General features: G+C 42.6%; 4 protein-coding genes across 4 annotated transcripts; 2 read left to right on the forward strand and 2 right to left on the reverse strand.

Moving 5' to 3' along the window:
- Positions 1-2,029: 2,029 nt before the first annotated feature.
- On the forward strand, positions 2,030-13,569 carry GHITM (growth hormone inducible transmembrane protein). Its single transcript, XM_074154352.1, has 9 exons — positions 2,030-2,122; positions 3,554-3,713; positions 5,348-5,447; positions 6,715-6,826; positions 8,150-8,291; positions 9,335-9,443; positions 10,520-10,708; positions 11,280-11,451; positions 12,203-13,569. Exons 2-9 carry the CDS (start codon positions 3,585-3,587, stop codon positions 12,288-12,290), a joined length of 1,041 nt encoding a protein of 346 aa, XP_074010453.1. The 5' UTR covers positions 2,030-2,122; positions 3,554-3,584; the 3' UTR covers positions 12,291-13,569.
- Positions 13,570-49,374: 35,805 nt separating this feature from the next.
- CDHR1 (cadherin related family member 1) lies at positions 49,375-95,158 on the forward strand. Its single transcript, XM_074155040.1, has 17 exons — positions 49,375-49,435; positions 50,185-50,280; positions 58,970-59,115; positions 59,974-60,024; positions 61,351-61,440; positions 61,936-62,022; positions 63,735-63,851; positions 65,510-65,653; positions 68,368-68,446; positions 71,250-71,350; positions 73,070-73,273; positions 75,886-76,038; positions 80,585-80,749; positions 82,897-82,964; positions 85,592-85,820; positions 86,762-87,016; positions 94,607-95,158. The coding sequence occupies exons 1-17, from the start codon at positions 49,375-49,377 to the stop codon at positions 95,156-95,158; spliced, it is 2,598 nt and encodes an 865-aa protein (XP_074011141.1).
- Positions 95,159-99,884: 4,726 nt separating this feature from the next.
- LRIT2 (leucine rich repeat, Ig-like and transmembrane domains 2) lies at positions 99,885-103,373 on the reverse strand. Its single transcript, XM_074155091.1, has 3 exons — positions 103,264-103,373; positions 102,094-102,875; positions 99,885-100,696 (listed from the first exon to the last, which is right to left on the reverse strand). The coding sequence occupies exons 1-3, from the start codon at positions 103,371-103,373 to the stop codon at positions 99,885-99,887; spliced, it is 1,704 nt and encodes a 567-aa protein (XP_074011192.1).
- Positions 103,374-111,153: 7,780 nt separating this feature from the next.
- On the reverse strand, positions 111,154-121,691 carry LRIT1 (leucine rich repeat, Ig-like and transmembrane domains 1). The gene is made up of 4 exons (XM_074155037.1): positions 121,570-121,691; positions 118,563-119,029; positions 114,638-114,943; positions 111,154-112,136 (listed from the first exon to the last, which is right to left on the reverse strand). The coding sequence occupies exons 1-4, from the start codon at positions 121,689-121,691 to the stop codon at positions 111,154-111,156; spliced, it is 1,878 nt and encodes a 625-aa protein (XP_074011138.1).
- Positions 121,692-125,435: the final 3,744 nt, after the last annotated feature.

Consider the following 125,435-nt stretch of genomic DNA (forward strand, 5'->3'; position numbering starts at 1 on the left):
CATCAGAGTAAGTACGAATCAGACCTTGAATCCCATTAGATTTGGCCCCTTCTGATGGATTTCCGCCCTTCTGTCATGCGTTTTTCTGCTTCGTTCTTCTCATTGAAATTCTTCTTCAAGACCCTATGTGCTGTTGCACTTTTAGACCTCTCCCACATCTGATCTCTCTTCTCTGACTTTCATTTTGTGAACCAGCAGTTCACTGGATTTCCTTTCTTATAGTTTAAACAAGGAGGCTCCAAGACATAGAAAGGCTAATCTCACAATCCTCAAAAGTGTACCTGTAACTCTCATTCTATTTCTGTACTTAATTCTATATTCCACACCTTTTTTTCTTTTTTTTCGTAATATTTGTCTTTGATCCTGTTCAAGGCTCTCGCAGTCTGAGAACCATATCCATATGTAGCATCAAGGCTGAAAGAAACTACAGAGCTGTAGCTAGAGTGGGGCTGGAAAGGGGCTGCCAAAGCAAACACAAGGCTGACAAAAGAGTTCTCCTCTGAAGAATACTGTGTTTCTCAATAGTGCCTGGCTCATAGCTCGAACTAGGGTTAGGATCAGCACTAGCATTGAGAGAACAATAAAGCCTGATATGCAGCTGGGATGGGACTGGAAAAGGGCTGGCAAAGGAAGAAACAGGGCTGCCACAGAATTCTTGTTCTGGTAATATCAAGGCTCGGGACTGAGCCATGTGACAAGCCTTTGGCTAAGCCTAGGCTTAGGGTTAGGGCTGGTGGAAAGGAAAAGCCAGAGCTCCAGTTGGAGTTGAGCTGCCAAAGGAAACGAATGGCTGCAAAAAGAACATCCCCCTGAGGAACTGATAGTCCAGGGAAATGTTGTTGTGTCTTTCCTAGGGCTCAGTTTAGGGTTAAGCTTGGAAAAAAGCTCAGACATCCACTTGGAGTGAGGCTGGAAAGAAGCTGCCAACAGAGAATGTTTTGTGCTTGGAAGGACTTGAGTGCTCTTGCAAGGCTCTGCCCACCGCAAAACTAGAATTAGGCCTGGAAGCACCCATTTTTGTAATTTATGAACACAATACTGTATTTTGTGCTTACCTGGCATGCAGGGACCTGCCTTAAAGCAGGCAATATATACACATGGAATAGAGATATAGGAAAAGTTAACATAGGGGGAAATTTATCTCCCAGTTCAGACTAGACTGCTCTGCCGTAAAGGGAAGGAAATGGAAAGGTCTTGAACTTTCTGACACGAAAGGCAAGACTTAAATTCAAATGCAGCAAGTGGCAAAGGTGACGAAAAGGCCACGAGCAGAGCCTTGTCTCCTCCCTGCCATTTTAAACTCTGCCTCAGCAAACGAAGCGGCTGACAAAATGGGAGGGGGGGGGGAAGAACGGAGAACAAGACAGATTGTTGCACTCCTTGGAGGCGAAGTGAACTTCGGAGGCCTCGCTCGGGTATTTTCACACGGCTCGTGCCACCTGCCGGCAGCCCGCAGCAGCGGCCCGGCGGGCGGGCGGGCAAGCCCCGCGGCCCCGGCCCCCCTGGGCGGCAGGGCCGATGTCTGGGCCCCTCTCCCTCCACAGGGACACACCGAGGGCGCCGCGGTTACAATCTCCAGGGGAGCTGGGGCTCCAGCAGAGGCCAAGCCGGCCCGGCCCGCCGCGCCTCGCCCCGCGGGGGGTGGCTTCGCCTCCTCTCCCCTGCCGGAGGGGAGCGGGGAGGCCCCCCAGTTGAAATGGCGCCGCGGGGTGACATGGCTGCTGGTCACCGCTGCTCACCCTGCGGGAAGGGCGGCGGCTTTCCTCCGCCTCCCGGCAGGAGCGGCAGCGGCACCGCGGGCAGCGCCTGATTTACGGCCTGCGACACGGCAGAGTTGCGCAAGGCAGGGCCCGGCCTGAGGAGCTTTCCAGAAACTTCCCTACCCCTATTAAAGATGGCGCCCTGGCTGTCCCTGGCACTGCGGCATGTCCCTCCACCCGGCCTCCTCGAGCCCATGGCGCCTGCGTGCTCTGCAGTCACGTGGGGTGAGCGAGCCAGTCACCGGCCGCGCGCGGAGCGGCCTGACGTCACTTCTGCCCCTGTGGCGTCGTTCCGGTTGTGCTTTGCGCGCAGTGCGGGAGTGGGGTCGGTCGGTCGGAGCGGGCGAGGAGCGGCTACCCAGGTGTGTGGGGCGGGCGGGGGCGGCAGCGGGACGGGGGCTCGCTGAGGCGCGCCGGCGGGCCCGGGCGGAGGCAGGAACGGGGCATGAGTCCGGCTAAAAGCGAGTGAGGGCACGCGGCCCGGCCTAGGCCCGAGGTGGGCGCTGGCCGCCCTCCTGCCCCCTCAGGGCAGCCGGGCCGTCCCGCCTGGGCCGGAGGGGTGTCTTCGCAGCGCTCTCTTACTGCTGCCTTTGCCAGTTAATACGCTGGAACCACGTTTTGTTTTCTTTTTAGCACTCTACTGTCGCTCATCCCTGTTCTTAATCTAATGCTTAAAGTTGTCTCAAATACCAGTTTCAAAAAAATTAAATTTCAAAGTTGTCGCTCTCAAGTTCCTGCAAAGTGTATCGTTCCAGTGGAAGAGTGGGGTTTATTGGCGGAAACAGGATGTGCCTGTGCAAGCACTTCCACTTATAAAAGCAGGATTTCGTAATGGAGGTTCAAGACAAAGTGACTTTTTCTAGCAGCGGGATTGTTCTTTCACTTTCACTTCTTTATGGTTAATAGTAGCTGTCCAATGCAGTGGATGCTCGTTTCTCATGTATGTTTAAAGTTTTCTTTATTTAGAATGTTCTTAAATTATATTGGACACTGTACATGTAAGCTATGAATATTTGAAAAAACGTATTGGTAGTTGGCATATCTTGTGGTATCAGAGGTTGCATGTAGTCGTAATTAAGGGACACAACTGTAAGGTCTTGGGGGGGGTTATGTGTACTATACATACTGTTTGTGAAAGCGAGCTAGCAGTTTTAATACTGCATATAGAATGCACAGGCAGGTGTTTGCTTATGCTGTTGATTTGCCCATAAGTTGCCTCAGTGTTCTCTGGTAAAAACTGCACAATATGATCTGAACTTGTGTTCTGGGCTGTGACCTTGACTGAATGCCATGTCCATGAAGCTGTAAATTTTTCAAAGGATGGCTTAAAATGTCTTTAAAACTTTTTCCACAACGTACTTTATGCTATTTACTCATTTGGGTTTATACTTCACTGAAGTTGATGTCAATTTGGAGCATCTTTTTGAACGTCTATTTGGAAGGCAGAGTACTCATGCAACATTATGTCTAAAAATGGAAGTTAGTTGCCAAATTAATTCAAAACATAAACACGTAGAGATTTTTGATGTAATTTATATGTACGAAAAATGGTGTGTTCTCCTGTTTTCAGGTAAGTTGTAAGAGATAAGCCTCTGATGGAAATGAGAGACAAATATAGATAGAACAGAGTTAAACTGTATATTTAAGAAGGTTCTGCCTCACGTTACAGTACTCTAGCGATAATACTATTTTTATTACAGGCTGTAGTGTCGTTGAGAATGAGTACTGTAAGTGTACTTTGTCTGAAAACCACGTAACAAAATATTAAAATATGTTTTCTCATTCACTTGCAGGAACATAGTGTATTAAATTATCGAAGCAACCATGCTGGCTGCAAGGCTAGTATGCCTGAGGGCGTTACCATGCCAGACTATCCGCCCCACCATTGCTCAGGCTTCCCCAGCTTTGAGGAACTCCAATATAAAAGGATACAGGCTGTGGCAGCCTAACCAGGTAACGTAATTCTCTTTCTAATGGTTCTAACTGCTGATGTTTTAAAGGGTTAAGTGTTTTGCCAAAAGAATCACTTTGCGTGGAGTACCTGTTTTGAATTATCACAGGTCTTCTGCTTGTTTGAGTTACCTGCTCTAATTTACTGAAGAGGAAGAGTGTAATTCAATCAGAAAAACAGGGCTTTTAAGAGCAATTGAAATAATATATTCTGTTCTAATGAGCGTTTCTCCATTGAAATTAGTGGAAAAAAGAATTTAGGGGAGGTAGATAGTGATGGACAAGCCTTACTACGTAAGATGGGAGGAGCAGAAATTCTTGTCTGACCTCCTCTCAGCGCCTTGTTTCTGAGTGAGTACTTTAAATGTAATATTAAAGTAAAAACCTTAATTTCAAAGACTTTAATCCTAATACATGTTTAGAGCTGTAACTCAGGTTAGAGCAGTTTTTAAAGTACGGCAGGATAACTGTGGGTCTTGCTAGTAATTTTAAAAATTGGATTGTCGTTATCCTAAGATACTGTCTATTTATTCTTTATGTAGAGATGTTTCATTTCTGCTTTCTGCCCAACTAGCTTGCAGCTGTTAGGAGGCGCGTTGCTCTTTTGTCATCATCTTGGTGAAAGTGACAATGGCAACTTCTTCACCTCTTTGATGTTTTCCTCTTAAGCATAGAAAACTGTTTTAAGCATCCTAAGTTAGGCTTGTGTGTGTGTTTTCCTCTTTATTTTTTCCTGGGGTTTTTTTGTGTGGTTTTGTTTCTGTGGTGACTGCTACATAGTTACAGTGTTGGGCTAGATTTTGTTAGATGAAAAACACAACAAAACTTAAGTGCTATGGTAAACTTCCTGAATTTTATTGCTCTAATGGCCGATGACAGCAGTGCTTGTAGATTTCAGGTTTAGCTTTAAAGCAAGCTCAAGGCTTTGAGCCCTTGCCTGTATAATAATTTAGAAATTCCTGGAAAAAATGGTAAGGAAACTTCAAAACTGCTTTCTGAACTTAAACGCAACTTTATTCTGTATTGCTCTTGCAGCTTACGAAGCTTGAGCTGTATGCTACATTTGTTCATAGCTTGTCAGTCTTAAAAGTCTTAAGGTTACAGGCCTTCATTCAAGGTTTGTTCTTTAAATCAAAGCTAGAGTTGAAAGCAAGGAATTCATGTTGCTTTTCCAGATTTAGTGTCTGTAAAGTGTAAGTGTTGTGCAAGAAAGTTTGGTTTGGTTTTTTTACCTAAAAATGTTTGTATAAAGGGTGTTTTTACATAGAAAGAAAATAACTTTACAAAATAAAAAAGTATGTCTTCACATTTAAAAAAAAAACAAAACCAAAAACTTATGGCTCTGTTTAATACAGTGGGACTAGAGCATAAGAAATGCAAACTGAAAACTTCAGTTTCTGAAATTCACTGCAATGGTTCTGTACTTCTAGAATGTGTGAATGTTACTCACAAAGCTTGCTGAACTTTAATGTTCAGTTTTCCTTGATCACAGTTGCTTCATGTCTTTGGGAGGTAAGCACAGATATGTCACGGATAAGAGGCTATGTAGCAATTTTAAATGTAGCAAGTAAATTGATAAGAAATGTTTTCTATTTTATTTCATTGGATCTTTCTTATGTTATTTCTGAATCTAACAGTGTTATGCCACCAGAGTAAGAACGGGTGTAAGGCGTGGAAAAATTGGCCAGGAAATTAAAGAAGCAGCATTTGAGCCATCTGCAGAAACAGCACTTAAAGGTAGAGTACCTCTGCTTTAAATACTGAGAATCATTGAAGCTTAACTTAAAACCGCCTTGAAGGAATTGATTTCCTTCAAACCACTAAAGAGAGTGAGAATATTGTTTCCTATGTAGGTTTGCTTAGTGGTCTCCCTCAAACGACTGGAAACAGTTTCTCTGCTTGTCTATCCTTGTAAAGTTAAAGCTGCAAATAAGTCACAGCATAGAGAAATTTCTTCTTGTCTGTACTTTAAGCTGCTGTTAAGAACTATTTAGTCAAAAATGATTTCCTCTTTATAGAGACATGGTTTCAGATATTTAAAAATCTGCTAACACTTGTTTTGCTACATCTAGTTTGTATACTGTTTAAAAGAAGGACTTTTGTAAAGCATGTACAGTTTGCAAAAAAAAAAGTTTCCGGTGTTACGGTTATGTGAGGTATTGGTTTACTACGCTTGCTAGTACATCTAGTGTGGATTGTAATTTCCGTGGATTACAAAAGGGGTTTTTAGATAGCAGTGTTCAGCAGAACAGATTGTAAGTGTCCTGTAATAGCATTGAATTGACAAATAGAATATACGTAGATTGACTAGATAGTGTTGTGGCTATAACTCGTTACGGAAAAGCGTAGTCTTAAAGAGAGTTGCACAACTCAAGATATTTGGTCTCAACTGCTCTTACTTCAGTTATAACAATATTTTATGATTGATATTTGAGCAGTAATTTGGTACATGGCACACAGGGCATCTACAAATCGGACAGTAGAAACTGATAGCAAATCATGTGGTGTTGCCTATGAGCTTTGGAAGTCCCTTTTTTAAACTAATTTGGATCTCTGCCAAGGAGCTCTTAAAGGAGCAAGCATTAAGGGCAGATGAATAAAAGGAAAGGACACAATGTCTAGTTTTTCTCCTGTTTTATAGTGAGTTGGATATTGAAATGGTATACTAAAGCAGCTGACAGGTGAACTCCTGTTGGAGAACCTGTTAACTGGTTTTCTGTTGGAATTCCTGTTACTATAATGAAGGTCAGTAAACCTGGCATGTTACTAGCTGGTCTCTTTATTTCTTACTCTGTTTTATGAAGTTATATTGTGTTAGTAAGCTGAATCTAGAGTTTTTCAGATTTAACTCATTGAGAACTGGTAACGCAGTGACTTGAAGTGGAACTTTAGGAATCCTGACATGGATCAGCTATTGTAGATACAACAAAACTCATGTGAGGATGTTGTTAACTATCCAAGAAAAACTATTTATGAGAGTGTGGATTTTGGTTTTTTTATACAGCTGATCGCCTGGGGAAATTTGTTGTTGCTGGTGGGGCTGCAGTTGGCCTGGGGGCCCTCTGTTACTATGGAATGGGCATGTCCAGTGAGATTGGAGCTATTGAAAAAGCTGCGTAAGTAAGATAATACTGGTAACTGCTTACTGTTTTAAGTAAAGAGTACGTTGAACAACTCTCTTTCCTCTTTATGTCTGTCTCCTCTTCAGTTGGTATCCCACAGTGTATACACGGCTTATGTTTTTTTTAAACTCTGAATATCTCTGTGCAGGATTTTAAAGCACATAACTGAAAGAAAAATTTAAATTACCCAAGCTTAAATGCATATTTACGTGAGTTCCTTTGTTTTGCCACATTTGGAATTTATTTGTGAAGTGTATATAAATATGTCTTATGAGGTGTGCCACCAAAAATTTATGAAAGGTAGCCTTCTGTAAAAAGTAGTTGAGACGGCTTTACCTGATGTTCCTGTGAGACTGTTCATTAAACTTTAATACAGCATGTTGGAAAGAGAGTCGTCTTTGAACACACTACTTAATCTCGGTGTAAGACCTGTTCTGATTGATATGTTTTGCTTAAAACTTTGGTATATTGCTTTTGGGGCAACAAAAACCTGAATGCGATGGCAAAACCATATAGTTACTTAGAATTAAAAGATGGATAAGCATGGTCTTAGGAGAAATGAGTGCTGGAGACATTTTGCTTTACTTACTCTGCATTTATATTTTGAATATTTTCAGTATTTTATATTGAAAGCTTGCTAGTTGTATCTATGAGAAGCTTTTCATTGATACAGCTATCTGTAATTTTTTTCTCCAGAAGCCTTGAAGTAATGCGTCAAAAGAGTAAAATGGGAGAAAACATGTGCAGTATGTTTAGGTTTGATGTTAGCAGGGAAAGCTTCCTGCCCGTAGTATGACTAAATCATCGTGCAGAACTCTCATTCACATCTACCTCTGTTAGTATTGTTAGAGGTCTCAAAATGACGTATGTGTTTTGTGATGTCAGGTAATCATGTGCACTGTGACTCAGCAGTTTGTGAGCTGCTCAGCTGGCTACTCAGTGCCCAGTACAGATTCTGTAGACGTTTTTTCCTTAAACCAGCTTATTATATATACACCATTCTCTGTTTTTCCATAGTTAAAAAGCATTTGTTATTCTGTTTCTGATGTATGCTTCCTCCTTAGAATTGAACTGTCATTAGCATTATTTGTAATTTGCAGTGTTTCTCGAGTTAATGTTATGTTAGACCAGCAAGATTTAAAAGTTCGACCCCTGTTGTAAGGCAAACTTATGGCAAAAGTTTCTAGACCACACCATTGTTATGAAACCTCCCTTCTATCTATAGCTATGAATATATTTAAGAGCTTGATTGTGTTTATAGTTGGTCTTCATTCTGATACTGGTAATTACACAGCTATGTATGACTTTATTTTTCAGTATTTGGCCACAGTATGTGAAAGACAGAATTCACACTACTTACATGTACTTTGCGGGAAGCATTGGCTTGACAGCACTGTCTGCTGTAGCTGTAAGCAGAACTCCGGCACTCATGAGCCTTATGACAAGAGGCTCCTGGCTGGTAAGCTGAAGTTATAAAAATAAAAATGTTTACTGCGAAAAGATCCCAAATGTGATGGTTGATATAAAAAATGTGAATGTAAAGTACTTGGTGAAAAGCAAGGCAAAACTTCACTTACACTAGTGTCCTTATCCATAAAGACTACTGAAGTATCCTAATGATATTTTGTGGTTTAAGATTTGGTGATTCTAATTACATGATGACATGCACCTACTATACTTCTTTGATAGTTTGTCGAAGACAAACTACATGAGCAAAAAAAATACTATGCTGTCCCTGCTATATGCAGGTAAGAACCTGTTACAAATAGCTACCTGAGGCTATTGACACTATTTCTGTCACTTTCTAAAAATGGGAACTGAGGTACCTATGCATTCTTAGTCCTCCCTGGGCTCTTCTGTGTAGCTCTTTGAAAGCTCTCTCTTGTTTGCCAAGGCTGAAATGATACTGGTAGGCAAATCATCCCGGCAAACTGCTAACCAAATGTATCTGCTTAGTAGATATTTAGCATGTTAAATGCCAACACCTATATAATTTTACAGAGACTAATTTAATAATGCATTCTTGGTGACAAGCCAAAGTTGTACATTTCTGATCAGTTTGCTAGCTGCTGGGTGATTCTGCTCAGAATCCATCAGTAAGAGGAGGCAATGAGGTTTAAAAATGATTGGTAGTAAAAGCATGTGAATTGAGTGTTGGCTTTGGGTGGAGAAACTACAAGGAGAAGGTAAGCTAACATTTCCAGTACCTTAATGAGGATTAGAGTAAGGGGCGGAACCACGTGTTTTTCTTCTCTTACCTTGCACAACATCTTGCGACTAAACTTGGATTCCTAGAAGACTGAGTAAAAGTAAAGTGGGAATTACTGCAAGCTAGGATCTGCAAAGATTTGACTCTGACTTTACAGGAGCAAAATTGATAAATGCTCCAGTTATGAACTAGGTTGCTCTTTTCAGAATTATACTCTTGACTTTTAGAGTATGCAGTCAGAACAGAGACAGTATGTCCTAATGCTAATGAGCCCTGGAATGCTGTTTTTACAGGCAATAGGTGCAACTTTTGCAGCTATGATTGGTGCCGGAATGTTGGTCAGGTCTATATCCTATGAAGATAGTCCAGCAGCTAAACATTTGGCTTGGATGATGCATTCAGGTATGTGATTTTAGTGTTCTTTGTAAAGGCGTTTGTGCTTCAGTGTGACTAGATTGTTTAACAAAACTTTGACTTTGAGGTAAATTTTTATATACTGCTGTAGGATAGTTAAGGTTTTTCAGAGACCAGTGAGAACTCCTGAATGTCAGGAAGGTTTCTTAAGTGTCCTTAACACTACTCTAATATTTTTCATGATCTTCTAAAAGTCATGCTCAAGTTAAACTTGAGATGTGTATATGCCACATTGGATAGAACTAGTAGGTTTCATAGCAGCTTTGGTTTCGTGACTTTTTGGCGCTATAATTTCTGTAAGCACCATTGCTTACACCTACTGTTCTTCAGCAGTACAGGATAGGAGAGTATTTGAAAACTTGACTATAAAAATGAGATTTTAGTATTAAACTGCAGCTTCTTAGATGCATGTTCCCATCAGGTACATAAGCTGTGAGTACAGATCAGTTCCTCGCTAGTGACTTCAAGTAACAATGGCCATCACTTTTCAAAACTGTTTTGCCAGAAATAATTTGTGGTTCAGGAAAGAAACTGGAATAATATTTGCCTCTTATTTCTACCAAGAAGAAATCGTGTTTATTTTAGCGATTGTTATTAAGTTAAACAATCTACTGTGATATTAATGGACCTAGATAGAGGTTTCATGCAAGATTCTAGCAAAAAGTCTTACTTGTCTAATTATTGTAGCAGAACTCTCTCCTGCTTTTCAGTCTTGAGTGCTTCTATGGCTATTAAGTAGTTGATTAGTCCGTGCTAAGTATCTCTTAACAGCTCTGTTTTGAATAGATCAGTATGTTAACTTTTGTTAGCCTTTCTCCCTTTCTTCAGCTCCCTGAAGTACTCTCCAGAGCTAGATAAAAATTGGTCATGGAAATTAAGGTTGCCAATTTATTGTGTTCCCTTCTAGATAGGTGCACAATCAAGTGTGTTGGTATTTTGTCGTGTAAGTAGATTAGTTTGAGCCAGGTTATCTGACTAGGAAAAAAAAAAATTGTTTTGGCAGTTGGTGTTTTTACCAGAACTGTTCCGAATCTTATGGGTGTTGTTTGTTTTCCTTTGGCTAGGTGTCATGGGTGCAGTGGTGGCCCCTCTAGCCTTCTTGGGTGGTCCTTTGCTGATCAGAGCTGCCTGGTATACTGCTGGAATCGTCGGAGGGCTCTCAACTGTGGCCATGTGCGCTCCAAGTGAAAAATTTCTGAACATGGGAGGACCACTTGGAATAGGCTTAGGCTTCGTTCTTGCCTCTTCAATCGGTAAAATACTGTTTTCATACTGTCAGATAAAGTATGTTATAAACTTAAGTTGCTAAGATGCAACTCGCGTTTAATTGCAGACTGGTCTGTCCAGTTCGTATTTGCCTTAAATGGGTCTTGCAACACTAGAACAGCAGAAAATACTCTTTTGTTCTTGAAAACAAATACAAAGTTACAGTTCTGGCAAGCATTAATCCAACAAATTGATGATAACGATGGCTTGTATTTTTAGTTATTGCCAGTGACTAGGGAAGACAGTAAAAATCATCTTAGTTCTTGATCCGCTTGTTCTTCTCCCTTATGTGTTATTGTTGTAGTTGTCCTAGGGACAGAAGTACTTTCACATGGAGAAAAGTACATGATTCCCTAGGGTGTTCAAAATTACTGGATCAGGTTGTACATGTTACATCTTCAGCTCATATATGAAAACCCTTGCTATCAAAAATGCACCACAAATTAAGTATGGAATACTCATTGAAAATGTGTGCTACAATAGCTGAAGCTTGACCCAACTCAGAATAGCAGATACGCATAGTAGCTTTCTTTAACGCTATTACACCTTCCTTTCCAGGATCCATGTTTTTGCCTCCTACTTCTGCTTTTGGTGCTGGCTTGTATTCGGTAGCTGTTTATGGAGGATTGGTACTCTTTGGCATGTTCCTGCTCTACGATACGCAGCATGTTATCAAGCGTGCAGAAACTATTCCATATTACGGAGTAACAAAATATGATCCAATCAATGCGTAAGTATTCTGTATTAATACAGCTGATGTCAATGTCAGTGTAAGAATTTGCTTCAAGCTGTATTGAAGTATGCTTTCAAAACAGCCAGATCTTTTGTTTACTGTTCAAAAATGTATTGCTCTTAAATGTGAAGAATCACAGGGTTTAAAGATACAATGCAAAAATAACTAGTGGAGTTAAAACTAAAACCATCTGCCTGAAACGAGGGAAGCAGGATTGAATGTGTGGTGCCACATGCTTCCAGCAGTACTTCCTAAAAAGTATTTTTTTCTAAAGCATTGCCAGGAGAATTTATAGCTGCTTTCTGAAAATACCTGTCAATATTAGCTGAGACAAAAAAAGTTAACTTTTTCATAGCCATGTAACATTCACTAGTCTTTGTCACTAAGTAAAAAAGCTTCAACAGTGTGATAGATAGGGAAAGAAGGATTAATGGACTTATAGTAAAGACGAACTCTGGCTAACATGTAACTTGTAGATTTTGTCTGTCTGATCTTAGGTGAATTGTTTACCTCTTTGATTCTGGTTTCTTATACTTAAAATAGAGTAATACATTCTTCAGAATTCTTGCAGATAAACGTAAAGCATAAAAGCAGAGGGTTACTGTATGAGAACAGTATACTGTCTGTTAAGACTTTGGGGTTTGTTACAGATGCTTCATGAAGGCTTTAAAAATTAAGTATAATGGTGTGAAACATCAAATGATACTATTTCTGTTCAACATATTAACTTTGATTTCCTGTTTCATAGGTGCATGGGTATCTACACAGATACACTGAACATCTTCATTCGGGTGGCCACCATGCTTGCGAGTGGTGGAGGTGGCAGGAGAAAGTAAACCGAGACTCCTCTTTGCAGCTGTCTGACAGCCTACCTAGTGCACATACTAAATAAAAAGTCATGGTTACAAGCAGTTTTGCTGCAAGTCAGAAGCGTAGAGCATTTCAGCATATTGTTTCAGTGCAATGTGATTCAGACTTAATAGTTTTTCTTCAAACACTTTCCAGCTCTGTGTTTAAAATAGTGTGAACTGCTTCTAATTGTACATTATTTTGGGAAAGTAAATTATTTTTAATATGTAAGTATAATAGTCTGTCTGCTTTATAATGGGTTTGACAGCAGTTCAACTCTTACTTTTTTTTTTTGTTACTGCATAATAAAGGAAGTAGTTTCTAAACTGGTATCCCATATGCAGATAGGGATACAAGCTGCTCCATGAAATGCTGTTGAGATGCATCAGTTTTCAGTTAAGATTGCATAAATGATATTTAAGTGACACTTTAAGAAGAACTGAACAAATGGGATATGAGATTAAATGCAATAATAAAAAGACTGCTACCCTTGCAGAAGTTTCAGAAAGGTTTAAGCAAGTATCAGAAATGCATTGAATTTGACAGGTGAGGTGACCAAAAAGTTCAACGGAGACAAGATGAGGAAACTATGCAGTCCCATGTGAACTTCAGTCTCTTTCTGGAGCACACGTGAGAACTCCTTGTTTTAATGTTGACTGGATATAATAACTAGGTTTTTTTGATACTAGATTTATCAGATTGTTGAATAGCAATAGAAGTGTCTTTATTCCAGTGACAATTTCAGTATTGCGGATGAAGTCCCATCCTTTAGAAGAACTCCTAGTGCTCGTGTCTTGCAAGCTTGTACAGTTGGCACAGAAAGAGGGAATTGTGGATGGCCTGCAGTAAACCCAAGTATCATAAATTTACTATACTGTTGTATGCTTTAGTCTTTCTCACTCCTCCAAATTGGTATGTTTAACTTGGTCTAAAAGAAATGTTCCCCATCAGTGAAATTGATTTAACATTAAGAAATTTATATTTGCCAAACTGAATTGCTATATGTTGGAATAAAAGCTGAATTCTTGGGCACAAGAAAGTTTTGAGCTCATATCAACAACTCAGACTTTAAATTTCTGATAAATAAGCTATGTCTCTGTATTGACTTATGGAACAATAAAATTCTAGCCTCACAAGTTGACTACTCTCGCTTTCCCTGTGTTAATAAAATATTTTAGTACCTCTGCACTGATAACTTGGTGAAGAGTACTATAAATATTTTTTTGGCTACAATTTCCTGTGTAAGAGAGTGCATATTATTCTGTTAAAAAAAAAAAAAAAAAATACAAAGATGGTTTCCAGTTTCACTGGCTAGCATCTTTTGGGGGATGTTCCCCATCTTTTTGGGGATGCTGATCTACATTTGGTTCAAGTGGTTCTGTTAGTGTAACCTGTTGGTTGTTGACTGTAGCCAGTGTACTGGTTTTATGTCTGTCATATACTTTAGTATTTTTAGTCTCTTCAGTCATAGGGAAGAAACAGTGGATTGTGAAGAAACTTGTTGCAACTCCTTTGTGACCAAAGACTATACAGCACAGTCTAGTTCCTGGCACTATTACAGCTGAAGGAAAATCTAGTAATTAAATGGAAGAAATCTGTGGATCATGTCAAGTGTAAGTAGTCTGTTTAGAGGGTTTCGTCTTTTTAAGCAATTTTATACACTTAATCAATTTCTTCATACTCTTGCTGTAGCTGAACACAGCAGTGTGCTTGTCCTCAAATTCTGAAATCTACAGGAAGCTGTCTTACAACAAATTGCTGTTACTTGTGCCTGTAATAAAAGGAAAACTCAAGCAAAACTCTTCGGCTAGATTCTGAGGACAAAATTGTAGAGGTTGACTATGAACAAGAGAGGGTTCCTGGATTGTTTGAAACGGTAAGGTGTAGAACACAACACCCTACTTTAAGGGAAGCACTTGCATGGGAAGTGAGACCAGCAGGAAGGTCTAATAACCTTTTAAGAAAAACCAGGCCAAATAGTGCCTGAAGAAGCATGACCACTCAGTTGTGCTCAGTCTTCTGAAAAGATGTGGCTTGACACCTGTGGATGAGATTATGTCAGTAGGAAAATACTCTGTTGGTGCTATCTAGTGTGGGCCTTCAAAAAGGGGCAAAACAAGTTTTTTCCTTTACATTTGAAGTCCTAAGTGAAGAATTGGACATCTTAGGAGAGCTCTAATTTGGGGAGGTATGAAAATCTAAAATGTGGTAGTTTGATAGGCCCAATAATAGGTGTCCATTTTTTCCAAGGAGAGCATCTGTCTGAGAGCTTGTGCTGTCTTACTGTCAGGCTACTCTTGGAATGCAAACAGACAAATTTAAAACTTTCTAGAACTAAGAAATTACTTAGATTTATCAATAGAACTTATTAGTGTGATGTTACTATAAGCAATTTATTTTTGGTTGGGTTTTTTTTCCCTCAATTGAGAGGTCTAATTGTAAAACTTGAGAGATTCTTTTAAGTAGGTTTTAGTGTCCATTAAGTATGTCTTGCTGAGCAGCTTTGAGAGCAAATACAGCTGAGGAAGAACTTTTTTTTTTTGTCTCCTAAACACTGAATACTTTCAGAAGGAAATTGGATGCTTTATATCCTAAATTTCATATCTGTAAAGACTGATCAACACTGTGGTTAGACCCTCTAACTCTAAATGCCGTTTCGTATGCTTCTCTAAACTAGGAACGGAAAATGGTTGTTATTAGGAGGGAATAAACTCACAGAAATCCCAAGCCTGCTGAAAAGTAAAGTTGTTGTTTTTTTTTTTTCTTGAATAAGGAATGTTACTTAATTTATGTTGCTGACTTCATTTTGCCCTTTCTTTAGGGGGCTCTTGTTCACTGCGTTTTTGTCAGTTGTTATAAAGTCGTAAGACGTTCTTTTTTCCTCTTGATTCTTTTTGAGTCAGGTTGAAGAGGGTTATACATAATTGTATTCCCTTACTGACTTTTAGTAAAGATACATACTACGGAATTTTGCTGTGTTTTTTAAATTACTATTAAGTTTTAAGGGGAGTGAGTAATCAGTCACAAAAGCAAGCAAGACCAGATATTTTCATGGTTTCCTGTTTCAAGTAAATAAACTTCTATTCAAGGAATACACAGTTTTCATGGTTTTGAGTGAGATTTAAGAAGTTTAGTATTGTTTAGTGAGAAGAAGCTTAAGCAGCTGCTTAACTGACAACAAACACAGGAGAAATGCATATTTGTGTGTAAGCATAGCAGGAAAAAAAGGGAATAATAAGTTTCATTAGCCAGAAACAGGACTGTATTAGAACTGAAAATGAGTAGAACCCAGGAAAGCAGTTGAGGGGGAAAAATTTCAAAACTTCCCGGAGATTAAATAGGGGTTGCGGTTAGTTCTCTTCAAGTATCCAAATCAGTTTTGGGTCTCATGCAGTGGTTACTGGGAGCGACATTTTGGTAGACATTATGAAAGAGGTTGGGCTGTGTGGTCAAGTTATGGCCTTTTTTAGGCTTGAGATGTTAAGGTCTGTTTAGTAATTGCACAGTAACGGCACTTGAGAGTCTATTTTACCAGTTAACTGAAGAAAGTCTGTCAAAAACGCTATTCATTTGGACTATAGTTGCATCCATGAATTACAAGGCAAGAAAGAGTGAGGTGGAAAAGGTTTTCTGGTTTTTGTCTTGTTTGTTTTACAGACAGTAAAATTGAGACTCTACGGTTTGGTGGCTGCAGTGGATTCAATCACATTGGCAGCTCATACGGATAAAGGCGGACAAAGATGTGTGCCGTGTTTCCAGCTTGGCTAATCAGGTAGTCCAAGGCAGCAAGAATTGTTTCAAGAGTGACATGGTTGATCTTTTGCCCATGTACCCTTTCACATTGGTGGGTGTGTGTTGGTGGCATCTAAGTGGGGCAGAAATGGGTGTTGGGTGGGAGTAGTACTTTCCTTGGCAGAGAGTAAGTACAATGGAGACAAAGAGTTCCACCAAAAAGAAAGCCAGGTGAAAGTGTAGTGTCTCTAGGAGACATGGGGATTAAAAAGCTACAAGCTCCCTCCTCGGGTTCCACCTGTGGTTCAGGGAATTAGCTAAATGTCATTGTAAGTGTCACCTAAGATACAGTAGGAGAAGTGGGAAGGCAGAAAGTGTTCTTTAGCAAACCGGAAATGGAAGACTAGAAGTAATGAATTAGGGTCATCTTCAGACTTGCCAAGAAGACGGGAAAGTGTTTAACAAATGAGGTCAAAGAATATACAGAATTGTAAGAGAGAAGTGTGTGAGGGGAGCGGTTGGAGACAGGAGGTGGAATGAAAACGTGTTACTATATAGCATGCTAACCTGTGACTTTAGAGTCTGTTAGCTGGAAGTTTAAGGTGTTTGTACAATAGTCTTCTTTAAGGCATTACTTTTACAAAAGGACGAGCAAATGTATTATATCCTTGCAATTGAAAAAAGGCTGTTGCTGTTTGTTAAGGTGAGTTAGGGGCTGGGAAGGAAATTGAGTGCAGAGGTAGGTACTTCTGAATCATCCAGGGGAATAAGGGGTGCATCCTTAGATTCACATTACTAATACTTTATGTTCAAAAGTCACAAAGGATGTCTCTCAAAATTGTGAGAAGAGTAGTTTGAGTTCTTATTGTTAAATTAAGGCGTGCACTAGAGTTTTTTTGCACTTGCCAAAAAGAAACTAGATAAACTCTTAAAATTGCAGTCTTCATAGACTCATTATTTCTGGAGGTGGTAGGCCTATATATTGTAAGATTCATTAATATTTTGTTAAAAGTTCATGCCATTCTAAGAAGAGTCTGCATTTTGTATGTGAGAATTTCTTCTAACCAGGTTGAACCAGCCGCTTCTGGCATAAGGAGAATAAGACAGTTGGAGCAAATGGTCTTGTTAAATTGAGAAATAAATGAAACTAACTTTTGAACTGTGAGAGGGCAGGGAGCATTAAGAACTTTCAGGATACAAAGTTAAGTTAATTCAACCTAGACTAGTTGTGGTGAGCCAACCTCATTCTCTGGAAGTAAGTGGTGGCCTCCATTTTCAAAGGGGAAAGGTATGTAGTGTAGAAACTACAGGCTGTGGTTGTATTTGCGTTATTAGAGGCAGTAATGACAAAGTCTGGGATATAGTAACTAGCAAAGACAAGAATGAAGAGCAAGAAATTATAATTTCTCTTACCGGTTTATGGTGAGTTGATAATCACTTAGGAGACTGTCCTGGAGCAGGGTTTAAAACATCTTTCACAGCTCTTTCAGCAAGCGTCCTGCCACTCCTTGATTTGTGCCCTGCAAGTAAAGTCTCTGCAGAGCTGGCTGCTGCTGTGTCTGAGTCTTGTGTGCAGTTTCTGATCTCTAAGCTCTGTGTGTTCGCTCTTATGTCTCTTCATAGGTCTCTGTTAAGGTGGGACTTGTAGCTGTATTTGTTTTGCTTGTTCTTAACTTTACTCTTGCAGGCAATGTGGAAAAGATGAAATATCGGATGTGTCTGCTTTCCCCCTGGTTTCTTAGGTGATTTCTGTTCTCTCTGTAGTCTTTCAAGGCCTTAGATGGGATGAGGGCTAGTTTATTTGGTAGCTGTAGGCTTCTGAATAGAGAGTGTACTAAAATGAGGCAAGGCTTCAGTCCGAAAACACTTACATTGGATACAGTGCTAAGTGTGCCGCGTGAGAGGGAAACATTTTCTTGTGGTAGTCCGGTCCTCTAGTTCAAACAAGATGTGATTTAGGAAACTGTGTTTGACAGCTAATCTGCCAGAGCTCACACTCCATGACGGGGTGAGGAGAGGAGCTGTGTAACCTTCTCGTTATGGAAGCAGATCTGTTCCCACTGCGTGTCACTTCTTCCCTAGAGTGAGGAAAAACACAGGCGCCTGAACAGAGAGAGTTATCCCTCTCGCCATTGAGTGTGCCTCTGAAAGATTTGTCCTTCTTTCACTCCCAGCTGCTATTGAGAAAGCACTTTTTCCTTCTTTCAGTGAAATGATAGAATACAAGACGCTATTGAGTCTTTTGTACAAAGTGACTAGTCTGGTTGCCCAATATTTAGTTCCAGAAAACTTAGTATGAGGAAACCAAGTGGTACAATGACAAATGTCTGGGCAGGCATCTCGCTTTTCTTTTTCCTGAATAGATAAGGTGTTTAATTCATCTGGCAAGCCTCCAAAGCACAAAACATTGTGCAGCTGTCAGCCTCTAGGGCTTCTGGAAAGATTTTGTGATTGATCTGCATATTGATTTCTCAGAAACATAGTTAAATCCTGTCTGTACTGATCTGGCAGGAGGTGGTTTCAGGGGTAGCAGAGGGAGTTTGTCTTTGGGTATAAATGCTGTTAATCAGCCACTGTGGCCTCTTCCTGGGTCTTCTGTACATTGTGGATATGGTGATCATTTAACACAACCAAAATAAGTTGGCAATATGAAGTCCAGAACATGAACGAAGGTGTTTAGAGGCTAAGGCTGTCTGCGTTTCTGTAATGGTACGAGTTTCAAGTTCTTCCTGCCAGCTTCTACAGAGAGACATTTGTCTGAGGAGAATGTTGCATCGTTTGACTTACTGTCAGCTACTTGTGTCAGCTTGCATGAGCTAAAAATCCCATGATCCAGTTCACTGGGCACCATTTCAATGCAATGAACACAGTCTGTCCCCCAAAGCATTTATTGTCACTTCAGTTGTATTTATGTGACTAGGAAGGAGCGGAAGGAAAAACACGTACTTCATCTACAATGGTATTACTTTTAGCTAGAAATTTGATGGCATTAGGAGAACTCTGCTGAAGCTTTCATTGAGAGCCCAAGTTTTGTCTGAATCCATCTCTGTAAGAGGCACAAATGATAGGAGAGTGAGCTTTTTGCATTTCAGCTCAGCCTGTTTTTCTTCCCGTTCCCTTGGGGCTCAAATATAATTTGCAAACATATCTGGAATATTGTTTCCTGACATTGTCTTGGGTAGGGGGAGGAATCTGATAAGTTACTCTTGCTCTTAGTAGTCCTTCAGAAATCCTGAAGGGATGTATTACTTTAAGAAATGCAGTTGTTCTTGTTTGGTTTTGCAGTTTGGGTTTTGGGGTTTTTTTACCTTTTTTCTGTGGCATCATTTTTCTTAGAAAAGATGGTGATGGATGAGGATGTATTGTACTGCTTAGGAGAAAAAAGTGATCTTCACCTATGGATGGACCATCACTGCTGTCAGGAATAAGGTGAATTGGTAGCGATGGTAGATGTGTAACATCCTGTGTCCTGTCCAGGTGGGATGGTGCAGTGGTTTTAGGCTTGCACTGAGTAAATGAAGTCCTGTAACTTAAAATCCATTACCTTGATACAAGTAAATTATCATGCTTCTGCTGACTCACCACTGCAGTGGTGGTGAGGTAGTGTCTAGGAACAAATCCAGTACTTCCACAGATACCTAGACCACCATACAATTTATTGAAATGTCTAACTAGTATTTTTAATGAACTGCATTTAATCTTGAATTTTTCAGTTAAAATATTTAATTCTGATTGTTTTGTGGGTTGCTTTTTTTTCCCCTGCCCCAGACAAATTCCTTTTTGGCCAACTCAGTTTCCAAGAAGATGATGATGTCATGCTGTTTCTCTAAATAAACCATGGTAATTAAAAACCAGATTTCCACTAATTCTTTCTGGTGTTAGGATCACTAGCAAAAAGTGGGAATACATAATATATTACAAGATTGCTCATTCATACAGAAAAATCCCACCACTATCTTTCAGTTAAAGCTCAGCTGCTACGTACAAGTTAGTAAAAAGAAATGCCTTACAGAAGCGCTGAAGATTTGTTCAGAAGCTTAATGATGATGTCTGCAAGAGCAGACCAAACGGGATAAAAACTGAGTGAAGGAATTAACGAAGATAGGATGTCTTTCTGAACCTATTCACATTCATCATTGGCAAAGGAGAGGTTGTTAGATTTAAAAGTTGTCACTCTGAGACATATTGGGTATGTGTGAATGAGACACTCATGTTTCCAGAGCATGTCAGTTGTGTGCAGAGACTCTTCTTGCCTGGTAAAATGGGGGTGGGTGAATGCTGGGTTAATGGCTGCTCTCGGAGCCTTGTGCCTGCGGGTTGTGTGCCTTTGTAGCACCTGCCCTTCCAGTGCCAGATTACAGGTCTGAACAGCCATCCTCACTGAGGGTTGCCACAGATTGATGTACTCTGGTTTCTCTGCTGTAAGAACCCATTTCCACTTTATTACGATGACTAAAGGTCACTGAGCTGATTGAATGTTGAAATAAAAATCCAGTTCTTATTTAAATACTATGTGGCAGGGTTATTTAAATGCTTTGCTTTTTTTTTTTTCTAAAATGAGTCCATTTCAAAATTTGAAGTGAACTTACGGCAACCATTTTTAAATTGTAAGTTTGCTATAAACTGAAGATCATTTTTCAAAGAATAAATAAGCTGCCTTACCAAATTATTTTCAAACATTGAAGAGTTAAAAAAAAAAAAAGTCCTGCTCTTTAATGTCAGCAGAAATAGGGAGGAATCATCTTTGTCTTTTGCAGAGCAATTCAAGTTGTATAAAGGCACCGGGCGTGCCAACTGTTACTGTTTTATAGGTTTCACGAAGGCCAGTGCATATTACCTCACAGCTTCCAGCAGTGTTAGAGGTGGGACAAGTTGGATGAAAATTGCAAAGCTGATTACATTAAATATTTTCATAAGGTGAGATCTAAATTTCGTCCTGTATTCTGCTGTGAAAATATGTGCAGGAGTCAGGTCTGGCCTTGCTTATACCAGGTGACTGTGAAGAACACTTTCTTAGGAAAATAATGGATATATATGCTTGCTAAAAAAGTAAATTCTTAAAACTTAGCAGCTGCTTATTTAGATTATGATTTAAAGTGGAATTACTTGAAACATCATAGAAATCCTTAGAAACATCAGCTGTAATCAATATTTAGGATCAGATTTTAATTTAATTGCAGGGTAAACATGCCTTGTCTTTAATGTTTTTTGGCACACGTAACAAAATAAGGAATTCCTGTAAAAGGTGGGGATTTTTTAGCCATATTCTGTTTACATATCGAGTCATGCCTGGACCTGCAATAAATCCCACAGTGTTTTATGGTCATAATCAGGTATGCCACTTGTCCTTTTTATATACATATAAGTCACAAGACAGAAGCACTGGCTGTCATGCTCAAAAGAAAGGAAATGGAAAATTAGCTGGCGTGAGAAATGAGCTGAAATGTACTTTGAAGAACAGCAGTTACAGCACTAGGTAGCACCTGTTTGAGAGCCAACTGAATGTCAAGGGCATAAGGCAGAGAAAGAGCTCTGACAAAGATGGGGTCAAGAACCCCCCTCTTACCACTACTCTGTGATTTATGAGGGAGCAGCAGGAAGAAATATTGGAAGAAAGAAAATTCAGCCATTGTGGTAAAGGCAGGTGTTTATTGTAGCTTAGGTAATGGATAACCAACACCTGCGTAGGATGTTAGCAATGGAGGGAGTAAGGAAGGGTAGAGTGGGTAACATCAAAGAATAACTCATCCTACCACAACAGCAAGGAGATCGTGAATGCCAGGGAAACAGGGAGACTGTCAGCTGTATAGATAGGAGTGAAGTGAGCAGAGCCTTGCAAAAATCACAGATTAAAAACTTACTTAATTCTCTAGTAGGTAAATCTAATGTATTAAAATTATGAGCGTTGAAAGCAGAATAAGCATGTACTGAGCTCTGTGAATGTGAAAAGAAGTGTTTACACCTCCTTCAGGTATGCAAAAAGTAGTAGTGCCTTGTAGGCAAAGGCCACATTTTGTAAAAATTGATGTGACTAGTTATGGTTATATAAATCTACTTTGATAAATGTTTTCTTAGGGAAATAATGAAAGTGGATAAATGGGAAAAAAGATTAAGAGTGGATCTTAAAATCTGCTTTTTAAAATCATAATTTAAAATTGATTATTTGAACCACTTTGAATTGATGCCTTCCATAGTGCATGGGGGCATACTGCAGTCCATTGCAGTCCCAGTTTATGAGATGCTAATTTAATTACAGTCTCAACTTTTGCCATAGCTGTAGTGTTCCTTAGTATATTTGTCATTCTAAAAGTCCCCTTGAAAAGCAGGGGATTTTAACAAACACCTGAGTAGATAGCAAGTTTAAAAAAAAAAATTAAAAAAAAAACCAAACTAACCAAAATGCACATTAACTTGAGTCACTCTGAAGTGTGTAGGTGTATTTGTTGGTATATACAGAACACACAAGGCCTGCCTATGCAAAGAAGGAAGGGAATGGAAATCTGCAGTCATGAGGAGGGACAGGGAAGTAGTCTTGAAATATATGGGTTTCAGGAAGGCAGTTGACGGGAATTGGCTTGGCTACAGCAAAGTGACTGCTGTGATGAATAGCTGGGCAGCGGGGATGTGCTGTGAAACCCAAACAGGGCTACTGCTGCGGTTGGGGAGGAAGGGGGCTTCTGGCAGTGGGCGAGAGCAGCTTCAGCTTGGTGGGGAGAGTGGGGATGGCGAGACAAACCTTTCTGTCTCTCAATGGAGAGCTCCAGCTTCTTACAAGATTTCAAAAGTTAACCTGTTTCAGTCTGGTGTCTGCATCAGCGCGTTTCTAGTCACAATGTAGGATGAGAGATTATCCTGAATGGGCAGTTTAGCCCAGGTGATGAGTGGGAAATTTTATGCTTGAACTTTCTCTCTCCTGAGGAATGATGAGAGTCTAAGCATGTATATGATTTGAGACTGGTTCAAAAAAAAGAAAGAACACTTAGGTTTTCATGCACTTGCATTTTATTGGAAAGTCAAAATATTTCTGCCAAAAAGCAGACTCATGCCTTGGAAAAAAATAGCTTAAGTGGTGGTTAAACAGTTCCAATAACAGATACTGTTCACCTATTAACAGGTCATTATAAAGAAAATAGGAGACTGGGGCAGAACTGGATGACAGAAAAGGCAAAAGGCATGGGAGTGACAGAAGGGAAGAAAGCAATACGAAAAGAGAACAGTATCAAGGGCAGAAAGTGCAGGTGACTGTGAACACCAGATGAGACATTTAAAAAGATAACCTACATGATCATAGTTACTGGCACAGACATGCTGAGCAGGGGACACAGGGAGCTAGCAATAGCAAAGGTAATAAGCAGATTATGTGAATTAATGATTAAGAATCAAATAACATAAGACTAAGAATAGTTTCTCTTACAGGAGGTGATGTGTCTTCAGCAGAATGGATGAGAGTATGTAGGCTGCAGATGCTGTACATGTTGGAGAAGAGAAAATACAGAAATGGACTGCTCTGTCACGCTTTGAAGTAGCAATCACTGATCCTCTCTGGTCTGAGGGCCAAAAACACTTTGTAGGTAACATCTTCTATTTGCTCAACCAAAGCTGGGGCAGTCTCCTTTGGTAGCAAGCAGGCTTGGAGGTTTGTGGGCAATACTTCAGACTCATCTGGTGAAGTCCTTTGTGCTCTTTTAAGCAAGCAGTGGATTTGGCCTCTCCAAACTCAGAAATATAAGTGCAAGCTGAAAGGCAAAAGTGTAAGCCATTTAAAACTGTTCCCCTGGGCAGGCAGCAGAGCTTCCCACCACCTGCTCTATTTTCCCTCCGAGGGCTATTTGGTGTGCAGTGGCAAGTCTGCAGGTTTGTCTTGGTTCCTGTCACAGTAGCTGGAAGGCTTGGATTGTTGTAACAGCAGAGACCGAGTAGCAGCCTGCCTCTTCCAAGCAGAAAACAAATGGGGCATCCAAGAAGCACATGCTTGAGGTGGATGGTAAAGTTACACTTCAGTTATCTATATTTAGAAAAATAAGTCTTTGTAAACACTTCTGTTGCCAGTATTCTGCTGTAAACATTTCAGAAGAAAAATGTGTCTTTTTTGAGGTAGGTGTTGGCAGCAGCTGTTTACATTCTAACACTTTTCTGGTTTAATTAAATGAACATAGCTGGAAATGTCAGTAGCCATCATGTGATGAGGTTCTCTTATGCAACTTGTCTCCCATCTCACCTGGTTGCTTTCTTCTTCTGTGCACGCAGGAAGAGAAGGCAATGGTTCTATTCAATGCTAAAAAAGACATAAAAAATTCTTTGGGTATTGTCAGGGTTTAACCCCAGCCAGCAACTAAGCCCCACACAGCCACTCTCTCATTCTCACTCCTGGTGGGATGGGGGAGAGAATTGGAAGAGTAAAAGTGAGAGAAATCATGGGTTGAGATAAAGGCATTCAATAGGTAAAGCAAAAGCTGTGCATGCAAACAAAGCAAAACAAGGAATTAATTCGCTGCTTCCCATCAGCAGGCAGGTGTTCAGCCATCCCCAGGGGAGCAGGGCTCCATCACTTCAAACATCCCCCCCTTCCTTCTTCTCCCCCCAGCTTTACATGCTGAGCATGATGTCACATGGCATGGAATATCCCTTTGGCCAGCTGGGGTCAGCTGTCCCAGCTGTGTCCCCTCCCAGCTTCTTGTGCACCCCCAGCCTACTCGCTGGTGGGGTGGGGTGAGGAGCAGAAAAGGCCTTGGCTCTGTGCAAGCGCTGCTCAGCAGTAACGAAAACATCCCCGTGTTATCAGTGCTGTTTGCAGCACAAGTCCAAAATAGCCTCATACCAGCTACTAAGAAGAAAATTAATCTACTCCAGCCAAAACCAGCACACGTGTAAAGTCTTAGTAGGTTTGAGTTAATATGTGCCAGTTTTTTAAGATTTTTTTTTTTTTTTTTTTTACTTCACCTTTATGTTTAAGGAAGAAAGCCAGTTGGATGAGGCAGCTGCCATTTTAAGAGGCAGAGCTGAGATGCACTCAGTGATGCGGTTTTCCTTTTTTATTTTTCTCTTATCAACAAAAATATCCTAATGTCAACAGAGTCATTCTTGGGGGGTGGGGAGAGGGAGATGATAGTTCTTTCTTAACAGAAGCATGAGAAGACCTTGAGTGTAAATCTGAGAAATAACCATCTTAAAATCAGTGAAATTAAAATTGGCTTGGGGAGTAACAAGCTTTAAAATGGTTAGAATAAGTAATAAGATTTTTTTGGCACGAGAGCTTTAACCATTTCTATAGAGTATAGAACTTCTGTACGAATTAAAGGATTGATTCTGTGTTAACCAGCAAAAATGTTGATTTTAGAAGTACAAGAGGAGGGCTCACATCCGTATGTTTCAACTCTTTGAAAGAAGCCCGAGATCATAAAAACAACATCGACGCTCGGTTGTGCCATTCATTTATCTCTGCATCATTGACTGAACTGTAGAAGTATTTTCTGAGAAGCTCAGCGGTGATGTGAACGAAAACCCTTACTACAGTCTGAACGATTGAGGTGTGCCAATGGTGAGGCCGGGCGGTTCATAAAGCACTTTGGAGATAATACTATCTGTAGCAAGTGTTGTTAGTGGTTTGATCCTCGAGCCTTGCTAATGTTAGCCTTGGGAAAAAAAAAAAAAAAAAAAGACTGTCAGGCATTAGCAATCTTTACGATATTTGGATGTTGCTAGGTAGGAATGTAGAGATAAGCTTTTGGAGCTAAAATTGGTAGATAAAGGCGTGACCTGATTTGGAAGGCAGCTGATCCAGTGCAAGAAACAAGCCAAATCCGAACCCTGAAATAGGAAGCCTTTGAAAATTGGGGGCCGGGGGAAGAGGGGCAATGTACGTGCACCAGAGTGAAGCCTTCTGTCCTGCTGCAATTCCAAGACTGAGCAGCTTCCAGGTACTGCTTCCAGCTCTTACGGCTGTGTAGCTCACAGCGTATTCTGGTATATGAGACCCAAATCTTACCAGAGTAATCTGTGAGAATTAGATGCTGCCAAACCTGAACTTTTGCATTATTTGAGAGCCTAGAGTTTCAGCTCGGCAGTTGATCCCTGCTTGAAGGACTTTTTTTCTTTTTTTTTTTCTTTTTTAGTGCATGTTCTCTGAACCTTGATACTGTGCTGAGTTTGATGGACTTCTTAATCTTGATTGTTAAATGGAAACTCTGTAGCAGACTTAATTATCCAGATATAATAGATACCGAGAAGTTAATAATAAACTCGGATATCTGCTGCTTAACCAGCTCTCCTGTTAATTATGTTAACAACACATTGGCAATTGTTTTGATTTAGACACTCTAGGTTTGGTTTACCTTTTCACGTCCAGTTCACCATTGTTTCAGCTGTGCTCTGTGCCTTTCCAAGCACCCAAAGGAGCACACAGGGTCACCTAAGGAGGCTGCTGTGAACCAGAGGACAACCACTCTACATCAGAGTATCCCTGTATAGTCTAATACTCAAAGCCAAGCGCTCCTTTTTAACTGGTGGGACACTCTTAAGCAGTTAGTGGCTTCCTGATTTTGTTGAGTAAACTGCTTCTCATAATAGGAAGGGCTGTTTCTTTTCATCTCTTGGAAGTGCAATACAAAGGCCAAATCTCCACCCATTCTGAACACAGCATTCCTTTCAGTCAACCTATAAAAAGGCAAGGTTGTTGCTGGAGGCAGACCAGAACACCGCTTCAGCCTCCTTGAAGACGTCTGACCAGTTGGAAGGATGAAGCTCCTGGCATTTTGTGGCTTTTTGTTTGTCCTTCTTTTGTGTCTCAATGCCTTTACTGCAGAAGGTACAGTATATTCTTCTAACACAACTGTCTCCTTTCATTTCCTATTCTTTCCTTTTGTGATACAAAATACTTATTTTCTATGTTGATTTTAATTAAGGAAAACAAACGGTGCTTGACAACTGGGAAGGATAGAATTAATTTAGGAAAAGACTTAGTCTGCAGAATACGGTTGCATATCAATGCTTTGGTTTGTACAGTAGTGTTTCCTCTCTGTTACTGCCTGTTGCATGTAGTACGGCATGATTAATTTTTACCTTAATCTGCATTCTGAAACCCGTTCCTCTGAAAAAAATTCCAGTTACATTTTTCTGGCAGATAACTATCTGCCAATATAAAAATAATATATTTTCTGAATAGTGAGAAACACATTAATGGAAAAAGTTTCTACCTTTATGAAGCAAGGGAATATGAAACAGTCAAGTCACCAGAACTGGAGTAGATGTAAAGTTCTTTATAGAATAGTGAAACTGGTGAGAGTTGCTCTTCTGACCTTCAATCTGTCTTCACTTTTTTTTTTACCACTGATACTCCCCACTTTAATTACTATATTACCTTGTAGTACCCAGTTACCATTCAGCAGTATTCTAAAGCGTACAAATTCATAGAGCAGTTTAAATCTTAAAAACAGAGCTTTTTCCACCTGTCTGTAGCCACACCTCCGGAGATGTTATTTTGGGTTTGCGGGGAGACAGTTTTGTAGGATTTTAAAATTCAAAGGTCTAACTTCTAGAGTTACCTGTTCAGATTTGATATTTGATATTGTAAATTTCAGAGACCCACCATGATTGTTCTATGGTGTTTATTTTACACAAGATGTAGAGAATGAGTATAAGATAAACAAAAACAAATAAGCTAAATGTCTAAAGATCATGAGTAGGAGATTTGCCATGCACGATACTTTCTACAAACCTCGTAAGAATCACTTTGTATGTAAATACGAGCATGGGGAAACATGTGGAAGATGTCTTTCAAACTGGTCAAGACAACTGCCCAGTTCTCTCCTTTATCAGAGTCTGTTCTGAGTTTAGAACTGTTTGCCAGAACAGCGGTGAGGGAAATGAGTGCTAGAGCAATGTCATCATATGTGTGCCTGAAGTCCTTCTGCTCCCTTTGCATTTTCTATTTCTGTTTATTCAGGTTTCCCGGGCACTTTGAGGGAAACCTAAGGAAGAGTGCAAAAGAAGTTGGAGAATATCTAGACGTGTCTTCAGAAGCCTGTCCATTAAGGACAGGAGACAACAGTAAATAAAACCCAAATGAATACACACAGGATCCTACAATAATATTCCCTTTTGTTAATGTGGCGGGGCGGAGATGTGCAAAGGAAACTGTCCCTTATTGATAAACAAATTGATGGGAAAGTAGACGTGCCTGGGTATGCAAGATGAATGTACTTTTTATGTAAAACCTGTTACATCAGAATAAAATGATGGTGACAAGACGCCTCAAACCTCTTGCATGCTAGAGGAGCCACCATTGCTAGCCTTGGCTGTAGAATTGGGCCACAGGGATTTCCAGAAACATTGAGCATATGTGAGATTTTGTTGATGAGAAATCACCTACCTCTGTCCTTTCTGCTCCACTTCTGTTCCAGAGTCAACTTTTCTTCTCCCTTTGTTTTGTCCAGCACATAATGTGTCAAGTACAATCAACAGCTCACTTACTTTGGTCTGGTATGGAGGGAATAATTAAATGCCTTTGCTCATCCAAAGCAATTTATTCTATCCTCCTGTGCGTGTGGACACAGAGATACTTTTTTTTTTCCTCTTGGTAATCTTTAATATTTTCACTAAGTGATAAAAATCTAAAAAGAGTGCGGAGTCTCTTTCTTAGGTTTAGACAGCTGGAATTTGCTGCTTGTATTGTCTGCCAACATGTGACATCTTCACGTTGTATCTGGCATATCTACTAGTGATGGAAGAGAACAAATTAATTCCTGTTCCATGCTAGGGACAAAGCTGTGCACAAATGTAAAAATCAGTCATGATGATCCTTTGTTTCACAGATCTCTCTGTTCAAGGATTTCAGCAGTAATCAAAATGTCGGTGGACTCTAACCTGTTTGCTGTATTATGTGGGCACCTATATGCAATATCTGTTTTCACTGGTAATGTATTATTTTTCACCCTTAGGTCGGAAAGCTAAAAAAGTCTGCTGCTCAAAACTGCCCAAACTCAACAAAAAAGCACATAAAGGTAATAAGATTTACAGTTTCGTTATATTAATTAGGTAATCATTATAGATAAATCATAGCACTTAGAGGTTCTTCCACCTGCAAACTTTGCGGAATTTTCTGTGCAGGTGAATATTATCTTCATTGTACCACTGAGAAATTGTTCTCTTTTCTCAATCAACACATTGAGTGTTTGGATTGGGAAGAAATAAGGGTAAGAGAATCCATTTAATGCTCACAGTGTAAAACAATCAAGAGAAATATGACCTCATCTGATCAAAGCGTAAAATGTTTGTATCAGTTCCTACTTTCTAGAAGGTTTTACTCTTGTTTTAAGGGCACTGACTAGAGCAAGTGGAAGGGGAGGGCCACACTGTAGTCTTTTGAGACCATTTATTCTAAGGGGAAATACAGAAAAGTCATAGCCTTCAAAGTGAGGGCAAAGCATTTTGTTCCTTTTTAAAGTAGCCACATTCTGGATGGGAGTTTCAAACAGTACAGTTGTCCTTTTAGAACCTTTGCTGTTTTTTTTTCTATCCCTGTTTTCTGACTGGCTGGTGCCACACTGTGAACTGGTAGTCAGATGCAAGTACATCCAGCTACAAGCTCAGTATTCCCTGTCTGTGTACCTTTTTGTCTACTTAAAACACCCTGTGTACCTGCACAAGGCTGCAACCAGCTTCATTTGCTTGGCTCTGGAACAAGATAATGCAAGGAGGGAGTAAGTCAGCTGGGAGTTAATTTAGCTTCTTGTTCAGATGCGCAATGGAAGAATTAAATGTAATTTTCCAGTTCTAGTTAGAGCTACTGTTGATAGCAAAAGGAAGATTACCTGCAGAAAGAATCAGTGTTTCTTAAAGCAGTTACTGGTGTTTCTGCCATCATATCAGTGCTTTCCCTGTGTAAATATTACAGTCTTATCTCTTGGCAGTCTTATCCACTTTCATATATCCTTATTATGGTGATACAGCATCATCACTAGTCCAAAAGCACTCAGTTTGCTTCTTTCTCTGTGTTCATAATATATCCCTGGTTTCAGTGAGATCCCAGTAAAAAAAAGCTAAACCATACAAGTCTAGGATAAAAGGATTAGGTACGCTCTTTAGGATAACAACATTTTAAATCTTAAAAGTTTCTGAATTCATTAAAATGGCTAGCTGATAACTTTCATTAAACTTTAAAGGTAATTAATTTGATCTACAGTAGTCTACTTCCTACTTACTTACTTAGCCTTTTTTAATCTTTTCATCATAAAATTACCAATTTGAAGTTCCTAGTGAATTCATTCCAGCTGATAAAGTACTTTAAATGCTTTGTTCCTTTTTATGTTTAGGTAACCCAGGTGGAAATTCTTGTGTTTCTCTGCAGTTTTCCTTTAGTTGATGACATTCATTCCTTTCCAGTCTCCCTGTGCTTTGTTTTATAGGCAGAGCCCCATTTGGTATTGAGGCAGTGAACACAATGCAGATTTATGTCTGTGGGACAGAGGTTTGTAGCTGTTCGGGGCTCCTTTCTTATTTAATTGGCAGGTGTAATAGCGACTGAGAATTTCAGTTATAAACAATCCACAGAAACAGTCGTGGGCTCCCAGCCCATCCAGAAGGGTTGGGGAACGCAATGCTTAACGCACAGAGGTGGCTCTTGTCACTCTTGGTCTGAGACAGACCATGTGTCCTAGCTGGCTGAACCAAAGTACTGAGATTTCGTGTCATGAGCATAGCTATTACTTTTCAATCTGAAGTACCTTCTACTATCTGACAAAACAGCAGGTATTTCAGGCGTTTTTCATGCAGCAGCCATGAAATCTCTCTGATAAAAAGTGCTTCCAAAGAGAATGTTCCTTTGAAAGCAGGCTGCTGTTTCCCATGGGGAAAATGGAGTGATATTGGTCTTGTAGAGCAATGGAAAGTACTAGGCTGAGGGGGAGAAAGAAGTACAAAGGAAGCACTCCATTAAAACCTGTAAATTCACAGCAAAGATCCCCTACAGAGGGAATCTGAAATGCTTTCCTGTGTTGCAGACCCAATAGTACTTGATGATCTTTGCTTGTCCCATGTTAGACTCTGCCCTGGTTCTCTGAGCACTCCAACCTACTTACTGTAACCAGCTCTTTTTTAGGTCAGGGATTGCTGTTTATTTGCTTTCATACAGGGCGCACCGGCCTGCTGCACATGGCTGCTTGTCTCTCTTACAAATCTGCTTATATGAAAATGCTTGATCTGAATCCGTTTCGACTCTTACCAAGAGGCAGATGTAAAAACTTGGGCCTAATGCAGCAACTGCCCAAAGCGAAACACAGCATCTTGTTTCTTGTGCAGTTCTGGACTGGCTTTGCACACTCTTGGCTTGGTTTTGTGTTGTTGCTGTTGTGAAATTTCGGAGTGACTCATGCTTCCATGTTGCTGCCTTTTCTAGCAGAATGTTACTTGCATTATACCGTCTGCAGGCAAGGCACCCTGACTCTTCTTTGGTGTTACTCTGTGCTGTTCTTTGTGCAAGGCTTGTGCCCAGAGGAAGCGGCAGAGGCTCTCGGAGGCTGAGACAGTGTGGCTTAAGGAGGGGGATAATTTAACCATACTGGCTACTTCTTTTGAAGCAAAACCACTGATTTCCTAGAATGTTGTTCTTCCATCAGAAACAGTTACTGCTCCAGAAAGCAAATGTTTCAAGCTAATGTCAGCTTGTGGCTTCTCTCTGGGAAAGATGGTTAATGTGATGATATTAAGGAGAAGATACTGTGTAATGTGTTGATTGTGGAACTCGAGCACTAGAGAGAGAGTAGTTCTGCTCCTGTGTCTATGAAGACCTTCATCTGACTGTGGAAACTTCCAGAAGCACCAATCAGATGGTCAGTGATTGTGCAACCTAAGTACAGGGAGAAAGAGATGCTGGGAAAGGGTGATCTCCAGCAATCTCATGGAGAGAAAAAAAAAAAAAAAAAAAAAAAAAAAAAAAAACCAACAAAATTGCCATCACATCCCTTTTTATTTTCAGATCACTGATAATCTAAGCCTGCCCATACAAACACTGCTCAGCTTCAGGTGTTAAAGTTTTGTGGCATTCTCCACACCCCTAATTAAACATCTCTCTCGATTTTCTCTCCTTTTGATCTTTGTTTTACAGGTATAAATTTCAAAATGACTCCAATGGAAATAAGGAAATACTGCAAGCCTTGTCCTCAGCCAGCCCCTCCGATGGTTCCTGGACCCCTTCCACAGTTAAAATGAGTAGACCCAGAACCAGGGTGAAAAGCATCGCTTGCCAGCGCATCTCAGTGCTTTACTTGGTTGAGGGCCCTCCTTTCACAGATAGGACATGAGTGTATATTACTTTTATACTTTTATTTTTTGTTTGGGAAAGGCTTCAGTCAGTACTGTTTATTCGTTCACTCAGGCTCCTTCATCTTGTTAACATTAGCCTGGCAGCTAAAGAGTCGGGCAAAACTGTGTGGCTGCCACCTGACTTTGTGTCAGTTGCATATTCCTCTGCACCAAACAGGGATTTAGCTCCTCAAATAAGAGAAACAGGAGAGCTGGCTGAATCGCTTTGGTTTACATTTTTGGATTGCCAAAAAAAAAGTGGGGAAGGGCTGATGTTACTGTTTCTAGTTATCAGTATGTATGCATATTTAACCTTTACTATGAATGATTTATTTCATACTGACAAAAGGATTTTGTTTGTAGCTAGGCACATGATGATTCTCCCTGCAGCTTTTGGTCTCAGTGCTTGAAGTCCTCTTGGAAGTTAATTTCTTAGCAAGTGAGAAAGAGCTCATCATTCAGAAAGGGCTGAGAAACTACGTAAGCAGGTTGATAAAACAGTGGTAAAGTACCAGATTCAAGTGCAGTGGTAAGCTCTTCAATATCTCATCTAGGGCTTTAAATCTGGCTTTAAAAGCAAAGGGGCCTGTTCTTTAACTTCCTAGAAGATTGTCATCAGGTGGTTATTAAACAGCATACTGAAAAGGTGTTAAGGCTAATCAGATTAAACCTCTTTCTCCTGAAGCCAGAAGACAGCTGTTCTTTTAAGACACCTGAGTGGTGTGATCACCTCAATAAACAAAACTTACTGGAGGACAAAATAAATGCTAAGAATAATACCAAAGGGCTGAATAACAGAGAAACTGAAGCACCCTCTGCTGACATCATTAGCGGTGATTGGGGTCTTCACTCATGTATCTTCTTTCCTAACTGGCCCCTGCATATGCTGCTGTTTCTCTACCTGGGGTGAGTCCTTAAACCAGAAAAAAATGAATGTTCAGAAATTTGGTTTTTTACTACTAGCGAATATGAGGAGGAGTAGAAAGCTCTTCTGCTGTTGGGCAAGCTGCAGATTGCCAATAGTAATTTTTCCCTTAGTACTCAAGTACTGCTTTCTCTTAACATAACTTATAGTAATATAGAAGTAGACTACTTCAGAATTTGGGAGAGTTGAATGGGGACAGTCAGAGGCCTGTTGTAACCCACACAAGCAAATGCAATTCCCAAGGATTGAGTTTATGGGCACTTGCATGTGGCTGTGCTCTCTTGTTGGCAACGTTTCTATCATACTGAGCAATTGAACCAATTCCTGGGTCTTCTGTGTGCTTATTACTTTGTTTTCTTATTGCTTTTGAGATGAGATAGATCTGACTCTCAGCTTCCCGTTTTTGAAGAGCTGACCATGCATAGCATTTTTCTATCAGGGGTAAAGGAGCTGCCAATCCTTCTCTCAAGATCTGAGTCAGGAGGTTGGTGAAGGAGCTGTGTTTGATTTTTCTGCTGATGATCACTAGACAAATATATTTTATTTCTATTTTGGCTTTTGTAGCTCACAGAAGGAATCTGTAGAATACAAATGACAAATAAATGTAAAAAGCATTTTTGGTATTAAATGTGTTTGCAGCAGAGTTTTACTCTGTTGAATATGGCCACATGTGTTTACAGCTCTGTATAAAGCATTGGTAACAGGTACGAAGATTCTGTTCTCTAATGTGATCTTAAGCCCATTTCTTTTGTGTCTGAAAAATGCTTTATGATTTTTCTCTTTGCCCCACACTATCCAACCAGTGTGCTCCGCAGTCTCCAATCTTCCTGCAGGCAAAACGTTCTCTCTGATAGCAAAATATAAGCCCCAAAGACCACTAGCACAATTATAGAAATATTCTGGGTATCTGGAGGGATGCAGGGACATCATCCGATGCACCTGAATATTTTTACTCAGTTTCCCAGACAGGCCTCAACCCAAGGTTGAGGGCTATTCAAGTTAAAAATGTTACTTGTGTGAGGCTCTGGTCTTGACCAAACAAACTTGAAGTGGGAATACTCAAATTAGTTCAGCATGGGTTGTGCTGACCAAACATGCTTTTTTGCCTCGTCAAGAGGTATGGGGATGTCACGTGTCAGCCCCTGAAGGTGATTCCTCAACAGTGTTTGACTTTTATGTACCAGGCCATGTTCACTTGTGGTAGAACAGAGCTACCATCTGATCATGGATTCACTTACAGGCATCTGTTCTTCCTTTTGTTTTCCTTTTCACTTACATGTATATTTGTTTGGCATTACCTGAGGGGAAACATTTGCTCAGTGGCTTTTCAAAGTACACAAGCTGCATGCTTATATAAAGTAGTAAATTTAGCTTGTCCAAGCTGACAAATGCATTTGTTTGTATCTTGTGTTTTTGTGTGCATTCGGCTGTCAAGCATGAAAATTGCACAGCCTTGAAGTTCCAATAAAGATGTTTCTGAAGTATCTCTATGTGTGCCAGAACAGATGTTGAATCCTGGTCTGACCTTGTCAGCTAAGTGAGCCAGGTGGCTCTTTGCTTTGTTTAGAGCTTAATGCCACCAGCCAACACCAAATCACAGAATCATAGGGGTTGGAAGGGATCTCTGGAGATCATCTAATCTAACCCCCAGTGCTATGACTATCAATTGTCAGGAGCACAGGAGAAATTATCGCTGCTGAGAGATTTCTGGGGCAGAGGCAGGTCCTTCAAAGTGGGTATTAGAAGAAATAAAATTATATATTCTTTATACAAAATGTGACTCTAAAAGGTGTAATGGGGACTCTTGCTCCTTGACTTTTCGCCCTCTAGACTGTGTGGCCCACAACTGATGTAAAGGCCCACATATAGTTGAAGAGTTCAGGATTTTAGCTCTAGAGAAGCTCTGTTTATCCAAATTATGGACTACAGTGGCAATTTCTTGTGATGGCATTTGCCAAGGAAAACTAAATTCCTGCATGGACAGTGTTGTCTCAAATGATAAATTCAGGTGGAACATAAAAGCAGAGGGATGAACACTTCCTGTTGTAGATTTCTGTATTCTTATAACTCTTGCCAAAGCTGATTGGAAGACTCCTGGTGACTTCAGTGTTCATTGGATCAAGTCTGGACATCTGTTGCCTGATTGTGTTTTGGCTGACATTACTGCTTACTACCCCCTCATGAATAGTTTTAGCAAAGTATTCTCAAAGGGTGAACACAGATCGGCTTCTTACCTAGTTTTTGCTGAAGTTTGTTCTGAGAAGGGTTTGTCCAAAGCTTAGCAATGACTCTCTTCTCTTGTAGGCTGAAGGTGAGGGGAAAATTCCCTTACACATCAGTCCTTTTTGCCTCAGATAACCAGTTCTTATTAGATGTGAGCAGTTGCCTCTATCACAGCTAATTTCTCTGCAGGACTCATCAAGTATTTTTTAAAATGCTGGTGGGGAGCAAAGAGAGCTCTCTAGTCCTACATTAAGTGACATGAGCAAGGGTGTTGATTCCAACCCATTATGTCTGTGGTTTCCAGTAGCCCTTCAGTATTATAAGACTTATGGCAGCCATAACATACGTTGGTTTTGAACACACAACTGTCTCATCATGCTTTGTCTTTTGATCTTAGAGCAGGGCTCTCAGCACAGAAAGAATTACCCTAAATTACTGCTGTTTTCAGTCTCAATGGTGGGAGTCTCTGCTAGAAAAATTCAGTGTCTGGATATGCATTTGTCCAAGTCATCATTCAACCCTTGTGCCAACATATGTTTATGTGTTACAGATGCACTGACCGTGGATGTCTTCAGGTGTGGGGGATTTAATTCCATGTTTTCAGGCTGATCTTCCACAAGGGAGTGGCGAAGACCAGAGATTTGCTGTGGGATAAGCACCTTACATTCACAATGCCATCTGGTCATCCTCTGAAAGCATTATCAGAGAAATCAGGTCACTAAGTGCCTATGAGAGATCCTAAACTGAACATGACTTGTCCATCTTCTGCAGCCTGACACAATCGCAATAATCTCTGTAGTTGTAAGAAGCTGGCATATTAAGCCCAGCTTCTGTCAGAAACTCAGACTGCACCCAGGATGTTCAAGAGCCATCTAGTCCCCGCTGGCAGTACAGCACAGATGCTCACAGGTGATGATTTAAACCTTATATTGGAGGCATTCAAGCCCAAACATTCAAAAGTCCAGTGTATGCAAAAATGCCTGTTCAAAGGATGCTTGTGGTCAACTGCCTGCCAGTCACTTGTAGATTCTTAACTGTATTAATGTCCATTTGCATTTGTGATAAGTGTAGTGCAGTCAAAGCAACTAACATATCCTGGCTAATAGGATCTCCGAGTCCAAAAGCTAAATGGCAACAGGGTTTCCCTCACCTGACAGGCAAGACGACACTTAGAAGTAAGGTCAGTGAAGAAGAGTGGTTTTCTGCTGGGTCCTGTGGTGGTTTTCGGTCATCAGCGCTGATCCCAACCTCAGTGGGGAAAAAGACATATTCTTGAGGCAACATTCGGTTAGTCCATAGCCAATACAGCTTGCCTCTGTAGCATGTTCTTAAAATTGGCTCCCCAAACTGAAGTACACTGGAAAATGCTGTCTTTGCTAGGTGGGTTCTCATGGCAAAACTTCCTGTTTGCATTGTTGCAGAACCCGCTGTCACAATCGGTGCCAGCTGTGTGGCGTGTTCACTGAGCAATGCTAAAACCTATTTGCATCCCAGAATTTTCCCCAAGAGATCAATACGCCTGGGAAGAAAGATGTTTTCATACAAAAAAAAAAAAAAGGTGTGAAATCCGTCTGCTTACAAATGCTATCAGAGAAATAGTGAGATGGTTGAGAACAAGATTGTGAATGAGGTAATGCAGCAGTGTCTGCAAGTCCCTCTTTAAATCGTTCTTTCCAACTTGCTGGCTTTCTAGTTGTTAACTTTCCATTACTCGGGAAACAATAAACAATGGCAATTGTCACTGGGCTCTTATCTTGAAGTTGTTTGAATCATAGAATCATAGAATCGTTCAGGTTGGAAAAGACCCTTGGGATCATCGAGTCCAACCATCTACCCTACTCTACAAAGTTTTTCCTTACACCATATCCCCTAACACCACATCTAAGCGGCTCTTAAACTCATCCAAGAATGGTTAAACAATTCAGCATTATCCTTTGACTTAGTTACATATATACCAATGTATACTGCTGCTTTCTTCTGCAAAAGTCTTCAGGTGAGTGGTTGATGAAAAGACAGTTAAAAAAAATCTGAGCTGAAGTTCTGTCTAGCAAAGCACTATGTGCGTGGTTGACCTCAACCTTGTAAACTCCACCTTTGATGATCTTTGAAAGAAACTCCCCTAGATTTCCACCAATTTAAGTCACAACTCAGCAGTTGTGAAAACAGATCCTTAAGTGTGGGAAGTCAACCTGCTCTTTATAATTTTATTATAAAATGTGCTTTGCACCTTTTCCTGTTTATTGAACAAAACTTTCTCTCTATGTCCTTCCCCAACTTTCTTTCCATGCTTTCTTCTGTTTCTAGATGTGATTTTACAGTTTTTTGAAGCCAAGTCTTCCTCATTGGCTATTCTCACTGACTAGGCAAGTCATCTTTTGTCTCTTGGCATGGTGGTCTCCCACCGACTCTTGTCTGTGTGGGATCTTACCTCACAGAAATTATTCTGCTGTCCAAATTCCCTCAAGTTTTTCTGCTTGTGCTGAACTATTTTAATTTGACTCCATGAATTTCTGTCCATGAGACTGAGTGGAGTGCACATTGTTAAAAAGACATGATATAAAATGGTTCTGCATTGCATTTGTTGTTTCCAGACATTATTTTTATACCAGGGACAGTTTCAGTTACAGGATTTGAGCATCTCTGTTTCAAGGCACCATATAACCACCTTAAAGTCACAGTATGAGTAGGGACGTTTCTGTCTCTTAATTTGTATTTCAGCCTTCACTGCAATAACTTTGGATCATGTTATCTCAGTTACCAGATGTGGAAGTCTGTTTCAAATATTTTATTCATTCCTCATATTAACATCTGTTGTTGAGATTCTTGCTATGTAGTTCTATTGATTTATTTTACTGACGGATTGTTGTAAAAAAAAAAATTCAAATAAGCACAGTACTTTGAGATAAAGTACTTGAACATGTGGGAGGAGACAGTAAGAGCACAGAGCTCACAGGTAGAGTTAGTGGGCATGAATTTGGCTAGAGCCAACCTCTGGGCTCTAGCCAGGTTAAACTACTTGTTTTGAGAACCAACATACGTACAGGACTATTGACAGTAGAAGTCTCTCCAGGCAAAGGCTAGATAGTTGCTGAAAAGTGTAATAGAGTGATAGTCCCACTTGTTTTTGAGGTAAGGTAAATTACCTCAAAGTTGAGTATTTAGGCCTTTTGTTATAGATAGAAAATTTATTGAAATATACCTTGCTTTATTGAAATATACCTTTCCTTAATCTAATAGGCTAAGGACAAGCACTGCTTTGGTGTCAGGCTGCCTGGATACTCAGATTTCCTCTTGTTACTGCAATCAAAGGCAAAGGCTGAGATATACCCTGGCCAGTTAGGTCTCCCAGATCCTAATGAGGTAAGTACCTCAGCACTTAGTTCAGTTTGAGGGTTGCTGAGTTGTTGGATTCTCTTCTGAGACAAGGCACACGCTTGCATTCTTAACAAGAGAGGTCATAGGAAGACCCATCTGCAACCACGGTGCTACACGTTTACCCGAGTAAAATCCAAAGACTGTGCCAGCCCCTATGGCTGAAGTGCTGCTGTGGTCTAGAGCTGATCTCTAGTGAGGGCTTTAGTTCACCTGAAGCCTTTGCATTCATGCCATTCCTGTACTGAAGAGCTGATTTTGGTTAGACATGACAGTGGAAGGATCATGTTTAATTTTCATACATCCCCTGGTTCAACAAGTCACGTTACTGCCTTGTAAGCAGGGCTTATATACGGTGACATCCATGGCATGCACGCCAGCGAGAAGATTTATGGGGACAACACAGACATTTCCTTGCTGTGCCTTGACAAGTCTTGTTATTTTTCTCAGCCACACCGAGTAAGCTATAAAATCTTGATTCATTCGTTATTCACACCTCAATTCTGAGTTATATGTACAATTTTTACAGGCAAAACAATACACAACAGTAGTTCTTCCGTAAATAACTTGGACTGTCTCTCTGCTGCTAAATGGCATCCTTCACACAGATCTGTGTCATGCTCCATGGCACCACATCCATCAGAGATCATGCTGCTGAAGTGAATGTAGGCTGTCTAAATATACCTGGATATTCTAGGGACTATTTGTTCTTCTCCTATCCCTGTCAAAAAAAAAGGGGAGAGTGATATATAGCTTCCAAAGAAGCAAGGTTACTGAATTGTAAATGGATTTTGCAGCGGTCTTTAAAAGCCTCTAAGCAAGTAAAATGGCTTAGCAGGAACTTTAATTACTTAGCAGCTGTGGGAAGTGTTCTCTTTTCCCCAGTTACCTGCAGCACCTTTATTGCGAACACTATAAAATGCTCTTTGGTAGACTACAACCAGGAAGAGCTCTATCTGAGATGAAGCACTGGGAGAGTTACTTCTTTTTCCCAGGAATTCCCCAAGCCTTCTCTGCTGCCACCCACAGCAAATGCCAGTAACTTATGATAGATCGTGCAAGCAAGTGCTCCGAGATTTTTGTTTTGCAGACTAGCATTTTTTTTCTGAGGAGATGAAAGCACTATCTCTTTATGTATCTGGAAAATACCCACCAGTTTGTTGGGAAGCACTTCAACATTTGTTTGAAAGTCACTGTGAAAGTGCTAAAATTGCTAAATGTTTGGTGTCTGCTCTCCCTCTGTTTTCCTCCCATTGTCATTTCTTAATTCTTTTGGAGACAAGGACATCACAGCTGTGGTTCTCTCATGACACTGTTGTATGAAACTGTAGCATGGCATTAAAGGTATTGTGGTATGCGAAATAACAGGGCTGTCTGATCACACAGAATGGTGTTATTCAGGTTTTAAGACCACTTTGTCTTAAGGAGCCCTGGGTTCTTCCTGTTCCAAAACTATTACCTTGTTGTGTTTGTTCTGCTACCTGGGTAACTTGTATTGGTTCCTGATGCAGTACGGTGAGGCACGTCTCATGGTTTGTGCCTAGCAGAGATGCTATCAGAAGTCCAGTAAACTGGGGCCCACAGAGAATGAAAATTAGTTTTATTTAGAGGTATGTGTGGAGTTTGGCATTTAAAACATTTCCCTAGCAAGAGAAGATTCTGGTCTGACTCAGCTGTATCAGGAGTTAGAGACAGGAAAATCTGACATTGTTTTGTGCCTTATGAAGTATTGACCATATATAGCTCCATAATTTGGTCTCAGTCTTTGCATGTTTAAACAATAAAGTGAGTATTTCCTCCTCCAAGTTCCGTCTTGTACCTCACAAGAACGCTAGTAGTTACGGGAACATGACTTCTGACTTCCTTCTAGCTTTTCATGGCAGTTGTAGTGAACACAGGTATATATTTTTGACTGCTGGTAGACTTCCAGTTTTTGGTTTTTTTTTTCAAGCTCTCACCCTCAGATTTGGTCACGATTACAAAGTGCATTTTCACAGACATGAGGCTGTGTATGGATATGATTGTGTACCTGCTCTCTTAGAAAGCCTTGAAGTCCATTTGGAGAATGTAAGAAGTTTCTTGCTCTGTTTATTGCTTTGTATGTCAAGTGTATAAGGGGTACAGGAAAATAACCTCAAAGAAATTTAACATGAGGATGTTACATATGTGTACATGTGAGTACATACCACATGTTCAGCAATAAAACTACTCCAAAACAGTTGAGGGCAGAAGAATTATGATTATTCAGGGATGTATTTTCTTTCTGTCAATTTATCCAGTAATCCTTCATCAGCATCTGACAGTATGAAGCTTTCTTAGCTTATGAGAGCTGGGTATGATGCTGATAAGAGAGCCATGGGTGCCTGGGCTGAGGACGGCGTGCCTGTGGAAGGGAAGCTGGTGTGACACCTCTGCAGCTCCTCATGTGCCGCTGTCCTTGCTGCCAGACGTTTCTGCATAGACGTGCTTGACCAAGTGCATCCCGGCTGTCATGGTACTTCATCAGTGAGGTAATGGGGAATGTGCTTGCCAAGGGAAAAAAAGTGCATCCCGAAGGATAGCGCAGACCAACTTTGCTCTGGATCGAGTACGAGATCAGGCTGTGAGGTGGGAGGGTGTGTGCAGAGTGAAACACGTGCGATACAAACAGGAGACTGCAGAGCTGGGAGGTTTGTGAGCTTGAGTTCTCTGGTTTTCCTTCTTATTCCCAACAAAATTACCCCCTTCTCTCTTTCCTCCTCTGCTCCATTGCAACAAAAAACATGCTCACTTCTCACACATGGCTGGAGCAGGGGAGTCTGCCAGTAAGAGTCTATACAGCAGGATGGAAAACAGAGTTTTTCTCCCTAAGAAGGGCTCAAGGGAATCCATGTTTGCGTTCCCCCAGAAATTTTCAGTTTCTCTGTGGAATAACATTAAGCACAATATTTACGTAAAAAATTAAAATATTTCAAATCTGAATATGGTTCTACTGCAATATGAACATTTTCCAAAGATAGAATTTGAAAATGTTTAAGGTCAAAATCTGATTTCCATATTAGAAAAAATGATGATGAATGGAAATTTTTTACTGATAGTAATAATTAAGATACTTTGTCAAAGCCTAATTTTACCATGTGAGTCTTAATTTATAAGCTCTCCAATTTATTTATAGACACAAGGGAGCAAAAGTAGATCATTGCATACTTTTAGATATAATCTAAAATGTATGCAATTCTTAAAAATGACAAATTAGCCAAATCAAAAAAATTGGCTTCTGACATCGAGAAGTAACCAAGTACCAGAAAACCTAGCTCTTGAAAGGAAATTAAGCCTTCTGGTTACATGACTTTTGCCAACGTTTTCTGCATGAAGGAGGAAAATAATGTGCTATATCTCACCTGGAGAAACTGCAGTTTGTGTGCAAGCTTTAATGATTTGTTTATCCAAACTTTGTCCCAGAATTTCAACAGCAGCCAGCCATGTTAGGTGCTTCTGTTCTTGTTATCCAGTTTAGGACGCTCCAAGGAGTTTCAACTTGACATAATGCTTGTGGTCAAATGCTTGTAGTCACCTCTCTAACTCTTGTTTTTCCTTTGCATGAATGAGGAATGTTTTTCTTCTCCTATTTTGTGGGGAGTATCTTCCTGAATCAGTTGAGTTTTCTTCATGGCGTGTGTTTTATCAGAGTAGATATAAGGAAGAAATTTTTTACAATGAGGTTGGTGAAACACAGGAACAGATTGTCTAGAAAGGTGGTAGATGCTCCAATCCTGGAAACATTCAAGATCAGGCTGGACAGGGACTCTGAGCAGCAAGCTTAGTTGAAGATGTCCCTGCCCATTATTGCAGGGGGGGGTTGGCCTGGATGACCTTTAAAAGTCCCTTTCAATCCCAACCATTCCATAATTCTATACAGGGTTTTACCATTCTCTTGTATATTGCTGAGGTTTAGTGTAGCTGCTTAGAGGAGCTGCAATGTGAAAAAGTGCGTGTGGACAGCTGAGTTATAGCTCATGTTCTTTAAACTCCTGAAACCAAACAGTACAGTATTGCTTTCAGCTTTCTATTACTGAGCACAGAGAGGCTTATAAATGTGACCAAAATCATTAATGATCAAATCACTGTCTTTTGATGACTTTAATGTGAATTTAATGATCATGGGCTGATTATTTACAGACTGTCTGGGATAAGCTGAAAACTGAACTTAGACCCCTGTGAGTCAGAACTGTAACAATGAGAACATTCTCCTTTCAGATGTAGAAGTGTTAATTCAGTTAGTAACAAGAGAATAACACAGTGAGAGGGAGAAAGAGGTGTTTATTGGCGTGCATTTGAATCTTGCACAACTATAAAAAATTCAAAGTCATTTTAACAAATTTGCATATCCTGAATGATGGGAGTGGGCTGTGGAGAGATGCATAAACTCTTATATAGGAAGTGGCGTGTTTGTTCTGGCAACAGGGAGGATCAGAGTTTGGTGATCAAGCTTCACGAGCTGAAGCATATGTCTCTGATTAGATTTGACCAACAAACCATGGGGTTGTTTCTCTTTTGCGGTTCCTACTGTACTGTGAATCTGCTCCTCTCTTGTAGCTGGTAATTCAAAACATAGAGATAGTGACAGACAGTGAAGACATCTGAGGGACTTTAGGCTCTTCTCTCCTGCCCTCAGACTGGCTCGGGTTCCTGCAGATTCCCCAGCACTGCCCATAGTTTCTCTCAGTAGCCAGACAGAGCTATGGTGCTGTGCTAGGAAAATGCAAAGCGTAGCTCATGTAAAATTCTTCACCACCAAAAGCAGTCATCTGAAATGAACTTCAGCAGTCGTTGCTGGATTTTCACGATCACTTGTACTCTGTAGTCATGGAAGTTGGTGGAGAGGGATGATGTGCCCCAGGATAAATCATCTCCCAGTCCTCTGGGGGGAGATTTCAAGGGGAAGGAGTGATGTGGTTTGGACAGGTGAGTGTGTTGTGTTTTCTTTCATTTGTGGTGGGAACTGCACATTTAACTGTGTCTCAACTCTGCTTATACTGGCTCAGCTCTGCTGAAGCAAAGACCCAGGTCCCAGCCAGAGAGGAAGCATCCAAACAACTAGTGTGTTTGTTACTTTTACTTTACCTTAGCACGTCCTGCTGCTGTTAAGATGTCTGGAGAACGGGTTGGACAATTCTTGCTTGCGCCATGCTGTGCGACTTGTTAGTGAACTGACCCTTCAGTGTGCAAGGCACAGCCCAGCTGTGGTTACAGCTGTGTCAAACTCAGGGCTGTGTCTGTCTTACCTGTGATGTATGTCATAGGCCCACCCTGCTCCCCTTCCTTTGCTTTCAAAGCTAAGTAAGAACTTCCCTATCACATTGGAAGATGTGAGTATGGGGAGAATTTTGAGAAAGGTCTTGAAAATGGCTGAGGCTTCACTTCTCTCCTTCCTGGCTATTGCATCCAGCAATTCTGAGTGAATCGCTCTGCAGAATGCCTCCCTCACCCTGATGGTGACTCCCACAGCCCCTCTTAGCATGTGATTTAGAGAGAGAAGACCAGAGTGTAATTTGGACTTTTCTGCACATGCTGAGGTTTATATAAAGTTTACAGCACATTTTATGTTGAATTTATTTACACACACAAATGCACACACAAAAAATGCTGAATATTCCTCTCCAAAGTAATGCTTAATGACAGATACAGCCAGAAGTGGAGGATGAGCATAGGAAAAAAAGTAGCTGGAGCTGTTATTACATGAATGCAAACTTAATTTCTTATCAATACTGTCCAGAGCCTAGAACAGAAGGGTTTTTAACTTGGATGGAAGCACGCGTAAAATCTGAAGACTGTACATAGTTAATATAAAGCAAAGCAGCGCAGTTGAAGATAATCTCTGTTACTTCTTTAATGTTATTTTTCTCTCTTTTTAATTTGCAAATGCATGTAAGCATCTGAAAACTGATTGAAATGCAGCTCATGAAAACCTCACATTTATATGCCAAGCAGGCAGTCCCCAGGTAGGCAGCTCTAATGTGATTGCCCTGAGGTGTAAGGGCCACCCACAACGTGGAAAGAGTGATTTATCTCTGTACCAGCTCAGTCTTTGCCCTCTCTGCTCAGACTGCTTGCAGGGTGTCGGCAGCAAGTGCCAGCTGGAATGCCAGGGGCTGAATAGGGGCACTTGCTCGTTTCTGGCTGTGAATAGCCCTCCTCCCACCCCCCAGCAGGGGAAACGCTCAGCTTGTATTGGTGTTTCTGTGTAGTGTGAGGGGCTGTGGTCTTACGGCATCTTAGGTGCAGTTTTAGTGTTGGCATCTTCATGTGGCATCTTATATGCAGTTTTAGTGTTGGCTTCTGTTCCCAGTTCTAGTCTGGCCTACATTTCGTGCTGGGCTTTGGGATCGGGCTCAAGAACAGCTGTCTTGGTGGGGCCCATATATTGGGTTTGTGTGGCAAGGATTTGGCAGCGGGAGGGCTACAAAGGTGGCTTCTGTGAGAAGCTTGCTAGAAGCTTCCCCTGTGTTTGATAGAGCCAATGCCAGCTGACTCTGAGACGGACCTGCTGCTGGAGCAAGGCTGAGCCCATCAGCGATGGTGGTAGTGCCCCTGGGATAACATATTTAAGATGTGCAACAGCAACTGCAGCGGGAGAGAGGAGTGAGATTATGAGAGAGAAACAACCCCGCAGACACCGCGGTCAGCGGAGAAAGAGGGAAGGAGGTGCGCCAGGCACCAGAGCAGATTCCCCTGCAGCCTGTGGTGAAGACCATGGTGAGGCATACTGTCCCCCTGCAGCCCATGGAGGTTAATGGTGGAGCAGATATCCACCAGCAGCCCATGGAGGACCCCACACCAGAGCAGGTGGATGCCCGAAGGAGGCTGTAACCCCATGGGAAGCCCCCACGCTGGAGCAGGCTCCTGGCAGGTCCCATAGAGAGAGGAGCCCACACTGGAGCAAGAGAAGAGTGTGAGGAGTCCTCCCCCTGAGGAGGAAGGAGCAGCAGAGATGAAGTGGATGGACTGACCACAACCCCCATTCCCTGTCCCCCCACACTGCTCTGCTCGGGGGCAAGAGGTAGAGAAATGGGGAGTGAAGTTGAGGCCAGGAAGAAGGGAGGGGTGGGGGGAAGGTGTTTTAATTGGGCTTTAGTGCTAAGTAAACCTGTTGGGGGCCAGGTTTTTCCAAGATTCTCGAAGGCTCAGAAAGGTAAGAGGGCAGGAGCCGGCAGGGGCTTGTGTGTGGTTAGTTTTATGTCTGGCCCCTGTGCCCTGGAAGGTTCTGGTTTCAATTTGGGGTGTGGGCTTGTGCTGGGGGAAGAAAAACCTGGGGGCATCCCAGGGAGCTTCACAGTGCAGCAGCTGCAATCAGCAGCTGCAGCCATGCTGCACTGGTACACCCAAGCTGCAGTCTAAAGGGGTGAAGTCTGCAAAAGTATTCATTGCATTATGCATCCTTCAACATTTAAACTTTAATTTTATTAAAAATTTGGGTTGTCTAACAAACTCTCATATTGCTAATCAGTGACCTGAACCCAGAATTTTTGTTTTGAAAATATTGGATCTTTCTAGATTTATTTTCATACTGAATAGTAAACAAACAGAACTTCCTGGGAAACAAATTGATTCAGATCAGATGATGTATTTAATTCTTTTTTTATTTCTTGCTACTTGATATATGAAAAATACTCGAAATAGAAAGTTTCTTCTACATAGAGAAGAGGAATTCTTCCATTCCTAAAACTGTTGGGACAGAATGTATTGCTCTCCTGAAACCCCTTCCTGCCCCTTTTCTTCCCAAGGAGAAAATTCATCAAACTCAGCTTGGCTCCATGAGCAGTACTAGCTCTGTCAGAGCGTTGCTGTGTTAGGTATGTATCTGAGTGTGCATAGATGCATATTAGCTAGGTTTTCAAACTCTAAGGGGATTAAGAGCTCAAACTCATTGAAATTCAGGAGGAGCAAGACATTTTGCTTCCTTGGAGATACAGGCCCTAGAGATTTAGATCCCCAGGGGATGCAACCAGGGGAACAGACAGCTATTAACTTTGACAAGAGCTCTCCATCACTTTTTCTAGGAAAATACTCTGCAGAAAAAAAAAAGTGTGTTGTTAGTTCTGGATTGAGGAGGCAGGTGAGAGGACATTTAGGTGCTATTTCTGTTTCCTTTTGGGCACCGTGCAGGTGCATTTCAGTGATTTTATCAGTGGTTTAGTATTACTTTTGACAGTGGTGGCATGGTTAAATCTCTAACAGGGATTATATTTATATCTGTCTTCTATATGTGTATCCCCTCCCACACAATTTTCAGTTTTGGATCCTCATGTTGTGAATTTAAATGCACATTTGTTTTCCTTAGTTGCCTGCTGCAGGTTCCCTTGAGCTTTACAGGCTGCTGCTGAAGTCACACATTGGTTCCATGTGGAGCTTTTGCAAACACTGCTCTACAAGAATAGTCATACGGAGTCACACCAAAGGTCTGGGAGGTGGTTAGAAGAAGATCAAAATGACAAAGAGCCTTCTCCTGGTTTGACTTTTGAGCTTCTGGCAGGTAGTAATTTAGTGCCTTACTGAGCTAGAGTTTGCATCTGTATCATCACATTTGCTAGACACTGATGAACTTAATCTTCATTAGTTTGTTTAATCCGTTTTGGAGCCTTTTTAGCCTTTTGCTCTCTGTACTGTTCTCTGGCAGGTTCCATTATGGCTGGTGAGTTTTGTGCAAGACTTTTACTTCTACCCTTCTGGGAGCCTTACAGTTGATCTGTTCTGCAGGCAGAGATGTCCTCCCAGCAGCACCCCAGGTCCAGGGGAATCTGAAGGTGCAGAAACGCCCTGTCCACAGCACGGGAGCATCTCAGCGCTGCATCTGCAGCGAAGACTTCTCTCCCACGGCCTCCTCCATCACGCATTCACCCTGCAGTTTCAGCAGCTGGTGGGTAAATATGCAGCAGGATCTAGCTGCCGGTTCCCTCTGTAGGAAAAACGCACAAAAACTGCCCGGCCTGTCCCTGCCCCGTGCCTGTGATGAAAGCTGGCCCAGGAGCGCTGCCCACCTTTAGCTCTGCACCCCACAAGGAGATGTTGGGAGGGGAGCCTCTGTCTGTAGGGTTGTGTCTGGGAACACTTATCTCCTCTCATCTGAAACCTTAGCAAACAACGATAAAACACATGGATGAATTAGGGAGCCAAAAAATCTCCACCGTTGCCCAGCCTGAAGCTGCTTCCTGGCTCTGCACTTGCTTTCTGTGTCCCGGGCCTGTCCTCAAGGGAGTGGTGGTCACCTGCCTGCAGCATCCCACGGAGTTACATGGGACCCACGCACTCGGCAGGGACGGGGAACAGGCTAGCATGGCTAAGGGCCGGGCTAGCTGGGTGCTGGCAGTGACACCCACACCACCAGCATCCTGCTGCGTGCAGTCAGCGCCACCATCAAGGGGCTCTGCCAGGGAGAAAGCATAGCTCCTGTCACATTTTAAAGCATTTCAATGGAGAACTCTTTGACTGGTTAATTTATTAGACGTTTCTTTCAGGCAGGCCGCTAATTAAAAAACAGAAAACTCCATTAACACATCCTTAAAGAGCAAGGGCTTTGCCTCAGGTCAAGTTTGAACAGCTAAGCCACTGTGTAAACATCTCCTTGATCGGAGGCTAAGTATTACTACTGATGAAGTTCCTTTTAAGCAGCCAAAACCTTTGCCTGTGAACAGCTTCCCAGAGTGGCTGGTTTTTTAACCCTATAATTTATTGGATGAAATATATTTTAAATTAGTGCAAACACCTTTTATGAACAGAAAACCAAAACGACCAATGGAAAAAAGCTACTTTATTACCTTCTTCCATGTGTTGGTGATTAAACACACTTTTTAGTATGTTGGTTAAAAATTACCTGCTGAATGTAAAAGATGTTTTCAGAGATTCATGCAGTTAAAGAGTTAAATAGTCGGGCCAGCTTATGAAAAGAACATTTTGACTTCTGCATTTTTAGTGTGCAATTTTATGTATTTTTTACTATCATAAATGTGATTGTTTCCTTTAAAACAGTAATAATCATGCTTACTGTTTGTTGCTAATGTTAGATTTTTTTCCTTTCTAGTTTCTCAAGACTACCAAAGCTAAAATAAAGAGAAACCTCTATTTGCTCTCAAAAATAGAGGACTGTCGTGGAGAATTAAAATAGGGTTCAGAAAGAAAACATCTTTCTACTTTCCCTTTCTCTCTGGCTTGTGTGTTTGGACAGTACAAATACAGTACTAACAGCAGAAGCTATGAGAGTTGCACTGATTCCTCCAAATCTTGTCTCAGAAATGAGTCCCACAGCTCCCTGCAAAGTAATTGGTCTAATTAGGTGGTAGGAAGGAGCTTCTTTAAATTCCTCAGAAATTAAGACGTGTCATCCGCTTAACATCTTAGCATCTGTTACTGGCTCTTGCACATTTCTCTTGCACATCAGTCTGAAGGACACTTTCCTGTACCTTTCAGAGGGAAAAAAAAACCACAACAAAAACCAACTGAAAACCAAGCCCTTGAAACGAGAAGAAATTGGCCCTTTCTTCAGTGGGATGAAGCATGTAAGGCGTCTCACCCCCTCCTTATTTCTGAGTTTGGTGCACGTTTGCCTGGGTGAGTACAATAATCACTTTGTTAAGTAAAAATATAGGAGGATACAAGCATAACTTTAAATCCTGTAGTAGTCCTTGCTGATGTGGTAATGTTGTCCTGAAATATTTTCCTTGGCATCTGATCCCTGTGCAAATGTTACCCTTAGCGTTTATACATTTGCAGTTTTGTTTCAAATTGGCTATTTTGAATCTCTAACAGTCAGTCAGTAGAATGACAACTAATTTGTTGTTTCTTGTTTTTTTTTAACTTTGTTTGCTGTTGTCTGGCAGCAAGTAAGTAACTATTTAATTATGGCTAATTGCTCATGCAGTAGGCATAATTTTAAGACAGAATGTGCTTAGAATACTGGGTGAGGTACCGAGGCACTGGGAAAGTTTCAAACTTGCATGTGTAGAGTAGGGGAGAGGTGTAAAGTCGTTGGAAGCTGAAAAGGTTAATTAATGAAGCTGTCTGGAACTGCTTGAGATTTTTTAGACAGATCCTGCTACTTGATTTGTTTCTGTTGGTTGGGTTTTTTCCCCATATACTCTATTTGCTGCTGTGTGAATACTGGCACAGTGGCATGTAGAAGTAATTTTATTAAAAATATCTGTACAGGTATAGTTCTGAAAGTTCATTGCAGCAGCTGAGTATGTTGCTCACCGTTAGTATTCCCAAAACAGCTCATGTTTACTGAGTCAGGTAACAAAGCCGAATAACTGCTGTCTACAAAATGCTTTTCTTTGGCTTCTCTTTTGTTTTAATTGCAGTTCAGGCAAATTATGCCCCCTATTTCTTTGATAATGGAGCCAGAAGCACAAATGGGAACATGGCACTTTTCAGCCTTTCGGAGGACACACCTGTTGGTCAGTATTAAAATGACTACGTTTAAATTGTGAAACTGAAGCTGCTTGGTCTTTTCATTAGCAATGTATATTCTGTTGTAGGTTGTTGCTGTGGTCTTACATGTTTTTCTTGGAAACTTGTAATTGGCCTTGATTTAAAATGACGTATTTGAATTGTAGCTGTAATTTAAAACATTAATTTTAGCTCCTCTTTTCTTAGTCCACCAATCTATTCACAGCATCAGAGCACAGACCTTTGGGGTCAGAAATAAATTTATGGTGATTAGGAACTTCTTACTAGTTCTGTAAGTGCTTGTGAAAAGAAAGCCTAGTTGCTAGTAATTTTATTAGCCTTGGTAGAAGCAAGCTGTATGTTGAAAAGTAACAAAGGCATGATTTTCTCTAAACAGCTATCACATTTTTCATGTTTACCATTAGAAAATGTTTCTACTTGGAGTGAAAATTGCTTTGTCTAAATAACTGATGTTTTTTAAAAAAGTTTAGTTTTGGTCTATTGAAAACTCAAAAATTGATGTATTTTTCAGCTTTCAGCATTTTGAGGAAGGTCTATTTATGCTTCTTATAACTGTAGTTGCATTAAGAAAAATTAAATAATAACAAAAAGGTGATTTAAAATCAATATTTTTCATGGGCGAAGAATAATTTCCTAACATTTAAAAAATTTATGTAAAATATATTACAGTGATGAACACCACTTTTCTTCAAACATTGCACTGAGTTTTTGTTTAGGATTTGCTCCTGTTTGTCTGTAGCTTTTACAGGCTAAATCAGAAAAGTGTTTAGCTATTGCAAATCGAGTACCAGAGCACCCATTTATTAGCTGTCTCGTGCACAGAGGAGAAAGATGGCTGCACGGAGGGGTGCACCCAAAACCCTCCCCTCCCAGGGCTCAGGCAGCTGGGGGAGGCAAGGGTGAGGGAAGGATCCAGTGGACACAGCCTCCTCTGGAAGACCGATGCTGCCACCTTTGCCTTCCTAAACATGCCCAGGGTCACTCACTGCTTTGGGAAGCAGCTGCCTGGGGCTTGCCCTGAGTCTGCGTTTCTGGCCCAGTGGTGTTAATGCCAGCCAAGATCCAAGGGCATGCTGGGGGGTGGGGAGAGAGTGACTGGGAAGCAGTGACTTCTCCTTTGCCTGCTCAACCAGAGAAGAGGAGGGGGAGAAGGTGGCACATACCATAGAAGTGACGCATCTAGCCGATGAACTTAAAAGGAGCTTGCTTATGATGCAGTAGGGATTTGCTATAAACTCGGTCAAGCTTAAGTGGAAACTTCAGCTGAAGGCCAGCAGTAATGTACTGGCACTTGAAAAAGCCAGAGGCAGACCAAGGAGCTGTGATTTTTGCTGTACTTCTGCCCCAATTCACATAGAAACCACACTTGCTCAGCCTTGGCAATCCAGACAGCTCTGCTGATTGCTGGAGTAAGATTAGCCAGTGACACCACTTGTCTAATAGTGGTGTCTATTATATAAGTCTCGTAATGCCAGATAGCCACAAAATGGGACCCCAACTCCGTTTGTTTGGGGTAGTGTTTGCCAACTCCACCACTCAAACTGCAGGCAGTACAACTCACTCGCTTGCCATCAAACTCCCGTCCCCCAGTGTGGTGGCAGCTCTCAGACATTTGCAGAGCATCAGCCTCTCCCTGCCACCGCTGAGAGCCTCCAGCCACCTGCGTGGGGATGGGGATATAAAGATGGCACAGAGCTGCCAACACAGTCAAAAATGTCCTCCTACCAGGACTGCAGCGCCAGACGGTCTCTCAGATGACAGCACTCCCTGCAGCAGCAAAGCACAGCAGTAATTTTACAGCAGTGGGACCCAGTGCATCTGATCTGGGGCTGCAGGCAGGTGAAGAAGGAGAGTGTGCCCACCACAACAGCAAAACAGCAGGGTGAGGGATCAGAGCCTGTCTTAGCATTCTTGTGACTAGCCTGGGTAAGAATAGTGACAAATTCGTGATGGGCTTTTGCATGTGCTTTTGTAACACTAGCAACCAGACTAGGTATGTAGAGGTCCCTGGGGAGTTTATGTTTTGGTTGCAGCCATGATAAAGCTCAAGCTTCAGTGCTGCTGTACCTCTTGCCTGCTGGCTTCATCCAGAATGTGTTTATGTCTTTACATTGGCTGGTTTGTACTTCAAATTTGCTGTATTTGTGCTTTAAAAGACAAGAGAGAAGCGGCTTCTGGCTTAAAGCTCCAAAGGTGCCACCAAAAGCATTTCTCTGAGTTAAAAGGTTAGGAGGCATTGAGTTTAGGCTTTTGCTAAGGGTCTGGAGAAGCCCTTGGGAAAGGAGGACGCAAGACCTTACTTCTGAGAAGTCCAAATATGGTAGCTTTGCCACGCAGCTGCTAGTGCTTCTTTGGGCTAACTCTCAGAACACCTTGGCTAAAAGCTGTAAGTACTGCAGGGTCCTCTCTTCTGAAAGCGCTTTGGGAAGTTCCCTTAGGATGTGACTGCTTGGGGTTTGCTCAGTGCAAACTGCTGCTGCTACCCACTGCCCGTGTCAGCAAGGGATGCCCCGGCAAGGAGATCCCAGAGGAGGGCACAAATGACACTGATGCTTTGGTGTCAGGTGTGCATTCAGCTTTGCGCAGGGCGAGAGGACCAGTGTTGGCATCAGAGCACAGTCAGAGCTTCATGCCAGAGTTCAGTGAGGGCTCACGCGCTGCCTGTGATAAATGGCTGCCAGGGCCCCTTTTCTGCAGCTCCAATGAGGGGTCTCACACTGCAGAGGAAGCTATTACTCTTAATCCCTCTACCCCAGTCTCCTCCAGAAGAAAGAGGAGTCTGGTCTCTGATGTCTGTGTGCAGTCTCGAGCACCCACACTCCAGCAGCCGTCTTTCATTTTGAGCAAGATGATCAGTGACAAAACAGGGGAATTGAAACTTCTGTATCTTGGATTCTGGATGGTTTCACTCAGGCTTAGGTGCTGCAAAAATGGGAAGGTTGCCATAAGGGTCTTCCCTGTGCTTACGTAAAATTTGGAGTCGTAGGCAGGATGCTTTTCGTGGCAGTATCCAGTGTCTGATCTGAGCAATGAACAATAAACCTCCGGGTATTTTACGGTCTGTGGCCCCACCGAGATTACAAGCAGTTGGCAAAGTGGTGTGTGTGAGTTATTTTCCCAGGCATCAGTAGGGAAGGGACATACAGTGTTCTGGAGCAGCAAAAGGAGACAGTGGATTCTCCATGTAACCCTAGAAAGAGAAATTGCGGTGCTGCAGCTGCATGAATGTGTCAAAATCAAGAAAATCACATTATCATGCTTATATCATCCTTAACTTGACCTTCCTTGTGCAATTGTGCTTACGTACAGATAGTTGTGATCTACCAAGTTACATACATTTTGACATGTTATCATAAAAGCAGCAAATACTATTTCTGTATGAAAGCTTGAAAGTATCCGCAGATGCCCAGATCCCATTTATTGCTGCAGAGCATGAGACCCCTCGAGGTAAGAAGGGCCAGAACAGCAGCCCCTTACAGTGCCAGATGTAAGAAGAATGGGAAAAGTTATGAACTGAAATACAGTTGCAGTTTGTGTGGCTGTTTGGCAGGGCAGGTGGGTGATTAGCTCTTTGCAAGGAGTTGCCTGTGTACACACATAATGTACGCGTGCTCTTAATCAAGGTCTTAAGGCATGTGTGGGATGCTATTTCAGGTTGTTTATTTCATCTTACCTCATTAATCCCTGTAAGCTCTCATAGCGGGGACAGAGTGGGGCTGAGAACAGCTGCAATGCAAGGGATTGAAGCGTACTTGGAAGGCCTAGTTCATTACTCTCCCACAGCCCAAGCATCATCGGTGCTCTGGAGATCTTCGCATGCCTCTCATCCTTGTGTTTTTCCTTTCTGTTTTTCCCCATGTCCCTAAGTATGCACTACCCCCAGTTAAAAGCCAGTTTGCAGTGGCAGTTACAGCTGCCAGCTATCTACCACTGGATGACTGACCACTTCAGGGCCCTCATTCCTTCAGGCTTCCGCTGTTGTTCCTACATGCTACTGGTCTCCTTTCTTCCCATCATTCACAGCTGGCTGTGGAGAGCCCTTTTGTCCCCTCTGGTACCCATCGTTCCTTCCCTGTTTCTATCACCCTGATCCAACTGATGCTCTCCAAACTGGTGAGAGTCCCTGTTAGTGTGTTTCCTGTTCCTTCCTTCAGCGATCCCACCCTCGTGCTCTGCCATCTCTCTGCATGTGTTTCTGGATTTCATCCATCACAGATATATATATAGTAGCTGAATCCACAAATAATTTTTTCTGCCCACAATTTCTTTCCAAACCTCCTTGTCACAAAAAATACTTGAATGAAAGAATTAACATGATGCTTTTTTAAATGATAATTCCTTTCTGACTAGACAATTTAGCCCAAGTTGTGTCTTGAAATCTAGAGACCCACTAAGACATTCAGGTGACTCTGGAAAGGCTAAATTTTTTGAAGGTGCAGGAACATTCAACTTTTTGCAGAAACTGAAATCTCTCCCCTCGGAAAGCCAGGAGCTACCAGAACAAAACTGTTAAACAGAGCCTGCCTTCTGCATCGCTGCAGCAGAGCTAACGCTGCGCAGAAGAGAGCCCCCCGCCAAGCAGAGCACTGCGCAGAGATGCACTGAGGGCTCGCAGGTGTTTTATGCTTCTAACAGAAACTGCAGACACAGAAAATTGCCCTCGGATGGCTCCTCCTCGGAGTTGGTTGCTGTGGGGACACATTGCTGCTGTCTGTGGGGTGGTGTTTCGGGTACTTGCCCCCTCTCCCCACTGCAGGGGCTTGCAGCTGCGAGGCCAGTTTCGGCTGCAGCTGTAGCAGCCATGGCTTTTGGGCTGCTGGTCCTGGCCGTGTCTCCACTTTGCCATCCAGTGGCGGTGTGTCAGGTGCAGGAAGGGAGCAGGAGCCACCCAGGCAAGCTCAGGAAGGAGCGGTAGATGGTAGTGAATGGGAAAGGAGCCCTTTCTGAGGTAGGCTTGGTGTATGGTCCGTGCCCTCCAGAAGCCTGAGCTCCCCTGTGCTTACAGTGTAAAACAGCCCTCTGTGAGCTGTGTGTTAACTGTCCATCACCTTTCCTGGTGGGAAAACAGGCCTTTGGCTGAGACAGGTGGAGAACAGGCACCTAACCCTGGGCAAGATGGTGTTTGCTGTGACATTGGGAACAGAGGTGTCCTGTCCTGGGAGCATGGCCATGAATATCCCTCTCTGCATCTTGTTAACAGGTGTCAGCTGTGGTGGCAAAGGACAACGGCGGGACTGAGCATGGGTCCGAAATGTGCTTGCCTTGTTTAACTTGGCAGGGAGGGGATTTGGTTGCTGAGTGTCACACAGCAGAGAGGGAGAGTGTGTCTTCAGTGAGAGGGCAAAACCAGCCCCAGAGCACATGGACAGAGGCTGGCCGTGAATAAATTTAAGTCAGAAATGAAGTAAAATGGAGCAATGGCATCATGGGACAGCCATTCAGCCCGAGTGGCAGGAGCAAAGAGCAAATGACTTTTAAGATGGAATAGGAAAATGAAGTGAGAGCCTGGCGTGGCTCCTGGGAAGCAGCTGTAGCAGGGAGCAGCATCCAGCTCCCAGGGACTTCCCCATCCCAGCCTGCTGCACCATCCCCATGGTACTCAGAGGATCCAGCTCTTCCAGCCAGGGCCCTTCCATGGCATTTCCCATATCCCCAGATAAAGACTCTTCTATTCCCTTATCTTTCTGGCAGGGAGAGGCTGTTTACTTGCTACTTACCAACAAGATTTTAGCTGGTATTTTTTTTTGTTTATTTCCTTCTCAGCAAGTAGAGGCAGCACACTGAAAGGAGATTTTTAATTGGCATTAACGCTGTGCTGAGAAGTGTTCCCAGGTTGTTAATGATATGGAGAGTATTGTGGAGTGAAATTACAGTTCAGAGAAAATTAGGAATTATAATGAGCTAGAAAAGAAATTTTGATCCACAATCCAATTTAAAAGGCACACAACTGTCCTGTATTAAAAATTAAGAAGTATCAGCTTTAGCTAGGAAGCAAACAGTCCAGTGTAAAGATCAATGATGTCCTTCTTACTTGCTCAGAAACCTCAGTAATCTCAGTATGTACCAATATCAATCTTTCTTCTCACATTTAGCAGCAAGAAAGTTCCTGTTTTCCTTATAAGAAAATTCCTAGAAAATGCAGGAGAGAAAATTGTGAGACTGGAAAAACAAGCCCAGGTTCAAATGTATTCACCTAAACTTTCACAGCCTGTTCTTCTCTAGCACATGCTCTGCGGTCCCTGAGGAGCGGGTTGCAGTTTGTGCTCTGCTGGTGCTGGTCATCCAGGGCAGCCCCAGTCACACCACTAGACCCTCTGCCTGGCTGTCACCCACAGGCTCCAAGAGACCCCAGCCACGGGTTGTGGTGTCCATCCTGTTTCTCCCCTGCACAGGCAGTGCTGCTCAGCAGCTGCTGCAGGCATTTGCGTAAGCTAGAAACAGGCAGGAGAGGCAGGGGTATATGAAGTGGAAGGGACAGGAAAAGTGAAGAAGAAGGGCAGAAATGCAACTAACAAGTAAAAACTTCTAATGACTGGAAAAGGCTGAAGCAAAGCATTGTGTTGATAATGATGTCAGTGAAGCGCTGGCAATTGACATTCAAATTCTCCATTTGGCCCCAGCTGTGATATTAAGACAAAGCTTTTAAAAAGCAAGAATAAATGCAGTCAGTACTGGTGTTGCAGAACCTTCAATAGTCTTGAAATTTCTGTCACTTCTATAGAGAGCTGTATCAGGAGATATAGCTGTCCTTTCAGGACACTATTTTATATCAGCCCCAATTTATTCTTCTCCTTGCATTTCTTTGTACTTACACCGTTCAGTTGTTATAATCAGAGAAGTGTCTCATCACACTGCTCACTGTCTTTCCCTAATAATTTTGGGAGATCTCAGTTACAGATGTGTTTTTATTTTCTACCCTGTTTTGTGGGAAAAGTCCAAGAAAAACATGGAACGTGTTTTGTAGTTTTGTGAACCTGTTTTGCAAATCTTGACTATTTGTTGGCTGGCTGAGACAGCTTATAATAGGATGTGTTGCTTGTGCACCTTGGGGCCCATTGGTTTTTGCAGTGTGAACACTTTTCTGTATAAAGTTGCCCAAATTTTGCCCTGGTTATTATCATAAGAGAGTTTACTCATAAGAGAACACAGATCCCATGTGTCTTGGCATAATGTCTTGCTATGCAAAGAAGACAGTGTCACTACTGATGCCTGGTGGCTGCATGTCCATTAAGCCCACTGATCTGTTTGCTTTACATTTTGCGTGCTGAGGGATAAGCAAACAAGCAGCAGAAGGTTGCATTGCAAAGCTGAGGACACATTTGAGAAGCTGACCTGTCAGTGGTGCGGGCAGGACCTCAACCAAAGCTCTAGAGTTAAACAAAGCTTATGGATCTGGTCAGTGAAAAACTCCACTGCCACTACAGAGAGGATACGAGAAAAAGATTACAACTTTTGAGTACAGAATTAAAAATCTCTTGAACTCAGGACCAGAGTAGTTTAAAACTGGAGCCATCTGGGTTCCCTTTAACAGCATTCTTCCCTAACTTCATGCTAACTTTCTTAGTGGGGATTCTTCCATCATATCTCTGTGTCCCATGCACAGGCAAAACTCACTACTAACTTGTGAGTCACTTGCCTACACTATTTCCAGTGCGGGGAACTTTGTTAGATGTAAAGCAGAGTTTCTGTTTTGAAACTCTGCGATGGATATCTCAGGTAACTTACCCAAGGCATTAGCAGATTGGAAGGAAACAACGGTGTTTTATATTTCAGGCTCAGCTAACTGATATTTGTAAAGTGCTTGAAGTTATTTTGGTGAAGATATTAATGCACAGTAGAATGACAGACGTGTAAGTTTAAAAAAATAATACCAATAAACCCTCATCATGTTTTGAAAGTGTGGGTGTTATAACTCCCCCAGGAAGTATCACTTCTGATAAACAAAGTCAGTTTACTGGAAAAACTGGCACCAACTTCTCAAATGTTTAAAAATAGAAATAACAATCTCTCTTTCCCCAGCTTGTGAAAGAAATACATTGATGAGTTTAGAGAATTTATTCATTGGTATGAGCATGAGTGGGTGTGTTAAGTAGAGAATTTAATGAGAGGGAGCTAATGAGGGGGAGCGAATTAGGAAAGAAGATTTTTGCATCTATTAGTTCTCAAAGTGGAAAAGTCTGCAAATGTCCTTGCATCTCCTGAGCTTCAGAGCCTGGGTCCAGTCCTGTGGGAGTGCTGCCTACAGTTGCCGGATCCTCTGCCTGCAAGTCTGTTGTTCCCATAAAGCGGAGGTGTGTGAGGGCCTTTTGGTATTTCTGAGGTTGTCACCAAGTCATACAACAGCATCACTTCTGACTCACCTGGGCTGAGAGTTAGTCAAGAGCTTGTCATCTGTGTAAACACTATGGTGTGAACAGTATTGATCTCGGTGCGGTTCCGCAGGAAAGAGCCTGAAGTGAGAGAAACCAGCGCTGATAAACTCGGCTTAACCAATAGGCTAAAAAGTGGCAATCAGGACTATTGAACTGCCTACTTATCCATATTTCCCAGTAAGTGGGTTTGATTCACAAAAGCTTTGCCTGCCACAGGGGAGCTAAGTTCCTAAGGAACAGACCAGTGAAAAACTCACTGATTGAAGTAACCACAGGGAAATGCTGTTGAATGCCAATTTTTCAGGTACCCATGTGTACACTCTGAATGGAACCGATCCAGAAGGAGATCCCGTGACATATGGCCTGGCCTATGAAGCTGGATCAAGACGCTACTTTTCTGTCGACAAGAACCTTGGAAATGTTACGCTGATCGAGGAGCTTGACAGAGAGGTACAGTGAAATGGCACCACTCTGTGTGTTCATGGAATTTCCTTCAGTTTAATTTGATCTGTGGCTTTGAGGGACAATGCCAACTTACTCACCCCTGAAACATCTAATATACCTTGCAATTCTGAGACATTATGCTTCACCCATCATGTTGTTTTCCAGTTGAATTGCACCACTGACATTGCTATCAATTTTTTTTGGCAGCTGTCTGTCCAGCTCTTGCCAAAAGAGAAGTTTACTCTGTGTTCCTATCTTCCCCCAGCCGCACCCTGTCAAGAGTGTAGGGGCAGTTACAGTCCTCTGATCCTCAGACAGGGGACTCTCCTGTCATTAGGAGGAAATAGAGATTTGTGTAAGCAGTGTTCCAGGACACTTCTCTAGTTACATCATAGCCCTTTAGCCCACATGTAGCCGTGTTGGGTTAAAGATGTCCCCAGCAATACTGATCTAAAGGCAGCCTTATTCTGGGAACACAGGCACTGAATCCTTCATGTCTCCTTTGCAGGGAAGGGTACACAGTACTTAATAAACCCTTCAAAATACTGTTGACTGAGACAGAAGAATTTTGAACCAATATGCCTTTTTAGAGAGTGTTTCTTGAAAAAGATGACTGATTTTCACTAGCACTTTACAGGACAACAGGGATTCCCAGACCAACTGTCTCTTGACAGTAGTCACAGAAAGTCCAAAGATCCCCACAGCTGGAGCCTCTGAGGGGGGTCTTCCTAGCCTCTGCTGTGATTGCTTTGTGGTATTAGTTGTCGCTTTCATTTACCTGCTGAGACACATTTAAACTTGCAGTCCCTTTTCCAATCAGGGCAAAGACCATCTCTCTAACAAAAGAATTTTCTTGGTTTACAGAAGGAAGATGAAATAGAAGTTATTGTCAGTATTTCAGATGGCCTGAGTACAGTAAGTATTTAATTATGCTGTAGCTTGTCAAACTGTCTGTCCCCACATACATCCTCCTATTAATTTACCTTACAGGGACTATCTCATTTTATCAAAAAACATAATCTCATTAGAGTTTTGCCTCCTGTTTCAAGAGCCACTGAACTCCCAGTAACTAAGGTCTTACTCCGGCTCCTTGCTCAGCTATTTGAGGATAATTACAATGTAGTGTGAGCTAACAGACTGACTTAGTGGCCTGCAGAATTACAGGAGCTTCCTATGAAATTTCACTGTCAGCTCAGTAGGATCAATACCTAAGAAAGAACTGGAGGCTTTTTGGAGAAATGTATGACTTTATAGGCACTAGTGTTGGACACCCAAGAGCTGGCTGTCCCTCCACACCTGCAACGTTTCTCTGGCATGACATTAAGAAGATTTGTTTAGGCTAGGGGGGTGGGGCTTTTCTAGTCTGCTGTTGAATAAAGCTTTGATCACTTCGAATCATTAAGGACTTTTCTGAGGCGTTCCACAAGCATCCAGTCCTAGTTCTACAAATTTCCTTGGCACTTTAGCTTACGGACAAATGCTGTCACAGCCAGGATATTAGTCTGCTAATAAGAGGACCTGGGCCACAAAAGTGGGACCCTCTTACTGTCCAGAAGACAGAATAACTCTCAAGCTCTTCCTCATCTCAAACAAATTATTTGAGATCAGTACAACAAATGTTTGGGAGGTGCCAGCATCCTACAGGCACAACTGCTCTGACAACCTCTGTAAACAGGAAATAATGGGATCACATCCACGTGTCCACTTGCAAACAACTGGGAAGTTTATTTGGTCAAATATGTTTGCTTCTGTATTTTTAGAAAGAGAATATGTATTTTGTTCAAGATGGATTGTTACGTATTAGTAGCATGTGTTCGTCCACCCAAATTATGCATGCTATTAACCTAGTATCATGATATCAAATGAGGCATTAATGGATGCTCTTGGCTGTCAGGTACTGACTTTTACAGTCTTTTAGGTATTCTCATAAAATACATCATGGTATCTTGAATGGCATAAAGAAGAAGAAAGACTTGAAAATTAGCCCCAATCTCTAATTTATAAAGTACTCTGAGATTCCTTATTTAGTTTGGAGATATCTGGGTGTTCTCCACAAAGCAAATTCTTCTGCATTATGGAATTTTTCTGTATTTTCTTTTATGTGCTCAGTTTTGGTAGTGCAAAGATACTCTATTACAATGTAATTTCTCATTGCCTTTTACTGCACCCTAGTAGCCAAATGAACAGGTACATGTTGAAAATCAGCTTGAGTCATAATATGTTCTTCATATTCTACTTCAGGTTTCTGAAAAAGTGAGGATCCTTGTAATGGATGCTAATGATGAGAGCCCGGAGTTCATCAATACACCTTACATAGTCCAAGTCCCTGAGGTTGGTGAAGTTCCTTTGCATACTGGAAGTATATTTCAATGGGATGTAAAGAGGATCTAGTATGTTTTCAGCAAAATAAGATGATGTGCAGGACTAACTTGCATTCTTTTGTTTTGGGGGTTGGGTAGATATTTACGCAAATTTAGGGAATAAGTCTGTAGGTACTTTAGGTGTGCTGTTTTGTGGGTAAGCTCCAAAATGTGAGTTATTGGGAGGTTTTAGAATTTACTTCAGTGGGAATAGGATGTGCTCTGTCTTCGCTGAGATTTCCTGTCATTTCTATTCCAAAAAGTTTTTCTTCCTTCTTGTACTTCTCCAATTTCCTCCATTTTTAATCTCTTCCCTCTTTTCTTTCTGTTCTTTGGTTCCCTTGATGCATTTATATTCTTTCTACCATCGTTCTCTTGCTGCCTCCTTGCATGCTCATTTTTCATTTCTTCTAACTCACCTGGTATTCCACTTCTGTGTGACTCTGGTAACTCTTCCTGGTCACAGAACACTCCCTCCGGCAGCAGTATCTTTAAGATCGAGGCAGTGGATAAAGACACAGGTTCTGGAGGAAGTATCACCTATTTCTTGCAGGTAAGGTATTACTTGTACCTTTAAAAATCACCTCTCATTTACTGAGTTCTCAGAAATCAGGTTAAAAAAAGATTTTGAGGGTTGAGCCTGCTACTAGTGTCTGTGGAACCAATTTTGTCCCGTGCACAAGAAAACCAGCATTGACCAAACGAATACTGTCTGCCTGCAAGCAGCCAAGTGCAGTCCAGCAGGCAGGAGGAGGAGCTGGAGTTGCCACTGTCACTCCTATGCTTGCCAGCAGGACTCCTCACGGCAGGGCTCTTCTTGGCCGTTTCTTTGTGGAGTAACGGGGAGAGCGAGTCTAATGTGTAATCTTGTCTGCATATAGGATTTCTAAAGCATGAAATAGCTTTCTTTAGAAAGCAAAATGCACTGCAAACCCAAATGTGCACTGCGGTGTAGCAGGCTGGTGCATAACTGAGACCCGGATCACAGTGTGAAATGTGAGGCACTAAGTCTTCTCACTGACAAAGCCATGCCCGCTTGTAACCAGCCTTTCAGGTGTTGCCCACTGGTGAAGAACATAAAGGGCTCCATATTTAAAGCTGAATTTCTGTATTACAGACTTTCTGCATGCCAAGAGGGCAACTTTTTGCGTTATATACATCAAATTTCTTCTTCCTGCATGCACCTTCGTCCAGATGAGCTGCAGCGCTCCTTATTCAAGAGGCAACAGAAAGAAAAAACCAAAAACCAGTTTGTGGCAATATTTACTTTGGATACAAATATGGAAACGAGTTGGGAGATATTTACATAGTACTAAAGCTAATCCTGTTAAGAGCTTGGGCATACTGTGAAAAGGATACCTTGAGTGCCTTGTTGAAATTTAGGTTTGATTTCACCAATTATGATCCATTTAAAATACAATATCTGCAGGATTCAATTTTGTACAGGGATTTTTCCAGTAAGCTGACAGACTGTGAAGCCAAGGAACAGCAATTTCAAACTTCTATATCTAGTTGATATGTTTGTGTGGCAAAAAGGTTACTAAATACGTGTATTTGTTGAAAATACGTTGCCATGTCTTTTGGCACAATCTCTGGGAATTCTCAAGTGCACAGAAAAAACCTTTCCAAAAGTCTGATGAAGGCAGGTGGTGATGTCTACTGAAAAGGCCAAGATTATCCGACAGCGGCCATTGTGTATGAATACCCCAATGGAGGTGTGTATATAGATATCTCCAGCCCAGAAGAATGGAGGGAGACATTTTTTCAGGCTTTTTTTTTTTTTAAATCAGATGTCTTTTAGGTTTTATTTGTATATCACAAAAATCAGCAAACACCACTCTATTGACAATAATCTTTGTGTGCAAACTTCCTGCTTTTTTTTAAGCTAGTAGAACTTTGAAACACTGAGGGATAACACCTTTTTTTCTCTTTTGTTTTCCCCTCATATTTTTTTCTGTTAAGCCTCCCTAGCTCTTTCCATGCAGTGAGGTGCGTTAACCAAAGTTTAAGATTTCACAATGAAATACTAAAAGATTAAAAAAATCTACATTGCAGGTAACTGATTTATTCTGAATAATGAGAGACTTGTGGTTGGTTCATGAATTGTTCATAAACACACAGAGGTGAAATTCATCAAATACATTATTCACCCAAACCGTATCATTATTCTAGTCTTTTCCCTTAGCAGACGAAATAAAAGATGAATCCCTACGGCAATCTTATTTCCATACCTGTAATCTCTTGCTGTTTCTTCTTTTCTTCTAGAACATCCATGCTAATAAGTTTACAATAGACCGTCACAGTGGTGTCCTGCGCATCAAAACAGGGGTCACCCTGGACTATGAGAAATCAAGAACACATTTTGTTGTTGTCGTAGCCAAGGTATAAAGCTTTTATCTGAGACTAGAGGAGATGGGGGGTTGTATTTGAGTAGGATTGATTAGTTTGAATACAAGTGTGACTTAAAGGGTTGCTGAAACATGAATTATAACATTGAAGCAGCACAGTCACTCCCTCTGTAACATCTGGAGGTGTGTGGGGTAACATGGAAAAGTGAGGGAGGAAAGATGACCCGTGTCTGCTGCTGAACAACATCTGGAGGCACTTGGAAGTGGGTTTCCCGCATTTTGCTCAGGCTCCAGTGCCAGGATAGTGACCCCCGCTGCAGAATTTAGAGAGTCACCTAGAAGTGAAGGGTTGGTGTACACAGCCCCGGCTTCAAGAAGTACCAGCCTTTGAGCAAACACAGGTGCCCAGGGCTCCCTCTTGCTGCCCAGGTCATGGCCCTACTGCAACAAGGGCAAGGTGCAGGTCAGTTATTAGCCACAGTAAGACACAGGGCACAGCTGGACCCCGTGCAGTGCAAGTGGCGGACTTCTTCTCTGGAAATACCTGTGGATGTTTCTTTCTTTCACTTCTCTGCTGCCTTGTAGCAGGAGCTTATTCAAATCCTGCAAATATTGCTGCACATCCCTTCTTGCCACTGTCATTCTCAGCAGTGCTGTGCCTGTGGCACGGCTAAGGATTCATAACAGGCATTAAAAGTTTATGGATTCTGGAGTAAAGTCTCTCAGGATCCTGTGGGAACCTGTCACACAGACAGGCTCGCACGGGTGGAAAGAGGATGATTTTGCTGCTACTAATGGGGACTTTGAGTTTCTCGTGTCTTATGAAAAACATACAGATCTTTTTATGTATTTATTTAGCCAGGGTTCATTTGAGAAGAAGTAACAAAATTTGGCTTAAATGCTGCCTCCAGGGCAGTAAGGAGGAAAAAAAAAGAGCATATCTTACCCAAAAAATGGAATTTTTAGAATTGGTACAGCAGACACAATGAACAATTTACACTTTTATACACCAGCATGAGTACTGACCTCCAGCCGGTGCCCTGAGACTGAGGGTGTTAAAAGCTTCTGAAATTGCGAGTCATCTTTCTAATTGGCTCTGCTGTATGAGTAGCACAGAGTTGATTGTAGTCAGGTCCCCAGAGATTGTTTATACACCATGGTTATCTAACAGTTCTTGGCTGCACAGCTCCTCCGTGCTTTCACCTTATCACGTAAGAGTCCCTAGGAGACTTTGATCATGCACACTCTTTAATTTCCCCCTAGAAATGCACTACCTTGCTACTGCTCATTGTCTTCTGTTTTTGACAAGACTATAGGTGGGATGAAAAGCTGTAGACCTTAGTCACTAACTTTTTGCATCTGTTTCTAGCGTTCTTTTTTCCCCTCAAAGAAACTTGAATTCCCTATCCCCTGTGTTGTTGATAAAAGATCGTGTATGACTATGTGTATTGGCACAACCACATTTAATACAAGAATGACTTCTGAGACACTGCAAGCTGTCTTCCTAATCAGAGAGGAGCAGGAGAAATGGAAAATAGAAGAGAATAGGGCAGCAGAGATTAATCTGTGTGTTGCGAGAGAGAAGGGATTCCTGGGACTGTGCTTCTGAAGGCTCATGAGGTGCATGCAATGCCATAAGCTGATTCGCAGATATGTTTTAGCAGAGGGATCTGATGATGACTTCTCTTCTAGGATGGTGGTGGGAAGCTCAGAGGAGACAACAAAGTGTTTTCAGCCACAACAACCGTTACTGTCAATGTGGAGGATGTTCAGGACACTCCCCCCATGTTCATCGGGACTCCCTACTATGGATATGTTTATGAGGATACACTCGCAGTAAGTGCTGGTTTTGCTGGTAGGAGAACAAGTGCAATCTTTCACATCTCATTCAAGATGGTCCTCTGGTTTCTAGCTCAGGCTTTATTGGAAACTGGGACCTAAGCTCTGATATGACTCCTAGGTGAAATGAGCTGACAAAATCTCAAACTTGTTCTTATTTACATTCATTGCAAATTTGCCATGCAAAGCTTCCTGTTGCTGTCATTAAAGTCAAAAAAGATTCTGCCCATTTATTGGCAGAATAATAATTCTGCCAATGGTCTAAGCCTAGACAGTGGTTAAGAGTTCTTCTGTAGCTGAGACCTGCAGAGGCACTTGGCCGAAGGCTTAAGCAGGTTGCCAGTTACCTCACCTGAACATGTAGTGCTTAGAAGCCTTTGCGTGTTTGTGTGCTGTGTGGTCTCCCAGTGCTTTTATCTTTTAGCTGGTATTTAGCTAAATTTAGCTTTTACCTCAGCTGATTGTGCAAGGTCTGGGGAGAATTTATGCCCAAATGCTCTAGACTCTGTGCTGTCCCATGGATGTCACCTGGGGAGAAGCAATCCTGACACTCCCAAAACGCAGGATAGTTTCTGCTCAGCGATGGCTAGATAGGCAAAATGAGCCAGGAAGTCCTCCCAGGCCTAAAACCCACCAGGTTATCAAGCAAGCAGGGACACACTTAGGAGAACCACTTACAAATGGGGACACTGCATTTGTCAGCATGTGTCTGCTGCTGAAGGTACCACTTCATATCTATCATGGACACAGAATCCAAAGAGTACACTGAGCTCCTGGCTGTGTCATCACCCCAGAAATGCCTCATAGCAGATTTGCTTAAAAGGAAGTATGCAGCTTAGCAAATCAGTTTATTATATCCATCATGATGCTTTCAGCCACTTGAAGCTACAGACTAATGAATTTTCTCTATATGTAAGCAGCGGCACGATAGCGTGTATGGATCAGCTTTCACCCTGATACATAAGATATAATTTAAATTTTCTTCATACATAGGACGAGAAATGGTATCTACTCATAAAGTTACCCAACATTAGACTCTTTGGCAGTGTGATTGCACACTGTTCACTTGATTTTCCCTTGAGTTTCAGGAAAGGTTGTGTCTCTACTTTCAGTCCAGAACTCCAATGTACACTGCAGCCCCTGCATGACTGCGTATTGCAGTTCGGTGCATAGGCTGTTACATTTCAGCAGGCAGAAAAATAATGCTTGTGTACTTCGCAGATGTTTGGAGTGAGTGATATTACATGTATGGATTTATTCTGCATAGTTGTACATAGATCTTGAAATAACTATCAGGTGCACACAGGAGTTAGTGTTTACCATGGAAATGGGAGCCAATAAATGTTAATTACATCCAGCCTGAGCTCATAACTTACACCATTATGATATTATAATGATGGAAGCAAGAATTGGTCCTTCCCGGTGTGGGTTTTAGTGTTAGAATGAACTCCACAGAGAGAGACGCAATAGCTGATTTTATTGTTGTTTACAAATTTGGTGTTAATTTTTTGAACTTGCTTCTTTTCTCCTTGGTGGAGTTGTCAGGCTTTACGAATACTCTGTCACCTTCAAAGGGACTGCACTGCATTTTGCCCAGTAGGCAGATTTTATTGCAGCTTCCAGCATAAATGATAATAAATACAGTTCTGTATTTCCAGTTGCTGTAAGAGAACCTTGCTCTTGCTTGAAAATTTCATTCAGGGGTTGTCATGAAAATGTTCCTTGTTGCCATTTATGATTAACTGACAGTTACTTCAATGTTTCCTGTTTTGCAGCCCCAAACATTAATACTTTAGTTCAGAGGCCTAAATTGCACAGCTCGTTGCCACTTGGGTGAGCATTTTAATGCTGACAGTCATTGTCCCTCTGTGTTGACAGGAGTAGTCACACGAGCAAATGGTGTCCAGTACACAAGTTCTGTACGTTGGCCAATGGCCACATTACTTGCACAGAAAGAAAAACAGTGAAGGTTTAAGGACAGTTAAATCACAATAATTTTCATAATAATTTTATGCCCTAAACGTTCTGTGGGCCAACTTGCTTTGTGATCCACTGTTTGCTTTTGCTCCCTGGCTGACCTTAATGAGGTCAGACTCCTCAGCAGCTGCCTGTCTCTCAGCACACTGTGTGGCCATGGGGCATGCAGCGACGCCGGGAGCCTACACAGAGGGCATCTTCGTAGTCACCCAAACTAAACCTCAGGTCTCATATCAGTTACTCCAAATCCTCTGTCCAAGTCTGTGGCTCGAGGCAGGTGTCCCTGGCCACGGCTGGGACTCTTGGGGCAGCTGAGGCCCATGCACCAAATCCGGCTGCTCTGCCATCAGTACAGGCAGTGGCACTGGCCACAGGCTAGTGATGGCAGGTCACGCAGCGGGTCCAAAGGGAGTGAGCAGCAGCGAGGGGGGTCCCAACTTCTTATGGAAGTACAGTGGATGGACTGCGACATCACTGGGAACAACTGAAACTATCGATATAGGAACAACACAGCATTGAGCTCCTGCTCTGCAAAGCCAAGCACTGATTTTTTTCTGGCTGGGAGCCAATGGCCCTTGCTGTGTTCCCCATACAGACCAAGCAAAAGTAGCCACTGTGCTCTCCCACACCTCACTGCAGAAAGACTTATGGAAGTTCAGTTTATTAATACGCAATTGCAATTTCACTGTTCTTTGATCTCAGCACACAGACTGCGATTTCCCATTTCTCCCCAGGGCTCTGAGGTCCTTACTGTTGTTGCTCTTGATGGAGACAGAGGAAAGCCTAACAGTATTCATTATTGCATCGTGAATGGTGAGTATACTTGTTTTGTATGAAATCTGAAGGGCATTCAAAACTAGATCTGACATTAAATTAGAATGGGATATGCTGAGGTTTAATAAAGCTGAGACAAACTCTCATGAAATAACGTCAGGTACCTCAAACAACTCCAGGGCCCTGTCTACCAGAGAACAGCCAAGATACGATTCACTGAGTTTTAGTATCTGCTTCACAGAACTACGCTTGGAGTTGTTAATGTTGCTGATCTGTTAGGCATCAGTAGCCTGCTTGTCATTTCAGAAAGTGCAAAGGGAGATGCATTCACTGCTATGGAGTATCTCTATCATTTAGTCTGGGAGGAGGGAGAATGTATTGGGAGACCCAGACGTGGTATTTAGATGGATAATTTTCTTAATATTATGATTAAAGTGGCTAAACAGTCAATCCTCTGGTTTCTTGGAAGAAATTATATTTACCAGTGAAGAGATACTGGCTGTACACTGCACTGGAAGAAAGTAGATGTTATCAGAAGATTAATGATTTTCATCAGCTATTCTGAGTGTCTGTCGCACGTCTTTTAATAGCATAAATGTGAGACTTAGCTGAATTGATGATTCATTAGATGGTGAAGTCAACAACTTAGCTCAACTAAACTCCAAGCTACAACTTTAGTTTTGTTTGGTTCTCTCTTCCTCCAAAACAAGACTTCCATGGCATCTGGGCACCTCAGATCCCAGGTGTGAGAGATCTCAAAATTTCATGAGGTGTAGTTACAGAGCTATGCAGTAAGTTCTTCATTGTATTACGTGATCTAAATGCAAGGTCTAGAGAAGACAGAGAAGGTTGAAATTGAGGTTTTGTCTTGATGTGAGAAAAAATGGAAAATGGGAAAAGTAAAAAGAAAGGTGGAGAATGAGGAGTAAAAACAAATAAGTGGTATGAAAATATACTAGACAAGGGAGAAATCGAGTAAGGAGAATAATCAAAGGCAGATGAACCAAGGAAAATGTCAAAGGGAAATAGGATTAATGGGGAAAGATATTAGATTTCCAAAGAAAATAGAGGAGGAGCAAAAAGGTGCTATGGGGTAAAAAAGGTAAGTGATTAGGAAAGAGTGGAAAATGAAGATGAAAGGGGATGACAGCTAAATAGCACAAAATATGACTTAATGGAGAGCAGGCTTTCCTCATGCACATGAACACCAGGTTTTGCTAGCTTGAAATGCTAGCAAAAAGGGGGAAGGGGATATGCTTTCAGTGCATAGAAAGTTGAAGAAATAGATGGAGAACAAAAGATGACAACGGATTTCTGCCCCTGCACCTCAGACCCTGGCATTACCTGTGACAAGCCATTATCCCAATACCTGCAGGCTGGGTTGTCAAAGGGCAAGAAAATGCTAAGAGCAAATAGGAAATCATTTATTCTTTATAAGAGAATCGTATATTCTTTATCCAGGGAGTGTGGGATAATTTTAGAAAATACTCCAGTCCTCCTGCTGTGCAAAGGAACACACGTAATGCTACACACTCTGAGTTACCAATTTCCCTGTGATAACTAGACAATAACATGAAGTATGGTGGCTTGAAACCACTATTGACTTAAGCTTCTTCTCAGTCAGGATGTACTTTCCAGGCCAATGTATCTTAATAATTGACCATTGTATGAGTCGATATCTGTTCAATGTTGTGTCTTGTGTACTTTAATGAAGTTGCAGTTATTGCAGGTATTAGCAAAACGGGATACTATCGGATGGTTTAAAACTCAGCATTGGAATTGAGTGAGAGAAAAGGAAAAATGACTGGGTTTTCAGGTCATCCTCCTTTATTACTGAAGGCTTGATCTCCTTCATTGTAAGGGTTTTCCTCTTTTCTTTTCAATGGTAGGCTCTACCATGACACGTAGGTTGTGGCCAATATTGTACATGAGGTAGCATACAGGGGTGCCCATAGCCCCTCAGCAGAGCAGGACAGGGACCCCTGAGCTGCCGGCTGGTCCCCTCCCTCAGCAAGATGGGTGCAGACATCATGACGAGACACCACACCACTGCCTCTCTGCAAGCTGGCATTTGTTTCAGCACAAATTCGCCCGCTGTCAAGGGACTGCAGCCCTGTAACCGATCTTCTGTTGAGATCAATGGAAGTGAGGTTGGCGGCAGCAAAGTCAGCCGCAGCCCTGTCCTGCCTGTGTCAGACTGCCTCAATGCCGACAGCGTGGGGTTTAGCCCAGATCCTCCAAAATCCCTTTTCATTCAGGGCAGCCTTGCAAGAGGCTGAGAGGTTTTTACCAACTGAATGTCTAAGGCCAGAAGATGCCTCTCCAGAGATGCTGTCTGCAGAAAGAGTGACTATGGTTTTTTTAGATAGATTGTCAGACTTCTCACCTTAGCTGATATTAGTGAGAGAAATGTTCTTGTTTCTCGGAGACTTAATTATGCATTTGCTAATTAAAATGAGGAATGTCTATTTTTGTCTAAACCAGCATATAAAGAAGACAGCATAATAGAAATGAATACCAAATTTGCATGCCTGGTTGCTGAGACTTGAAGGGAACCTAACCAGGGTGGGAAGAGGAAAGTGAGGGCAACTGCCCATAGGGACTGAGCTCTACTGAGCCATTCCTAGGGGAGGAGATCCTTTTTGACCCTCATCTGTGTTCTCATCTCACTGTGACCAGGCATAGAAATGCTTCATTTTTGAAAAGCAGCTTCGGATCTACTAATAGATATGGATACACGTATGGACAAAGATATGCTTAATGAAGTGTATGGTTGATTACTCATGCTTGTTCAGATAAAGGAAGTGTGGCATATAACTGGAGCATCTCGGTTTCATTGCAGGAAGTGAAGGTTCATTCGAAATCAGCAACACAACCGGAGCCATTTCTGTTATAAAAAGCCCAAATCAGCTCAAGAAAGAAGTGTATGAACTAAAAGTTCAGGTATGTTCTGTGACCACCTGAAGACTTTTGGTCTTGAATACCATGAGCAGGCATGATTGTCTGAAATACCTCAATTTATAGCTGACTTTGAGCAGAGTGCCAGAACTATCTATAGAACAGAACAAACTGCTTTTGTTCCTTGGGATATTTAGTGTTTCAAATTACTTGCTCCAAATGAAGTCATCTTGCCCTAATTTCATCTCTGCGTCTAGAGAATCAACATCCTTTACAGTATGTAGGTAACTGTTCTCTGTGTTTTCAGATTTTATTGCTAAACTGGGAGTTAATAGCTTGTAACCTCGACGTGATGAGATAGGCAACTGTCAAATCTATGATTAGTAGTAGGACTGAGGTAGATCATGCCATGTCATATCAGTATCCATTCCCGAAGCATTGATCAGCCATGTGCTAACACCTTGATGACCTAGTATCACTGTGACAGGCTGTGTTATTATAAGCAGTTTCTAAAGACCAAGGGTTTAAGAATGTAGAGTTAAATTGTGAAGACTGTATCGGTTTTCTTCAGTAAATGCATATTACAACCATGAGAGTTTGTCATGGTAAGGACAATATTGTCCAAAGGCATCTTTGAGACCTTGTGCAGTGCCAGAACCAGTGCAGCATCCCCAAGGGCACTTTCTTGTTAGTGGGCTCAAACAGCTTGCTCAGTCTGGGAGATCACAGAGTTCCCACTGTCCTAGTTAAACTCAGGTACCATTTCTTTCCCTAATCTCTCTGGTTTACTGCAGTCTGCTAGCACTTCCCAGATAAAGGATTAGTTAAGCCCTTGCAAGCTTTTCTGATCCCCTAATTATATCTGTGGCGACCCGGAGCTCATGCAGGCTACAAAATCTGCCTGAGGAACCAAGAGCAGCTTTTTGTATTTGCCCAGCGTAGGTAGTGACAGGCCCATCAGTTACCAGACTAGCATCTTTGGAGAAATTTAGCAGTCTAGTGCCTTTGGTTTTGAGGCCTTTGAGCTAAAAGCATGTTAGAGGTAGCTGTTTTGTTACAAAAACACCAGTTGGAGTTTCTGTCCTGACAGAAGAAATGTCTTAGGTTCGATCCAGTGAATGAGGCTGCATGTTGGAATTGTTGAAACCCAGACAGATTTGATCTTTCCATTCAGAAAAATGCCAGCTAGGTTTGCTTGTCTGTCCGTACTATATCCCGTTTAAATTAAGCTCATCTAGACAGCAAAGCAGAATTGTAAATCAGAAAATAAATCTAAAAAAAAAAAAGCAGTGTTTCTTTTTCAAATATTTGCCTAAATACTGCAAGTACAGTTTTTCTCGCAGTCTTCAAGGCTGCAGTCCTTGCAGCAATGTGAAAATCAGCTACCCGTCGTACCACAGGAAATTTAAAGATTGTCTTCCTTTTCTATTCTGTCAACACTTTGGGCAAGCAATTATCTTGCCTCTATTAGATTTTCTGTCTTTAGAGAACTGTTTTCACCTAGGGTGAATTACTAAGCTCACAAAATGAGGAGGAGAATTTTTTCACTGGGGCTTTATTGGGACTGGTTTATTACCATAATCTTTTAATTATCATAAACTTCAGTGTGAAATGGACTGAGATTTCTAGAGAAATATAAGGCTGTGAATCTTTGTATAAGTTAGTGTGTTAGGGTGATTTGTACATGCAGAACAAAACCTGAACATGGAACTGTGTAAAGGGAGTATATCCTCATCATTCTTGTCTCTTTCCTGCCTGCTGCAGGCATCAGAAGTCAGTCAGGAAGGTGACGTCTCAGTGTACGCTTTTGCTGTGGTGACTATACGGGTGGTCGACCTCAACAACCATCCACCAACATTCTACGGAGAAAATGGTCCCCAGAACAGATTTGAACTGACCATGTACGAGCATCCCCCAGAGGGTGAAATCTTGAGGGGATTGAAGATTACAGTCAATGATTCAGATCAGGTAAATCAAAACTATGTGAACTTTTAAGTTTTCCTGCCCTATTTTCCTAATGACTAGAAAAAGTTGTCAGATGGGAAATGTCATTTTAGGAACTCAGTTATTTCACCTGCATTCCCCAAAAGCCTAGGGCAGGCAAAGTAGTTGTAGGGTCCATTAACACAGAGAGTTTGGACTTAAAGATATATTTATTCTGTCATATGCTGTTATGTTGATGAGAATGGTGGTCCTAAAGCTGCAGCCCAGTTCTTGTGGCAAGTGAAGTTGAACAGTCTTTGTGAACTTCCCCTAACTACTGGTTGCATACAGTTGTTGTCAGTGTAATGCCCAAGAATGTGCTCCCTTTGGAGACTTACTTAGAGTTTCTAATCACTTTTGTAACTTCAAGTGCAATTGATGTCTGTATCTTCTCTGCCCCTTCTGGAAACAATACAGTCCATAACTTATATTGGTTTTATTACAATATATTATCCTTCTGGCCCTTATGTTACAGCCCGAGTCTGCAGTGCATGCTTTGATAAATTGTTCCCACTGGAATGATATTTTTAGGTAATCTTAAAAATTATGCCAGAGCCAAATTAACTCTAAGTAGATAAAGGAAAAGGAAAGAAGGTTCCATCCATCTCAGCCTGCTATCTGACTGACCTGTGATGCCCGTAGATACTATGGTGATGGTTGCTATAGGGATCCCTAAGCTAAGTACTGTATGAATGGCATCCATCTGAGTTAGCCTGAGGTTAGGTGGTGACAAGAGAAAAGCTTAATGCATCTGAGAACTGTATTACTATTGGAAAGAGTGCACTTATATAACTGTGCTCAGTATTGTTCTGGTTTGATGGTATTGTCCTCTGTCAAACCCACTTGCTTCTTCCCCCTCCCTCCTGCTGCTCTGCAGCAAGCAGATAAATGACTGCTTTCAAAGTCTATCCTGCTGTTGTCACAGGGGATGTTGCTGCAGAAGGAAAGAAGCAAAACCCATCTCTTCTATTTGAGACAAAATATATACGTATCATATGTAGGCTGACAAAATATTCAAGCTGCAAGTTAGGCTATAAAATAAGCAGAAAACATTGCTAAATACACTGTATAGATTTCTCGAGAAGCTTCCTAGTACAGTGTAAGACATCACTCTAGAAGGGTTGAGTTGTTTTTCTTTTAAGGCATAGAATGCAATGTTTTCCCTTCCCTTCTGCTCCAAGCAGATCTGGGCTTGGTGGGCGTCACTATCAGAAATCACTCAGCTGTTGGAGGGAGTTAATTCTCTGTCACTGCCCCTCTAGTCATGTACCATCCCAAGTGCAGTGGACTTTGGACGGTCAGCCAGTCAACTTTCCCCATCAGCACTATATTCCGTTGTCCAGCAGCTCTGGTTTTGTGTGTTTGGCTTTACTACCCAGCAAAAAAGAGCCTGTTGTCATCTGTGTAGCTGTGAGGGTTTGTATGACCAAACAACACAGACCACTGAGTTTGGATCCAAGATCATTCTGGTTCCCTTGGGGGACTCCCGCTGAATACTTTTCTTTTTGACATGAGCTAGAGTTGCAGCAAGAACTGCTCATAACAAGTCCTCCAGGGATACTACTGAAAGCAGAGTTATCCTGTATGAAAGTTATTATTAGAAATTCTTCATCTCAAGATTCTTGCTAGGGGGAGAACATGGCACCAGCCAGGCACTCAATGTGGCTGGGTGTTACAGTGCAACTGTGACATTGTTTGAGAAACTCAGAGTTGGTTAATGGGCTCAGCTCATTTTCACGCCTCCCCAGTAAGGCAGAAAGATGAGAATCCCCATTTCATCTTTCCTCTTCCATGCTCCAGTTTGGTTTAAAAGAACTGGTCTGTCCGTCTGGCTCACTCTTCCCAACTCACACCCTAGATATTGCTGCTTCCCATGTCCTCTCTGGCTATAAGTTTTATCTGTATTATGGGATTTGACTTCTCTCTTCATCTGGAGCTGTCAAATGTGTGTCATATATTCATCCTGCACAAGGCAAGCTCCTCTGTCCTCCCAAGTGCATGATCTTCCAGAAGGTTCAGTGGCTGTAACTCTGGGCTAGCTTAACCCAGTCAGTGCAAACTGTGGAGTACTGCCTCTGTTTGTAAACTGCATAACTTTGTGGCTCTGCATCACCACCCCAGGCTGTGTGCTCTTAGGGCACAGGCTGGGTTTTTGAGGGGTCCATTGTCCTGGCTCGGGCAGTTCAGTTGTATTTCCTTGGCAGGAACCAGGAGGAGGCAGGACTTGCCTGCCAATGTGCACGTGGTGTCATCTGTCACCCGCACTAGCTCACACCATGTGGTGCGAAGCCCAAGGCTGCTTGCCACAAGAGTCCCTCTCTTAGCCAGTCCTGGTGCGGGGTTTTTCCATTATGACTGAAAGAACAACCAAGCTTGTCAATCTATTTTAAGAAAAGCTGTGTCCGTCTTGTGACCAGCACTGGAAGGATTATGTAAGTAAGCTTCTTAGCAGTCTCTTGCCCAGGGGATAGAGAGTAGAGGACTCTAATCAGTAAGACTCATTCTAATTTTATACATTATGAAGAAACCGAGCCAATCTAGGCCATAAGAAATGCATCGTTCACTGAAAACAATGCCGTATCTGCTTTTATTTGCAGGGAGCCAATGCTAAGTTCAACCTCCGTCTTGTTGGACCTGGTGGCATCTTCCGAGTGGTTCCCCAAACTGTCCTGAATGAGGCTCAGGTTACAATAATAGTGGAAAATTCTGCTGCTATTGATTATGAAAAATTCAAGGTGTTAACCTTCAAGGTAATTCTGGGTCCTCTCTGCCTGTGTATATGATGTGTATGATGGCTTACATATCTGATGGGATTTAGCTTCTTAATCCACCTGGAGCTGTCTGATGCACTGTCAGTGACATTATAGTCCATGTAAGGGAAACTCATTTCTGCCCCTGGCTCATCAAGTTCCAAGGTTTAATGCACGCATCTGCGGACTAATTTAGTCCAGTCAGTGCAAAATGTTGGGTATTATCTCTCTGTTGAAACTGCATATGTTGGTGGCACTGAGTCATTCTAGACTGAACCCTAAGGGTATTTCTGCTCTTACAACAATAAATTCACAGGATGAGATCCTAATTTCTCTGGAGCCAGAACTTTACCTGCTTAATCCTAAGTAATTTGGTTCGTGATCATGCTTTTGAGTGTTGGCAGGCTGAAGACCCCCGCTGACTGGAAGATAATTTCCCAAAATTTCTCACTGACTTTGTCAGAGTGTATTTATCTATATGGCCTTTTGCAGACTGATCTGAGGTTCTCTCACCCATGCTCCAAGCCAGCCATACAAGAACCAGCTTTCATCCAAAAGCTGGACACTGGCATTATCGCTTTCCCTGATGGATTCATTGGCTCATCAACAAGACAATGAAGTAGTCTGGTTTTGTGTCAGCTGCCCCTGAACATGAGTATAGTTGATTCAGTTCTGACTGCAAAGAATGACGTAGACAATTCCTGTAGAATTTAAAAAAAAAAAATAATTGCCAGAACTAGCTGCGTATTAGCATGTACTAGTTTTGATTTTGTACAGAAAGTGGCATTTTTAGCACAGACCAGAAGGCAGCTTCCTGGATTTTGTTCTTACCCTTGCTACGTGGTTTGCTTTGTGTCCTTAGCAAGTCATTTCACTGCAGTACGGTTCATGTCTCCTCTTGTAATGTTCCTTAATCATTTTGAGCTTCATAGGCTATAGATGCTGCAAAAATATGGAGGCATCATTACTGTATTAAAATGGAAGATTCTGAAAGCACTATAAAGTGCTACCGAAACTAATTATAATAAGCACACATTTATTCAGGTTAAACTACCAAAAGACCAGTAAAGAAGTTACACATGGCCTCCTCATGAATACTAATAGAAATCAAAGTAGTTAATGTGATTGCCGTGAACACTGAAAGAATTAATTACCAGGAAAAAGGATATATATTTTTTTAGCTTAAGCAGTTACTTTTTTTTGGAGGATGAAATTATTTCTACTGGAGAAAGACTGTAAGGCCTTGCTGAAAATGCAGAGCCTTTGTCTAGATTCCAAATGAAGAAGGTGAAGCTGGATGATATTGTAGAAGTATATGGCAGCAAATACTTTATAAAGACCTCATTGCTGTCTCCATTTCCCTGAAAAGTTCAAATTGCTTCCTACCCAGTTTCAGTTGCCAATGTAGTCATTCTAGTTAGAATTTTGGATGAAATATATTCTTATTTCTATTTAACATGTATCCCACAGCAGCTTTGAAAAGCTATTTTGGGTTTTTTTTTTTTCCTGCAAGCAGTGATCTCTCTCCTCTCATTTGTTATTGAGCAGTAAAATGCCAGAGAGGAATTAAAGCTAATTTGACTGGGAGGTTCACTGAAAAACTAACTGAAGCAAAGGCTACTAGAGAAAATCTGTCTTCCATTTAGGGCTGGCTCTTAAATGCAGTTGGTAGTCAGGACCTCCTTCATTTTCAGCTGTCCAAGAGCCTGAGTGGGTTTCCCAAGGTATGGCAGCTGTGGCAATTCGTACCTCTACAGCCTGGCCTCTTAGCTCTCAAGTCCCTCTGCCACAGGGGCCAGATGTTGCTGTCCTACTTTGTCATGGGCTGACATGCTCTGGGGGCCAAACCTCCTGCCTTCAGCTCAGGGTACATCCCGCCTGGACAGGAGCCTGTACCTGCCCCTTGCATTCTGCAGACACTCACATCTCCCATGGAACAGGACCAGATGAGGCTGCAATTATCTTCAGCTGCCAAAATCAAACTCTATTTTAAAAATTTACCTGCCATTTTTAAGATTATATCTCAGTTTGCTTTTCTGGCACTTGTATTAATTGTTGATACGTGGTCCTGTGAAGTAATAGTTTTATGGTAGTTTTTTTCTCTCTGCATAAAACAAACAATACATCTCTGCATAAGGCATTGCAGTCAGGTAAGCTGACAAAATCCCTTCCTGAAGGAAGATGTTGTCAGCATGTTGACATAGCTGGACTATGGCTGCTAAAAGGAGAGGGGGGGAAAAATGAACGTAGAAAAAAATAAAAATACAAAGCCCTCATGGGGTGTTCTAAGATGGGCTGATTTCAGCAGCAAAGATTATTTCACTGCAGATGTTATAACATAGTTACAGCTCCACATGCACAATAAGCAATAAGATTTTATCTCTGTGCTGTTTTAGGAGCTGAGATTGCTCATAAGCAGGTTTTTGCTGACGTTTCTATGACTGCCCCTTCAAAAATTTCTTTTGCTGTAACACCATCCGAGACTCCCAAACACAAAGTTAGCACAGACACGCAGTGACCAAACTCCCCTTTTAGAGCAGACGTGTCCTACAGTAATTACAAGCAATCCTTTGAGATTAATTTCTTCAAGATCCCTTTCACTGTTTATTTTCAACCATTATAAATGTTCACACAGTAGGAACAGCTCCAGGGGATGACACTGAGATAGCCTTTCCCCTGCCTACTTAAACTGCTCCCTGCCTTCCCCAGACCCTGTCACCTCTTGGTGATACAAACCTCCCCGAAGGTTGTGGGGACGTGAATGCAGCGTGTGCCCCGCAGCCGGTCAGCGGTGCCACTGCTGGTGTGCATCACGCACCGCCTGCCCCACAGGGAGCTGGGACATGGTGGGAGAGAGTGCAAGTGGCAGAGAAAGGATGAGCTCCCACAGCCCTCCTCTCAGCCAGGCACTGCGCCGACGGAGCAGGAGACGCTGTGGCAGTCCTGCTCCACCTTCTGAAACTCAAAGCTTCATCCTGCTTGAGGGAGCTCATGGGACATATGTCTACTGGGAGTTAAAGCCCACACAGCTAGATTTTTCAGCTGAGTTTCTCATATCTCAGTTAAATGTCCTGTTTACTAGTCTATTAGTGCTATCTTGAGCCCTCCTGCTTCTGTGTTAATTAGGTCTCTGCCCAAACTTGAACACCAAATGGTTGACCATATGTGTTGGTCATTTGGGTTCAGCCCTTACTGAGGCCAAGACCGATGTCCTAGTGCTGATTCGGTGTGATGCAGCTATCATCAGGGACCAGACCTCCGGGCTGGAGGCTGTGAAGGGCTCAGTGTCTCTCAGTACCTGTTGCTGAAACTGCTCTTTCTTGCTCAGTCGCAGCCTGCCTGAGCGATAGTCTTGCTGCTCTACCAGCTCAGGCTTCATATTGATGTTCCCCTAATCTACTGAGGAGCAAACAGAGACACAGTGGAAACACTGCTGCTATTTTGTGTTAGACTAAGAATAAGAGAGAAAACACACAGTGCAAATTAGCTGAAGTCCTGTGGAAGCGTGCTTGTCTGAGACTTTGGATGTGACTTATCAAATACTTGCTCAGGTCTGTTCCCAAGCAGGGTTCTGAGAGCTCCCTGCTGCCTACTGAGAACTGCCACACACCAGATGCCTGGGTTATCCTCTTCCTTCTCTGTGGTGGCTGCTCTTCCCTGCATCAATTAGCTGTGCATTAAGGGGCAATGTGAAAAACCAACTTGCTAACCCAGCAGTGCCATCCCTTAGCTGAGGGATGAGATAGGCACGTACTAGTGTGAAGCTCTGATGACAGCCAGGCAGAACATCCATGGCGCTGGCTTGTCCCTGGCCCTGGTGTTGCTGTAGGTGTTTGCCTGCCCTTTCAGGTGAGCAGAGTTATGAGAATGTGTTTTGCCAGAGCTCTCTGTTCCTCCTCAGAGACGATGAGGTAATTCAAAAGTCGCAGTGGGTATCTGATAAAACCCTAATTAGCATGAGGCAGCGAGGGTAGAGTCCCAAGAAGCCTGGTGGTAGGAGTTCTCACAAACTTAGTGAAATGGGATTCTGCTGTTCATGCCTGATCCCTGACTGTCATGCGTTTGGGGTGGGGGTACTGCTGCTTCCAAACATCCCCAGGCACTGGGTGTCTCATCTCTTCACCCCGTTTGGTGCAGTATGTTTCCCTGACTTCTTTCCTGATGAAAAACTTATGCTTCCTCAGCAAAGGACCATCATTCAATTTATGTGATTATTCAAAATTATTCAGTGCTTATGGGTCCCTAAATTCTAGGAGCTGCCCGGGGATGGGTGTTTGCTTGCTTCTGTTACGGATTTTTGAGCTGTGTTGGTTAGTCATGACCAGCCACATCTGTCATGTGAAGTCTAACATGTATGCAGGGGTTTGAAGTCCTCTTTCCACAGCTTGATTGCCCATTGCAAGCATGCACAAAAAATCCTAGGCTGCACACTGCTCGTCACCTCCCTGACTTTGAGCTGTCTGGTCCAACCAGGAGCATTCACCAATGTGCCATGGGTAGTGGGAGGAAGCTGCTTTGTGGTAATTTCCTGGTTTTCTCTTCTTAGCTTCTTGCAATAGAAGTGAACACACCAGAGAAATTCAGCTCAACAGCTGACGTAGTGATACGCTTGCTGGATACCAATGACAATGTCCCGAAGTTCTCCTCTGACTACTACATTGCCAGGATCCCCGAGAACTCCCCTGGGGGCTCAAACGTAGTTGCTGTTACAGTAAGTTTCACTAATCTCTTAAGAAATGATTTTTTTTCTGGATGTCTGTGGAGACAGTTCAAGTGCCTTAAAAACAGTGGACAGAGGCAAGTAGCAAATCTTCCTCGTCATCCAGCTTCCAGACTGAACTACAGTTTCTTTCTAGAATCAACAAAAAAACCACTTCTGGGGAAAAAAAAGAAAAGTTTTAGGCAAACATTTTTCAGAACAACAAATTTAGTTTGGTTTTTAATTAAAGGCCATCTGCTTTTAAGACAAATCACATGGTCCGTGAGCACTAGGAAAGCCCTAGTCAAATCAGTGTCCAGCAGGAAGATTCAGTTATGACTAAGTGGAATTGGATTTACTGGATTTGCTTGCTTAAGTATGAGAACAAAGAAAACAAGATGGCTGCTTAGTAGGTATTAGTCTCCTCCTCCTGGGAGGAATCTGGCTGCTAAATGCATAATTAGATAGTTAATGAAGGGAAAAATATAACATTAAAATATTTAGAGCTGGGAAAGAAAAATCCCTAGGTAAGTATCTTCTCACAGTGGGAAAAATATGCCTATAGATTTTCTGGTATCTCACATTTTCATAGAAAGAAAGTCAAGGTATTACATGGGTCCTATGTGCTGGAATAGCGTTTCCAGCTGCTGATGTGAGCTGTATCTCTTTAATGCAGCTGCTGGGACTGGAAACAGATCTCACGTTGCAAAGCTGAGAAAGCTCCTGGCCACGAAGGGCTCAGTGGGTGATGAAGTCACCTTCAGAGGCCTCGCGGGTAAGGAGGATGGAGGCAGGTTGCCAGAGATTTCCAGCACAGGCTGGCTGCAAGTCAGAAAGAAAATTCAATAATCAGAATAATAAAGTGTTGAGGGAAAATTTTAGGGGTGGAAAAATGAAAGAAGAAGTGGAACATAAATAATACAGAAAAGGTTATTGGTGGAATCTAAAAGGAAAGCTGTAGAAAACAGAGACTCCCAAACATCACTATCTTTCCAGCAGAGGAATAAAATATTCTAGGAGGTGGACAGCAAAAAAAAAATCTGGAAAAATTTTGCAAAAGCAACAAAACTGGCCATTCTGAGCCAAGGTATACCGGACAGCATAGCTGAAGAGTCCATGTAAAATTTGGTGTTGTGCTGTCAACTCAGTATTTGATCCAGATTCACAAATATACTTGGCAAACTGAGATATTCCAAGTACTCAGGGTGGCAATTCTGGCAGAAGTCCCAGGCGTACAAATGGTTTAGGAAAAGTTAGGCAGTCCTGAAGTGGACTGCAGTCAAAATTATGGGATAAGAGAAGCTGACAAGCTCATGCCAAAGACTTAAAAAACACCTACCAGCAGGGCTGCAGGTATGTTATGTTAACCGTGCAGGAAACAAAGACATTGTTCCAGTTTTCAGATACTTAAAAAGGAAGACGAATGAACCATCCACTGCCACCATGAATTTTGATGGCCAGATAAAATTGTATAATATAACAGCTCTTCAGAGCTACCAGAGAAGCAGGAGCTTATGGAAATAGCTGTTACCAAATCAATAGCTTTCCTAATCCTGAGCTATGAAAGGAAACCAACAAGAGTCTGTAACAAAGATATCATCTGGTGTAGTATCTGCATTGCTAACAGTCACACAGGCACAAGAGTGATTAAAGTATAAACAAAGCTGAAATAGTGTGTATAGATTGAAACATTTGTTATGCGTTACTTTAAATTGAATCAATTAAATAAACAGGCTTAAAAAGACTCTATATAAACTAAATAATTTTGTCTGGGGAGTATACATTAATATGTAACTGATAATTAGGAAGGCTTGAGAGCAGGCAGTTTGTTCGTGTCATTGAGATTAGCTTCATCTCTATTAAAGGAACGATGTGTTAAATGTCAATAGATGGAGCCATCTAGTGGTGTTCTCCCTGCTAGAGCCTGGGCATCAGCCTGGCATCTTGGGAGCTTTGCTGGGACAGCCAGTGACATTTCCTTGTGTTAGATTTTGCAGTTTTCTAGGTGCATATTTGTTTATGTGATTTCCCCCTAAAAATGTGATGGCAAAAAGAGGGGAAAGCATTTGGGTTTTTACATGGCCTGTTGTTTAAAGAAGAAGGAAGCATTTCTGTTTGCAATTTAGTAAAGGATGACTCTCCTATTTTCTTTTCTTAAGGCTACAGATCCAGATTCGGGGCTGTGGGGTGAAGTCAAGTACTCTATCTATGGAACAGGAGCAGATCTGTAAGTAAAAAAAAAAAAAAAAAGGGGAAAAAAAGAAAGAAAGCTACATATCCTCTAAGCAGAGTTTTAAAAGAATTTAAAAAAAAAACACCCCACAACAGGCTTATTCTTGACCTGCTTGTTTTCAAGGACATTTATGTCATGTTCTTTGTGAGTTTTGTGAAAACAACAGCAGAAAAACTAGTGTAATCATTAAACATCTGCTTCATGAACCCATGGAATTTTACCCACAAGCCCCCAAAGAGACATAAGGCAGCTGAAATACCAGTGCTCAGGGTCTGTTCAATCACCCTTTGAAAAACACTTGCAAGAGAAAGAGGAGGTTTCGGTCTAGTTGTCAGGAAAAGTCAATTCTGGGGGAAAAAAAATCCCCTTCCCTTTCCATACAGCTGTACGAATAGTTCAGTTTCAACTCTTGGCAAAATAAATTAAAGATGACAAGACTTTCAAGAATATAAACTTTACTTTTGGAGGCCAGCTGCATTGGATGTTCAAAGCATTTTATGTATTTAAAACTAATAGTCCTGCATCAAGGAAGAAGGGACTCTTATATCTGATGCTTACTTGATTTTGTAATGATGTCTATTCCCCTCTCCCTGTCTTTGGGGACAGTGCTGGGGTAAGAACATCCTGAAACACTGGTTTCTCCCACGCTGCTTGCATCCCAGCAGTTGCCCTGGCCCATTGGTTGTGGCTCCCAGCCATGGCTAGCATCACTGACCATCACAGATACTGCTGCTGGAACATGCAGCTCCTGGACATGGTGGGGCTGCAGGGCAGAATACTGGAAATGAATGAGCTTTTCAGGCACTCATCCCCAGAATCCAGTTTTCTCCATACATTATCCACCTGGAGTTAAAGCTGAACTCCTCTTGTTAAGGTGAAAGCCATTTAGGAGGCACAATCAAAGCCCAAAATCCAAGATGTTAAGGGTGAACCTCTTCTGTAGCCAGAAGGATACACATATGGGAGCATTTCCAGGATGGATTATTTTGAGCTCTTCACTAAGTCCTTAAGCTAGCTGCTAACTGCATAGAGGCAAGCAGGCAAAGGTCATGTCATGCAGGCAGACCGCTTTGGTTTAAAATGTAGCAGCTGGTGCAAAGAAGCTTGTGAAGGTTGTTGACAAAGGATTTAGAAAAAAATGTGAGTGCAACTTTATTCTGTTTGAAGTTACAGGGATCCTCGGGCTCACTGTTCTTATGCTGTTGAATGAGGAAATTAAGATGTGAAGTGTTTTTTTTTCTTTCTTAAGTATGATTGTTTTTTTCTTTTCCTTGTGCCAGAATGGCATGGCTCTGCAAAGCTGGGTTGATTTCCTCGCCCTGGAACCTCCAGGTCTGCTGAACACAGAGTTTGATGCAGATTTGAGAGTTTCAATTAGAGGCATGACTTTTTTCAGTGATTTTTCAGGGATTACATCAGCGGATATGCAGTTGTGTTGGAAGAAAGATGACTTGTACTGGAGTAAGAGGAATAATGTTAACTGTTGAAGATAAAACCATTTATCTTATTGTAGGTAATCCTACATCCAAGGAGCCAGTGGGAGTGGCGTGCATTACTGCAATCTCTTCACATCTCAGTGCTTCTATTCTTCCACTAAAATGGGAGTGATGAGAGTCCTCTCTGCATGGTTAGACTGGGTCGAGTGCTAAGGAGGCACTCAGCACAGGCACTGTTTCCTACCAAGAGTTTGCATACCTCTTTCCTTCTCCAGTTCTTGGCTTTCTTCAAGACTTGTATTTGTATCTAACAGAGTAATGAAAATAATTGAACATTCTGGATTATTAAGTGCCCCTTTTATAATCACTCTCAACTGTGCTCACAGTTGGAATACAGAAAATATTTTGTTATCCTGTACATTAATTAAAGGGTATATAAAACCTTTCATCTGCTAAAAAACTGCTTGAAGCCCACACTGGCAGTCCATTTTAAAAAGACACTGGGTTGGTATCTTCTCTATAAATCCAATGTTTTGGCTGACACTTCTGACAGTGTCTGAGTAATTACAAATGTGTAGAATTGAACTTGCTACAGATAAATCTGAACACCCACTCCATCCCAGTGCCAGTCTATGGAAAAGTGATTATTTTTGGAGGAGATAATTTGCCCTGCACTTTGGGGGATTTGAGAGCAGCCATTTTTCTTACCCATTCTGAGAAGTGAAGAGCTTAAATATGATATGCAGCACACTTTCCTTAGCTGTTGAGGTGATATCAATCAATCTTAATTTATGCAGGACGTAACCTAATACATTGTAGTTATAAACTGAAAAAAAAAAATAGGCAGTTCCTTAATGTTTTAACGCAAAGAAATCACTCTGGGAGAAGGCCATCACACTGAGCATTTATTGAGGACAAAGGCTTTAACAGAAAATGCAGCTAAAATGCACAGGAGATAGAAAAACACCAGACTCTGATAGTTCTCTGGTTTTTCAAGGCTAAAGAACTAGCGAAAAAAAATAGGTAGAGTAAATGATTTGGAAGCATCAGCCAGACAGGAGTTAGGTGAAAAGTACCAATCTTTGGGCACAGCATTTCAGTGGTTAGAACACACCTTTACCCCAGGCTGCAAACACATATTAAGTCATCAGAAAACCCAAAAGTCTTTCCATCCTTCTTTTCCAGGTTCCTAATCCACCCATCAACAGGTATAATTTACACCCAGCCCTGGGCTGTGTTAGATGCTGAAGTGAACTCAAAGTATAATTTCTATGTGAAGGCAGAGGACACAGATGGGAAATACAGCTTGGCTGAAGTGTTTATCACTGTGCTAGATGTCAATGACCACTCTCCAGAGTTCAATGAAAATATCCAGGAAAAGACGATGATCATTGGGTCACCGGTGAAGATAGAGGTGAGAGACTACACAGTGTTTCACAAAGCAGAGTGCTTTGGAGAAGCCCCAGCTCTGCTGTTTATTGCTCAGGGATCATAGCGAATGCCTGAAAGTTGCCTTTTCCTGGGGCTTTATTTTGCACATCCATTTGTATGTAAAAAAATGGATTAAAGCATGGAATGATAGTACTTACAGACTGCTGAGAAGGAGAAATAAATAAATTCTATAGGCAAAAGATAAATTTCTGTTACAGTATTTGAAGCATCAGCTGGTGGAGGATCCTGGATTATTCAGTGATCATAATAAGCCCAAATAAAAGGAGTGAATGAAAGTACAGGGTTTCAAATACTTAACCTTCCTGCCATGCCTTTGTGCTCAACCACACAACTTCTTTTGCTTTGCAGAATCATATTCATTGATCCAGTGTGGAACAGGAGGTAAAAAAACCACAATAACAAGTCACAGGCAAAGGAGCAGAACATCCTATGTTACACATATTTGAATGCGTATAGTGAAGCCTGATTACACAACACCTAATGTTAGTAGAACAAATACCACAGCACAAAAATTAAGGCAGCTGTACTTTAACATGTGTGGAGCTAATCCCATTGTTCTCTATTCACTTCACATTTGTTCCCCACGCTGTGTGAGAAACTCCCCAGCAGTGGACCATTTGCATTTTACAGATAGGTTACAGTTCAGTTTTTCCTCTGATTTTATTTAATCTCAAATAGAAATCAGTTATACCAAAAGAACTCTAGTCCTGCTGGTTTTCACTAAAAAATGTAACACAGCTGATACCAGAAAAGGGGAAATTGTTTCCAAGATGAAACAAAACCAGCCCAGTCATCTCACAGCATGGATATTATCAGAAGTGAATGCTCAGAAGCTTTTAGAGTTTTGTCTTCAGGCAAACATAGAAACAACAACCTCTTTGTTCTTTACACTTTCCCTACCAGGCTATAGACCAAGATGCAGAAGAACCCAACAACATTGTGGAGTATTCCATCATGCAAGCAGATCCAGCCAATGTGTTTGATATAGATCAAAGCACTGGGGAAATCAAGCTGAAATCCTATATCCGTTCCCTGGACATCATCCACAACATCACGAAGAACAAAGACTGCATATGGTCATTGGTGGTGCAGGCCAAAGACCGAGGCTCCCCGTCCTTCAGCACCACAGCAGTTCTGAAGATTGATATCACAGAGGAGGTAAGCAAACGTTTTAGAAAAATCCTTATATGAGATAATCCTTGAGAGGCACCAAAGAGTAGTCACTGCCTGCTCCATTTCTGAGACTACTTTAACAATGCTTCAGGAGTTGAAATCAACAGCCAAAAAGTTGCCAGCCATTGCTTCTGCTTCCTTGCTAGCTCTGCTTTGTAGAGTGTTCCTAGAGCCTTGTGGTGAAGCTGGATTCTGCAGCCACAAACGTAAAAGACATTTTGATCCGAGAAAATGCAAAGGTACAAAGGTAGGAGCATAAAGTGGTTAGGAGATGAGTTTCTTGCATCTGATTGTTAGAGAGGTATGCAAGTTAAGGACTCCTGAGAGTAAACGTAAATCCTGACTGCTAAATTTCTGATTTCTTTTTTTTTTTGCTTTATTCAGGAGAAGAAAACAATCTTTTTCCCCTACAAAAAGTGAGTGGAAAGTAGTGGGGCCAGAGTGAAATATATCAGACCAGTTTTGCAAGTCAACATAAGTGACATAGGAAAAGTGAAAAAACTTTATAGAAATGCTTTAAAGTACATAGAATTTTGGATGTGAGTTTAATAATTGCAGTATTATTAGCAGACAAAACAAGAAGACTCTAAAAGATAGCATACATAGGTTGAGAGTTCCCTGTTAGTCCAACTTTTACAACCACAGAACAAGCAGCGATTTATGGTGAGGAGCACACACTTGCATGATTCTTATTTATTGTAAGTGCCTTGCCATGCCTATAAGTAGGTACCAGCAGGGAGGAAATGGGCTTTAAAGTAGATGAGAAACACATCATTAGCCTGACAGTCTCTGGACCACACATATACTGGGCAAAGATGCAAATCTCTTCCTACAGACAGCAACTGGCCGCCTCTTTGTTGGGTCAAAATGCACCCACTGCTCCTTTATCTATTACAATCTTTCTCTGTTTCCCCTGTCTTTTATCCCAACCATACTCCTTACCAGGTGCATTTATAAGATACTTCTTGTATACAGTTCAGGGTCCGCTGGCAGTTAAAAGGTGTCTGCAGAGATCGTTTGTGCCAAGCAAACAGGCACCAGCACCCAGGAGTAGCTCCTTGTCTCTGCTGTCAGCACCTGCCCCACCAGGGCTGCCGTGGAACTCGGGTCTGCCCTAGCAGAGGGGGTGCCTGGCATGGGGCTGCCTGTCGGGGCTGGCCAGCCCCCCTGCAGGCTCTGTGAACGCTGCCATGGGCAGGACAAGCTGCTTCAAGGCTCTGCCAGATGGAGCTGGGGGACTGCATGTGCTGGGTCTCTTTGATAAGTCTAGAGAGTTAGCCATTCTTACTGATAGAAAGGAAATAAACTGCCTAGAACTTTGATTTCCCATGGAAACCGTAAGTTTTGGTGGTTTTTACGCAACAAGTAAGAATTACTACACACAGCCAACAATGTGAGAGCTCGCTCTCCCTGCCTAGCTTCCAGGCTTCTTTCAGGGTGCACATCTCAGGAGTGTGTGGCACCAGGTGGCCTCAGGCACTGTCCCCACTGTTGAAAACCAGCATCTAACCTCCAGCTTCCCTCCCTCCCAGATGAGCTGGTAACCTCTCTGTTAGCGTGGGGGCTAAGGCACAGGGCTGAGGGGTGTCACGTGGAGGGAGGGTGCCCCACGTCTCTGCTGCTGGGGGAAAAGATGTGTCCCTGAACCGGGTGATAAAGGACATCTGGAAGAAAAAATAAGAGCAGCTTTGGGATAAAGAGTTTCCTGGATTTCCTTCTAGTGCATGAAGCAACATCAGCACCTGATGAAAGAAGGTGTCTCCTACAAAGTCCCCTCTCTGCTTCCTTTCCCCTCCTCCAGGAGTACAGGTTTGGCACAAAATGAGGGACTGTCCCTCCTGAGAATTGTAAAGGGAAACACGTGACATGGATTCCTCTCAGACACAGTTATTCCTTTCTTCCCATGCTCTTCTGCTTGCCAAGTCCCAACACAGAGCCCAAGGTGGCAACGGCATCTTCTTTCTTTGCTTGCGTAGGTTTCTTCAGCAGGATCTGCACCACTAATCTGACATCACAACCTCCATAAGCTTCTGCACATTTCTCCATTACTTCTTCTGTTGCTTGCAATTATTTGGGTTGGATGTTTTTTCAAGAGCATCACATCTCCTTACAAAAACCACTGTCAAGTTTCAGCTTCCATGTGAGTGAGGTGCAGTGTCAGTGCACAAAACCCTTGGTCGCTCCCTATGTCCAGGAGACAGCACAGTCACTGCTGACACTTTGTGAAGAAAACAGTCCCTTGGTACAGGGACACCGCGTGTGCTCAGCCTCTCAGAGGCTGTTACAAACACACATTTCATCCCTCTCTTCTCCAGCTGTACAAAGTCTCTTTTAGTTAGCTGTTTGCCGGGCATTTATGTATTACTGATTTTGGATAAGGAGGATATTTTTGAATGCATCCTCTAGAGGTTTCCTGCAGTGTTAATCACACCAAGTAATTAAACAGGCATATTTTCTGATTAACATTTACCACTGCAATTAGCACAAAGCTGTGCCCTTTGAGATAGATGCCTTGTGGCTAAGTTCAGCAGTATTGCACATCAAAAGGACCTTTTGCTCTTGGAATAATACAGTGATAAAAAATTCCAGAGGCCTTTTAATTTAACTGAGTCTGGTTTTATGGAAATTGGTATTGAGTGGCATCTGTTAATCTCCTATCTCTTCTTGACAGAATAAGAAACATATGCTGAAAAAGCCACTCTTTTTTCACCCTTATGTCTCACTCAAAAATCTATTCCTGCTGCCCAAGATTTTAATAGAAAGCTGATTCCCACTCCTGATCCTGAAGGTTGGTCTGACGGAGGATCTCTGCCTCTCCATGACTCCACTGATGTTCTGCAAATATATGGGGTGTTTGTTTACACCTCTTCATGGACTGAGGCTTAAGTCCGTATTTAGACAGCATAATCTGTGGTTCCTAATAGCTTTGGCTTCTAAATATAGCTGATGAGTCTCAGTTTTAGATTCCTCTAATTGAAAGGTTCAACAAATACCTTCTGTGAATTAACGTGTATATCTCCTCTCTCGTTCTAACTCTGCAACCATGGTTGCTGATGGCACTAAACATCCTTTGCCACATTTGCAGAGCAATTAGCCTCTTCTTCCAACAGTTATGTGGACCTTGAAACAAATTGTTCAGAGAAGAATTGTTAGTTTGATTTGAGAAGTCTCACCTCACGCTCGTGTTTGTATTGCAAAGTGATGTAAATGCAGCCTTCATACATGGTGATAGCACCGCTCTTTGGGATAAGCACTGGAGGGGGCAGCTTGTGTTCTGCCTCAGATCTGGAGTAACTTCTGAAGCAAATCTCCTGATCATCCCTGCATACTGTGGTATGGCTCATATCTCAGATAGCTCCAAGCACACAAAGTGGGCTTCTTTCAGACAAAAGTCTGTTTAGTGAGCACAACTAGTGTGTTTTGGCACCAGCAGGCAGTCTGTCCCTGCGGCCAGGCTAGAGCAATCTGAAGCAAAACCCCAGAAATGCTGAATATGTAGAAGCGGGCTTCTCAGAACCAGCTGGTTTGTTGTACAGATCCACTTGCTCAAGTTGAAAGAGCCCGAGTTGTCTATAATCTGCAATAGCTTGGGCTCTTAACAGCTTCGCCTACTTACTTAGACTTCTAAATATAGCTGGTGAGCCTTAGCTGGCCTCGTGGTTGAACAGCTCAACCAGACATTCCTGTTGGGTCCAACTTCTGGATACATTGCCCACTTGTTCTGCTCTCTGCAACCCATGCATTATAAAAGGCTCTTGAGAAGCTGCCAGGAGGTGTGGATGTCTGCACATTGTGAACTGTTGTGGCAGGAGGGAGAAAACAAAGGAAATAAGTCACCGTTTCAGTAGCAAAGAGAGACATGGACTCTTTGGTAAACTCAGATTTTTGAGTAGGAAGCCACTGTGGAGGAAGGATGGCAAGAATAAGCCCTGCATGCTGCAGAAGGGTCTTTTACACAGCCTGAAAGGATCTGTGTACACTGAAACTGCACAGTGCTGGGTCTTCTGAAACTGCCTTCAAACACATGTCAATGTCTCTCAAAAGCTGGTGAGTCCCAATAACTGCTGGACACTTCAGCACCCTGCAGGACTTGGGCTTGAGGAGCTTCTCTGCAGGGGACCATACCTGCTTGTTAAATAAAAAATAGGTGATGATATCTTTTAATCTAAACAGTTGCTTTTATCTTTTTAATGGTATTCGTGTCCCAGGATTGGACTTCTCCTTTCTCGACAACTGTAACTGTTGATAATTGTAATCTGTTGTAATATAAACAACTTACCCACTTCCAAACTTCTGCCACAGTTCTGTAACCCTCTAATTGTCCTCAACCCTTCTCTGGGCCAGTGCTCATTATAACTGTGAAGTCACAGCAAAAACCCAGCAGAGCATTATCTTTTGTGAGCAGTGGCATTTTAACTCCTTTGATGGCTATTAAGAAAGAGAGTGTCTCTTCCAGGTTTTGGCCCGCAGAGGTACGACAGTGCTTCCCATACCAGCTTTCATTTTGTTGTGTATCTGCTTTTGTTTTATGTGTACAAGAAAAATCAGTGCTCTTCAAAAATCAGTAGTCTTCAAAACGTAGCGTGTCTCTTAAAAAGGGGCACTACTTGTTGACCCAGTTCTGAGGCGCTGTTGGTGATCGACACGATGACGTGACGGTGTTTTGAATGCGCAGGGCAGCGCTCGGAGCCAAAGCGCTTACGCTTAGGTCTCCAAATGTTCCCAGGCTTTCAGTGTCAGAGGGTGCTCGGACTTCTCTCAGACCCGGTCTGTGTTAACCAACTGGGCCACGGTGACGACACAGACAAGATGCTGTTCCAGGCTTGTTTTCCTCCTATTTATCCTGTGAGCGTCATGGCCGTGACAAACAGAAATTCTCCCACTATATACTTACAAAATGCCTCGTGGTTTTTTATGCAGATATTACAGAAGAATTGTTAGCCAAGGCTGATTCTAGGCAAAGCTTTGTATAGTACAGGCCTGGTAACTAGAATATAGGCTGAGCCAGCTAACTATTAATGGTTTTAGTTTTGGTATTAATTACCTCCTCATAACTGGGAGATCTGAATAGGTGCCAAACTTGGTGAGACAGGGGGGAGTTGAACGAAGACAAGTTCTGAAACTCCCCATACAATTTCCATCTGTTCTTACCCCTGAAACTGTTGTATTTTGGCAACGTAGACACGTACGTCTGTCTAATCCCATTTATTCAAGGTTTTCAAATAGCTAGTCAAATAATCATTACTGAGATATAGCATCTTCTTAAGTATATGTCATCTTTCTTCTTGTGTTGAGCCATCAGTTCCTCACTGCAAAATAGATCTTGACAACACTTATAATAAGTGGACTCATTTCAGGTCATGTACTACTTAGCAGGCTTTATCTGACAATTCATTAGACTTTCACATGAAGTTCAGTAAGCCAGGGTAGAATTTCTGTTACCTGATGGGATTTAAGTACACAAAATCCATGTAATGTAGAACAGCAAAGCTGATGGGAATCCAAGCTCCACCAAGGTCGTGGACTGCTCTGCTTTTGGTTTCTTAGGCCCATTCCTAATTAAATAATGGAAAAAATTTTTGTACAGCAAAGTGATCAAAATTGGTTGCTACCTGTAAGGCAATGTGGTCCGTGAGTTTCAATACCATTTCTTTGCCCACTTCTCTCAGGACAGGGGAAGAGTGGTCTTGGATAATGTGCTTGAGGCAGGTTGTGACAATACAGAAACAAAGTGAAGACAATGTGTTTGTGTTAATAAATTTATATTCCCTAAGTTTAGGGATGTGATTTAAAAACAAATAGTGTTCCTGTGTAATACATAACAAGGTACGCTGAAGCACCCTTTGGGAATAGCCTTAGTCATCTCTCTCCACAGACTGGAGAGGATAAAGAGGTGAGCATCCTAGTTTAGAGGGAAATCCACCTGATCTCACTTTAAATGTCTAAAATCCAGAAGTTCAAGTCCAAGCTAGTCACAAGGCTCTCCTTATACTCACTGTCTTTGATACCTATTTTAGCTGGTGGTGGCTACTACTCTGGAGATGTCCTTTTCTCCCCGATGACTAAAAGCTGGGAGCTTAGACCGCTGACTAAAATGCAGATAACCTGTTACTAGGCACGCAAAGTTTGGGTGACGATTCCCTCCTGGAGCCAAGGCCAGAGGAGCGGGGCACAGTGGATAGCCCTGTCTCTCTGCAGCCTCATGTAGCTTTATGACCAGCTTGTGAATGTGCCATTTCTGAAGGATCTCCTGGCCTTGCACAATGCTACTGTCTGTCTAGATACCCTCGCAGGAGCTTGTATTCATTATGAACTTCTCCTGGAAATGTAGTCCAAGGGTGGACTACCATGCCATGACTAAGGGTGATCTCTGTGCTGCGCTGCTGCCCTCTATTCCCTGACCAACCAGGTGCTCATTCATGCCTCCTAACTTCTTTCAGTGTTTCTTGATTCAGTTCAAGGTCATTGCAACTGTCTGCTCTCCTGTGCCTAGTTCAACACTTAGCTCCTTTTATTTTACACGCTCTCCATCCTGTACACATTGTACCCTAGTTCCCTAGTTGTATTTATAATAGATAGATACTGCCCTCTTTCAAATATAAGTATGTGAGGGTTGACCATTTCTCTTATTTTTGATATTTCCAGATCAAGTCCAGGGTAAAATCCTATATTTTAGGCCTCAAGAAGCGTCCATGGACAATATTTGGAATTTGCATGAGTGGCGTCCTTTCTACCATTTCTGTAACAATGGTGATCTCCACCATCATGTACTGGAAAAGTGTGAAAAGATCCAAGCTCCACCCACAGGGCAAAATCCGCAAAATTATACGGGGACCTCCGAGACGCACAGTGTGCTAAGCTGCAAAGTGAACTGGCCATTCATTTGTCCTTAATATGCCATATGTAGCTTACGCTATTTCGTATTTCTTTTATTTCTAAAAACAAAGCTCTTTAGCTCTACTCATGTCCCCTACCTCAAAGAGTTTTGGCATGTCTGTAAAAGAGTACTTGAAAACAGAACGCAGCACATACCTGCTAATTACTCATTTGTACACTGTAATTTTATAAAGTGAAGTTTTCTCATAATCTTTTTAATTCCACGCTCAGTAATAGTCCTATAAACTGCATCACCGTATCACCTACAACTGCTTTTGAAAGATCATTTTCTACTCATAAGCTTCCGTTTGGGTTCAACACTAATATTCCTAGGAAATGAACCTGAAATGTGGTACAACAATACAGCTGCAGATCCTGGAGCCAATTATTTCCTTACTCAGTTCTTGCAAGTTAAACACACGCTATGGTGACACGCAGGAATCCGTCCTAATGTGGCGGTAATTCTCCCGTAAGCTTTTGTGTTGGGCAGTCGTCCATCTCACGATATTGCCACACTTGCCCAGTCTCCTGCTCCATCCGAATTCTGCAGACCTGGACTGGCTCTTTGACTCTCATTTTTTTTTAGAGACAACTTCCATTAGTCAGCCCTGCTTGTTACATATTTTGGACAAATGAAATTTCTGGGTCACTGTCTGTCCCGTAGAGTAAGTCATGTGTTTTCTTTGTACTCTTTTACAGACTCTTCACAAAGGGCCTATGGCCGCCTTTTTGATGCAAACTAAAGATAACCCCATGAAAGCCTTAGGAGTGCTAGCTGGTGTCATGGGCATAATGGTGCTGATAACTATCATGATCTCTACGGCCATGTTCTGGCGCAATAAGCGGTCCAACAAAATCACGCCGGTAAGAAGGATCATAAAAAAGAGACAGACCCCGCAGCCCCGGGCAGTCAGGATGGAGTGGCTGAAGTTCAAGAGGCCCAGCAATGCTGCGGAGAAGTTTGTCGTTGAGGATGACGCCAAGAGCCTACAAAATGAGAACAGCAATAACAACATCCAGGTTGTCCCCGTGCCACCAACTGCCCCCGTGCCCCCACCGCCCCCAGCCCTGGCTCCCAGGGGGGATGCCCCGGGGTGGCGGGTGCCAACCGTCTCTGGCTCCCTCACTCCCAAGTTTATAAACAAGCAGCTGAAGAAGAGAGGTCATAGCAGCGCCCACAATGCCCTCGTGTCAGAGCTCAAAATGAAGTTTGAGAAGAGGAATGCAGCTATTGGTGAGCCCCACATCTAGGCACTCTTGGCAGCGCCCAGAGGCTGCGGACTGTGGCTGCACGTGGATATATTTTTGTGCCGTGGTCTTCCCTGTGTCTGTCAGCACCCTGAAAACTGAGAGCAGCTTCTCACTGTGATAGCCACCCCCCACCTTCTGCAAGTATTACGTGCTACGGAGTCACCCCACTCATAGCAAACGCTGCGGTCCGTGTCAAGTTGTGACTGCAGTTCCTTCGGCTCGTGTCCCCATGCTGGTCCCTCCCTGCAGCTGTCTGACCGGGTGCTGAGTACCCTCGCACCAGCCACAGTCTCCCCAAGCTAAGGGGGATTCAGATTGCCCCCATTTTGGAGGTCCCTACCCAGAGTCCTGGCTTCCAAACAAAGCGCTCTCCAGCCAAGGATGTGGAGGATGCCACTTCTGACCTGGTCTGGCAGGTGGGTTTGAGGTGTCCAAAAATCTGTGGCTTCAAATCCCGGACCCGCTTTTGAAGACATTGGCCTGGCTGTGGCACCAGCACTGAGGGGATGCGCAGGTCTCCTACAGCAGTGACACTGCACGCTGCAAGGGGGTAGCGCGTAACTGGTATCTGCTGTCCCAGGTGGTACCTGCTGTCCTCAGGACGCAACGCGCTTTGCAACAGCTGGCGGAGGGATGTGCTCATGACCCGAGTAACTTCATTCCCAAAAGGTAAGCGGGCAGGCTTGGAGAAGTTCTCCATTTTCCTGCAGCTTGTGCTGGGTTTTGCCGGAGTACATTGACGTGATGCTGCACTTCGCTTCTGCTCTGGACTTGCCTGCTAACGAGGGGACGGGAGGGCCACCTCAGCCTTCTCCAGAGCAGCTGGGGCAGGGCTCAACCGCAGAAGTTCAACAGCAGCGCTCCCTCCTGACGGCACGTCCCCTAATGAGGGGGAGGCCAGCAGGAGAAGGCCGTGATTAAAGCAGCAGGGAAGACAAGGTAAAACTGAGAGAAAAACGATAAGTGATAAAGATAGACGAGTGCTGGGAAGTCGCATGTGTCGGTCAGGGAAGTGTCTGGAAAGATCATTTGGTTTTGTACACTGCTAGCAGGAGGTGTCGGGGAATGTATTTCATCACCTCTCCTGGCTTGCGCCAGGGACTGCTGAGTGCAAAAGGAGGTTTCCATAAAATATTCTGGTTTTTTCCTGTCAGTATTTTTGAGTGAATTGTGCTAGAGTTAATGGGGGGGGGGGGGGGGCGCAGCTGACACCTTTTTTTCGTTACATGACAGTAGAAAGGCACCAAAGGCAGGGCACTTTTTTCACTGGATCTGCCCCACAGTTTCTCCCTCACGTTCATTTCTGAGATGGTTTTCAGCTGGGCCTGGCTGTTCCCCATCCCTTGGGGAGAAGGCAGCGTGTGCCAGGCTGGCCGGGGAGCAGCACCCTCTGCCCGAGCCCTGTTCCCGCAGGACAGCTGTGCTGTGCTGGATCAGCACCAGGAGCATCAAGATGGGGTACAGCACAGGACACTGTTCATTCAAGGGGGCCGTGAGACTCTTCTCCAGCTGTCATTTCAGCTGGACCAGCAGACCTGGCCCTCAGGGGTTCTTCTTCCCTCACCCCATTCTAATTCCCTTCGTTTGCAGCAGCTTAGGGGGTTGCTCCTTGAATAAGTTGCCCACTTATGGGGAAAAAATCTTGTGTTGAACTTCAGTTCAATCCACCTAGAAGCCAGAGAGTGACCGTGGCTCATGTCACCCACGGGCTGAGCCAGGAGCCATAGCTGAGAGGTGCAGCAGGGTCCCGGCTGGGGGCTGTGGCCGCAGCGCTGCTCCCGGAGCCTCCCCTGCCGCTTCTCTCCTTTTCTACGCTGTTTCTTGCCTGTTCCTCCTCCCAGGGCTGCGTGACGTGAGGCCCAGGCTCTCTCATTGTGTCCCGTCTCCTCGTCCTCTGGCTGCGAGCAGGCGGGAGGGAGGGGACGTGTAGCCCCCCGCCCCGCTCCTGGTGCCCTGTGCGAGCAGGTTGTGTCTCCCCCGGGTTCTGCAATGTTTCCCGAGGTACCAAAAGTTCGTGATGTATTCCCCATACTACTGTTTTCCCGATGTTGTGTTGAAGCCAGTATTCAATGTTCGTTCTCCAATGAGGAAAGCCTATAAAGACCATTCAATTAAGTGAGATTTAACAGGAATTATAGGCTTATAGTCTTAGAGATTATATTTAAGAGGGAATAAAGATGTTTTATTACTATGTTGTGAGACTTTTTTCCAGTTACTCTGTAATTCAAATTCAGGGTGGTTTTGTTGTTTCTTTTTTATAAATAAATTTAAAAAAAAAAAAACTGCAAAAGGTGCTTCTGTGTGTGGTGTGCTTCTGCTGGCAACGACACCTCGTCATTGCTTGTGACGTGACCACAGGGGCACAGGCAGTCAGACCTGTGGCCCACGAGTCAGGAGAGGGGCTGTGTGGGTTTGGGGCAACGCCAGCCTGGAAGGAGAGGAGGCGAGAAGCGGGATGCTGTGGGGCACAGGGGACGGGCAGGGGCACACACAAGTCCCCCTTGTGCCCCGCGGGTAGGAGGGCTCTTTGTGAGGCGGCAGGTTTGGTTTGATGGCAGCGCTCGCTGGGTGCATGATTTGCTGTGAGCTTTCTACACACGGTGATGGGATGTTTTGTCTTTCCCTGGCTGTTGTCTCGCAGTGGCTCAGCAGCTCTCCACAGTCTCTGCAGGTTGCCCCTGTTCCTCCGTGTTGGCCGGGGTAAGAGAAGGTCAGTTGTTACTGGTTTGTTTTTCAATTCCCCTGGTGCACGGCCCCGTGCTGGTCCTCAGCCACCACCAGCTCATGCCGTCATCTCCCCAGGGGTTTCTCCAGGACAGGGTTGTCTCCCCAGCTTGGCCAGCTGCTTGTGGCCCTTCCTCACTGCTCCAGACCCCCCGTCACACGTGCTGCAGCTGCTCGGCCTCCCCAGTCCCTGCAGCCAAACCCCGGCACTCTGTGGCATTCGGGTTTCTTTGCAATTTGTAACTGAAAAAGAATAGAAATGAAGCAGCGGACACCTGCGTATTCTGAAAATCCGTTGCGTTTATTACTTTGACGCTAAAAGACTGACAAGACGAGGAGGTCCCTTGAAGTATAACACGGAGATTCAGCATCGACAACACAGGTTTCTGTTCAAAGCTGAGCAGCAAGTTACAGCAGGAGGAGGAAACATGGGGCCTGAGGAGAGACAGCGCAGAAAACACAGCAAAAACCAAAAGACAACTGGAAAACCAAACTGCCACATAGTGAAGCTCACATTGGGCTTTAGCTCTGCTTACGGCTGAGGTATCTACTCTAGTTTTTTTCTTTTTGAGGCGATCTATAACAACACATATGACAAGGGCTGCGGGTCTGTCAGCCACGTGCTTTAGTTGTGCTGGAAAGCACGAGGCCAAAATAGAGAATAATAAGTCACATGTCCTCAGACCTCCGAGAAATCCTGCATGAGCTGCTCTGCGAGCAGGGGCTGGTTCCTTTTACACGCATATTTGGGGCTTTTTGCCTCTAGAAAGGAGGCAAGCTTTGGTTTCAAAGCAGCAGAATGGGCAGGTGGCCCCTCTGCATTTGGGGAAGGTGCCTGCCTTGCACCTTTGGCTCCCAAACCTCGGATCCACACCAAGCATCCCTTTCACCCCTCTCGTCACCCCACAGTGCCATCCTGGGAAAATGGAGAGGAGTGGTGAGGAGGGTGGAAGGGGGAACAGCGGTTGAGTGTTTGCCTGCAAAAGACAAACTGTTCGTTTTTCACCAGCTCTTGTTCTTAACTTTGACAAAACTATATTGACACAGCACTTGTGTAGCAATAGGTGTGAGATCTGTGTGCGTGCGTGCGTCAGAGCGTGTGCGGGCATGTGTGAATGTGTGCTAGTTAGTGTGAACTAACAAGGTCCTCTAATACATGTTCGGACACAGGTAAAAGGCCCTCCCCTTCTCCCTCGTATAAAAAAAAAATAATAAAAAACCCGAAACAACTCAAACCCCCTGGAACCCTGTGCTGCGGCTACATTACGCTGCTGTTCAGTAAGTGCTCACACTGTCTCTGTGTGGTACAACCGAGGCTGTGAACCTCTTAGGGTTGTGTAAACCTTAAGGTGGAGTAAGGAAAAAACCAACAAAACAAAGCAAAACAAAGAAAAAAACCCTACTCCCCAAACCAACACCCCCAAAAAATCAGAAAAAAATAGTTTTCCTCAAAGTGAAACAAAATAGCTCTATCGCATTGATCCCCATCCTCCCCTGAGTTTTTGGTGCTGGTTATGCCCCAGCCCTGCCCTGGCTCCCCTGCTCTCTCCGTGGGGCAGCCCACAGGTGAAGCCAGCACCAGGCAGAGCGGCACACAGGCCTGGCCGTGTGTCCCCTCCGGGTACAATAAATAAAGAAATAAAGACCCCCAGGGAGCTAGTGAGCCTGGGGGCACCCTTGGCCTTTTGCCACACACATTGCTATTGGGTTTGGGTTGGGGTTTTTTTTTTTTTAGTTAATGCTTGTTTTCTGGTGTGTCTGTGTGCGTTGCTGCATGGCAGCGCTGCGGAGGCAGCCCGGGGGTGCAGGAGCGGCCACCCACCCCAAGGCACCCCCATTCCCAGGGCTCCCTGAGCCTGCTGCGAGTCCCGGTCGGGTGCCCCGCTGTGCGCTTGCAGCACGGACCCTTCCTTGCACATGGTCCTTCAAGACAACCAGCTCGTGCTGTGGCTCGAGGTCATCTGCAAAAGGTGCCGCTGCGGGGGGGGTGGCCGGGGCCGGGCTAGTAGAGGTCAGCGCTGTTTCTGTGGGGCGGCCGGGCTTTGCCTGGCTCCTCACAGGCCGGTGGCCGCCGGCCACCGCGGCCACCCTCGGGTCGGCAGAGCCCGTCCTCGCTGCCGGCGGGCAGGCTGTCCAGCGTGCTCTCCTTGCTGCCGGCCCCCTGTGCCTGGCCCTCGCGGCGGCGGCGGGGGCAGGCGCCGGGGCAGCGGGCCAGGCAGCCGGGGCGGGCCTCGGCGGTGCAGGCGTACATGCCGGCGGGCACGGCCAGCACCATGGCGCAGACGATGACGATGATGTGGATGAGCTTCTCGCGCTGCTCCAGCTGGCTGACGTCGCTGCCTGTGACGAAGACGACGCACTGGCCCTTGCGGGGCGCCTGGTTGCGCACGGCCACGCAGACTTCGTACTTGGTGGCTGGCAGGAGGTCGGTCACCGAGTAGGTATTGACTCCGGGGCCGATATAGATGGCGTCCTTCTGGACGGCATCGTAGCGGCCCACCAGGAGGGTGTACCAGGTCTCACCCGGCTCCGCTGCCGCTGCAGCCGCCGCGAACCACTCCAGGGTGATGCCGTAGACCGTCTGCTTGGCGATACGCACCTCTACATGGGCGCCCGGCTCAGCGGGGGCGATGGGAGCCCAGTCCGGAGAGGTGGTGGGTGCCCAGGGGGCCCCCACCTGGAGGCTGATGGACACCGAGGTGTTGCCCAAGAAGTTGGCGGCTGTGCAGGTGTAGTTGCCGGCATCGGCTGGCCGCGCCGCTGGGATCAGCAGCTCTGAGCGGACGGTCTCCTCACTGATGGGCTCGGTGGACACTGTGAGCAGAGGGGAGTTATGTCAGCAGGCGGGGGCCACGCAGGCAAGGAGCCACCACGCCTTTGGTGTAGCCCCAAGACCACTCCAGTGTGGTATGGGGCATAGGCAGGTCCTGCCCTGCCCAGGGAAAGAGGAAGAGGGGCACAGGAGTGTGCCGAACCCTGCAGAGCTTGTCAGCTCCGGGCCAAAAGGCAATAAACGCACTGGGACATCTGAGCAAGGGAGTGCATTCAACCTCCCCACCCCAGGGGGAACAGCTAGGGAGGCCGCTGCAGGCAGAGACCAAGCAGCCCGTGTGCCTTTGGACGCGCGCTCCATCCTCCATTAGGATTGAACACGGAAAAATGTCAGTCTCAAGAGGCTGGGGCCGAAATGAGGCGTGTGGAGCCAGGGAGTGTCGGGCTGGACATGAGATGCAGCTTTCAGAACAGTATGAAGCCCCCTGTCGCCTGCCCAAATAAGGGTGTGTGGCTGTGGTTAGGAAAAGCTTGTATGTAATTAATTCAGCATGTGGTCATGGGAAGATGCTACAATGCTGCAATTAAAGCAAATATCAGCCCAGGATTAAGGGCTAATGCTGTCTCATTTAGCTGGCTGGGTTATTAGGAACACACATAACCTGTGTGGTGCCCGTGTGCATTATTAGCTTACCTGATGAAAATAGCAACTTGTCCTGTTGAAGGCTCTTAGTAAAAATAAATGTGAGGGAGAGTGTGCAAGAGCCAAGCTGGATGGGGAGGAAGAGGAAAAGGCCTCATATTATGAGGCCCTCATTAAAGAATATAAATAAGCAAGGCTTATGGAGAATGACAACCTCTAATTTGGGTGCAGAACAGGAATGGACACAGAGAGATAAGAGCACTGCAGAGTTTTGTGGTTTGTCTGGGTATTTCTTAAGAAAACATATGGAACTAGTGTAAAACCTGTAAGTGTGTGTGTGCTCTTACAAACATGTACATACAACTCTAGAGTGTATGTATACATATATGTAGCATATAATATATAGCGTAAATATATATGCATGTCTAGATAACCACAAATTTATTATGTATGTATGACTGATGTATTATTAATAGTCCTTACATCATATGTCATGATGAAAGACCTACTACTAAAAAGCCACACATAAAATAATTGTGTAAAAATGAGGCTGTGCTTCTTTCATCTTTGACCGATATCCTGCATGAAGCAGCTCTTCTCATGCCGGTCAGACATGCTTAGACACATAGGATGATTAAGATTATTTGGATTATGGTCACCACAATAACTGTGATGATCTAAAGGGGCTGAGAGCTGGTGTGGTGACTGTGATGGCCTGAAGACCTCCATAAGTAGAATAACAGAACATATTTTTTTAAGGAAAAAAAAAAAAAAAAGAAGAAAAATCTTTGCTTACCATTAAACGCCCTTAAAAGTTTGAGTGCATAGGTCCACCACACAGCTGGGGAAGGGCTGGCTTGCACGAAGCAGGTCAGGGTGACGTTCAGCCCCACCGGGACTGTCAGGTTGGTGTCAAGGGCTGAAGTCAGGGGTTTCATGCAGCTGTTGAGCTCCACTTCATGAAAAAACTTCCCTGCCCTGAATTTTGGGCTTGTGCAAGTTAAATAGGAATTCATCAGAATAATAGGTGGGCCAACCGACTTGATAAACTGGACAAATCCCCGCAGGCGACAGTCGCAAATCCAGGGGTTGTCATGAAGGGCCAAGACAGCGTTGGAAATAGCTTCTATCTGCCTCTCCACCCTCTGGCTTCTCTGGTAGACGGGCCAGTTGTAGAAGACATCCCTGGATATGACGGTAAGCTGATTTGAGGATAGATCTAAATAGGTCAGGTTGGGCAGATATCGGAGTGCATGTTCTGGAAGGACATCCAGCCGATTGTGCTTCAGATCCAGGATTTTCAGAGCCGGGGTGTCTTGAAATGCTGTCCATGGCACCGAACTTAATTTGTTTCCTTGCAAGCGCAGCTCCTTCAGTGCCGGCAAATATTCAAGGCTCTTGATGTGCATCACCGTGATGTTGTTAAAATTGAGCCAGAGATACTCCAAGGCACTAACATTCTCAAAAGACCCGCGAGGCAATTCTGTTAGGTGAGAATTTTCTATTCTAATTTTCCGCATGTCCTGAGGGATGTTTGCAGGGATCTGCCTCAGCAGTGCAGACATGCACAGCAAACTCCTAAGGAGGAAACCAGAAAATTCTCCAGTCGCACACTACATTCATGGTTAACAAACCCATTCCCTATACAGGTCTGCAAGCACTTAAATAATTATAAAATATTGTATACAGGACATGCATAAGCCATATATCCACCCTTCAGTTTGGATTTACACCCATTTTCCCACAAAGACTACAATTAAGTCATAAAAACTGCTACATGTGCAACTACTTATCTCAGAGAAATAAGAGAAACCTCATTCCATGCTCAAGCTGGTACCTGTCAAGAATTAGAGGCACACCATGCGGCTACCTGTTCGGTTTTGGTGCTTGCAACATTGGCAAATATATATTGTGAATTTCTGAGCTGCTTCGCTGGTGCTACAACGAGGATAAAGAGCGTTCTTACCTTCCAAAGCTGTCTTGAAAGCAAGAGCATCCTGTGACACAAGATGAAACAGATGGGTTTATCTTGTGGAAGGCCAGAAGAAGAAGAAAAATATGACAAATAGGGTCCATATTCTCCTTTAAGAAAGCACTGTGCAGGGTTTGCACCAAACATGCCAACAGCCTCCAAGAAGCAAATCCTATTAGCTGTAATCTTCCTTGACGCAGAAATAAATCCTGCTGGGGACCCGACCCTAAAGAAGACATGGAGTATGGTTCAGAACCTGTGTCAAAGTGCTAAAAATCACCCCTGGGACCACTCTTGTGATTTATTCTTTAGCTGTGGGGACATTGACAGACACTTTTATTTGGTTGGTAATATGAAGATGGAGCCAAAAGTAAAAGGAGCCAAAACAAGTTCCCAAGTCCTTGCATGTAGTTAACCAGGCCTATTTACTTTTTTTTTTTTTTTTAATTTTCAAGGGAGTCTGTCTCAATCTCCCATATTTTAAAGACATTTATCAAGCCAGAAAACCAGGGTAAGGGCCAGACTTCACAGCTGTTATCTGGCAGTGCATAGTGCCATCTTGTAGCCCCCCCAAACCTGCCCACAGCTCTGTGCAGGGTGTACTATTGCACGTGCTGAGCAAGGAGCCTACTCCCCAAACTCAGTTGCCTTGTCACAGAAACATAAGTATGGCCCTGGTTTTTAACTCTGAAACAACATCATCCCCCCCCTCCATCTCCATTCTTACATGCTAGTAATTAAAACAGCAACATAGCCATAGCCAGTCTGTGGGCTGCTCTGAGAAAATAATACTTTTGAAGTCAATCTCTATTGTATAAATATAAAATATCAGTGCTATTTCACTATTTTAAGTTCTCCAGCTTCCTCTGGAAGACATGTGCTGATTGCCCTTCAGTCATCTTGAAAAAGTCAGCCTAAATAATTCTATGAGAAGGAATTTGGAGTAACCAGATTTTAAATTTTTTTTTTAATCCAGTACAGCAGTTTTTGGTTATGACTTCCAAGCAGCGCTGCGTTCTCCTGGGGCCATCTAGTGTGTACGGGCTTCATTACAGCCCGCAGAAGGCAGCGTTCCACTGGAAAAGGGCTTAACCTCACTGCCAGTACATGTGAAGCTGGGTCACAAATCAAGATTAGCCTCAACCTACTTAACCTCTAACCTACGGGACCAGGATAGAAAAATATTTATAGTGTGGCGGCTTAGAGCTATACATGGCTGCCGGGGCGTGTGCAATAGCATAGACACTGTAAGCCTATAGATGATGTAGGATTGATTCTGCAGCTTTTAAATCGGCAGGCTCTTTGATTTCAAGGGGAATCTGCAAAATGAACTGGTGGGGAAACTGCTGGGGACTGTTGCAGTTCTTTGTGATGGCCTCCCGTGGACAAGCAGCAGGCCATGAGTGGTGGGCCTGTTGGGCTGCCATTGCTCCCTATGCCCAGAGTCTAACCATGAGTGTATAGCATTATTATTTTTTGAAGATGAAATATTCCTTATCTGTGCATGGTGCAGTACTTGATATTTCAACAGCTGCTCTACATTTTAACGTGTCGGTAAGCCATGAGCGAAGGAGAAAGGCTGCTGGTCTGTAGCACAGCAGATGCAGCAGCTATAGATACCCCACCCAATTGTGGTGTGCAGCATTAGAGGTGATGGGGTGCCTTCCCGTGATGGGAGAAATGGCTGAATCCATCTAGGTCATTGACTTGTCCAGTCATGCTGGCCAGGTATTCATGAGGTGATGGAGATGCCCATCAGTGCATGGGGTTGACAAGGGAAATGCACTAGAAAACTACCCACTTTGTGTGCTGCACACATATCCCTGGTGAGGCCACTGGTTCAGGGACAGCGTGGTTGTCTCCAGCATTGGGCAGGTCAGCAGGAGAGATTCACTGCTTCTAAGGCCCAACCTTACAAAAAACTCCTTTGCTTGCAGGGAAGGCACCTCCTTTTCCACCTTATATCCCTCCTCTGTGGCCTTCGGGGAGAGTTTTAAGGTATGTGGCAGCTATGGCTTTAAAAAAAGTCTTTCATTAAAAGCTCTATTTATTAACAAATTTATAGAGAGAGTAAAAACTCTTGGTGTTCCCTCCATGTACATCTTTGGGCACAGTACAGGTGCATAATAATGTCCAATGTCCTGGGATGCAGCAAATAAAATTTCATCTAGGCTTCTCTGCTAGAAAGAAATACATTAATTTAAATAAATGAGTTTTAACAGAAAAAGAATTGTAGTCTCTCTCTCGTGTGAGCTCTCCTCCCAGTCTACAGGGCCAGAAATGGGCCTTTTAAAGAGCAGTGTCAGTTAGTACCATGGGCCAATGCTCCGGCTGTTTTCAGGCTGATATTTATTTGCTGCTTGAGAGGACATTTCTCTAAATATTCCCAAACCCCAGCTGCAACTCAGAAGGTCCAGTATTAACCTGAGAAACTAGTGGTGAATTACTTACCAAAAACCAGATGAATTAGTAGGTAGAGAGTCAACCCATTCTCTAGGGTAGCTGGGGGGAAGAAAAGAAAGGAAAAAAAGCAAAAAAAAAAATCCCCCAAACTGTTAGCTGCATCCATTATGTTTATGTTCCCTAATGGAGTGGGATTTTGTTGCCTTTTTAATTCAGCCCTGTTTATGCCTGCCTATAAATTTAATGGTCACTTTTGTGACAGCAGATGTCCACTCAGTTCAGCTGCTCTTTAATGTCATGTGGCACCCTGGCCGAAGCCAAAATGCAGAACAAGCTGTCTAAAACCCAAGCTGTCAAAATAAATCTCCATAGAGACATTGTCTGCTAATCTATGGGAAGTGGAGTTTAAGAGACTGCGCTTATTGCCAAAGCAAACGCCGAAAGGACGCCCACTGCGTGTTCCCAGTGATGGCAAGGGAGTTGAACTCCATCTTGAAATGACAGGCACACACAGATCTGTAAGAATGAAGTCCAGGCTGATGCTTTGCAATTGCAGTCCCTCTGCCAGGGCTATCAGCGTTAGAAATCCCTGCTGGGGAGGACATATGAGGTGAAGGCTGCAGTTGGGCATTTCAGATACAGTGCATGTAACTCCAAATGGTACAGGCTTGAAAAAGCAGCTTTGAACAAAGAGGAGGGTGACGTGAAAAGAGGTAAATAAGACTTTTCTTTCACAAGCTTTCAACAACAACAGCAGCTGTACAAACTTGCAGGGCTTTCCTCAATTTTTTTGAGTACCCCAACACCCCTGGCAGGGGTCCCTGGGGCACCACAACTTCAACTCCACCACAGCAAGTCCCACAGAGAGCTGGCAAAGGGGCACCACCCACCCCCTTTCACCTTTCCAAGGAAAGGAAAAGCTTTGTCTCTTGCTTGGGGCACCACAGGGCAGGAGCAGAGTCTGCCTCCCACACCGAAACCAGGGGCCAAGGACCAACGTGCTCCACCGGGGTGTGACTGCAGCAGCCCCATGTCACCTCCAGCAGCCCCAGCCCTCAGGAAACATGGGCACCGCTCCAAGACTCGCTGCCGCCTCTGAGAAGCTCCTGGTCCTGTCCTCTGGGGTGTACACGCTTATTCCTCATCAGCTTGAAGCTTTACTGGCAATTGCTAAATTATTTCTTTTTAATTCTGAGTAATAGGAAAGTAAAGTGGGGGCTAATTCTTTTGCTCTGTTTTGGGCAAGAATTCTATTCATGGACTTTAAAGCTGGAGAAGTTCCCACTAAGGCACAGTACTGTAGCACTGAGCGTTGATTAAATACATCCTGAAACTTTTCAGACATTTCCCAGAACACTCTGGCATTGAAGGACTTTGAAAGTATTCCAATAGTAAAATAAAATCTAAAGGTTAAAGAGCTCCTGAAGAGGCTGCTATCAAAGTCATTCTTCAATGCCTATTCACATTTGAAAAGATCTTGAAAAATGTTTTACTGTCCTTGATGTTTTTGTATTCTTCTGGTTTTTTCCACAATTCATATATACGCACATGCACATTTTTGTGTCCTAAACTTTTTAATCATTTAAAGATGTTTTAATCTATTCTTTCTGGACACACAGAAATAAATGTGAAAGTGACCACACAACACAATTATAGTCTTCCAACATGTTTGATTTCCACATTGTGGAAATAAGGTGTTTGTCAGCCTGAACATTATTTTGCATTTGTGGAATTTTTATACATATGTGGCATTAAAACTATTGCAGAGTCAGTATTAGCCTTTGTCTGGATCTACTCACCAGAGTTGTACACTTTTTAAGATGTTTGAAAAAACATGTTTCAAAGCTTCAACATGTTTTTTTACATTTCTTCTTGAACTTCAACTACTTGCAGCACTCCCTTTTAATTACTTTGGGCACATTATTTCATTTATATTCTGCTCAGTTCCTTCATTTTGATAGCTGCTTTTCACCAGATCCTTGTAAGAAAAAGAAATAATAACAATTTTTCAGTGCAGTTCAGAGCTATCTGGATTGATTTTAAAAACGCTATTACTTTCTTTTTGAAAGTCATACTTAATTTTTCAATTTTACACTAATCTGATTTCCAAAATAAGTATAAAAAGCTGCTGTGGAAGGGGGAGTTTGACTTTGTTATATATCTCATGATGTGCCCGTTGAGGAGTGGCTCATACTGCTCTCCAAAGCACTCAGCCCAGGCCACTGCCCTCAACCTCCTGCATAAAGCAGGTGGGAAGTTACTTTATTCCTAAGTATTCCTGAAGTGGTCCAACACCCATCCGAGAATGAATTTTCAAATGGTTTAATAGTAAAAGTAGGGAGCATTGTACTCCAAGAGATTGCAAAATACATTGTTTGACAGTGCCGAAATATTTGAAATAGACCCCAAAAAGCAACAGATTAGTCGAAACCTGACACAAAGTGATGAGTAACAGTGGAAACATTTTCCAGGGAAAAAGAAAACTGAACATTACAAAGTGTCAAAAAAAAAAACAAAAACCCAAACTTAAAACGCTACTAATGCAGTAATTCCAAAAGCTATTCAGGTTTTGATTTCATTTCCTACACCCCATGTTTGTCCAAGGTCTGACTTTAACCAAGTAAGAAATTGGTTCCACGGATAAATATTCTCCCTGCCTGAACTCTGAGCCAGCTCCATTCACATATCTTATGACCAGAGTCTGCCTGAGTTAACCCTGCTGAAACTAGGTGTCTAACACCCCTTCGGTTAAAACAACAACAACAAAAATCCAGCGAGGTATTTATCTGCTTATTTACGTGCCTCATACCACTGAAAAATCTGACCCAGAGACTTGAAAGTCACATTCAGAAGAAAATCAGTTTAATGGTTTGAAATTTCACCAGCAGCTTAGCAAGTACAGGGTTTGTCTTCTGACCAAAACCAGATGACACAGAGCTTATATATGTTTCTATCTATTGCCTATTTTGTGTGAACCACCAGTGCAGTAGAGAGAGAGGCTTGGTTTTGGAGCAGCAGCTGTTGAGATGCTAAATGGTGATGTCTCACCTATGAGACAGTGAGAACAGCTACAGGAAACAGAAAAGAAAAATCGTGTTTGTTCTACTTGGGATTGCTATTTATTCAAAGTGCAAAAAATGTCCAGTAGAGCCCGTAAAACTCAACACATCCATAGTGAATGTCACAGTATGGCCTCTCCATCCTATCCTCCCCACAAGCACAGAGCGACAGCACAGGCCCAGCCGCTGCCTTTGCCATTGCCAACTCACAGCCCATGGGCCAGAGCATGCACTAATGGAGCAGGCGAGAGCTGCTCCTCGCCAGGGCTGAATGTGGCAGCCAAAGAGTAAATACTTCTCCTTCCCAGTCAGCTCCTGAAAACCGGACTTACAGGAAAGTTCTTAGGCAGTTGGTCCACTCTGTTCACTGCAGGGGAGCCTTGATTCTTCAGGGCTAGCTTATCCATCCAGGGCCGTGTCATTTCTGCACAGCGCAGTGATACTGCTGCAGATGTGGGCAGGAATCAGGCTCAATAATACAGCAATCTCTGTAATTCATCCCATATTGGAAGACTATTTTTGTTCTACCTTGGAGAGAGACTCTAAAAATCATCCTGGGAAATGCAACTGTATAAATAAGTAATAGATCTATTACATACCACATATTTCATCAATTAATTCTTTGTATTAAAATACATAATTTTGCAAAATGTTATTTGTAAACCTAAAAATCTATGCAGTCCAGTGATAGAAGTAGCATGCATTCTTTTATACAAGGATTGACAAATTCTCCCAATACTCTTTATCATTAAGGTAAGGAATACAGGGAGTCCTATCAGAAACTATTATAATGTATACCCTGTTGATAGTATTTATGTTGAGATCAAATGACTTGCTTTTTCCATCAGGCCAAGTAATCTGACATAACTGAAACCTTCTGTAGAAGGAAGACTTGCAAAATCCATACAAGTCTCCATTCCAACCAGAGAATTTTGCTAACCCACATGTATGTATATGTCCAGAATGCGAGTAGAGATCCTTCCAATACATTTAGAAATACGTGTTTCAAAACAATTCAGCAAGGTTTATCAGTTATCATTTCAACTTGGCTGGAACCCTCCCATTCAACATTTGGCAGAACCTATATAATTTTCTTCATGAAGAGTATTTATTACAAAGAGAAAAACATTATATACAGTATTACTACATGAGGGACTGGAGTGGAAAATTATACAGCTGGGAATTGCTTTGTGATAAGCACTCAGCTCCAAATTCCAGGGGAGCTGCAGGACTTGATTAGCTCACCCTGGATATGAAAGTACATTTTGATGAATATTAGGGTTTTTTCAGGGTTCTTAAACTTGTAAATGTTTGAAACCCGAAAGTCCGCACTGAGCCTCTGCCACCACTGATGCCATGGTATGGCTGATGTGTGCCTGGACAGGGATCTACCACCATATCACATACCCCTGCTCTGCATGGAGCAAGGTATTTTCATGACCAGACCACAAGTGTGTGGCTCAGCCCTCTGGTGTTCACCACCAGTTTTGTCAGGAGAGCTGGCTGCAATGACTGGGCTGTTCTGAGAGATTTTTTCAGAACTGTCTAATGTAGGTTTTTCAGTATGATTACAAAGCACTACAACACCACACACAATTTGCAGAGTGGGATATTATATGATTTTTAACTAGCACAGCTGATCTAAAACATACTCTACTAATTACAATACAGCTAGAAAATGTCAGCTAGGCCTGATACTGAAAGACCTGCGTGGTACTGTTGTTTCAAGAAAATCTTAAGAATAGTGTTCAGGGCCAAAATGCAATCACAAAATGTTCTCTATTATGTATTTTTAGGAGTGGATTGGGTTTGTCTCTTGATTTCTGTTTCCTTTGCACATTTCTCTGAATTCAGAGCATAGAGCTCTTATTATGTTGGACATACTAGAAAGGGTTGCTGTACATCGAATTTTAGTGATCTATTAAGTATCAAGCTGCATGTTTCATGCAAACATGGGAGATGTGAGAGGTGAGACTTTCAATCTTCACCTTTATAGATATTTATATTAAAATTACTAAACACTCCCCTGTTTGTCAACCAAAAGAACATCAAAAGAGCTGAGAATAAAATACTTAGCATGTTACAGAGCAGATACTAAATAACACCAAGCAGAGCATGCTCAGAAATGTTGCTTAATGTCCTCACACTCAGTGTGTATGCTTCATTTTACGAAAATAAAAGTGGTCCACGAGAACGAGGCAATTATCATAGGAGCTTTTGACTGGGTACAAAACAGCAAACCCCATGTGGGATGAGCAACATGTTTCTGTAAAGTTTGGGCACCATTTACCCTCTTGCATCCTTCTCCAGGACATGTTGGAGACAGCAGCATTGACAGGGTGGCCTACAGTGCTGGAGCAGTGAGCTGTACATACAGCCACGTGCTTTCCACCTCACGAGCTGACAATCAGCCTGGTTACTATCAGCAAAAGTATTCGTTAGGTTGCCCCTCTATCTTTGGTATTGCTTCTGAGTCCACGCTGGATCGGGCAGACAGCAGCCTGTTCGACTCATCAGGGGTATGTCTAGTCAAGTATTCTCCTTCCACACCTTTCGCCTTGGCCCCAGGAGACAGGCTTTCAAAGGTGACATAGGACTCCTGAATTTCCTTGGGTTTCCGCACAAAGCATTTTTTGCAGCGCCTTTTCAGCGCTCCGCAGCAGACCACCAGTGTTAGAGGAACAGCAATGACACAGGCCACACTGATGACAACCACATTGATGAGCTTCTGGGTGCCTCCTGCACTGACAACTTCATCAGTGGAAAATATGATGCATTGCTCCTTCCTGGGGATCAGCCCTTTCACACAGACACACACAATGTATTTGGTCTTTGGCAGCAGCCCATAAACGGTGACCTTGGTCTTCCCTGGCTCCACGTTGATCCGCCGCATGTCTCTCTCTCCAAAGATGGCATAGAGGACACTGAACACTGTCGTGTTCTTTGCCAGAGGCGCCTTCCAGGCCAAGGTGATACTCTGATCGCTGTCTCCTATCACCCTGACGGACCTCACAATTCGCTCCGGCTCCTGCTGAGCAGTAGGCGGGCTCACCAGCAGGTTTCTGGGGTTGCTATCTTGGGCCACATCTGGGAGGAGGCCCTCTCCAGTGCCCACTCCAGCCCCCAGGGTAGGCATGGTGGAGGTGGTGATAACGTACCTTGCCACTAGCTTGTCATTGTAGGCAGCTGCCTCCATCCCGCTTGCCTTCCCGCTCCATGCACCTTTGGCGTTAGTGTTGGGGTCATCCGTGCTTTCAGAGTCCGTGATGATGAGAGATATGAACGCCTCTGTTGCCCCCAGAAAATTCTTTGCCTTACAGATGTACTCTCCAGAGTCAAGATAAGAGACTACAGGCAGGCCCAGAATAGACCAGCTCATCCCATCACTGGAAATCTCTTGGTGAACTGCAAGAAAGGAAAAATGTAAAATAAATAGTCAATAATAAATAGAATTAAGAACATGTTTTGTAAATATATTAAGATTAAATCAGCCAAATGTCTGCTCAACACAGTAGACATAATTTCTTTTTGTCACCGAGGACATTACAAAATCAAAGTAAATCCAAGAAAAGGACACGAATGCTAAACTTAGGTTATGCTGAGATTTACACTGCTTCAGACTGAATATATGTGACATTTTTGATGCTATTTCCTCTCAATTCACATACAGTTTGAAAACAAAACAGGAAAGGTTCTTCCATTAAAAAAAAAAAACAAAAAGCTTAAAAGCTCTTGTGTAGGTAAAATACTTAAAAGAGTGGAAGGAGTAGGCAGTAACACGACCTAGTTGAACATTATATGTGGTCCTCTGAGTAACAGAAAATACAAACAGCAGAGATTTTCTTCTAAAAACCATATATGGACTAGTCTAGAGGGTATGGAGAAAAATAGCTGAAAAATAATATCCCTTTTACTGCTAAATTAGTGCTGGTTTTTATATTGAGCCAACCACAGGGAAGTTCTGATCACTTAGCACTGAACGATATGGACACAGCTGTGTGTTGATTTTCTCAGTTGGTTTACCAGGAGGCTAAAACTAGCTTCTTTTTTTTTTTTTTTCTTTTTTCTGTTTGTGCAGAAAACAAGAGCTGAGACCATCCAGAAGGGTAAAGCACCTTCTTCATTGTTTTACCAGCCTCCTTAGGATGAGCATGTACTACCTCTGCCCTCTCCCATTTTAAAGGTAAACCAGGGAGGTGTCTGAAAGGCAAAGGTAAGACAGGATGCAAACTTCTCCCAAGCCCTCATGGGGTCAGAATCCAGCCTTGGCAACCAGAGCACGTTTTAAAGGTAGTGAAATACAATGGCAGCAGAAGTTACTTTGTCAGTTTAATTATTTACTGAATGAGTATATATTAAAAAACATAAAGCTACCGGTCTTCCTGTGGCACTTCCCCATGCATACAGACTGTAGGTTGTTTCTCACTCCTTTCAATTTCAAACATTTCAAACAGTAATATTATAGCATTGGCAGAGAAGCTGCCATTGCTGAGAAATAATGTATATTTTCAGCCAACTTTTTATTGAAAGGTGCTAAAGTCTGATTTAACGGGGCACAAAATACATCATTCTCAGTTGCAGCTCAAAGTAAATGCAACATACGCTTTCAGGAAAGCATTCTCTGTTTTACTTTTTGTTGTGGTTCTTTTTCAAGTGTAGGAGGGATGTTTGCAGCGCAATGGGTAGACATCATGATTATAAGGAGCAGCTCTGCTACATCCTGCACACCATGCACAACAGAGCAATGACTTGTGCAGATCCCCAAAAAAAGATATTTATTACAAGTGGTTCTGTTGCTGTGAAAGAAAAATGCTCTCTCCCCTGTTTCTATGCACTGAGGAGCCCAGTAATCCTTTGAAGATCAGACCCTGTACTTAGTGATTTCTCTGCTGAGTTTAGACCCTCTATGTCAGGGCCAGGCCTGGGAGACAGTAGCATTAGAGGAGGCTGGAGGGATGAAGGTTCAGGTTCTGATCTAAATCCTCCAGGGCAAAAAGCTAAGGATGACTGCCTCAAGTGCAGCAAAAGTTTCTTCCCTAAATTCCCAAAATGTTAAAGGGCCAACATGGCAATTTTGAGTCCAATCATTCTTGTGAATCAGAATGAAAACATGATCCATCAAAGGACAGCAGTTGAAGGCTTCCCCCACAAGAGGGGTGAGCACAGAAGAGGAACCTGGTCAGCGTTTCTCCCACAGAGCATTCTCCCCAAGAAATCTTGTCAGAAATGAACCTTCAGAAATTAGTTAGTTCTTAGAAGCATTGTCACTGAAGTATTGTATCCTTCAGCACTTCAGTGGCTCTTTTCTCTTTTAATATATCAGTAATATTGCATGCTTTCAATCTTTTCTTTCTTTGCCACAGCAGATTTGAATACCAGTGGAATTCATGTCAGACATCTCTCTGCCAGACATGTTTACTAACTGATTAATAGTAGCTTATCGTTACTCTCAGAGACCCATAAAATAATTCAGTGGGAAGCCTTTTCAGTGATGAATAACTAAATAACCAGGCTCTTGCTACAGCTGGACATATTTCATTTCTTCAGCTCTAACAGATTTGTAGAAAACCGCTTCACTCATCTCACCACCACCACAATTGTTATGAAACAAAACAAAACCAGCTTTTTACACATGATAGTATACATTTATCTGATGATATTTACATCAACATGTAAATAATTTTATAGTCTACAGAAAATCACAATGCTATAGTGAATTACACACACCGTTATTGTGGATTAGAGTGAATCTTAATTTTGCACCACTTTCTTTTTTTGGATCTTTTATCAGTGGGAAGGATCTATTGACATAGAAGCTTCCATTTGCTGTACAGTCTGTAGAAAATAAAGGTGCAGGTCTCCTTCATTCATTCCCTCTGCACAAGAAAAGCTTAAACCAAACCCACCTGTGCCATTCAGTTGAGCACCGTCAGCTCTTCTCCAGCTGAGCTCAGGAATGGGCACCCCCGTTGTCCCACATCGCAGCAGCACAGTGCTGCCAAGGATGGTCTTTACTTTGGCTACGGACGTATGAACAACAGGGCTTTGACACTTCCTTAGCTCGACTTGGCTGAAGAAGACTCCCGCAAGGCTCCGGGGGGTGAAGCACTTCAGCCTGGGCTCAATGAATGCTATGTTAGGAGACTGGAAATTTAGGAAATGAACCATTTCATACAGACTGCAGTCACATACCCAAGGATTGTCTTGCAAGCCTGTCAAAATAAATCAGAGCACTAAGTCACTCCAACAGCACCTTCTGTTTCTGCCACTTTTGTTTGTCTTTTTCAGCAGGACAAACTGTGATAGGCTCTTAATCTGCCCGGCAAGGATTGCCTGTGCATATGCAGGGGTATGCGGGGGGTGGTGTTGTCCCAACAGCCCCTTGCTGCTGTTGACTGAGCTTGACAGATCCCATAGTTGCCAGTTAGCAGAAGGGAATAAATATGGTTTGCTAAGGTATCTCAAAATCTGGAACTGAAATCATATTCTTTAAATTCAAAGCAGGATTATTCATATAATGAAAACATCACTATTTATGCATGTAAAGAAGCAGAACAAGTAGTTATTATAAACACATTTGGTTCCAGGATGGAAAAAACAAGTAGCCATAGGAGAAGGTTGGTTTCTTTTGGGGTGTGGAATTTTTTGGTGTGAAGAGACTATGCAGTCTCTTCCTTAGGCAAGGAAATTCTTCTCACTGGAGGTTATTAAAATACTAGACAGATTATCAGGCCAACTGTCAAGACTGCAATAGGTGTAGGTGATCCTACCTGACTGTAAGAGTTCTCTTTCAGCCTTATTATTCTAAGGGGTTTTTTCCATTATTTTAGTAATCAGTTGTTTCTCCTAAATGCTAATTTACACTGGATAAGATGAAAGAACTGTTTTAAGAAGTAAACTGAAGAATATACATGTTATGGTATATAAAACAACACAAATAGACAATAATTACATTAAGAATATACACACAGAAATGGGTATATTGAAGAATGCACTCCTGTTTCAGAGTCCCAGAATGTTTCTCTTTTTCTTTTTTCTGCTATCACAGTGTGTGCTCATTGAATTCAAATTCTGAAAAAATGAGACATTACTCTATTAAAAATAGACCTGTGAAATGGTACTGAAAAAGCAAAATAGAAACTAGGGCAATGCAGGAACAGAAGTTACTGCATTTTGATTAAATCTGTGTCATCCTTCTTACAGATATTCCCATTCACCTGTCCTGTGGACGGTTTATGGTCTCTCTAACAACTTCAGCTAGCAGAATTGGCACTGGGGATATTTATACCACCTAACCCCTGGAATGTACTTAAAGCCTAAGGCAGGAGCACAGTGTTCCATGCCTCCTGCCTGCCACATGAGTGAGCTCTGCTCCCTCCAAGGGGGCTTCACCTCCTGTTTTCCACGAGAACATGGCTCGGGGCTAGAATCTGCCTGAAAGTAGAGAGTACTGATACTCCCTCAACTCCTAGCAGGAGGAAACAACAGCTGCCCACCCTACGGTGCCCACTCTTCCTGGCCGCTGGCACACTGCAGCAGCAGTCATGCAAGCAGCAGCTTTCCAGCAAGAACAAGTTTTGACACAAGCAGAGAGGGTGCACCACAAGGCTCCATAACTGTCAAGGAGCTGCTTGAATTTGCTAGAGTGAACAGAAACACAGGGTCAATTAAAAGCCCCTGAGATCTCAAATAAACTGTTTTAAAGGCTGCTGAAAAATCTCTTGCTGATATCATTGCATACCATCCTAACCAGTCTTGGAAGGGGTCTGAAAGTGGTGGACTTTGGTGGGAAAGCATTTCTTATCAATTAATGCATTAAAGTTAAGGGGACTATAAAGAATGAAAGTTCAGAGCTTAGCTTTGCTGTTTTATGGCACTTTTGCTAGCAGCTTACTTCTGATTTCATGCACTAGATAAGAATTTATTCCAGATTCCCTGACAGGTGCCCCAGCCCCAAGTGATGTCATGGCACCCCCAAAGTCCCAGTGAGCCCTTTCCTGCCCTGCACGGCACAGTGTTGTGGGCTCACGTGGGCAATCCTCATGTGCAAAAGCTTACAGCCCTGGCACAGACTATCGACCAGCAAGCTACTGCTGGAAGTACTTCTTCTTGAAGTAGTCTACAAGCACGGTCTCTGAAAAGGAGTCACAATGATGCACTGTAGACAAAAGAGGGGACTGGGTTGTTTCTTTATTATTCATGGATTTTTTTTTATACCTCCATGAGAAACAGTCATGGGCAGAGTGAAACAGAAATGTGCAGCTGTGTTCTCCCATTCTGCTCCTGCAAGGGACATGTGTTTCATATACCTGGTCCCTATGGGTGTCAGCAGGACAGGATCTAGGAGCTGAAGTGTCTATACATTACTGTATTAATCTTAGGATTATACTCATTTGCTTACATTAATTTTTTAGGATCCTGGCACAAGCAACCTGTGCGCAGCTGGCTACATAAACACTCAGGTTGGCCACAAGCATCAAGGCATGATTTGTTCTTCTCCACAAAATACTCTCCTAATCTATATTGAATGGAATAACATTTTTACATGTAACTTGACTCTAAAAATTAAATAAAGAAAAGAGTATGATCTAGGTAGTGTCTTGTCATGCCACAAATGAAATGGGCAATCCCAAAGAGCCAGCTTTGGCTTAAAGAACTTGATACCACCTCTGGAAAAATAAGATGACGAAACACCTGCTCCTTTCCTGATGCTAATGAAACCTTATCTGCTAAGGACACTAAAAGCTTTGTAGGTGGCAATTTGAATCTTTTTAAAGTCTTGTGTCTCTTTCAATCTGGTTTTAAAAACTTTATCACCCTAAATTTTTCCAGAGAACAAAGAGCAGTGGGTACTTTCCAGAGTGAGAGAAAACCTGCAACATCTCTGATGAGATTATCAGTGAGTGCCTGAACTCACATCCGTGGCTGTTGAGGCAGTACACACAGACGCGCACACCCCGCAGATCAAACACAGTCGGTGGAGCTGGGTCAGCTCACAGCAAGTGAAGACAGCAGATGGCAACAACTCTGTACCATCATCAACCTGCCGTGGATTTGAACCAGTGCGCGATGGCTAAAAGGCTGAGTAGTAATCCCCTGAACTAGGAAATGTGCTCGAACCCTCATCTGGGGATACTGCAACTGAGAGGATTCGAGACAGTCATCTGTAATATGCCTTCTGACACCAAAATGGACAATTGTCCAAAAGCCATACTTCTGAGGAGCCCAGAATTGTCACAAAAAAAGTGGATTGCTGTAACTTTATAGCTGCCCTTGAAGCTATCCTATCTTGGTGACTTCAGGGAGACTAGGATTTAATTCTGGGTGAACAGATAAACAAAGCTCTGGAAAGACACAAACTGGCAGTCCTGACCTAGATTTTACACTGATAGCTTTATTCCTCTTTAATTTGGACCTAATAAATATCCGTCTTTTTATTTAATGCTGCTTAAAATGGATCGATCCCATAATAACTGCTATTAGAAAAGAGCACATGAATGATGTGGAGCTCTAACCTTATTTATATTTCTGTCATAAATGGCAGTATCAATAATTAAAAAGGGCTTGAGCAAGAGTGACTGGTTTTATGTTAAAAGAGATGATGTTAAACTTCATCAAGCAAGTGATGAAGTTTATGGTGTAATAAGCTGGGTGTGGGGAGCCTGAGGTGAGTTTGTTAATATGTAAATGAATTTGGACACTTTATATGGGTTATTAAATTGTACATAGCAGTGTATTTGCTGTGGTAACCACAGTGGGTGAAAATGCTGCAATAAGATGCAGAGCTCTTGACATTTGTGCCCCCTGCAAAATGGCAGGCGCTTCTCTTACCTAGGATGATCTTGGAGTTATCGTTGGGGAAGTAAGGGACGGCCTGGAGGTTGGCCCAGGTGGCAATAAGAGCCTGAGGAAGAGTCATCAGTTTATTGCTAGACAGATCGAGGTATGTGATATTCTTGACATAACGAGCAGCATCTGGAGGGATTGAGGTAAGTTCATTGTTGTGTAAATCCAGAAGCCTTAGCTGTGGCATGTCAGCCAGGGTTTCCCAGGGGAATGATATTAAGTCGTTCCCATCCAGCCTCAGCTCCTGCAAGCGACGAAGGCCCTTGAAGGTGATCCCACTGAGGCTGGCCAGGGAGTTATAGGGCATCCAGAGGTATTCCAGGTTGTGGAGCCCATGGAAAGCCTCTCCGGGCACCCTGCGGATGGCTGTCTTTTCTATCCGAAGCTTGGACGTATCTACAGGGATGTTCACAGGAGTGAGAGTCATCTCCGGGTCATTGCACAACACTGTCCTGGTGGGGAAACACAAACACAGATGTGACTTTCTTGTACTTTGAAAAGGTTTTGAAACTTTCTTTTAATGCAAGATTTCAATCTGCTTTTCTTTTTTTCACAAGCTTTCTTCTTGTCATGTCTTACTTACTGCCAATCTCTACATTATCACTGTAACTACATCAACTTGCAGTAATTCATATGTATCTTTTGACTGCAGAGATTCCAGTGTTGTGCCTCTCCTGGAGTGGTGTGAGTCTGATCTTGCCCATACAGTGCTCCTGCTTTTTTTTTCTTTCAATTTCTTTTAGAGTATTTATGATAGACAGCAGTGACAATATTCAAGCACAACAGAGGATTCTAGTGCATGTTAAAACTAAAGGATCCATAAATTGAACAATAAGAGGCATACAAAAAGAAACTTTACTCAAGTGGGATGGCAGGAAGTAATATAGACTAAATACAGCACAGGATCTTTGGTTCGTGAAATGAGGATAAGAAAGTCAGCTAACAACTCACTGGAAATACACCACAACAAGCTCTGCTTTACTATGAAAAAATCTGGAAGGTGTGTACAGATGGTAGCAGTCACTGCACCGCAGGCAAGTACATTTATGAGAGTGAAAGTGAGAAAAGTAACTCTTTGGAAAATGCTATACTAAAAGCAAGGCAGATTTATGTGTCTTAATCATTCCTTCCCATTTCTAATCTCTAGAGGTCAAATCATGAAAACTCTATGCAGCATTTTCACAGCCTTCATAGAAAAAATTATGACTTTGACTCTGTGAAGATGTGGGGATGCAGAAAGCCATAAGGAGTGAAGGGAGACAAAACAGGTGTCTCAGACTGCACTTTAATATGCCTATCAGCAAGGAGAGAAAGTTCTTAACAAAATACAAAGCCACCTTGCAAAAGGTAACAGGTTAGATAGGCATGTTCCACTCCACATGCTATACAAGATACCGCACGAAATGTAACGTGATCAGTCAAGTAACATTTTCTTGTCACACTGCCTGGCTGATAAACAGAATATTACAAAGCTGCCAAAAGCAGATTGGTTTTGGCTGAAAGCAATTATTCCTCTACTATCAACAAAAACAAATAACATCGCTGAACTGCTCACACAAGTTTCCCAGAGTTAAACATTATTTGAGCCTACAGTTAAATTGTTAATTTATAATCAAAGCATAGTACATTATTCTCATCCAGCACTTTTATTGCGGCATTAAATCCTGCTCACCCTCAGCTGAAAGTTGAGATTTTAAGGAAGAGAAAAAATCTATCAAATAAGAAAAATCCAGAAATCCACTTTCAATAAAACATTTTTTTTGTGTAGGCATGACACAAAATGTTTAATAACAGAGACACTATGGCATTAAAACAGCGTGCTTCTCATAGTGTCCCTAAATTATGTCAGTGAGCACTAAACATTTAATCTATGGGATAATCTCTTTCTATTAGTGACAAATATGAATCCTAATGGAGAAAAAAAAAAGGTGACAAGATGCTCCTTATGGGACTAATGTATATTTGCTTTATTATTTATCTTACCAAAACACACTACAGCTTTTTCCAGTCACTGAGAGAAAATTCCCCTGGGAACTGAGACATTTATGGAGCAATATTTGGCTCTCCCGCTATTGCACTCCCTTTTAACAATTGCAGACTACTTGTATCTCTACCACACTTCTTACTGGGAAAGTTTCTGGTATGAAATCTATAGCACCATAAAAGAGATAAGAAAGTAGATCTATTTCATGGGGATCCAAAATATAGGGGACAGCCATTCATTTCAGTACTGTGGTCTTGTCTAAAAAAAATTTCTTCCAAAGGATTTTGCAAATACTGTATCTCTGACTAAAAATCTCCTCTACTGTGAACCACACCTTATAAAAATGTAGCCTGTATTTCATTAAGTCAGATCATTACTTTGTGATTACCCTTCAGAAAGCCTTTTTTATTACAGTCCTCCAGAGAGATGTCTGTACAATGGCGTTGCATTCAAATTTTGTCTTCTTCTTTAACTGAAATTTTCCAGTCTGACAATTATCTTATTTTATTTTTATTATTATTATTATCTATATTTTTGGTTCATTCCCACCTAGAGTCTATCACTTTGCCTAAAATCTCCAACTGAAGGATTTTTTAAGTAAATGGAATTGCAGTTTTTGGTACCACAACATAAACCAAATCTAGTTAGAAACAAACCAGCAGAGCAGAATAAAGCCTTTTAAAACTTGCATTTTCAGCATAAAGGTAAAAAAAAAAAGAAAATTTTGTTTAAATTTTATTCCCTTTTTGCCACTGCACCAGCAGTAATTATGTCACTTCTGTTCTCACAGAGGAGATGCCCAAATGCTTTCTCTGAAATCAGCTTACTGCGTTTTCAGAAGCTAATCCTCTGCAAATAAAGCTAGAGCGCAAAGCAACTGGAAAAATAATGGACATGAAGTCTGGATGCAATATTTTCTCCTCTGAGCATCCTTACAGAGGAGAAGAGATAAAATCCCCGACACCCAGAGAAAGAGCGGCGACCACCCTGGGGATGATATCGGCATACCTGGCTTTCGTCCCTTCGCTGAGGCTGTGGAAGGCGCAGCTACACTGCGATGGGCACGAGCCGCCCGCCCGTGGCAGCCCTCCGAGCGTTAAGCAGCAGAGCAAACTCACCAAGATCCACATGGCTACCTGTGCATGGGAAGGACACCTGGGCAGTAAGCAACGTGGAGGGTTTCGCCTATTGTTTTATCCATTGACTGGTCACATCTTGTTAACTCCCTTTCGTTTTCAGCCGCACTGTGATCTTCCAGCCCTCGCTGAGTCCATCAGATAAAAAAGGATAGGCAGGGATTAAGGATGGGGACTTGAGTTATTTTCATGAAGGTGCTTATTGCTTCCTGGAACCGTACTGACAGCAATTCTTCCCTCAGGGAGCCCCATCAAAACACCTTCCTCGTTCAGTCTGTGGCGCTTGTACAAGAAATAAGCAAACATACTTTTTGGGGATCTGCATCACAGGCAAGATGACTGTTATCTGACCAGGAATTAGCAATAATTTACTTCTTCACAGGGAACTGGGAATACTTAAAAACAGTTTCTTGTGCTAATGGAACATAAGCCTCCTATATAAGAATACTAAAAATATATAGTGATACTATTAAAAGGTTTCTTTTAAAAACTCTTAGTTTGATCAAGCAATTATTGAACTGTTGGCAACATGCCTGATTAACAAACAATGAATAAGCTGGTAAATATCCACATATTTCAGTTTATATTAGGGCTAGCACACACCTGCAGGACTGAGTGCTGTGCTCTGACATGCTGATGCAGCAAAGCCCAGACCAAGGACCATTTTTAGGAAAGCCACCTGATGCAGGGCCATGGGACAGCTTCAGGAATGCTAAGAAAAGCTCAGCTCTTTCTTAAGGACAGCCCAGGAGCAAGTGTCAAATTATTTTTGTCCACTCCCCTTGAAGACAGTTGTTTCCCATCAATTGCAAAGGCAGCCATAATTGCAAAGCTGACACAGACCACCCATGTTTTCAGCAGTCTTCATCTGAGTTCAAAGAACACAATACATGTGAGAAAAGTAGAGCCCAAATATGCACAAATATAAAGCTCCAGAAGTTGCTACTTGAGAAGGGAGCAGAACTCTATTCATACTAGCAAGGACATCTCCTGTTTATAGACTATTATTTTCTGCTGAGTGTGAAGGTATATAAATCCCTCACATTAGAAATGTGCAACACTCCTTTAAAAGTAAAAAGCTTTGGAGAAACTAATAGATGATTACTTTCAACCTGGTCAGATTGCTACTCCCCCACTTCCCAGCCATACTGCATTATAGCTTTGGCAGAAAAAAAATGACTCCTGTGTCAGACACAAAACAAAAAACACAAGTTAAAAGTTAACACAAATGAGGAGTAACTGAACGGCGCTGAACAGCTAGCATTAAAGCACTAACCAGACACTACTCCTTCAGAAATGCTTTAGGAAAATATTTCTCTTCCAGTTCTGGAGCTCAGGAAAGCCTCAGTGCCCAGCAGTGTTACAGGGGAGAGATGCCTCACTCCAGTGTAAAACATGAGCAATTCTACTAAAATCCTGGACCCTGGTAACTCAATAGGAACTCTGCCATCTGCTTCACCCAAAGAAATGAGAGTGTGGAACCAAATGTGGCTGACTTGAGGCAGAAACCACATGGCATCCTGTTGGCCATTCAGCACCAGTAACTTCCCAGCTTCCCTTTTCTTTACCCAAGGTCAAAGAAGAAGGGGAAAGGAATTACAAAGATTTCTCTAAAAATTAGGTTTTCTTGGATCTCAGTTACAGTCATATTGATCAGAAAAAGTAACCATTTCAGTCTCTTCTGTCAGTGCTTGAAGACGCCACGGCTCTTCTGTCCACCTCTTTTAGAATCTAAATTCAGATTTTGCTAGGAGAGGAATACAGCTCTGCACCTTTTCAAAAGCCTGGTTGTATCTCTAGCTGCCCTTCAGCAGAGATGCATAGAAGAATCAAATCATATGAACTGCCATAAAGCCAAAGAAGAAATATGAACAATCTAGCCCAGAAGACATTTTGGAGGTTAGAAGAAAAGATTTAAAAAAACCAAAACAAACCACCCTGCCACAGACTGTTCAACATGCAAAGCTTCAACCTGAGAGCGCTATGGGAGACATTGAAGAGCTGCTGTGGATGTTACTTCTCAAGACTCCAATTTCTTCCATGTTTATGCAGCCATCTCAGATCCCTAACAAAAGACCAGTCCAAGGTAGCTGTCAAGATGGACAGGATGTTCCAAAATAAGCATAACACAGGCAACTTGAGTTCCATGTTGCTGAAGCTGGACTCTATTCCTGTTGGCAACAGAGGGAGCCTGGTTCCCCAACTCAGCTGGATGCAGAAGGCTACATGAAGTAACCGTCCTCACATCTCCACTGCTTCCCCCCCGCCCTTTGCCCTCCTGCCCATGCTGATGATCTGCCTGTGCAAGGCGGATCCCTATGGGATCCACTGGCTGAAGTAGCTCCAGCTCCAGACTTCACATCCCATCTCTCCTTTCCAACACCCCTCCCAGTTGCGGACCTGTTGATTTTGCTTTTCCTTTTGAATATTTAATCAGAAGTTACCAGTCAGAAGTGCAGCAATCACATACCTATTCCTACGTACGAACTACCTGAAGGTTAATGAGTATGTTACAGCAACAATATAAGGCATTGCTCCTAACAAAGATTGCTTACCAGGATTTTTGGTGTATAGCTGCTTTCATGAAGAGTTCATCCTGTGTTCTTCAGCAGAATGAAATTACACTGGCAATTTTTCAATAATTCTGGGTAATGAACTCTCAGAGCTTCAAGGTAATCTAGGTGTAGTTTGGGGCTAACTATTAAACAGACATTTTATGGTGCCATAGTTTCGCACAAGCTTGTTTCACGAGTAACTCCGATAATTAATTAAGGCTTGTAGAAATCACTTACTGAGAGGATGGCCCAAAGGATTATTCTTCCCCGTGCTATTTTCACATTCTACATTTATTGTTGTTCAAAGAGAAATTCAACTATCTCATTATTTATTTCTGAAGAGATGAGAACATGATGCAGTACTGCTCGTTAAATATCCATAGTTGTTCTCTCATTGACTTCCATTAGGTCCCATTTCTAGATTTAATGATTTCTCAGTCCCCTTAATGATCTCCCAGCTAAGACCAAGCTCATTGGGTTTTTTAGTACGCTCATTGGTCAACTTGTCTTGCTGCCCAGACTCTGCCTCAGCTCAATACTTGCAACATTGACTGAAACATCTCTTTCCCCACTGAAGTTAAATTCTACTTGAAAAAGCAATTCAACATAATTAACCTCTTGCATCTATTTTTTCAGTGCATCTGACAAAGTGGTTTCCCTCTATTGGAGCTCTGGAATAATAAACTTGTAGAAAGTAACAGTAACTGTATGGTAAGATTTGCTTTTATGAACCTCAATTTGCCTCACAAATGAAACATCTAAGTTACAACTAAATGCTGGGAGCAGTAGAAGTAAACTTAATCTATAAAAAACAACAGCAATCAATAAAGCATGCCTCAGCAACTGCTAATGCTATGCACTTTGTCAAGAAAGCTGCTATTTAGTTAACATCACAGACTCATTTCTAAACAAGAAAGAGAAAGAACTGAGAGATTAATAAAATGAGAGATTAAAGGCTGAGAGATTAATAAAATGAGATAAATAAAAGTGGTAGCATTAGCATGTTTCTCACCTTGGAGTGTATCCGCGACTGTGTCAGAGACATGTAGAAAAGGGAGGGGAAAGCACCAGTCAACTAATAACCCAGTTCTGTTTTATCAGCACTTACATGTTTGAGGTTTTCCTCCCCATTGGCTTTATTCTCTTACAATCCTTCATCGGTACATCACCACCAAATGATGCA

The sequence above is a fragment of the Numenius arquata genome, chromosome 10 (assembly GCF_964106895.1).
Source record: "Numenius arquata chromosome 10, bNumArq3.hap1.1, whole genome shotgun sequence".
Taxonomy (NCBI): domain Eukaryota; kingdom Metazoa; phylum Chordata; class Aves; order Charadriiformes; family Scolopacidae; genus Numenius; species Numenius arquata.

Bases quoted from the DNA above. Each gene is read 5' to 3' on its own strand.
- LRIT2 (XM_074155091.1), bottom strand. From the start codon at position 103,373: ATGGACCCTATTTGTCATATTTTTCTTCTTCTTCTGGCCTTCCACAAG. The intron at 102,876-103,263 runs GTAAGAACGCTC...TTTCCTCCTTAG, and splicing joins TTTCAAGACAGCTTTGGAAG to GAGTTTGCTGTGCATGTCTG. The intron at 100,697-102,093 runs GTAAGCAAAGAT...CTCTGCTCACAG, and splicing joins ACTTTTAAGGGCGTTTAATG to TGTCCACCGAGCCCATCAGT.
- CDHR1 (XM_074155040.1), top strand. From the start codon at position 49,375: ATGAAGCATGTAAGGCGTCTCACCCCCTCCTTATTTCTGAGTTTGGTG. The intron at 71,351-73,069 runs GTATGTTCTGTG...TGCCTGCTGCAG, and splicing joins TGTATGAACTAAAAGTTCAG to GCATCAGAAGTCAGTCAGGA. The intron at 85,821-86,761 runs GTGAGAGACTAC...TTTCCCTACCAG, and splicing joins GGTCACCGGTGAAGATAGAG to GCTATAGACCAAGATGCAGA.
- LRIT1 (XM_074155037.1), bottom strand. From the start codon at position 121,691: ATGTGGATCTTGGTGAGTTTGCTCTGCTGCTTAACGCTCGGAGGGCTG. The intron at 119,030-121,569 runs GTATGCCGATAT...TTTCCCCACCAG, and splicing joins AGCGAAGGGACGAAAGCCAG to GACAGTGTTGTGCAATGACC. The intron at 112,137-114,637 runs GTGGGTTTGGTT...CCTTTCTTGCAG, and splicing joins TGCTCAACTGAATGGCACAG to TTCACCAAGAGATTTCCAGT.
- GHITM (XM_074154352.1), top strand. From the start codon at position 3,585: ATGCTGGCTGCAAGGCTAGTATGCCTGAGGGCGTTACCATGCCAGACT. The intron at 6,827-8,149 runs GTAAGTAAGATA...TTTATTTTTCAG, and splicing joins GGAGCTATTGAAAAAGCTGC to TATTTGGCCACAGTATGTGA. The intron at 11,452-12,202 runs GTAAGTATTCTG...CCTGTTTCATAG, and splicing joins AAATATGATCCAATCAATGC to GTGCATGGGTATCTACACAG.